Here is a 144179-nt window from a genome sequence, read left to right as displayed (position 1 = left end):
CTGAGGAAATCTCCCTGTAAAAGGAGGATCACGAAGTAGAGAGTAGTACACTCCAGTGCAGGAGTGTATCAATGATGGTCAAAGGTTGTGGGATCATGGTGAACACCAGCATGATCCAAGTAGTCATTGCTTATACTGCTGCTTGCGTCAGTCTTTTGGAAGTAATCACACTGTTAGCATTGTTACCCCTTGTCCATGTTTTTACATATTGAATTTTGGCCAGCTGTAATGTAGAATAACTGAACTCTTGATTGTGCTAAATATCAGGGGATGGATTTAAATCAATGAACCAAGCTGCAGTCTTCCTCTGTTTTGATGGTGTAATGGTCCCAGCTGATGTTACAACTGAACAAGCCTGATCCCAGGGTGGAACCCAGCTTGATGGATCCTAACTTTTATTTTTTCTTTAGATACGTGGAGAGTAGCTATTGAACAGAGTCACAGAAGTCAGCTAATGAATTTTTAACAAAAGAATAAAACATTTATTAAACAAGAAAAGATGAACTGTATCACAATACTCCCTCACCCACAACTATATCTTTACAGATATATGCAGATTTGTAAGGATAACATAAGTTATAAAAACTATTTTATACTCTAATGTTTACAGTAAGTACACAGTCCATTAAACCAATGGGCGACCTGTGGTCAGACACATCACACTCTAAAACCAAGTGACAGATGTCACTTCAAACAGATGCTATGAATCTCTCATCAGCTCTCCCCAGAGGCTTGTCGTATCATGAGCCAACCAGTCTCACTGAACTCTGTCTTTCACTTTAGGGTTTCCATCCTCCACTCCCCAAGAACTTGCTTTGGAATTTTCTCCCAAACCGATGCCTTCTTTCAGTTGCCTTCTGCAATGGTCCACCTCCAGGGATCCGAACTCTCCTTCCAAAGTTCTTCTCCCCTGGGTTACCACATGCACTCAAGCTGTCTTCCATGCACTCTTTCTCACCGACTCAGCCATCTACAGTACACCACTGCCTCACTTGCCCATAGCAAAGAGTTAGCTGTCTCTTTGGACCTTCTGGTCTCTCGCTTTAAATCTACTTCCTTTAAGCTTGAAGATTGTAGCCTTCCTTTGCTCCTCACTCTTAACTTCACTTAACAGGACCTATTTTCAGGTTCCTGTCCTTCCTTTGACCAGAAGTTTTTTTTTAATTCTTTCATGGGATGTGGGCTTCACTGGCTGGGCCAGCATTTATTGCCCATCCCTAGTTGCCTTTGAGAAGATGGTGGTGAGCTTCCTTCTTGAACTGTTGCAGTCCACATGGTGTAGGTACACCCACAGTGTTGATAGGAAGGGAGTTCCAGGATTTTGACCCAGCAACAGTGAAGGAATGGCGATATATTTCCAAGTCAGGATGGTGAGTGGCTTGGAGTGGAACTTCCAGGTGGTGGTGTTCCCATCTATCTGCTGCCCTTATCCTTCTAGATAGCAGCGGTTGTGGGTTTGGAAGGTCTTCTTGGGACTTTCTCCTGTTTCACTCCCTTGGATTTGGGGACTTTCTTCTTTAGCTTAGGACTTGCTATCTGTCCCTTTGCTCCAATCTCTCTCGAGCAGCTACTTTCAACTGAACTCAAACTGCTTTCTCTTTAGATTTTGGAACCCTGTTGCTAGGCAACAGCACAGTTTTTTCTACTCTTGTGTTTGCTTTAATTTCTCCCCAAGAGTCGTAAAATTTATTAGAAATGCAGGTATACCAACAGCTTTAGACCTGCTGTCTTCCTAAAAAATGAAACTAGGGGCTGAATTTTTCCATCGGCGAGCAGGGGGCGGGGCCCACTCGCTGACGCATAAAATGACGCGGGAACCCCCGACATCATCCCGCCCCATTTAAACATTCAGGAAGGTGGGGGCGCAGCAAAACCAGCTGCAGGCCCGCTGACCTGTCAATGGCCAATTGAGGCCATTTAATTAAAACAATTAAAGGACCTGCCCGTCCAACCTTAAGGTGGCGGGCAGGCCAGGAGCCCCGGCAGGCAATAGAAAAAACATAAAACCTCATCCATCGGCAGGATGAGGTTTCATGTAGGGATTTAAAAAGTTTAATAAAGTTTTAGTGAAATTTATGAACATGTCCCATCTCATTTGACATTGTCACATGAGGGGGACATGTTAAGGATTTTTTTTTCTATTTTTAATGTTTTCACAACTGTCAGCGATCTCCCTGAGGCTGCACTTAGCCTCAGGGAGATGGGCGCTCTTTTGTGTGCATGCGTGAAAGAGTGCACTCTCGCTTTTGGGGAATCCCCCCCCATCTGCACAGGAAGCGCATAGCACTTCCCAGCGGATGTCACACTGGGCGGGCCTTAATTGGCCCACCCACTTAAAATGGCGGCGGGGCCCGCTTCTCCGGCAGGGATCAGCTCCCCGGCTGCCGGAGATTGGGTCGGGCCCGCCCGCCCGACAGGCAGAAAATTCTGCCCTAGATGCCACGTTTCGCCTTTTAAAGAGAAACTAAAACTCAATTTGACCTTTTCTTAATGTACAAATACAGGGATACAAATCAAACTTAAACTTTAAAGTTAAACCTCATTCCTAATATTCACAAACTCACTGAAACTATCTCTATTTCCCAACAACGGGCATTGAACTTTTGTATTATAAATGATATTTGAAGCATTGTTTATTATGTCCTACACCATTAGAGTAACAGTAATAGTCATTCCTCTATGAATATGTCTCTAGCTAAACAGAAATCAATTATCTGTGCAGCTTCAGTTATGCCAGCAAATTGCCATGTAATCCCACACATATTGCACGCAGGTATCTCTACATTTTCCAGTTTCATTCAGCCAGCCGTGTTCTATACATTAAGTCATAGATTATTAGTGTCTGGAGGGAATTCTCGGCCCTCTGAATTGGCCGCCTTTACAAAATGTTTTACTCCACACACGGGGAGGCTCTGCAGTTGCACAACATCTTTGTAATAATGCTATTAAGATATTAGGAATAGTTTTATTAGAATGTAACAATAAACTGCTTTATTGATTAAAATTTAATTACTTTATTAAAAAAAGCTCCACACCATCAATGGGGCCTCATTTGCAGCCTGTGCAGCTCCGACACAGGTTGCCCAATTCACCCGGTACCTGATTTTCCAATGGGTAATTTGGCCTGAAATAATGAAGCCATGCCTCATTTTAATACTTCAATCCCATTTTAAATGTGCTGGCCCCATATTTTTACTGCTTCAGTCACAATTTCACACACAGCATAGGCTTTGCCCACCAGACGTCAGTCAGTGGGACTTCACTCAAATAGGCCTCTTAAAGAGAGTAGGTGAGTTGTTAAGAAGACATCTTTTCAGGGTTTTTTAATATTTTCCTGTATCTATGCTATATTTTACTGCATAAAAACATGAGAGTAGGAGTAGGCCTTTCGGCCCCTCGAGCCTGCTCTGCCATTTAACTGGATCATGGCTGATCTTCTACCTCGACACCATCTCCCCGCACTGCCCCCATATCCCTTAATGTTATTGGTATCTAGAAATCTATCAACATCTGCTTTGAACATACTCAATGACTGACCCTCCACAACCCTCTGGGGTAGGGAATTCCAAAGATTCACCACCCTCTGACTGAAAAAACTCCTCCTCATCTTGGTCCTAAATGGCCTACCACTTATTCTGAGACTGTGTCCCCTGGTTCTAGATACCCCAACCAGGGGAAACATCCTTCCTGCATCTATGATGACGAGTCCTCTAAGAATTTTGTACACTTCAATGAGATCACCTCTCATTCTTCTAAACTCTAGAGAATACAGGCCTGGTCTCCTCAATCTGTCCTCATAGGTCGACAATCCTGCCATCCCTTGAATCAGTCTGGTGAACCTTCGCTGCACTCCTTCTATGGCCGTAATATCCTTCCTTCGGTAAGGAGACCAAAACTGCACGCAATACTCCAGATGTGGTCTCACCGAGGCTCTATACAACTGCAGCAGGACTTCCTTAATTCTGTACTCATATCCTCTTGCAATAAAGTCTAACATACCATTTGCCTTCCTGGTTGCTTGTTGCACCTGCATGTCACCTTTCTGTGACTTATGAACAAGAACACCTAGGTCTGTTTGGACATTAACATTTTCCAATCTCTCCCCATTTATAAAATACCCTGCATTTCTGTTTTTCCTACCAAAGTGGATAACTTCACATTTTCCACATTATATTCCATCTGCCATGTTCTTGCCCACTCATTTAGTCTGTTTAAATCTCCTTGAAGCCCCTTTGCACCCTCCTCACAACTCACATTCCCACCGCGTTTTGTGTCATCAACAAACTTGTGTTAATTCGTTTTGATTCTTTCCCAGCCAATAATTTTCTCATTATTCTTGGCTACCTTTAACTTTCGAGACAGGTCACACAACAGGTTACATTTTACAATTGTAGTATTGTAATGCTAGTGTTAAACCATTTGGGTTATGGTTTATATTAAAGTAACATTAATAAAAAAATCTAGGCTAGAATCTCTGCTCCGATTTTGTACAGATATCTTTCTTTTTAATAAAATTTAAGATCAGAAAATCAATATAATATACCTCTCCTCATAGAAAATGGCATTGTTTGACTAAAGTATGAAATAATGTTGAATAAAGTAATTAATTTTAGTCCAATCTATCTAACAATTTTGACCATGTGCATGAATGATTTAGCTGCAACACTTTGTATTTATAAAATAGAAGAAAGATGTTCGTCTAGGGGAGAGTGGTTTTCTTACTGTGGAACCTTGACTTCAAAGACAAACACTAAGGGGTGAATTCCCTCAGAGCTTCTCCTGCTTCGCTATGGTAATTTTGATGCAAGTGTGGCAAGACTGCTACAACCAAGGCCTAAGCTGAACCTTCTAATTAGGTTTAATGAAGCAGGACCATTTCAAAGAGGTGCTATAGCACCGTGGGCCTCCATGGATTCATAATGCAGCATTGGTTTCCGAGATTAAGGGAGGAAATTCTAAGTAGAAAGTACTTTCATGAAAATGATCTTAGTGAATGGGCTACGTAATTAAGGAATGTCGTTCCAATGGAAATGTTCTGGTTTAACAGCCTCATCTGATTTTCAGATGCCTGCGCTTGTTTCCCTCCTTTTAAAGGGGCCATAAGGGATTTTGGGGGGCATATCTTGGCATGGGGAGCATGAGGTGGCATGGATGGAGCATGGAGAGTGTTTGGGGGTGAGGGGGTGTGATGTGTGAAGGCTGAAGAGCCTTTGCATTTTTTATTTTCACTGGGACAAAGTCCCACAGCGCCGAGACGAGACATTTAAAGAGCCTGTCTAGGCACCTTCAGCCCCTGTGGCTGGTCTGCAAACTCTTTCCCGGGTTGGCTGGCCTGATTGCAGCTCACATTCGCCACCTCCCCACAATGAAGGTCCTGTCCTTGTGGGCACTTTCACCCAAGGCGGGCGGACCAAGCCGGGAATTTTGCTGACTCCCACCTCAAGAATGAAAATCCAGCCCTTAATCCTGTCTTCCGCCCTACCATGGGGCTTCCTTTTGTCCTTGTACCACCCACCCTTTGCTCAAAACTTAGTTCACCTCTAACTTTTCCCAGTTCTGATGGAATATCACAGACCTGAAATGTTCATTCTTTCTCTCTCCACAGATGCTGCCTGACCTGCTGAGTATTTCTTGCGTTTTCTGTTCTTAGTGACCAGGGTCTGATCTGAGACCGTCATGGCCCATACAGCTCAATTCGAACTGAGCCACTAGGTAACCTAATCTTTATATTTTATTTATATTCCATTTTAGCATTTTTTTCATTTTTTTTCTTACCATCCTCTGTGGTGGAGGCTGCATTACATAGGATTTGAGCAGATAGTTGTAAGAGAATAGGGCCACTAAATTCAGTTGTGGAACACCCATATTTTCAAATCACTTGGTTCCAATATTTTTTTTCTATTCTTTCATGGGATGCGAGCATCGCTGGCAAAGCCAGCATTTGGTGCCCATCCCTAATTGCCCTTGAAATGACTGGCTTCCTTGGCCATTTCAGAGGGCAGTTAAGAGTCATCCATGTTGCTTTGGGTCATGTAGGCCAGACAAGGTAAGGATGGCAGATTTCCTTCTCTAAAGGGCACTAGTGAACCAGTTGGGATAGTTTCACGATCAACATTACTCAAACTAGCTTTCAATTCCGTATTTTATTAATTGAATTTAACTTCCACCAGCTGCTGTGGTGGGATTTGAACCTGTGCCCCCAGAGGTTTAGCCTGGGCCTCTGGACTATTAGTCCAGTGACACCGTCTTCCACTGTCTTCCATTGTCTTCCAACTCCCAAATGGGACTATTAGGGACAGAGGGGGTGATATATGCTGCGAGGCACAGGCAAGGCTAGAATACTTAATGAGTACTTTCATTCAGTGTTTACTGAGGAAGAGAATGCTGACGAAGTATTAGTAGAAGTGAAAATGGTAGAGGCAATGAAAGGGGTGAAAATTGATTGGCAGGATGTTCAATGCTGGGTTCAGACTTCGTAAGTGTTTGTGGGTATTTCAAGGGCCTCGCTGTCAGGCCCCGGCAAGGGATGGTGGGGGGGGTGTTTGAGAGGCCATGGGGGTAGGGACCCTAATTGGGCTGGCCTTCCAATGGGCTTCAGGGAGGGCCCCTGCCCCCGCCTGTCCGCCACCAGCCTGCCCGCCACCAGCCCAGTTCAGGGAAAGCTGCCGGGCCAGACACTTGGCGTGGGCCTCTCCCACCGCCATTTAAGCCAGGCTAGTGTGAACTCGTGCTGGAGTCTCACAATTGTGTACCCCTTCTTTCTTCTTCCTTTTATGGTTTCTGGCAAATTCACCCCTCGTTGGTGTATTACTGCCATCTACTGTATCGGAGGAAGAAGTGAAATGCAAATAGAAAAAAAATAAATTCTATGCGCTAATCCTGTGAAATATAGAAAATACAACACGACTTTATAAATACCCCAATACCCAAATCCACGCTAAAATACTAGCCTCCGTATCACACTGTATACCCTTCTGTTGTAAACTAGACTGCATAGTTCGCCTTTCTCTCAGCTACAAACTTAGTACTGTGTAATAAAACATGCTCCACTGCTTGCAGGAATCCTTCCCCACACTTATGCACCCCTTGCTCAGGTCTATAGCCACTCAACAGCCTATTCAACGCTCATATAACTGGGCAGGCAGCACGAATTTTGGTTCTGCTCGCATCAGAAGCAAGGGGCATGAGTTAATGGTGCATTACAATTCCTGTGCTTGTGTTGCCTTATTTCACAGCCCATCACTCTAATGTTACATTCAAACACATTGCCTATTGCTACAGGTAAAGGATAATGATTAAATGTTACAAGGAAATATACCCTCATTGCAAACAAAATCCACCATTGCAAACTGGGATGGAGTTTGCTGCTTTGAACATCAAAAAGCTTCTTTCTTATCTGTCCTTACATGGGGCAAAGATAAAGATCATCATTAATATAAAGCTACATTTACTTGCAACATTACCGCTGATACAGTCTTGACTTTGGTTCAAACATCGTAAGATAAACATGGTATTGAAAGCTCCAGAGGGCCCAAGACTCGCCCGACAAGCTGGGTTTTGGTGATGCCCTGGAGATGGTGGTAACAGAAACATAACTATTGCCACCAGAGACAAACCCTGCCATTTGTGCTGAGGGTGAGGGTGAGATGTTCGGTCTGTCTGGACCAATGAGATGGTTTTATGCTTTCTGACCTAGAGGCCAGAGGTGAAGATGTTACCCATAACTTTAAAACAAAATTGTGAATATTGCACTTGGTTGTTTTTCTGTTGTTCCAGTACCATGGAATCTACCTGCAATATCAACAGTATTGCAGTGTAAATGGAGGTCTTGTGGTGCAGTGGGTAGTGTCCCTATGTCAGAGCCAGAAGCTCTGGGAAGTGTGTTCATAAAGCAGCCAAACAGGTCAATCAACCTGTTTTTAAAAAAAAAATATCCTTCCAATGTGCATGTGGTAGGCACTAAGCACAGGAGAGCTTCCTGGTCAGCCAGAACCATGTGGTAGCTGCAACACAACAGCCTCCCCACGTTAAAAGACTGCCCATGCAAGCTCTTGCCAGGGGCTGCACTCCATGGCAGGCATCCTCCTCACTTTGAGGGACTGCTAGGGAGAGAGAGACAATGTAAATACATGATACCATTAATGGAGCTTTACCTTTGCACAGGCCCAAGAAGCTGCCCATCAACCTGATGACATGTGACACTAACTGCATTTACACTGTAATGAGATATGCTGAAATTTGAAGAAATTATCAGAGTGTCCATTTTGTGAGATAGTGAGACACAGTTGTGGAAGCAAAACCATTTGCCAAAGCTAAATGTGCACTGACTTGAGTTCATGCAAGATGCAGCCAAGTCCAGTTGGAGACTATAATCACCAAGAGTTTTAGACAGTCTAGATCATGTATCCTATTTACAGTGGCATCATCCATAACCACTGCAGTACAATGTTAATGGAGTGCTACATTGTTAGAGGTGCCATTCTTCAGGTAAGGCATTAAACCAAGGTCTTGTCAACCTGAGCAGGAGGGTCTTAACATACCTATTGCATTCCTTATTGGAAGAGGAACAGGAACATCTCACTGTTTCATGGACAACAATGCCTCATAAAATGCCTTTAATGTAGTAAAATGTCCGGAGGCGCAACTCTTTCACAGTCAACACCACCACCCGAGAAATAGATTGAAGCTAAATTTCCACAGGTGACAATCCCACTAGCTGTGCTGGATCCCTGATCAAGGAGGCTTGGAGGTGACAGGCACCAATGCCACATGGGCACATCCCAAGTGTTACTTGCCTGAGCAGGCCAGAAATGCCTTGCTGGCTGGATGGTGGAAAATGTCAGGATCCTCCCCAGAAATGCAAGATTGTGCCCTCATGCCAAGTGAGCCGCTCTTAAGACTTAAAATAATTGACCTCCTTGTCAGAGGTCATGGTAATGACCAAACTCAGGCTCTCCAATGTGGGCCCCACTTCCACCATCCATGAGGCTGAATACAGCAGCATTCCATACGGATGTAGCAGCTGACGAAGTGTCATAACCCAGTCTGGGCTTTAACTCCTAACCTCGGGAGAACTTGTCACCCAGCTCCACCTGCTGGGTGTCACTTGCCTTGTAAGGGATCATTGGAGATTCCACCATTGTAGCCAATCTGCAAACTCCCACTGGAGTTACAGCCAGAGTCCACTGGAATGACTGAGGATCCCATTAACTGGTTATTCATTTCTTTGCTGCTCATGGAGCTGTCTATGTAACAACAGCCATTGCCCTCCAAAAGATTAATTCATTGTCTAAATTACTTTGAAGCATTTTAACAACAGTAAGGTGCTACAAAAATGCAAATGTTTCTTTTTATTATCAATATTTTGTACTGAACTTTCATTTGGTTTATGCTGTAGCATTGTACCCATTAGGGACTGGGTTGAGACTGCCTAAGCATCTCTTGTACAGCACCTCAGCCAACAGAAAGGGAGGGACCACTGTTTCATTGGTTTGGGTTAGATTGGAACCCAGTTTCCTAGGGGAGAATATTCTGATGACACGTTATGTCGTTTGTTCTCCATAGTGTTAGCTCAATGATTAATTTATTCGAGGGAAGAAAGACTTGCAGTTATATAGAACCTTTTACTACCTCAGGATATCCCAAAACAATTTACAGTGCTTTTGAAATGTAGTCATTTGAATTGTGGGAATCACACAGCAAGCTCCCACAGACAACAATGTGATTGTGCCCAGATAATCTGTTTTTGTGGTGTTGATTGAGGGATAAATTTTGGCCAGGGCACTGAGCAATAACTCCCCTGCTCCTATTTAAAAAATGACATGGGATCTTTTACATCTACCTTTCAGTACTGCATTGGAGTACATTGCCAGCCTATTTGTATTCAAGATCTGGATTTTCTTCTTTGAGGCAGGTAGCGGGAGTCAGGAAATTTCCCAGCTTGGCCCATCCGCCTCAGGAGAAAGTACCCACAAAGGCGGGAACTTCATTGCTGGAATCAGGCTAGCCGGGAAGAAATGAGGAGGCAGTCACAGGGCTGCTGGTTGCAGAGGCATGCTGTTTAAAAGGCCTGCCTCAGTGCTGTGGGGATTAGTTCCAGTGAAAAAATCCACAAAGGCCCTCCAGCCCTCACCCCTCACACCCCCTTCACCCTCTAAACACTCCCCATTCCCCATCCATGCCACCTCATGCCCCCCACCCATGCCTTATGTCACCTCGTGTCCCCAATGCCAAGCCCTGCCTTTCCACCCACCCCCTCAGGCCCCTCATGTCCCCATGCCAAGCTCCTCCCTTTCAACCACACCCTCAGGCCCCTCATGCCCCCATGCCAAGCTCCTCCCCTTCAAATACACCCTCAGGCCCCTCATGCCCCCTATGTTCCTCTACCTACCCCCTATGGAACCTCATGCCCTCTATGCCACGCTACAGCACTTCCATGTCCGTTGACCCACTGCACGTATTCTAGAACCAATGAACCCCATAGTGTGTAGTGGTATATGTGAAAAAAATTCTTTTACACATCCCGCTATACACTATGGGGTTCATTGATTCTAAAAAGTGTGCAGGGACCCAGTGGGCATAGAAATGCCATAGCTTGGCAAAGGGGATATGAGGGGAATGAGAGTGTGGGTGGGAGGGTAGAGCTTGGCATAGGGGGCATGAGCTGGACCTTTTGAACGTATCTTCTACAAGGTCCCCTCATACAAACTAGAGTTCATGACTCCTCTAAGGAGCTGTGGACCATGACTCTTTAAAAACCTGGCTCAACTCCATGAAGAGTAAGAGATGCCTATCTCCACAATGGAGCTGGCCAGGTAGGGAGTGCTGGATGCAGGCTTTTAACAGAAACCAGCCCGCACCCTAAAAGGCACCCCTGAAAATCAGACAGCCCGGAAATGGGGTCAGGAATCCCGGAATCTGGACCCACCCACCTTTTTTAAAGGGCTCCCGAATCAGCCTGACTCAGTGAAAATCCAGGCCCAAGTATCTTGAATGGGACTTGAATCCAGAAACCTAACATAGAGACAAGAGTGCTACCAACTGAGCCATGGCTGACACTAAAAGCATTGTAGTTGGGCTGTAGTTTTCGACAAGAGTGTAGCTAGCAGAAAGCATTCTGGCTGGTCTAACATGCACAGCTCTAAGAATTCTGCTAGTTGTTTTGTGTTTGCTGAAGTGCAGCATGAGGATCAGTTAGCTAGATGGTGTTGAATAATGCCAACAGCGTAGGTTTTTAATCCTTAACCCTACTGAGGTAGTTCTTGGGGCTTACAACCTTGCTCCATAGGATATCCTGGTGTCATCTATAATTAGCAACCCTTGGATAATGAGTGGAGGGAAGTACAGCAGAGCATTGTGACCTGTGAGCAGCCTTTCCCAACTGAAAAAATATCAAGGACACTAAAATATATTTCAGTGTTGCATATTTCAATCATTTTAATATTTCCTGAGTTGCACCATTAAGCTTCATGCTTCAATCAGAAACATGGACTATCTTCATGATTGCCAACCTTGACTCCTTGGCCAAGCAGTGGGTGAGAGCATAGCTCTACAGTGCCTGAACATTTGAACTTAAATGGAATACTACAATACTGCCCAAATGTCCAAAAACTGAAAAGATCATCCCTTTTAACTGGTATTAATCCCAGTGAAGCCAGGTGAACTTGAACATCAACTGTGGCCTAGTTTGACATCATTTAGTGCAGACTGAAATCAGTGAAGTTCACAAAGTAAACTGCTGTTGCAATATTAGAAGTCAGGCTTAGATGCTGAACAAGGCTTTACTACTTACCCTTTAAACTGACTGTGGTATCTATCCTATTATTTATGAGAAAAGATCAATGGTGGAGAGTCTGACTCCTGTTTGCAGTCGGGAATGAAGTCATTATCTATCTTCTGAAATAAAGTTGTGCCTACTGCCTGCATCTTCCACATTACAGCATCTGGCTAATAGGAATTGTAACTGATAATGGGTTGCAGTGCTTATTGATTTTATCCCTCAGATGTGCGCTATCAGGCAGCAAAATGTGCATGTTTATCACCTTAACCTGAACGTGTTAGCCCTTAATTAGTCTGTTCAAACAACAATAATCAGCTTAAAATTGCAATGGTGGTAAGGGAAGTTTAACAAAATGAAAGAAAAACGATTCGGATTTGGCTGACATTAACTGCTTAAGGCCCAAATTTTTTCACAGCAGGAAATAGTGGGCCTTATCAGACTTTGCTTGATGAATTGCACCCTATTTGCAGGATGATTGACATCTGTCTGACATACATGTATAACTAACTGCTTCATCTCCTTAAGATGCTGCGCCAATGCCACCACCATCACCCCTCACACCCCTCCCCCTCCGTCCACCTAATAAATGCATTTCAAAACCTGAAAAAGGAAAAAGTCATGTTATGACGTGGCAGATGATGTGTGCCAAGTGGACCAAATCCACAAGGGAAACTTGGGGCAGAAATTTCCCCCCATTGGGGGAGCTGTGCAGGGGCAGGCGGGGGCAGGCGGGGGCAGGGGTGAACCTGATTGTCGCCCCTGATTGGGGCTGCGCCACCATTTTACATGGGCAGGCCAATTAAGGCCCATCCAGCGTGACGTGTGCCTGGAAACGCTAAGCGCTCCCTCTGCGGGAGGGGGGGGATTCCCTGAGTTGGGGCCTGTGCTCATTCGTGCATGTGCGTGAAAGAGCGCAGAAATCTCCGGAGCTGCCTCAGGGTGATTAAGTTCGGAATGCAAGTTTTTATTAAAGACAGAGAAAAATTATTTAGACATGTCCCCTCACATGAGCTGGGACATGTTTATCAAATGTTTGAAAATTTTTAATTTAATTAATAAAGCCTTGATGAAACCTTATCCTGCCCGTGGATGAGGTTTCATGAAAAATGTGAAGGTCACCTGGGCTCTTCGCCTGCCCGCCAACCTTAAGGTTGGACAGGCGGGGTTCTTAACTGCTTTAATTACTTTCTTAATGGTCTTAATAGGCCTTTGACAGTTTGGTGGGCACGCAGTTGAGTCGGCTGCGCGCCCGCCGAATTTAAAATCTAAATGACGTGGGGTGACGTCGGGACGCCCACCCAACGTCACTGCGCGTCATTTTACACATCAGCGAGCAGGCCCTGCCCCTGCTCGCCAACCCAAAAATTCTTCCCTTGGTTGCGCTATCACAACAGTTTTGTAATTTGTATTTATTATGAGATGTGTGCACTAAATTCAGAAGCAATGAGTCCACCAAGACCTTTAGAGATTTTAAAAATTAAATTAGAATATTTATTAACAAAATAAAAGATTCAAACACATACATAAGGCTACAAATTACTTACTACTATAACTCCTAAAATTTCTAATTAACTGACTCCCAGTTACACACCCCCTTTAAGGCAACAGTCCAAAATAGATTTTAGATTTAAAACAAACCCAGCAAGTTAACACAGTACCCACTTGACAGTGGAATTCCAAATGGCTTCCCCAACTTCATTTACTTTACAAAGCAGATATATGCATAAATGGCTGGAAGCTTCTTGAAGGCTGTTTCACACACTTCTGTTAGATCTTACATGGCCATCTCCTCACATAGTCTTTCATTTTCCTTTATATACGTTTCTCTCTATTTAATATGTAAATTATATTCTTCCATATATCTTTGAAACTGTATCTTCCTCATTATATAAAAACTTTCATGTTGCCAATATTGTCAGTAACCTTTGGGAAAAATAAACACACTCCTTAGGCTTGCTTATCTGGCTAGTTGTAAACATAGTAACATCCCTTTGAAATCGGAACAATCCTTTCATTTATCTAAAAATGCAAATTCCCGTCACACCTTACATGCTAAGCCAGCATCTATGTTTACTCATTAACAGTTCAAGTGCATTTCTACACCTAGCTTCTTTTGATAATTTCAAGCTTGCAGTCTACTTTATTCCAAATGTAATTAAATCACACAGACAGACCCAACTATACTCATATCCATAAACCTACTTTACAATAAACCAGAAAAATATTCTGAAAATTATTTTACTTTCATCACAGTAATTTCAGTGAGATTTTAACTCATTCAAAACTAACTCAGTTGCACAGAGTTAAAATTGGGCCCATTAGGTCCAGGAGACCCAGCCATTTTTATGAAACTCAAGCCCATCTACCCATCTTCTGACTGACTCCCTCAATCCTTTCTCTCTCCAAAAATGCTCTTGCTACTTCGCCCAGATATTCTTTCTGTTTCAATGACCTTCCTAGGTAACCTATTAGACTAAGGCTTGTCTAAATTTTAACGCCTTTGACTTCTTTCAACAGTCTCACAGAAGAGACTGTGTAAACCAATGCATCATTTAAATTGTATTGTATTAATCGCTTTTAATCATGTAACTGTGCTTTTATTTCTTTCATATTAATGAATGTAAGCTGGTTGTGGTGGAGTCCTGTGGGCAGAGTTTGTCTCACGGTGGTAAGAAGATGAAGCTACGGAGAAGAGTTTTGACTGAAGGCATTGCTGAGGCTCATAGTGAACTTTTGACAGTTGGCAGTTTCAACTATACAGACACAAACACACACACAGACATGTGAGGCAGGTCTCTGAGGTGGTAGTTTACCACAGACACTTTGTCTATAGAAACTGAACCAGACAATGGCCACTCAGGAATGTGTGAATGACCTTCTTCATGCCTCAAGATACAGTAATCACACCTATTGTTGACATGCTCCTGGAGACACCTCCCCACCCTGATGAAGGCAGGATATGACCATGTAGGAATGGTCCTGGGTGGCCAGGGTAGGATTAATAATCCAATCGGACAGTCTGATTTAAAGTATTGCAAGCTATGTCAAGGGCCAGCATCAGGAAGGTGTATAAAGACACAGCCCTGAAGGATATTGCTACTGCAGTGGGTAGAATGGCCTGGTCAGCCATTCCGAAGTTGTGTTGGGAAATTTGTTGAAGGATTGACCACCTGAGATGGATCCCTAAGCAAGCAGTGTCATTGTGAGGATGTACTATTGCATTGACATTTAATAAAGGTGTTTTACTTTTAGCCATGATCTTATTAAATGGCAGAGCAGGCTCGAGGGGCTGAACGGCCTACTCCTGCTCTTTGTTTGTATGCACGTGTGTAGTATCCAAGTTTTTGTGTGCCATTGATATCAAAAGGAAAGAAAAAGGCCTTTAGATCAGAGAGGGGGGGCCTTACAAACCAGAAGAAACATTCCAATGTTGGTCACCTGACTGACTGTTTCTATTAAAGTGCAAATGCATTCTCATCACATTTCATACTTTATCCTACTGTTCTCTTCTCCTTTCTGTGAAAGAAATGTCTTCTCTGTTTTCCCTTCTTGCCCTTTGGTGTTTCAATCCTTTATTGTGATGAACAATTTGCCACAAGGATCACAACAGGGACCACTGCTGTTCACAATTTATGTTAACAATTTGGAAATTAGAATCAAAAATACAAATTTGTTGATGACATCAGTTTCGGGGATAGTCAATACTGAGGAGGACTGCAACAAATTACAAGACGACATGAATAACCTGGCAGAATGGGCAAACAATTGGCAAATGAAGCTCAACACGGATAAATATGAGGTGGTATATTTAGTAATAAGAAGGTCAATTAATTATTATTTGGGAGGTGCAAGGCTTGGTTGAATAGAGGAACAAAGGGATCTTGGAGTACAAATGCACCAATCACTGAAAGTTGTTCCACAGGTTAGCAAAGCTATAAAAGTAGGAAACCAAGTGCTAGGCTTTATTTCCAGATGGATAGAATTGAAAAGTAGGGAAGTTGTGCTAAGCTGCATCGAACCTTGATTAGACCCCACTTAAGAGTACTGTGTGCAGCTCTGGTTGCCACCTTATATAAAAAATTGAGGCACTGGAGAAGGTGCAAAGAAGATTTACAAGGATGATATCAGAAATATGTGGGCGTACATATCAGGAAGCGTTTGATAGTTTGTGCCTCTTTTCTCTTGAAAAAAGAAGGCTGTGCAATCCAATAGAAGCCTTCAAACTTTTGAAAAGTTTTGATAGGGTGGATACAGAGACAATGTTTCCCCTTGTGGGGAAGAGCAAAACAACAGAGACCATCAATATAAGATAGTTACCAAGAAATCCAATTTGAGAATTCAGAAGAAATTTTTTTACCCAAAGGGTGGTAGGAATATGGAACATGCTACTACCAGGAGTGATTGAAGTGAATGTAGGTGCATTTAATAGGAAGTTAGACAAGCATTGAGGGAGAAGGGAATAGACCGTCATGATGGGATTCAGATGAGAAAAGATGCGAGAGGTTCAAGTGGAGCATAAACACTGGTATGGACTGGTTGGGCCCAATGGCCTAATTCTGTGCTGTATATTCTATGCAGTCCTATGTAAAAACAACTTCATTAATTTCTTTCAAATTCTGAAAAAAATTAATTATTAGGTCGCCTCATAGACTTCCCATTTCAAAAGAAAATAAGTCCAGTTTCCTTAACTTTTCCTTATAACTTAAATTCCTGATAGCCAAGCCTGGAAATTATGGAGTTGTGGGGGTGTGGGGTCAGGGGCAAGGTAAAATTGAGGGAAGACGGGCAGGAAATTGGGGCAGAACTCATTTCCACCAGGTTTCCACTCATTTATGGTGCTGGAGACAAATTTCAACTGGGGTGATGAGGGGGAGTGGATGTGTGTGGTGAGATGCTGGGTTCCCTCAGCATCTACCAGTTTTGCCTTCTGTACGATGTTTGTGCCCTGTATGCGGCCGCAGATGGGGCCCACAATGCCCTTTCCAAATGGCAATCAATCCAAAAGAGATGAATAACTGTTTGGAAGCAGGAAACTCAGTGAGGATAAATGCCTTTGGAGCAATCACTTTGGAATCACAAACTCCAGGTCAGAACTGATGCAGCTGTAATACCCCTCCAGGCTCTGTGGAGCAGGCATCTCTACAGTAATGCCATAAATGGCGTGGGTACCCATCCTAATATATTAAAATGACCTTGACTTTGCGGTTTGGGACAGTTTCCAGTTGAGGGCAAATGGAAGTTTTACTCTGTCTCAATTTCAACTGTGCAGTACCGAGACCATGAGGTCATCTTTGTTGTCCATCTTCGTCTCCTTCACTTGTAATAATATCCATCCTATGTTGATTAGGAGGTATTAATTCAATTTGTTTAGCTTTTAAGCACAGTTTGTGACAACTTGTGTGTTTCAAAATTAACTTTGTAATGCAATATGACTTTCCTCTTCCAAAAATATTACATTAGTGCCAAAAGCAGCACAGAAATAGTAACCACCTCTGATGCTAAAGCTTCTTCCAAGAAACTGTTGCCTGTTTTGTGCCAAGCATCTCTGCTCCTTTCAAAAAGCCTGGAATCTAAAAACCTCAAGATCTTCTTCATTTGGTGAGGATATTTTAATGTCTTTTTGCACTTGAGGACAGGATATAAGAAAAGGCTCATTGGCGTTCGCACCTCTCTAGGCTTCAACCACTGTCTATCCATCAGAACATTTCTTACCTCACTCTGTTTTTTGACAATGCTGAGGTCAATTAATCTTTTGTACTTTCACTTTCTTAACCCTCCAAACTTTAAGTACATACAGTATTCTTCGTCCTCCCTGCACCTTCAGTCAATCTGCACATAGTAACTTCCCACAAACAACAATTTTCTTTATGTGGGCGACACTGGCTGGCCAGTATTTATTATCCATCCCCAGTTGCCCTTAAGAATGTGATGATGAGTTGCCTTCTTGAACCGCTGCAGTCCATCTGACATAGGTATACCCAGAGCGCTGTTAAAATGTGGGGAGTTCCAGGATTTTGACCTAGTGACAGTGAAGGAACAGTGAGGAGATATAGTTCTAACTGAGGATGCTATGTGGCTTAGAGGGGAACTTGCAGGTGGTAGTGTTGCATCTGCACCACTACCCATGTCCTAGGTGGTAGAGTCATGAGTTTGGTAGGTGATGCCGAAGAAGCCTTTGTCAGTTGCTGCCATTGTATCTTGTAGATTGTACACAGTGGGCTGATAATGGAAGGAGTAATGTTTAACTTAGTGGATGGGGTGCCAATCAAGTGGGCTGCTTTGTCCTGGATGGTGTTGAGCTTCTTGAGTGTTGTTGTTGGAGCTGCACTCATCCAGGCAAGTGGGGGATATTTTATCACACTCCTGCCTTGTGCCTTGTAGATGGTGAACAGACTTTGGGGAGTCAGGAGATAGGTTACCCACCACAAAATTCCCAGTTTCTGACCTGCTCTTGTAGCCACAGTATTTATATGATTGATCCAGTTCAGTTTCAGTTCAACGGTAACCCCCAGGATATTGATGGTGCGGGATTCAGTGATGGTAATGCCACTCAATGTTAAAGTGAGGTGGTTACATTCTCCCTTGTTGAAGGTGGTCATTGCCTGGCACTTGTGTGGAGTGAATATTACTTTCCACTTATTGCCCCAAGCCTGAATGTTATCCAGATCTTGCTGCGAATGGACATGGACTACTTCAGTATCTGAGGAGTTGCGGATGGAACTAAAAACTGTGAAATCGTCAGCCAAAATTCTCACTTCTGACCTTATGATGGAAGGAAGGTCGTTTATGAAGAACCTGAAGGTGGTTGGGCCTAGGACACTACCCTGAGGAACCCCTGCAGTGATATCCTGGGGCTGAGATGATTGACCTCCAAAACCACAACCATCTTCCATGGTATTCGGTATGACTCCAACCAGTGGAGAGTTTTACCTCTGATTTCCATTGACTTCAATTTTCCTAGGGCTCTTTAACATTGTACGCTTGGTCAAATGCTGCCTTGATGTTAAGAGCCGGGGTGGGTTTACAATGAAACACACCGTGCCAAGGCACGGGGACCCCAAACGACAGTGGGGGGCCCAAAATAATGAGTGAGTGCTCAAGCGGAGAGTTGCTGCAACAATGCAATGAAGGCTGGTACTCGGTCTACCGTGATTCTCCTGAAAATATCAGCACCCTATGCACGGGTGCTGGCTATGGGGTGTTCAAAGCCCTGGGTGTCACACAGCCCCCATTGTGTAAAACAGACCTGAGTGTGTTACGCTGCCCTGCATTAGAATGATCAGCTCCTGCAATACTCTCACACTGACCCCATTTCAATGCAAAAGCTCCTTTCAATGCCCAGAACTATAAACTGCAGTGGGATTGCATCCCAGTGAATAAAACTGCGAAAACAAAGCAACTCAACTCCCCAGCCCTAACTTCAATAAATAATACACAGCAATTTCTTTTAAAAAACTTAACTTTGCTGAGTAACAGTCTACAAATAATGATATCCCCAAAATTCTCGGCAGGATTTTGTTTTAAACCAGGTTTGAATCCCAGAATAGAGCCGGTACTGTACTGAGCACACGATGGTGAGGATGAATTGCTGCATTTTGCCTTTTGCATTAGTGAGCTGGGCTGACCCGTTCCTTCACCGACTTTGCACTTATTCGCTCCTCGATGCCGCTTTGGATAGAGGGGGATGAACTTGGCTGCCAGCGCGTCCCCAGCACAGAGCTGCCGCTCGGGCGGAACACGCACAATGTCCCCAGCGAGGAGCAAGAGAGCCCGAGTGTCCCTAGTGCAACAGGCAGCTTGTTCAACAAGCACAGCATCAGCAGCAGCAACCTCAGGCGGAGCAGAGTGATCCCTCCGGCGGAGCTGCCCCTGCTCGGAGTAGTCCCAGCTCCGAGTGGTCCCAGCTCGGAGTGCTCCCAACTTGGAGTAGCCCCAGCTTGGAGTGGTCCCAACTCGGAGTGGTCCCAGCTCAGAGTGGTCCCAGCTCGGCGTAGCCCCAGCTCAGAGTGGTCCCAGCTTAGGATGGTCTCAGCTCCGAGTGGTCCCAGCTCAGGGTGGTCCCAACTTGGAGTAGCCCCAGCTTGGAGTGGTCCCAACTTGGGGTGGCCCCAGCTTAGGGTGGCCCCAGCTTAGGGTGGTCCCAGCTCGGGGTGGTCCCAGCTCGGGGTGGTCCCAGCTCAGAGTGGTCCCAGCTCAGAGTGGTCCCAGCTCGGGGTGGTCCCAGCTCAGTGTGGTCCCAGCTCGGGGCGGTCCCAGCTCAGAGTGGTCCCAGCTCGGGGTGGTCCCAGCTCAGAGTGGTCCCAGCTCAGAGTGGTCCCAGCTCGGGGCGGTCCCAGCTCGGGGCAGTCCCAGCTCAGAGTGGTCCCAGCTCGGAATGGTCCCAGTTCAGAGTAGCCCCAGCTTGAAGTTGTCCCAACTTGGGGTGGCCCCAGCTTAGGGTGGTCCCAGTTCAGGATGGTCCCAGCTCGGAATGGTCCCAGCTCGGGGTGGTCCCAGCTCGGAATGGTCCCAGCTCGGGGTGGTCCCAGCTCAGAGTGGTCCCAGCTCAGAGTGGTCCCAGCTCGGGGCAGTCCCAGCTCAGAGTGGTCCCAGCTCGGAATGGTCCCAGTTCAGAGTAGCCCCAGCTTGAAGTTGTCCCAACTTGGGGTGGCCCCAGCTTAGGGTGGTCCCAGTTCAGGATGGTCCCAGCTCGGAATGGTCCCAGCTCGGGGTGGTCCCAGCTCGGAATGGTCCCAGCTCAGGGTGGTCCCAGCTCAGGGTGGTCCCAGCTCAGAGTGGTCCCAGCTCTGGGTGGTCCCAACTCTGGGTGGTCCCAGCTCAGGGTGGTCCCAGCTCAGGGTGGTCCCAGCTCAGAGTGGTCCCAGCTCGGAATGGTCCCAGCTCAGGGTGGTCCCAGCTCAGGGTGGTCCCAGCTCTGAAGAAGAGTCATGCAGACTCGAAACGTTAACTCTGTTTCTCTCTCCACAGATGCTGTCAGACCTGCTGTGTTTTTCCAGCATTTTCTGTTTTTATTCCAACTTGGAGGGGCCCTGTTTTCTGTTGCTGCTTTTAACAGGCAAATCGCAATCAGGCGCTCCCGACTGTGAGATATGGGCAACATGACTCGATTATCAATTTACTCAGAGAAGAACCATTCCCTCAACAATTAGAAAAGGGGGGGGTTCCAGGGAATAAAGACAGTTGTTTTATTATATATTAAAAAAATAATTGCAGGTATTTGCCATGAGAGAGTGTTTGGTGAGTTCAGGATTGTAAAATCAGTGAAGACTCGAATACTGTGCTTGTGAAACTGAGGTTAGATGATAGTGTGCAGAAGTAGTTATGTGACTGTGAAAAAGCCAGTGAAATAACCAATGCCCCATAGTTTTGGGTTGTGTCAAAAATGAAGCTGGGCACAGGGCCCCACTGACTGTAAATCTGCCACTACCAAGAGCAGTAACTCTTATCTCACTCCTGAAATTCAGTTCTTTTGTCCATGTTTGGATCAAGGCTGTAATATGGTCTGTGGCCAAATGGTCCTGGTGGAATCCAAATCGGGCATCGGTGATCAGGTAATTGGTAAGTGCCATTTAGGAGCACTGTTGGAGAATCCTTCCATCTCTTTGCTGATGATTGAGAGTAGACCGAAGAGGCTGTAGTTGCTTTTGCTCTGCTTTGTGTGGACAGGATATAATTGGGAAATTTTACATTTTGTTGGGTAGATGCCAGTATTGTGGCCACACTGGAGTAGCTCGAATAGGGGTGCAGCTAATTCTGGAGCACAAATCTTCACCACTGTTGCCGAGCCCAGAGCCCTTGCTGCATCCAGTGTGCTCAAATGTTTCCTGATCTCCCTGGAGTGAATGGAATTGGCTGAAACCTGGCATCTGTGACGCTGTAAACCTCAGGAGGAGGCCGAAACGGACCATCCATTCGGCACTTCGGCACTGGCCGAAGATGGTTGCAAATGCTTCAGCCTTGTATTTTTACTCAGGTGCTGTGCTCTGCTATATTTAAGGATGGGAATGTTTGTAGAGCCTCCTCATCCCAGTTGTTTTTCAATCGTTCACCATCATTCACACCTGAATGTAGCAAGACTGCTGGGCTTTGATCTGATTCCTTTCTTGTGAGTTGGTTGGCTCTGCCTATGTCTTGCTGCTTCTGCTGGTTAATATGCATGCAGGCCTGCGTTGCAGCTTCTCAAGGTTGGCGCCTCATGGGGGACACAACCTGATTATCTGGTTTAATGATGATGGTTGAAAGGTAACTATTAGCCAGGTCATCAGGAGAACTCACCCACTCTTCTTTGAATTGAATCATGGCATTTTTTACGTTCACCCAAAAGAGCTGATGAGACCTCAGTTTAACATTGCATCGAAAAGATAGCACCTCTGGTAGTACAGCACTCCCTCAGTACTGTGATTTAAGTATCAGGCTGGATTACATCAGCATGCCTTTCATTTGGGCTTGAACCCATGACCTGCTATCTCAGAGATGAGAATATTACAACTGAGCCAAGATTGACACCATGGCCAGGACTTTACGGCCCCTCTGCGGTGTGTCTCCCCCCTGGCAGATGCAGTGAGCCACTTAAATCTCCATTCAGTTCGGTGGGACCATAATATCCCACTGGGGGGGAGGGGCTGTAAAAACCTGGCCCAGGTTTGTTATGTTCTGGTCATTAAGTCTTTTCCTTCCTCAATAATGTATGTAACTAACCCCTAATTCACCCAGTGTGGCAATTATGGTTTTATTTAGTGTGTAATATACCTTTAAGAATAATGCTTGTTAAGGAAGATCACATGATCTTTAGTACCCAATAGGAGAGTAGCGTGGGCTACCTCAGTAGTCAGTACTTAGTAGCGCAGAGATAGAGTTTGAGTAGAAAGCACATATGTAGTTATTGCTGAGTACCTTGTAAATAAACATAAAGGGTAGGATTTCCTGGTCGGCGTGCGGGGGCAGGACCCACACGCCGACGCGTAAAAGGACGTGGGATGACGTCGGGTGGAACTCCCGACATCACCCCCGTGTCATTTTAATATTCAGGTCGGCGGGGGTGCAGCTGAATCAGCTGTGCGCCCGCTGACCTGTCAACGGCCTATTGAGGCCATTCAAAAAGTAATTGCACTAGTTAAAGGACCTGCTCGTCCAACCTTAAGGTTAGCGGGCAGGCCGGGAGCCCTGGTGGGCTTCAGAAAAAGCCTGAAACCTCATCCACGGGTGGGGTGAGATTTCATGTAGGTTTTTAAAAATTTAATTAAAGTTTAATTAAAGGTGATGGACATGTCCCAACTCATGTGACAGTGTCACATGAGGGGACATGTCAGGGAAATTTTATTTTTCTATTTTTAACATTTTTGAATTTGGCGCCGATCTCCCTGAGGCAGCACTTAGCCTCAGGGAGGTGAGTGCGCTCTTTTGTGCACATGCACGAAAGAGCACACTCTCGGCTGAGGGTATCCCCCCGCCTGCACAGGTAAAACATAGTGCTTCCTGGCGGATGTCATGCTGAGGGCGCTGATCAGAGGCGCACCTGCACGTGCCCGCTCCTGAACTTCCCCCGCCAATAGGGGAAAAATTCTGCCCAAAGTTTCCGCCTAAGAAGTGTCTGCGGATCAACCCTATCAATAGTACCAACTCGGCCACCTATCACAACACCCAGCTTTGTTTTTTTATGTGCTTGGTTTCTAGTTAGAATTGCACTTATTAAGAAGAAGGTAATAATTTATATAGCCATTGTGGTCAGCCATTTTTTAATCGTTCTTTGGATGTGAGCATCGCTGGCAAGACCAGCATTTATTACCCACCCCTAATTGCCCTTGAGAAGGCGGTGGTAAATCACCTTCATGTACCAAAGCAGTCTATATCTTAAGGGTACAGCCATAGTGTGTTTGGGAAGGAGTTCCAGGATTTTGACCCAGTGAAGTTGCAGTCGATATAGTTACACATCAGGATAGTGGGTGGCTTAGAGGGCAAATTGCAGGTGATGGTGTTTCTGTCTGTTGTCGCTGTCCTTGTCTTTCTAGGTGGTAGAGGTCTTGGGTTTGGAAGATGCTGTTGAAGAAATCTTGACGAATTGCTGCAGTGCATCATGTAGATGGTACACAATGCTGCCACTGCATGCCAGTGGTGGTTGGAGTGGATGTTTAAAGTGCTGGATGAAGTGGATCAAGTTGGCTGCTTTATCCTGGATGTTATTGAGCTTCTTTGGTGGTGTTAGAGCTGCACTAAAGCAGGCAAGTTTTTAAAGGATTGTAACAGAATCCGATAATGCCTATTATTTATAGTCCACTGTATAATTCTTCACTGTTTGACATCTCTATTTCTGATTGTTTCTTGCAAGTACATACAAGATCAACACTGCATTTCCCAGATCTGATCTCATATTTAATCAAGCATGTAATATGCTTTATTACATTACTTGGCATAATGATTGGAAAGTACTTGGCTTTCACTCTCGCTTGTTTTTAAATTATGTTATGAAAGAATGAAAAAATATTTGTGTATAGTTTATTTTAAATTGAGAATTCTAACTGAGGGACCAAAGGCCAAAGTGCAGGATAACACCAAGGTAAAAGAACCAAGGTAAAAAGTTGCAGTAAGTAAATGAGAAAAGACAACGAAATTTATAAATAAAAAAGATTTGTAAGATGAAAGAATAAGGAAAAGGACAATACTAAAAAGGGAAAAGAAAAAGTAAAAATGAAAAAAAGTCATAAATCATAATGCTTGCAGTCCACAAGGTTTATTCTTCCATGGAGTGAGTCAGATTCTTTTAGTAACACACAAAGTGTGATGATTTGTGAGCTTTATTTATCTTTTATTCACTTTCAAGCAATGGAATCACAAGCAAAACGACTGTCCGATTTATAGGAACCAACATAAAAGTTTGTTTCCTCTCAGTCAGTGTGGAAACACTGTCCACCACTGTCCACTGTCCCCAGGCCAAAGACTTGTTACAAACACATAGAAACATAGAGGATAGGAGCAGGAGTAAGTCATTTGGCCCTTTGAGCCTGCTCCGCCATTCAATATGATTATGGCCGAACCTCTATCTCAACACCATTGTCCTGTGCTCTCCCCACACCCCTTGATGGCTTTGGAGTCCAGAAATCTATCTATTTCCTTCCTAAATATATTCAGTGACTTGGCCTCCACAGCCTTCTGTGGTAGAGAATTCCATAGGTTCACCACCCTCTGAGTGAAGACGTTTCTCCTCATCTCAGTCCTAAATGGTCTACCCCGTAGCCTGAGATTGTGACCCCTTGTTCTAGACCCCCCAGCCAGAGGAAATATCATCCCTGCAAGGAGGGAGGGCAGGGATTTTGAGTATGGAGGTCTGTAAGTGGCTGACTGCTTGGCAGACTCTGCCCTGTGCGAGGCAGCTTTTTATCCGTTAATCGGTCACCGAAGGGATGGTGTGGAATGACCCGGGTTCATTTGAATGTGGCTATGGCGGTTTTGGCGATACTGGTGCAGGAGGTGGGGGTCACTTGCAATCACCTGGAGGATTTGGCTCACCAGCTGGAGGCAGCCAGAATGACAGGAAAACTAGATCACAGGCCCGGCAAATAGTCCCTTCTACAGTGTCACAGCCAATGTCTGTTACTCAAACAGAGGAGATTTTCAGAGTTGTCACAGGTAATTGGCAAGATCAAAGATGCGGAGAAAGGCCAACAAATATCCTATACAAGTTGGATGCTATGAAAGCACCTCCAATGGATGTAAGGCAGTGGGTGGGTACCCATGAAAATGGAAGTGAGAATATTGTGGTTCCCTCCGGCAGCTATGGAAAGGTAGCTGGCCACCTCCGATCATTCCAGAACAAGAAGAGATTGGGAGCTTTTAAAATCATGGTTTTGGAAGACATGAGTGAGTTGGCATCACACATGTTGGAGGTAGTGCAGGCTCACTTGTTGCTGAACAAGCTACAGCCTGCACCTGGTGGGGGGGCGGGTGGGGGGGGTGGTTGGGGGTGGGGGGGTGCTCTAGCTTTGCATACCCCAGTATGGAATGAGAAAGTAAAAAATAAGGGTGGGGTTGTCTGCATTGTTGGGCGGATGCATTGCACCTGCAATGGGGCATGAGTGTCACCTGCCTTAAACTGCTAGCAAAATGGTGTAGCAGTACTGTGCGGCTTCAACATTCTCTCTCGTTCTTCTGCATTTAACGCCAGGATGGAAAACTCAGAACAGGTTCCCAGAAGAATTGGGTTCCGTTCCACTTCCAGACATCCATCAGGATCCCACATTGGTCCCATCGTGGGGAAGGTATTAGAATCGATCATTAAGGAGGTTATAGCTGGGCACTTAGAAGAGATCAATGCAATTGGGAAGGGTCAGCATGGTTTTGTGAAAGGAAAATCATGTTTAACAAATTTATTGGAGTTTTTTGAAGGAGTAACATGCGCAGTGGATAAAGGGGAGCCTGTAGACATACTGTACTTCGATTTCCAGAAGGCATTTGATAAGGTGCCACATCAAAGATTATTACGGAAAATTAAAGCACATGGTGTAGTGGGTAACTTATTAACATGGACAGAATATTGGCTGACTGGCAGAAAACAGAGAGTATGCATAAATGGGTCTTTTTCTGATTAACTAATGGCATTCCACAGGGGTCTATACTGGGGCCTCAGCTTTACGATTTACATCAATGACTTGGATGAGGGGAGTGAAGACATGGTAGCTAAGTTTTCATATGACACAAAGATAGGTAGGAATGGATGTTGGGAAGAGGAGATGAGGAGGTTGCAGATGGCTATAGATAGGTTGAGTGAGTGGGCAAAGATCTGGCAGATGCAGTTTAATGTGGGAAAATGCGAAGTTGTTCACTTTGACAGGAAGAACAAAAAAGCAGAAAACTACTTACATGGAGAACGGCTGCATAATTCTGAGGTGCAGAGGGATCTAGGTGTTCTAGTACATGAGTCACAAAATGTTAGTATACAGGTACAGCAAGTAATTAAGAAGGCTAATGGAATGCTATCCTTTATTATGAGAGGGATTGAACATAAAAGTAAGGATGTTATGCTTCAGTTACACAGGGCATTGGTGAGACCACACCTCGAATACTGTGTGCAGTTTAGGTCCCCTTATTTAAGGAAGGATGTAAATGCATTGGAGGTGGTTCAAAGAAGGTTTACTAGATTGATACCTGGAATGAGTGGGTTGTCTTATGAGGAAAGATTGGACAGACTGGGCTTGTTTCCACTGGAATTTAGAAGAGTGAGGGGTGGTTTGATTGACGTATACAAGATCCTGAACGGCCTTAACAAGGTGGATGTTGAAAGGATGTTTCCTCTTGTGGGTGACTCCAGAACTAGGGGGCACTGTTTTAAAATTAGGGGTCACCCTTTTATAACAGAGATGAGGAGAACATTTTTCTCTCAGAGGGTTGTGCGACTTTGGAATTCTCTGCCTCAGAAGGTGGTGGAAGTGGGGTCATTGAATATTTTTAAGGCAGAGGTAGATGGATTCTTGTTAGGCAAAGGAATCAAAAGTTATCGGGGTTAGATGGGAATGTGGAAATCGAAACACAAGAAGATCAGCCGTGATCTTATTGAATGGCAGAGCAGACTCGAGGGGCCAAACGGCTACCCTTGTTCCTATTTCTTATGTTCTTATGTTCTTCTTATGTCCCAGTAGGGAATTATACACCATGGAGCCACTAAATTATGATGATAGGCTGTTATTGATGAAGTATGTAAAACAGCAAGCAGGGAAAAGAAAAATGGCGGGACCAACAAAAATGAAATGCACATACTGAAACCCATGGGCCCTGCAGATTTGATAGAGCCCCTTCCTTATTTCATGCAATTCCGAGTATATTTAACTTTACAGTCTTTAAAAAAAAATCTGATTAATTAGTAAATTAATTATTTGATGAAGTTAATCAACCACAAGTTTGCATTAATGCTCAAAAAACAGCCTAATCGATAAGAGGTATGGAAGACGAAGTGAGCACATGCACCTTCCCTACCAAACTCAATGAGATGGCTCGGATTTGCATTGATCCCCATGGAATAAAGCATCGCTAAGCAACACCCGAACAACTGTCTTCATCCTGTAAACATGAATTTTGCAGTCTTTGTCAAGGTGGATCCATAAATTATTTTGCACTTTTTCAGATGTTGTTGCATCAGCATTTTAGTTATCACTGGAAGCAAAGCAATGATCAAAGATAAAGAGTACAATGTTTAAGACATCTTGTATTAATGTTCTGCGGGGCTGCTAAATCCCATGCTTATCGTACTGTGCAGCTGGGCGGATGACTGAAGTTTTAATGCTGAAAGCACTAAAATCAGTACATTAGATTCAAATGCTTTAAATATTTCACTTCAAAGGCTCATTGTATTTCTTTGTCTTCTTGGTCAGATTATTAACCAATTACACATGCTTAAGTTTAACAGGCGTTTGGTCTAATTATGTAATTGCTGTCTATGGTTTAATAATTCTTTAAATTATGTGTGATTCGCTTGTTGCTTGGAACATAATTATTAATGTGGAAGACTTTGTTTTCCACAGGAGAGAAACGCTTTATTGGAAGATAGATGGATGCATTTAAATCATAAATAATCTTAATCATAATAAATCACAAATAAATTAAATCAAAATTGAATATATTCTTTTGAAGTCTCAACTTTGAGAAGCACTGAATTATGAAGCCCATTATGTGATGTTTTTGCTTGGGTTAAAAGGTTCAGAACCCTGATAGCGTGACGAATTGTGCAGATGTGAGATTTTATTTGAGAGCAAAGTTCTCGTATGGCAGAAAAAGTGATCTGAATCGGAAACTAAAGCTAGAATATTTTTTAATGAATTCTCAAAGATGTCCATTTATAATTTATATAAGAGTATATTTGTGTATTCATTATGGAAAAAGTACATCTATATTTAATGAAGCCATTGTACATTATGATTATACTGTTTTCGAGCATCAATTAAAGGTGATTCAAACTGATTTTCATACACAACTGGCAACTGAATAACAAAGTGACATTTGCTTCTTGTTCTTGGCAAATTTGTACTCATCAAGATGAGGGATGTTAGCACTGAAGAACAGAACACTTTCTACTCCTGGTACCCAGAGTCAGCATTAAACACTTGGACCTAGTGTCACAGAACTTGATGTAGAATAAGCACTCATCACTTTATCGCAACAAAGTGTTTCAGCTCTAACCTCAGAATAAACTATCTGCTACTGCAGAGCAGTCCGAGCCTTTGCCTTCATGGGCTGTAAAGGTGAATATAATTGGGCTTTGGGGGGGCCACATAAAAAGTTTAATTCAATGTTCCTGTTAGGGCCAGGTGAGAAGTGGCAGAACTGCTCCCCTCTCCTTTTGCCTCTTGGTTGACCACAACAGGTGTTTTCAAAAGAATTTGCTCGCCAATTTAGTGAATATTTAACTGTTAAAGTGCTGTGACTGTTAAAGACACACACAGACAGGATTTCTTGTAAGCTTTAAAAGTGTGTTTATTGTCCTTGGTAAAAATATTAAAAACGCTCAAACTCACATGTGCATCTCACACACACACACACACGTTATAAAGAGGGAGAGTAGGTTAAATTGTTTGAGTGTCCAGAAGGAAGTCAGTCATATACAGATCCTGTAGGTTGATGCGTTGGATGGTTTCAGGCTGTGTTCACTGATTTTTCTGGATTCTATGCTGAGATCATTTAAAGTCTTGACGAAAGTTCTCTGTCTTTGCCTGAAGTCAGCAGATGTTTGGTTTACATTGAAGATGCCGCCTGCGGTGTTTGACTGGTCAGATGCAGGCAGGGCACACGCTTGCAGAATGGCTGGAGAGAGAGAGAGGGATAACGATTGATCTTCTTGCTGTTACCCACTCATAGGGCAAAATTTTGCCCTTGTCGGGCAGGCCCATCAGGCAGGCCCAGGAGCAGCCGGGAAACCGACCGCTGCCCGCGATTGGGCCCCGACCGTGGTTTCATGCTGGCCATTAATGGCCAGCCAGCGTGAAATGTGGGTGGGGTGGGGGCTGGGGGAGTGCGAGTGCTAAAGTTCACGTATGCGCACAGTAGAAGCTCCCTGAGGCATAGAGCTGCTTCAGGGAGCTGAAGATTTTTATCAATAAAAATAAAGATTTTTAAAATAATGAAAACATATTGTTTTAAGTTCATATTTATGTGACTGTCACATGAGCAGGGACATGTTAAATATGAGTGCAAAAAGTTTTTATTTTTTAAAATCACTGGTCGAAACCTCATCCTGCCCGTGGATGAGATTTTGCCAAAAATGCAAAGGCCGCTTGGCCTTTTTGCCCACCCGCCCATCAAACGGTTGGATGGGCGGCGAAAAATTCCAATCAATTAGTTGATTAAGGGCCTTAATAGGCTACTTAATTGTCAGCGGGTGTGCTGCTGACTCCTGTGCATGCCCGCTGCCCAAAATATCTTGCGAGTGCGCAATGACGCTCGCCCGACGTTATCGCACGTCATCTTAAGCTCGAGTGTGTTGGGTGCACGTTGGCATGCCGAGCGAAAAATTCTGGCCATGGTCTGTCTGTCTCTGACTCTGGAAAAACAGTTTTCTTTTTAACACAAAGGGTTAGCTTGCTATCGCATGACCTCTATTCACAAAATAGCCAGTTATTAAATATGGTCATAGCAAGCCAGGGAACCCTCAATCCAGGTCCATTGTTTAAAGTGATTAGATTAAATGGTCAGTGGAGCCCCCCTTTCTCAGCTGGGGTCCATGGTCCAAAGTGATTGAGTTTAATGGATTGGTCCACACCCACCTAAATAAACAGATTATGTCTGCATGACAGAGTGAGTGGTTCAGGATAAAAACAAAAAGCTAAAAGCTACTGCGGATGCTGGAAATCCAAAACAAAAACAGAATTACCTGGAAAAACTCAGCAGGTCTGGCAGCATCGGCGGAGAAGAAATCAGTTAACGTTTCGAGCCTTCATGGCCCTTCGGCAGAACTGAAGCATAGTTAGAAGAAGGGAGAAATATAAATTGGTTTAAGGTGGGTGGGGGGGGGGTGGAGAGAGAGAGACATCGAGGGTGTGGTGATTGTGGAGATGAGCAGATAATCAAAAGATGTCACAGACAAAAGGGTCAAAGAGGTGTTTTGTCTGAGAAAAGTGCTAATTAAGAATGGAAGACAGGATATTCAAAGTACAGCTCTAGTGGGGGTGGGGTGGAAAGGCTAACAAGGTTTTAGTTTTAGATTTAAAAATAATGGAAATAGGTGGGGAAAGAAGAATCTATATAAATTATTGAAAAAAAAAGCGGAGGGGGGGGAAAGAAACGGGGTGGGGATGGGGGGAGGGGGAGTTTAAGATCTAAAGTTGTTGAATTCAATATTCAGCCCGGAAGGCTGTAAAGTGCCTAGTCGGAAGATGAGGTGCTGTTCCTCCAGTTTGCGTTGGGCTTCACTGGAACAATGCAGCAAGCCAAGGACAGACATGTGGGCAAGAGAACAGGGTGGAGTGTTAAAATGGCAAGCGACAGGGAGGTTTGGGTCTTTCTTGCGGACAGACCGCAGGTGTTCCGCAAAACGGTGGCCCAGTTTGCGTTTGGTCTCTCCAATGTAGAGGAGACCGCATTGGGAGCAACGAATGCAGTAGACTAAGTTAGGGGAAATGCAAGTGAAATGCTGCTTCACTTGAAAGGAGTGTTTGGGCCCTTGGACGGTGAGGAGAGAGGAAGTGAAGGGGCAGGTGTTGCATCTTCTGCGTGGGCATGGGGAGGTGCCATAAGTGGGGGTTGAGGAGTAGGGGGTGATGGAGGAGTGGACCAGGGTGTCCCGGAGGGAACGATCCCTACGGAATGCCGTCAGGGGGGGTGAAGGGAAGATGTGTTTGGTGGTGGCATCATGCTGGAGTTGGCGGAAATGGCGGAGGATGATCCTTTGAATGCGGAGGCTGGTGGGGTGATAAGTGAGGACAAGGGGGACCCTATCATGTTTCTGGGAAGGAGGAGAATGCGTGAGGGAGAATGCGCGGGATATGGGCCGGACACGGTTGAGGGCCCTGTCAACGACCGTGGATGGAAAACCTCGGTTAAGGAAGAAGGAGGACATGTCAGAGGAGCTGTTTTTGAAGGTAGCGTCATCAGAACAGATGCAACGGAGGCGAAGGAACTGAGAGAATGGGATGGAGTCTTTACAAGAAGCGGGGTGTGAGGAGCTGTAGTCGAGGTAGCTGTGGGAGTCGGTAGGCTTGTAATGGATATTGGTGGACAGTCTATCATCAGAAATTGAGACAGAGAGGTCAAGGAAGGGAAGAGAAGTGTCAGAGATGGACCATGTGAAGATGATGGAGGGGTGGAGATTGGAAGCAAAATTAATAAATTTTTCCAGGTCCCGACGAGAGCATGAAGCAGCACCGAAGTAATCATCGATGTACCGGAGAAAGAGTTGTGGGAGGGGGCCGGAGTAGGACTGGAACAAGGAATGTTCCACATACCCCATAAAGAGACAGGCATAGCTGGGGCCCATGCGGGTACCCATAGCCACACCTTTTATTTGGAGGAAGTGAGAGGAGTTAAAGGAGAAATTGTTCAGTGTGAGAACAAGTTCAGCCAGACGGAGGAGAGTAGTGGTGGATGGGGATTGTTGGGGCCTCTGTTCAAGGAAGAAGCTAAGGGCCCTCAGACCATCCTGGTGGGGGATGGAGGTGTAGAGGGATTGGACATCCATGGTGAAGAGGAAGCGGTTGGGGCCAGGGAACTGGAAATTGTTGATGTGACGTAAGGTGTCAGAGGAATCACGGATGTAGGTGGGAAGGGACTGGACAAGGGGAGAGAGAAGGGAGTCAAGATAACGAGAAATGAGTTCCGTGGGGCAGGAACAGGCTGACACGATCGGTCTGCCAGGACAGTTCTGTTTGTGGATTTTGGGTAGGAGGTAGAAGCGGGCCGTCCGAGGTTGGGCGACTATCAAGTTGGAAGCTGTGGGAGGAAGATCTCCAGAGGAGATGAGGTCAGTGACAGTCCTGGAAACAATGGCTTGATGTTCTGTGGTGGGGTCATGGTCCAGGGAGAGGTAGGAGGAAATGTCTGCGAGTTGACGCTCAGCCTCCGCGAGGTAGAGGTCAATGCGCCAGACAACAACAGTACCACCCTTGTCAGCGGGTTTGATGACAATGTTGGGGTTGGACCTGAGAGAACGGAGTGCAGTGAGTTCAGAGAGAGACAGATTAGAATGGGTGAGAGGAGCAGAGAAATTGAGACGGCTAATGTCACGCCGACATTTCTCAATGAAAAGATCAAGAGAAGGTAAGAATCCAGAGGGAGGGGTCCAAGTGGAGGGAGAATATTGGAGGTGGGTAAAAGGATCCGTTGAACGGGGAGAGGACTCCTGCCCAAAGAAGTGAGCACGGAGACGAAGACGGCGGAAGAAGAGTTCAGCATCATGCCGAGCCCGAAATTCATTGAGATGAGGGCGTAAGGGTATGAAACTAAGTCCTTTGCTGAGCACTGAACGTTCAGCATCGGAGAGGGGAAGGTCAGGGGGTATAGTGAATACGCGGCTGGGGCTGGGATTGGAATATGGGGTGAGGACGGAGGGACAAGCAGGGGTGGAGGGTCCCAGATGGATGTTGGAGTCGATGAGTTGTTGGAGCTTGCGTTCCTTAGCACTTGAGAGAAAGAGAAAAAGTTTCTTGTTGAGGCGACGGATGAGGCGAAGAATAAAATGAAACTGGGGGCACGCGCAGCTTTGAAAAAGGGTGCGGCGGTGCTGCTGGAGGGAGAGGTCGAGTGTGTTCATATGGCGGCGCATGGCACTGAGTGTGGATCTCAGAATGCGACGGGAACAGCAGTCCGAGAAACGTTTTATGTCCCGGAGATACCTGTAATCCCGGGTGGGTTCGAAACAAGAGGGATGGAATTTCAGTTGAAATCCACGTGGGGTGAGTCGGAGACGGAGACAGTCACTGAGAAAGGAGATATGGCTGTGAAAGCAGGTTTTAGTAAACACCTTGTCAAACACCAGGAGAGAAATGGAAAGCAATGAAGGTGAGCAGGGCAGAAGAGACAGTCGGAAATCCTGTCGGAGGACAGAACCGTACTTCTTCAAAGAGGGCATTTCTTGAAGAGGGGTGGCAGTCAATTAAACACAAAGATAAAAACAAAAAGCTAAAAGCTACTGCGGATGCTGGAAATCCAAAACAAAAACAGAATTACCTGGAAAAACTCAGCAGGTCTGGCAGCATCGGCGGAGAAGAAATCAAAACTGCGTGCCCCCAGTTTCATTTTATTCTTCACCTCATCCGTCGCCTCAACAAGAAACTTTTTCTCTTTCTCTCAAGTGCTAAGGAACGCAAGCTCCAACAACTCATCGACTCCAACACCCATCTGGGACCCTCCACCCCTGCTTGTCCCTCCGTCCTCACCCCATATTCCAATCCCAGCCCCAGCCGCGTATTCACTATACCCCCTGACCTTCCCCTCTCCGATGCTGAACGTTCAGTGCTCAGCAAAGGACTTAGTTTCATACCCTTACGCCCTCATCTCAATGAATTTCGGGCTCGGCATGATGCTGAACTCTTCTTCCGCCGTCTTCGTCTCCGTGCTCACTTCTTTGGGCAGGAGTCCTCTCCCCGTTCAACGGATCCTTTTACCCACCTCCAATATTCTCCCTCCACTTGGACCCCTCCCTCTGGATTCTTACCTTCTCTTGATCTTTTCATTGAGAAATGTCGGCGTGACATTAGCCGTCTCAATTTCTCTGCTCCTCTCACCCATTCTAATCTGTCTCTCTCTGAACTCACTGCACTCCGTTCTCTCAGGTCCAACCCCAACATTGTCATCAAACCCGCTGACAAGGGTGGTACTGTTGTTGTCTGGCGCATTGACCTCTACCTCGCGGAGGCTGAGCGTCAACTCGCAGACATTTCCTCCTACCTCTCCCTGGACCATGACCCCACCACAGAACATCAAGCCATTGTTTCCAGGACTGTCACTGACCTCATCTCCTCTGGAGATCTTCCTCCCACAGCTTCCAACTTGATAGTCGCCCAACCTCGGACGGCCCGCTTCTACCTCCTACCCAAAATCCACAAACAGAACTGTCCTGGCAGACCGATCGTGTCAGCCTGTTCCTGCCCCACGGAACTCATTTCTCGTTATCTTGACTCCCTTCTCTCTCCCCTTGTCCAGTCCCTTCCCACCTACATCCGTGATTCCTCTGACACCTTACGTCACATCAACAATTTCCAGTTCCCTGGCCCCAACCGCTTCCTCTTCACCATGGATGTCCAATCCCTCTACACCTCCATCCCCCACCAGGATGGTCTGAGGGCCCTTAGCTTCTTCCTTGAACAGAGGCCCCAACAATCCCCATCCACCACTACTCTCCTCCGTCTGGCTGAACTTGTTCTCACACTGAACAATTTCTCCTTTAACTCCTCTCACTTCCTCCAAATAAAAGGTGTGGCTATGGGTACCCGCATGGGCCCCAGCTATGCCTGTCTCTTTATGGGGTATGTGGAACATTCCTTGTTCCAGTCCTACTCCGGCCCCCTCCCACAACTCTTTCTCCGGTACATCGATGATTACTTCGGTGCTGCTTCATGCTCTCGTCGGGACCTGGAAAAATTTATTAATTTTGCTTCCAATCTCCACCCCTCCATCATCTTCACATGGTCCATCTCTGACACTTCTCTTCCCTTCCTTGACCTCTCTGTCTCAATTTCTGATGATAGACTGTCCACCAATATCCATTACAAGCCTACCGACTCCCACAGCTACCTCGACTACAGCTCCTCACACCCCGCTTCTTGTAAAGACTCCATCCCATTCTCTCAGTTCCTTCGCCTCCGTTGCATCTGTTCTGATGACGCTACCTTCAAAAACAGCTCCTCTGACATGTCCTCCTTCTTCCTTAACCGAGGTTTTCCATCCACGGTCGTTGACAGGGCCCTCAACCGTGTCCGGCCCATATCCCGCGCATCCTCCCTCACGCATTCTCCTCCTTCCCAGAAACATGATAGGGTCCCCCTTGTCCTCACTTATCACCCCACCAGCCTCCGCATTCAAAGGATCATCCTCCGCCATTTCCGCCAACTCCAGCATGATGCCACCACCAAACACATCTTCCCTTCACCCCCCCTGACGGCATTCCGTAGGGATCGTTCCCTCCGGGACACCCTGGTCCACTCCTCCATCACCCCCTACTCCTCAACCCCCACTTATGGCACCTCCCCATGCCCACGCAGAAGATGCAACACCTGCCCCTTCACTTCCTCTCTCCTCACCGTCCAAGGGCCCAAACACTCCTTTCAAGTGAAGCAGCATTTCACTTGCATTTCCCCTAACTTAGTCTACTGCATTCGTTGCTCCCAATGCGGTCTCCTCTACATTGGAGAGACCAAACGCAAACTGGGCCACCGTTTTGCGGAACACCTGCGGTCTGTCCGCAAGAAAGACCCAAACCTCCCTGTCGCTTGCCATTTTAACACTCCACCCTGTTCTCTTGCCCACATGTCTGTCCTTGGCTTGCTGCATTGTTCCAGTGAAGCCCAACGCAAACTGGAGGAACAGCACCTCATCTTCCGATTAGGCACTTTACAGCCTTCCGGGCTGAATATTGAATTCAACAACTTTAGATCTTAAACTCCCCCTCCCCCCATCCCCACCCCGTTTCTTTCCCCCCCCCTCCGCTTTTTTTTTCAATAATTTATATAGATTCTTCTTTCCCCACCTATTTCCATTATTTTTAAATCTAAAACTAAAACCTTGTTAGCCTTTCCACCCCACCCCCACTAGAGCTGTACTTTGAATATCCTGTCTTCCATTCTTAATTAGCACTTTTCTCAGACAAAACACCTCTTTGACCCTTTTGTCTGTGACATCTTTTGATTATCTGCTCATCTCCACAATCACCACACCCTCGATGTCTCTCTCTCTCTCTCCCCCCTCCCCCCCCCCACCCACCTTAAACCAATTTATATTTCTCCCTCCTTCTAACTATGCTTCAGTTCTGCCGAAGGGCCATGAAGGCTCGAAACGTTAACTGATTTCTTCTCCGCCGATGCTGCCAGACCTGCTGAGTTTTTCCAGGTAATTCTGTTTTTGTGAGTGGTTCAGGAGATGGGCCATTCACACTCATTTAAGCTGATTGTCCTGGTTTGCTACTTCCAGACAGCACAACTCCTTCCTGATAGCTTGCAATTTGCGAGATGAAGTTGTGTAAATGTTCAGCCATTTTAAGCACTGCTGTTTAGGTGACACTGTTATCAGTATTTTTAAAACTTATCCTGTGGGTTCAGCCCACACAGAAAATGCAGCCCTTTTTGACATAAAACATGGTTTTATAACAGTTCCCATTGATTATCATCTATCTCAAGTTGCAGATAATAGGATTTATTCACCAATCGGCAAGAATTAAAACAGGCTTTTCCAAACCTGCAGACTCTCAAAATTGAAACAAAATTCTCCTGGTACTGGACACAGTTGCACCGGGCATGACAAATATCAGAAATTTGGGTGGAGGTCATTCCTGTAAAGGGACCTGCCAGCTTTTCCTTCCATTTAAATCAGTAGAACAGTGAACTTCCAAAAATGTGAGGTCCCACCAGTGGTGTCCATGTAGTGATGCAGGCTGCTTGCACTGATATAATGGCATTTAGGATCAACAGCAAGCAAGGGTTTTCATTCCATCAAAGTGCAGGTCTTATGTAACCATCGCAATTCCATCATGCAGGCATTTGCCCAGGTATCCAGGAAGCTAGCACACCGCATTTATTTGATACCAGCCCACAGTTTCGCCATTATTTAAAGGCAGTGCTGCCCTCAATGGGTGTAGCTTGGATGACCGGGGAATCCTCCTGGACCCATGACATCCTTGCTGAATCCTAGAACCATGGATGAACAAATATGTAGCAACATATTTGCCTCTACAAGCATACAAATTGAGGATACAATGGGAATCCTGAAACAAAGGTGCCAATAGTAACACCCCCATGATGGGTGGGAGAGGGTCGCAGCTAAAAAAATTTTAAGTGGTGAATATACCCTAACCCACTGTGCCTACTGCCATTTTTACGATGCCAGATTGATGGCATGCTAGTGTTATGTCTTAGGGAGGCAAGCCACTTCATTGAAATATTTTAAATTAGCTTTCCACAGCGCAGTTGGTAGCACGATTGAATTTTAACAACTGTGAACTGGGTTTCCCAGGGCTCAGTAGGAAAACAGATGTTAGAGCTGCTGGCTCCTGCAGGTTAGTGCTTTTTTTTAAACAGCGCTCCTTGTGGGCCAGGCTCACTCCTGGCTCATCAATCACACCTTCAGCCTCATTTGTGCTGCAATCGGCCATGGCCTTGCTGGGTTGCTCCCACTCCCCGGCTATCACATTTGCCTGCTCCTTCCCCGCCTCCCTGAAAACATCGCGCCAAGGATTCCAATGTCCGCAACAGTCCATGAGGAGGCTGCTGTCTGGTCCTGAACATATAGTTCAAAATAATACAACAATTTTTTCCCCCCCAGTTGTCTTGTACAATTTTATTGAGTGTTCTTCCAAGCTACACTGCTGTTGTTTATCAAGGTCAATTTGATGTTTCAAAGAATTGCCTCTTGAGTGCATAGTCTCCACTAACACATGTGCCATCATCTGAAAAAAGGTGTCAAGTAGGGTCCTTTTTAAGGAAGACATAGTTCTGAAACCAACAAAATGTGATTCTGATTAACCCCGAGATTCACAAGTAGACAAGGAAGCTTACACTGGATATTTAACCAAGCAATCATTAACTAAACAGTCTTTCAAACTCTCAGGTTGCTATTTTGTTATTTGACTGTGAGAACATTTTTTGAGGAAGGAAACCCTCATTTATTAAAGAATTTACCTTTTAAAATCAAAGTAAATTTAATGTTGTTCGCAAAAAGGATAATGCACAGTTCACATTGGTGGATATATTTCTGCACTATATTCTGCCAATTTCTCACTTTTTCATTGTCTAACAATGAATTATTGAACAACAGATTGAATGACTTCATAGCCTTTGAAATATGCAGTGCATAATCCTATTGAAATGAGGGAAAGAGAATCAATAAATTGTGCTTTGATCTCATTGAGGGTGACAGATTGCATTGGAAGAAAATGTTATTCAAAAAGTTTTCTCAAACTGATAACTATTATCTCTCATGGCAGTGAAGGCGAAGGTTTAAAGAAAGATTGAAACTGGATGGAACAGTTAACAATTTCAGTGAATGCCCTGACTTCAGACCTGATAGGAAATGTCCAAGCAAGGAACATTGGGAAATGCCACCGGGGTTGTTGTTCAGTATCAGACTTCAATGTAGGCTAGTAGTTATCCATCCATATAATGTTATAAGTCTGGAGGAATGTACTTACTTAACATAGTGCATAAATCCTCTACTGGAAAGCAAGTCATTTGCAGCCTTAGGTAATTTGTGAGGGATAGTCAGCAGACTGGACTTCTGAATTGGATCTGATGGCTCCCATCTGTGCTAAATCTTCACTATCACTGATTTATACATCAAACATTGACATCTTATCCCTATCATGAAACAATGGACACAAGATTCTAAATTTTATGATTGGGTGTGTTACGGACAGGAATGGGAAAGAACTGAAACCCTTGTACCCTTCCCTTACCGTCCATTATCGGTGTTTTGTTTTAAAGGAAGAGGTGCGTGTTTCTTAACCCTGAGTGTGTGGACAATTTGAATAATCAGCAGCAAGCTTGTCATGGATTTAAATAAAGAGGGTTATTTATTCACATATTCACCCTGAAAATCTAATGCTATGTCACTCACCCAACTATACAACACACACTTGAGGAAAATACAGTTAAAGAGAATAGTGCACTTTTACAAGTTATAAACAAAAGAATAGTTCACATGATTGGCTCATTTTGGAAAACACACAGTCTAAGGCCTGTTGAAGAAGTGGCTTTTCACTCCTGAGGTGTAGTTAGGTGAAGTTTTATACCAGAGTCTTTGCAGGATTCTCTCAAAGAGATGGACTCTTCAGGTCATGAAGTTAGTTATTTGTAGCCTTGCTACCAGCAGGTCAGTTTGCTGTATTGGTGCAGTTGAAAAGGAGCATGCTTAGAGACCGTATGCTGTTACCATCTCCAGCTTTTAAGACATAGATGCTGCTGCACTTTCTGCTGCTGCTGTTGTGTCTCTTGCAGGTAGCACTTAAAAGATTAAAAAAGGAAAACCTCACAGTCCCCTTTTCCAAATAAGGCATTAAGCTTCAGTTGATTAGCCGCAACCTGGGCTCTTGTTTGCAGACATACATCCTAGGAGTTTGAGACAATAACCATCTAGTTTCAAACGGCCCAATCGGGTCAGGAATGCAGTTTGGGTGGTCTCAGGATATGGGCATTGACACTTCTCAGTCTGGAACATGCCCTTTTGAGACAGTGTGACAGTTTTTGAATCCACAAGCCAAGGCAGGTGACCATTGGCGGTCATATCTTGCAGCTTTTTATTTAACAATTTTCAAAGAAAGGTCAGTTCCAGAAGATTCCACACTGAGTATAGCTCATGTTTTTAAAGATTATGAATAGGACATGCCTTTACCAGACGACTGGTGCAAGCTCAACCTGAAGTGGGATGGTCCTACATTGAATGTGTACATTGAATAGCTCAATGCTATCTTCATAATCTTCTGGGACTCCTGCCAAGGAAAATGCACATTTGGGAGATTTCTTGTTGTCGGGTGAAAAAGAAATCGTGTGCTGCTGTCGGATTTAAAAGTAGCAAGGTATTTAAGGTTTGCAAGGCAGCACCCGTAATTTTGTAAAGATGATTGCAACCAATCCATCAGGGAACAAAATGCGTCCTTTCTCCAGCAGGTGCAAATAAATGCTGGCTTGGAAAGTGATGTGTAGGAAGGTGGCGGGGTGGGTGGGGGAGGGGTGGAGAGGGTTCTTTAGGGCAAGAGGAGCAAAGCAAAACCTCCAGGTAAGTTGTCCAACAAGAATGCAGGAGGTGATGACCAATGTGAATGCCATCATGTACCGAGAAACAATATAGAAAGAAGTTTAATGATCTTACCAGGTCATCCAAGGTAACAGAACAAACAGTTACCTACCATTAATTCAGTGTACTGAACACCCATGACTTAAAATATATCTCCCCTCACAATGTCTGAAATTACTTTCAATATTTGATATGAATGCCTACATTCTAGAGTGCGGTTTACAGGATGATATTTACAGGGGTTTTTTAGCAGCCACTTGAGTAGCCTGATGGGGTCTCAGTTTAAGAACGCATCTTAAAAATGGCACCTCTAACAATGCCACACTCCCTTAGTACTGCACTAAAATGCATTGTGCAAAAGACTTCCATCTAAGAAGTGACTTGGGGACCAGTTGGTGCCTCCTCCTCCATGGAAGCACAGACTACAGCTCTGGCTGCGGTAGGGGAGCGATTGCACAGCAATCTGCACGCCAGCTTTAAGACCCTCGGGTCCAGGTTACAGGCCTCAAGGCTGTCAGAATTTGTTAGCTGCCATTAGACAAGCCATGCCACTAATTAGTATGGATATGGATCCAGGGCCCAGTGGAATGAAATGACTGGAATGGATCTGTCTGAGGATGCCACTTCCCATGACAGCAGTGCATCCTGTTTTCCTCCTCAGAACATCAGCCATACACAATCCTGTGAAGCAGCCACTGTGCAGGGAGGCAGGGTTGCAATATATTCTGGCAGTCTCATTCCCAATTGCAATAGGGTAGCCATAGAGAAGATATTTCTACTTGTGGGGGACTCCAAAACTAGTGGACATAAAAATAAGATGGTCACTAACAAATCCAATTAGGAAAACAGGGGAAAAAAAGCTTCTTTACCCAGGGGTTAGCTAGTATGTAGAATTTGCTACCACATAGTTGAGGTGAATAGCATGGATGCATTTAAGGGGAAGCTAGACAAGTACATGAGGAAGAAACAAATAGAAGGATATGCAGATAGGGTTAAATGAAGTACAGCAGGAAGAGGCTCATGTGAAGCATAACCACCGGCATAGGCCAATTGGGCTGCTGTAAATTCTATGTAGTGCTCAAACTTTTGGCCAGTCTCAGCTGATCCTGCCAAAAGCCACCTCTTATACATGCTGTTTTTACTTACCCTGAGTGCATCCTGAATATAAAAAGCAGAAAAATTTCAGCACCAGTGTCAGCCACTTAAATATATTTAAAAACCAGGTGCACGAGGATTCAGTGGGCAGATTATCGGAAGAGCTGAAGTGCCGATTGTGAATTCAGGTGATTGGCTTTTGGGCTGGAAATCAGGGGATTTGCTGGTATAGAGGAAAATAAATTTGCAGAGATTGTAGGATCCAGAAATACCAAAAATGGATGGAATGTAAAGGCCCTTTTTCCTGATGTTGCTGCACTAACACTAGTGGCATTGATAAACGTCTGACTGACTTGCAACTGGACTCCACATGCAGCAGCATCCTTCAGCCTACAAACCCACACAACCAGGGACGGGGGAAAAGACAAAAGGATGTCGCTCCTTCACTACTGCCAGGTGCTGATCCTTTGTGAAGCCTTGAATCATTTTATCTAGCACATTAATCGAAACGGTTATGAGGCAGTTTTTTTGTGCAGCAACTCGACACAGATCAATAATCAATAGAGTCTAAATTACATCGCTAACAAACCTGTGTGATCGGAGTCTCACTGTGCCAGTGATGTTTTCTACATTTGAATTCATATTATTGAATACAATGAACACCAATGCAGCAACACCTTTAACATAGAAAGACATTGTTTCACAGCGATGTCATCAAACAAGACTGACGCCAAGCCAAAAGAGCAAAATTGGCTGGAGTGAACTGGGAAAGGAGTTTAGCAAAAAAAAAAAGCAGTTGATGAGCAATGGGAGATATTTAAGAAACTAGTTCATGACTCACAACAAAGATATACCCCAGTGAGGAAGAAGGATTCTAGGAAAGGGATAAACCTACCACGGTTAACCAAGGAAGTTAAGGATAGTATCAGCTTGAAAGGAAAAACATAAAATGTGGCAAAGGTTAGTGGTAAGCCAGAGGATTGGGAAAGTTTTAAAACCCAACAAAAGATGACCAAGAAATAAATAAAGAGGGAGAAAATAAACTTTAAGGGTACACTAGCAAATAATATAAAAACAGACGGTAAGAGTTTCTTCAAATATATAAAAAGGAAGAGAGAGGACAAAATGAACATAGGCACCTTAGATAATGACACTGGGGAAATAATAATGGGGAACCAGGGAATGGCAGAGGATTGAATAAATCCTTTGCATCAGTCTTAACGGTAGAAAACACTAATAGCATTCCAAAAATACTAATCAAGGAGCAAAAGGGGGGCAGAAAATAAATACAATAGCTATTGCTAGATAAAAAATGCTAGGGAAAATAATGGGGCTAAAGGCCGATAAGCCCCCTGGACCTGATGGGTTGCATCCTAAGATATTAAAGGAAGCAGCTACAGAGATAGTGGATGCACTGGTAGTAATCTTCCAAGAATCCTTAGATTCTGGAAAAGTCCCAGAGGATTGGAAAACTGCCAATGTAACATCCTTATTCAGAAAGGGAGGGAGACAAAAAACAGATAACAGGCCAGTTAGCTTAACATCTGTCATTGGGAAAATGTTAGAGCCTATTATAAAAGATGTAATAGCAGAGCATTCAGAAATGCATAATATAATCAAGTAGAGTCAGCATGTCTTCATGAAGGGGAAATCATGCCTGACAAATTTATTAGAATTCTTTGAGGTGGTAACAAGCAGGATAGATAAAAGGGAACCAGTAGATGTAATATATTTGGATTTCCAAAAGGGGTTTGATAAGGTACCACACACAAGGCTACTTAATAAGATAAGAACCCATGATGTTGGGAGTAGTTTATTAGCATAGATTGAGGATTGGCTAACTAATTGAAGGCAGAGAATTGGGATAAGGGGGGCATTTTCAGTATGGCAACCTGTAACTAGTGAAGTGCCACAGGGATCAGTGCTGGGGCCACAATTATTTACAATATATATTAATGACTTAGATGAGGGAAGTGAATGTACTATTGACAATTTTGTGGATGACAGAAAAATAGGTGGAGAGGCGAGTGGTGAGGATGACACAAAGAGTCTTCATAGGGATATGGACAGGTTAAGGGAGTGGGCAAAAACTTGGCAGATGGAATATAATGTGGGAAAATGTGCGGTTATGCACTTCAACAGGAAGAATAGAGGAGCTGAATATTATTTAAATGGAGATAGATTGCAGAAACCTGCAGCACAGAGGGATTTGGGAGTCCTCGTGCATGAATCACAAAAAGCTAACACACAAGTTCAGCAGGTAATAGGGAAGGCAAATGGAATGTTGGCCTTTATTTCAAAGAGAATGGAGTATAAAAATAGGGAAGTCTTGCTAAAACAATACCAGGCTCTAGTTAGACCACACCTAGAATACTGTGAACAGTTTTGGTCCCCTTATCTAAGGAAAGATATACTGGCATTGGAGGCAGTCCAGAGAAGGTTCACTAGGTTGATCTGGGTATGGAGGGATTTTCTTATGAGGAGAGGTTGAGTAGGTTGGGCCTGTGCTCATTGGAGTTTAGAAAAATGAGAGGCGATGTTATTGAAATATATAAGATTCTTAAGGTGTTTGACAGGGTAGATGCTGAGAGGCTGTTTCCCCTTGTGGGAGAGTCTAGGACCAGAGGGCATAATCTCAGAGTAAGGGAGCGCCCATTTAAAACAGAGATGAGGAGGAATTTCTTCTGTCAGCGGATGGTTAATCTGTGGAATTCTTTACTGCAGAGATCTGTAGAGGCTGGGTCGTTAAGTATATTCAAGGCGGAGATAGACAGATTTTTAATCAGTAAGGGAATCAAGGGTTGTGGGGAAAAGGCAAGAAAGTGGAGTTGAGGATTATCAGATCAGCCATGATCTCATTGAATGGCAGAGCAGACTCGATGGGCCAAATGGCCTACTTCTGCTCCTACATCTTATGGTCTTATGGTCAAGCCAAAGAAGGAGACAAAAAGTGACAAAAGTTTGGCTGTTCTTAACAGAGGGGAAAGATGCAGAGAACTGGCCCCCAAGGAATTTTAGCACCAAATTGTAAAGTGCTTTCCGATGCTCTTTTATGTGAGATGTGTTGTGTAAATTGAAGTTGTTACTGAAGCCTATGGCACCATAAACTGATGCGTTACAACATTCCGCAGAGAAGAAACTTTTAAATAAAATAATAAACCATCATTCTTATAAAGATACGCCTGAACTTGTTCTGTGACATTTCCATCCATCAAGGAGAGACTTGCCCCTTTAATTACTGATAATTGTTTCAGAAGTTTAATTAAACCTCCTTTTGGGCTGCATCTGCAATTGAAGTATTTGAATCACCATGTGGTGCCAGATGTGAAGAGTTACTGACGGAACAAAACTCAGGTGCCAGCGATTTAAACAGAAACCAGCAGTTCCGGGCCTTGCAAGACCCCCTGCTCCAAAATGACACGTTCAATACAAGTACAAGTATTATATTTCACTGTCCATTTATCAAGAGCTATTTCTGAGATAAAAGCAAAATACTGCGGATGCTGGAAATCTGAAACAAAAACAGAAAATGCTGGAAGAACTCAGCAGGTCTGGCAGCATCTGTGGAGAGAGAGACAGAGTTAACGTTTCGAGTCCGTATGACCCTTCTTCAGAGCTGAAGAGAAGTGGAAATGTGATTAAATTTATACTGTTTGGGAAGGGTGGGGGGGGCGCGCGGGTGGAGCAGGTGAAGCGTGCAGTGTGTAACACTGAGCACACAGGATTAAGTATGCTTGCACAGAGGGTCATACATACAGTTCAAAAAAGGGGCGAGAACAAGGTAAATCAGGAAACAGTGCTGTCGAGCTTGGTATTTGGAGCCTGTGAACTGTGGAGGATGCGACAAGTCTCCTGATACACTGCAGTCTGTGTGCTCTCCAATACAGGACTGAGAGCCAAGAAATGGGAGTGCAGAGCTGAACTGATCGAAGTCACAATAAACATACACACCGCACCTTCAGTCAGCACATTAGCAATTCCACAAGAACATGTGCCTTGGTGACATCAGTTCACAAAATCAAACACCCCCAACTTTAACGCGGTCATGTGTTTTATTTTCTTTCAACTTTAACTTGCTGGGGGTAGGGGTGGGGGTGGGGGGGATGGTTTTGCTTGTCCCATCTGTCAGTGCGATGTCCGCTCCTGTTGCGGTGGGTACATGTAGCAGGCGCAGCGAGATTGCCCACCCTCAGGCATGGAAATCTCTGTATTAAAGTCAAGCGGAGCGCCACCTCTCAGGCTACCGAAACAGCTTGTTGTGACAGGTAAACTGTCAAATCGGCTGTGTAGTAATGAGATTCTTATCACTTAGTGAGCAGGATTCAAATTGTTTAATATAGTCTCAGCATCAGCGCAATTTACTTGACTGAAGTGCATAACCAGACAACAAATATTTGTACTTTGAGACAACCTTTAGGGAGCAGCACTTTTTAAGGTTTATAGATCCATTATTTTCTCATTAAGCAGGAAGTTACTCTATATTTTCTGTCACCGGATTATTGCTGCAGCATTGTTCTTCATATATTTTATTTCTGATATTATCTGACCTTCCTGCTCTGTGATATGAATGTTATTGTAGCCCCCTCCCCTCCTGAGGTTATGGTCCACAGGGGATGTATGCTTCCAGAGGAACTACCAATCCCTCGGTACCTCATCCAGGTTCTGTATAGCTCTAGGGGCACAGGATTTAGGAGCAGGTGAAGGCCATTTGGCCCATCGCGCCTGCTCCACCATTCAATAATATCATGGCTGATCTGATTGTGGTCTCAATTCCATTTTCCTGTCTGCCTCTGCAGCCCCCCCAGCACCCCCACCTCAACCCCACACACACTACACCCAATTCCCTCGTCTATCAAAAATCTATCTAACCTAGCCTTAAATAAGTTCAATGACCCAACCTCCACTACTTTCTGGGGAAGAGAACTCCACAGACTAATGGCCCTCTGAGAGAAAAGGAAAGTCTTCATCTCCATCTTAAGAGGGAGATCTCTTATTTTTAAACTGTGTTCCCTCGTTCTAGTCTCCCCCACAAGACGAAGTTAGTGTCAGGAGGCAATTTGACAGTAGAGGGCGCCATGCCTGAACTTGATTCTCAAAAGACGTTCCAACACACTTTCCAGCAGGGGTCGCTGGGTGTTTACTTCATATTTCTAATTCAGGGACAATGGAGAATGGCAGTTCCCCAACCACTGCCCTGCCTGAGATCAGCTAATTCAGCACAGACTGTATATCAGGATTAGGGTTAGGGCCTAGTACTTTCCTTTCACAAACAACCCCAATTGTACAGCCTGTTTCAATGCTTTCTGAGTAACTTACACCATGACTCTATTTTTAATCTCGAAACTTTCGGACTCGAAACGTTAACTGTGCTCCTCTCCACAGATGCTGCCAGACCTGCTGAGTTTTTCCAGGTATTTTTGTTTCTATTTTTAATCTGTGCCCTGGCATATAAACCCTTCACCATAATGAAGAACTCGCCTGGATCAATTTATGCAAATGACCTTCACAATCTTGAAATCTTCACCAAGGTCGCTTCTATTTGAAAGCAAGACTTGCATTTATAAAGCGCCTTTCACGACCACAGGATGTCTCCAAGGCCTTTGTAGCCAATCAAGCGCTTTTTGAAGTGTAGTTACTGCCGTAATGTAGGAAACACAGCACCCAATTTGTGCATGGTAAGCTCCCACAAACAGCAATGTGATAATGACCAAATGATCTGCTTTTGTGATGTTGATTGAGGGATAAATATTGACCAGGATACCAGGGATAACGCCACTGTCTTTCTTTGAACACTGCATTGGGAATTTTTATATCTACCTGAGAGTGCAGGTGGAGCTTCAACTGAATGCCTCATCCAAAAGGCAGGAGCCTCAACAATGCAGCACTGGATTATTAGCCTAGATTATTTGGGCTCCAGTCTGGGAGCGGGATTTAAATCCACAAGCTTCCAGGTCAGAGTTGAGAGTGTTACCAACTGAGCCACAGTGGACACTGCAAAGAGCAAGAAGATCCAATATCTCAAACTTGCTTCAAAATTTAAGTTGCTGAAACTTGAGATTTTTTTGGTTCACCTCTGTATCCTACCTAAAATGAACAATATCCTAAATTAACGTTTGCAAGTGTTTTATTTTCAGTTAAAATTGTGCTTTCCGAAGGTTATTTTAGTTCAAAGCACCAAGATTGCAGTGATTAAGCTACCCTGGGTTTTAGAATAACTTAATACTGGAATCAGTGCTTATTTCGTGTCACGGCAGGAAACAAACAAAACTGTTGGGCTGGGAGAAACAGTGAAAACGTGCTATGGGAACGCAGCTGACTGCATTCCACAGTGTAAACAAACTTAGAATCAGGCACTGACTGCATTGTACTCACAAAAAACATAGGTGGATGATTCTGCTGTGGGGAGCTGATTATTATTGTGTAAATATGGAAAGGTAGTATTGAGCATTTGCTTTCTAGTGCCTCTATTGCTTCCCTGTCCCTATAATGGTGCAGGGGAATGGCTAGTAGATTCTCCTCAAACTGGATAAAGTATAGTTTTCTTTTATTCATTCTTGGGATGTGGGTGTCACTGGCTAGATTTGCATTTACTGCCGATCCCTAATTGCCCTTGTTCAGGGGGCATTTAAGAGTCAACCACATTGCTGTGGGTCTGGAGTCACATGTCAGCCAGCAGATTTCCTCCCCTAAAGGACATTAGTGAACAGATGGGTTTTTACAACAATTGACCTTTAATTCCAGATTTTTATTGAATTCAAATTTCACCATGGATGGGATTTGAACCCAGGTCCCCAAAATGTTGCCTTGGGTCTCTGGAATATCAGTCAAGTGACAATACCATTATGCCACAACCTCCTCCTTAGTTGTAACTAAAGAGGTAGTGGCTTTGTCCTGGGACAGGAAGAACTGGGTAGCAGCTGCAAGTTATTTTCAACATAGTGTCACATGCAATTTTGTTCATGGCACAATGGTACTCCAACTCTTTAACAATGACTTGCATCAACATGATGTAGCGTTCGACAAAAACAGGAAGGAAAGTTTATCGAACACTTTTTAATGAAAAAGACAGTGCCCTTTTAACAGTAAATTATTGAACATGAAAGCTGTGAAGGAAATAAAACTAGCAATCATCAGTTTTGGGGAAACAAGATGTTCTGCGAAAACTACGGTTCAAAGAGATCTACAGAAATGCAGCATCTGGGTGTGAGATGAAAGTCAGATGGCATTTAATACTGAGAAATGTATGCAATGTATTCTATTGCTAAAAATAGCTTGCATATAATTTTGAGAAACCTATGAAAAGGGCCAATGCCCACAATGTAAGACACTATCGAGGTTTAAAAGGGCAGGAGAAAGGACAATATGATTCGAAAAGCAGGATTGGCCTTTCATCCTGCCAGCGGGAATAGAAAAGTTGGCCAGATGTGGAACTCAACTCATCGTCATACCATGATGTTATTGGGATCGCCCCCTCGATTTTAACTGGGAAGGATGGAAATCCCAGCAAGCGGCCAAGCTGGTGAGTAAATGCCAGTGTAAATGGCCTCAGAAACTGACTGACCAGAGCTGCTGGAGGAATTTAAAGGAAACCTGCCAGAAGGCAGAAGATTGCTGAAGATTAATAGCAACGATTAATATTAATGGCGGGTGACTGTACCACTCGGGGCACATGTTGGGCACCCATTAAAGAGAGGAATCTGGAAATACCAACTTGTGGGTAATAGGGTGTACCAGGGTCTCCCAGATTGAGATTGCCAGTGTACTCACCAGCCCATTTCATAAAAAGATAAGTAAGTCCTGCCTATAGGTTTCCATATCTTTGGGGGTGGGGGCGGGGCAGGCCATAACCCAGGCCTCAAATCCTAGGTGGGCCCCACTTGTGCAAGCTGATTGGCTTCACTCACTGGAGCGGGTTCCCTGGTCAAAAACAAGGCAGCTCCCACCCCATGAGGCCCACCACCCTATCCCCCACCCTCCAGGGGCATGGAAGAACATTTATGGAGTAGGCCAGCAGGAGTGCATTAGAAGAGCAGCAGAGTTTTGGCCCCTATATCGAGTTAAATGACCTGATTTCCAATTGACAGTGGGGTGAAAAAGCCAGCGAAAGGCTGCTTTATTGTATTTACATTCAGGATAAAATGTACACTGCCATGGCGCAAATCAACCTCTTCTTTCCTGTGCTGTCTGCGTCCTGTATTTCACTTTTAAAGCTTTTCACAAAGGAAGGACTGAGGCAATCAAGAATCTGCAACAGAATTTTCCTAATTCTAAGGTTGATGCATCCAGAGCAAGCAAATGACCCGTGGAGGTGGGAGTTAGAGACAATTGTATGTTTTCTTTTCCATCAAAGCATAAAAAATATATGAGAAACAAAATTACAGTATTGATATGTTTTGTCAGAAAACAAAGTTTCATTTCACTGCAGTGATTTACACTTCATCTTTTTACAATGTATAAAGGTTGGAAAGGTGATAGATATTAATTTCCTTCAATTTTAGTATGACTGGAAACAGCTCAAAGGCTTGTTGAAGGTACTACTCATGCTGAGATTTACATGAGAAGGAAGTTTTGAGAGTTAACTGTTCACTAGCAACCTCACCAAAGTGAGTCCCTGGAAATGGAGCACAACATATGTCTGACATCAATGTTAGGGTCAAGCAAGGTACAGCATGGTTAGATGGTTTATGCCTTTGATTCATGCTGGCCTTGTCCTCCGACAATGTCATCATTGCGCCCTCGGTATTTTTCCACTTTGCTTTCTCAGTTTGCGATGTTGTGCTGTTGGGGTAGATTTTCAACTTTCCATCTGGGTGGACAGCTGGAGATGCAGATTGGCTGTCCGCTACACAAACTGCCTGATTTTCATTTTGAGGGAAATCCCACGGTGCCATCTTAGTGATAAGTTAAAAATTTACCCCGTTGCCTCACCCTATGGTACAGTTCTGCAAACAACGGCTTCCTCCAGTATCTTTCATCAGTGGCTGTTCTTCATATGTGGCCCTGGATGGTGAGTGTTAACAGGCCATTCCATTCCAAGGGGCATCACAATTGATCCCAATTCTCTCTTCGTCTAATGTCCACACAAGCACACCTTCCTGTTGGGATCTCAGTACAGCATTCACAAGCTGAATCGTTGGATGTTGCTTCCCCTCTCTAGCTATGTGACATTCTTTAATTACTTCCCTGACAGATTTTCATTAACTCAACTGTAAACAGATTTTAAAGCTAGGAAGTTCTGGCTTAACACCACACCATACATTGAACTGGGCTGCTGGTGTCATTGAATCCTTCATCAGATTTCTGTTTACCAATCTGGTAAAATATTTCAGAAGACACTTTCTTTTCTACACAGTAAAAAATGCAGACAGCAAGATATATTAAATGTGAATTGATTTTTTTCAGTGTTTCAGTCCTCATGTGTTTTACTCCTTGTGAGCCATGATCTTACTCATATGCTTGGTTTATGTGCCTGGTTCTGAAATGCTTCACTTGTCAAAGGTGACTGCTAGGATAATGCATGATATATAGAATATCTCATCCTGTGGCTAACTCTGATGTGCTAACATCAATACCAAGAATCTATTTGTGCTTATTGCTTCCTGAGACTGAATTGGGCTCAATTGTGATGCCTCTTTCATAGGCAGCTAATCTGCTATGCCAGTTATATGCTCAGCCCAGAGTTGTTGCCAGATAATATGTTGACACAGAATTGCCACTGACACATGCTCCAACAGCATGCTCCTACACCTTTCCTTGCAAGTTCCTGCTGGAGGCCAACTCATTATGATGCCCATTTGTCTCTTGAAGCATCTCTGACTTCTCTGAATCCCTTTCTTCTGGTTGTCTTTAGCCATCCTCAAAGTGACTGCTTTCTGGAGTACATACTACTCTAAAAAATCCATGGCACTACTGGGAGCATTCATACCGGATGGTCCTACTAAACTATAGTGTTATTGACTGTCATTGCATCCCTGCTGATGGACTCTAGGATCTTGCTTTTTGAGTCAATTGGCCAATGATTCAGAGATTACCACTGCAGTTTGAGTTGATATTTCTCTTTTTAATCACATCCTTGCCATAATGACTTTCCCAGCTGATTGCACGGAGCTAAGTGACTGTGTAATACATTATATTGAAGAACTAGACCTATATTCCCAGGTAATTCAAAAAGGATGATAAACACACTGACCATCCACTCTCTATCTACTGTATTGACTGGGTATCAAAACCTGCCACTTTCATCCCTTCATCAGTAGTGCCCCATGCATCCTCAGTCTCTATATTCTACATTGTATATATCCTATATTATTGTCACGTATCTGTACCGGTGCTTAATGTAACTGTGGATGTAATAGTTGGTAGAGTTGTGAGTCTTTCTCTTTGTATGTGCGTTTACAATCACTTGTTTTTACTTCCTGTTCAGAAATAGCAGATGAGATATAGTGAGTACATAAAACCCCAATCCATTGGGGCACTACATTGTCATTACATGCACCATCATGCATTTGTATACAAGATGGAAAACGTCGTTCAAGTCATTGAATATACAATTAATATAGTACATATTATTTGATACATGTACCAATTTTCTTAGGTCCAGAACATTTGAAGGCCTCTTCTTGCATATTAAACAGTAAATATTAACATTCGTGGTGAGAGTTTCTGCTGGTTGGGTACACCATCATTATTATGTGCAAGTTTTGTCTTTAAATGTAAGCACAATATAGATTATAGCAGATTTGGCCCATGGAAGTTCCTTCTATGCTATCATAGCATCATGTAATTTTCATAAGCCTACAATTTTCTTTTCTGCTATCTTTCCTGCTTTATCACGGTAAAGGTTTCTCTAAGTACTGTAACATCTATTTTGTATAAATCTACGAATTATGGATTCCTTCACTTTCTCTCCTGTGCTGTTCCTTTGTAGTGCTATTCTTGCCTTAAACTTGTCCTCCTCTTAAAAATTGTACAACTTCTACTGAACCTCCCCTGGATATCAGGTTCACATGCTCTGATACCTAGGGCCAGGATTTTACGGCCCCGCTGCGGCGTGTCTCCCCCTGGTGGATGCAGAGAGCCATTTAAACCTCCATTCAGTTCGGCGGGACTATAATATCCCGCCGGGTGGGAGGGGTGGTTAAATCCTGGCCCTAGTTACATGCATCTTGTCTCCAGTGTTGTAGTGTGTTACGTCCAGGGAGAGATGGTAGGGAGTTCCCCCTTTTTTCATCTCTCAGTTGACCAGAGATAGATGTGTTTGTGAAGGAAAAGTGTTTTTTAACTGCTTGAGTGCTGGAACTCTTAAGAACAGACAAAAGACAGGTTTCCTCATAAGTTTTTTAAAAAGGAGGATAAACGTTTATTTCTCAATATCCAAATGTACTTGCAACAGCAGCCACACACACGCACAAACACACACACACAAGCAAAGGTGAGTACAAAAGAGGTAGCATGTCCTTAGGTCTTAAAAATCCAAAATTTCAATGTTATACTTGATACTGTCGAGATGGGAGATTGAAATGTTGCAGGCCTGATGATTCCCTTTTGGTTCACTGAAGAAGTGCAGGTTGGAGGTTTCTAGCTATGTATTCACAGTGGCTTACTACTTGCAGTAGCAGGTTTCTGGCTTCTCTCCAGTTAAGGTGCGGTTGAATCCCTTGTAAGGCATTTTGATATTTTGTGTATATCTGTGATGCTGTAAGGCCTCCCTTTGTTTCTTTTTAATGTGTATTATCTTTATACTTGTGTCAAAATGTAACCAGTTGTGAAGTGGACCAACGTCCTAAGGTCAGGTCAGGTGGTAGGAACATGGACTGCGGAGGACATCAGATGAAGGGAGAAGATTTTTGACTGAAGACATCAATTCTGAGGTTTTTACAAAATAAAGACTGGACAAGGATACGCAGACACAGATGTGTCAGGACATACCACTGGGGTGGTGGCTAACCACCAGACATCCTGATTATAGAGACTGACCCAGACAATGGCCTCTCGGGTATGTGTGAATGGCTTTCTTCCTCCAAAGTACAGAAATCACAACCATTGCTGGCAGGTACCTGGACACCTCCTGCTAAGAGCAGGAAATGACCATGTACAGGTTGTCTTTGCTTGGCCAGGGTGGGATTGATAATATAATCAGATGACTCGATTTAAGACATTGCCTTGTATGCTGAGATACTAGGGTCAGAAAGGAATAAAGCCACAACTCCCAAGGACATTACTGCTGCAACCAGCAAGTGTGATTTGGTCAGTCATGGAAAGTTATGTGAAGGAACTCGTTCAGTGTGCCGAACACCCAGGAATGAGCTCCTGCATACAGGTCTTACTAAACAACGGGTGTTGTAAGTGTGTACTATTGCTTAGTTAATGAAGGTTTTCCACATAAAGTTGAAATTGTATCCATAGTTTGTTTCATGTCATTGATAACAGGTATGGGATGAGGACCTTAAAAAGTAGTGAGACCCCCTGGTTACACCCTGTAGCTAAAATCTTGTTTTGTTCTTCAAATTGGTAGGTATAGGCTAGCCCCAGTTCTCTGCCTGCTGATAGGCCCAAGGCAGGATCCTTCCTTTGGTCTGGATCTGTTTCTTTCTCTCCCTCTTTGTCTGAGTGCGGCTGCTCTCTAAATGTGTCTTGTTAATTGTTCCTTATCAAAACCTGGTATCTGTCAAGTGACTATAGTATCTGTTTTCCATTGTCCAGATAAATGGTCTCTGATGACTTGGGCATTGACACACAGTAGTGTTTGAGTTTCATCCATTTGCATCTCCTTGCAATAGAATGGGTTTCTTCTCACACCCATTATGTGGAATTCTATTTTGTAGCCAAGATTTCTGCAAGCCTATTGTGAACTAGCTTCTGCAAATCTTTGGACAATGGCAGCCATTTATCCAACAGGAAAGATCTGTTGTATTTTAATGGTCCTAGTCCAGACAATTAGGCTAGTGTTCAACCTTGTGTAGTTCTGTGTATATTGGCAGAAAAGAAGAGGTCACCTGATCTCTCAACTCTGGTTTGTTTCAAAGGCAAAGTGTCCATTTTCCATAAATCCATGACAATAACTGTCTGAGTGTAACAAGTGCTTTGCATTTTTCTATTATGCAGTCCTGTCCACTAGAATAGCCAGGGTTCATGAAGTGAACTTTACATCAAATGTGCTTGTTGCAAAGAATAATACATTCCACAGCTTGCTTCACAAGCTGTTTTACGTTTTTACCCATTTGGTTTTCTAGTTGTTCCAAAGGTCTTAATGGGGTCAATTATCCAGGCACATAATGATTAGCAAGGTCACTGATTTCTGATTTTAATGGAAAAATGGATGCAATCTCCGAAACACTGGTAAAAATCCAATTGTCCCATGTACAATAAACTTTGACTTATTTGGTCACCATAAATAATTGGGCAGAATGGTGGAATATGACATCCAGACCACCAATAAATGTTCTGCAATCTATATATTAGGAAACAAATTTGACTTATTAAGATACAAAAAAGTAGGATCCTGCCTATTCCATCCAATTAGAATTAGGTGTCAGATGTGGCTGCATGATAACACTCTCACATCTGAGAAGGCTGATGATCTTAGTACAAGTCCAGAGAAATGAGCATAAAACCTAGGTTGACATTCCAGTGCAATACAAAGGGAGTGCTGCACTGTAGGATGTTTAGATGTTAAACTGAGGCCTCTCAGGTTACAGTAAAATATCCCATGCCAATATTTTGAAGAAGAGCAAAGGCAAACAGATTGTTTGTTGCTGTGCACAAATCGGTTCCTGTATTTCCTATATGACAGCAGCTTTTTTTAATTCATTCACGGGATGTGGGCTTCGCTGGCTGGGCCAGTTTTTATTGTCCATCCCTAATTGCCCTTGAGAAGGTGGTGGTGAGCTGTCTTCTTGAACCACTGCAGTCCATGTGGTGTAGGTACACCCACAGTGCTGTTAGGGAGGGAGTTCCAGGATTTTGACCCAGTGACAGAGAAGGAACGGTGATATATTTCCAAGTCAGGATGGTGAGTTACTTGGAGGGGGAACCTCCAGGTGGTGGTGTTCCCATCTATCTGCTGCTCTTGTCCTTCTAGATGGTAGTGGTTGTGGGTTTGGAAGGTGCTGTCTAAGGAGCCGTGATGAATTCCTGCAGTGCATCTTGTAGATGGTACACACTGCTGCTACTCTGCGTCAGTGGTGGAGGGAGTGAACGTTTGTGGATGTGGTGCCAATCACGCGGGCTGCTTTGTCCTGGATGGTGTCCAGCTTCTTCAGTGTTGTAGGAGCTGCACTCATCCAGGCAAGTGCAGAGTATTTATTCCATCACATTCCTGACTTGTGCCTTGTAGATGGTGGATAGGCTTTGGGGAGTCAGGAGGTGAGTTATTCGTTGCACAACTCCTAACCTCTAACCTGCTCTTGTAGCCACAGTATTTATATGGCTAGTCCATTTTTAAAAGTGGACTTTAAAAGTGCTGTGATGACTGCACTACCAGCAAGCTAATATAAAATATATAGCTTACAGGAGCACTTGTTAACAAATGTCATCACCTTTACAAAATGCTCTGGATGGACTGCTTCGCGTCTTGATTACCAGTACTGATTGAACAACAGAAGGTAATTGTGCACTTACTGAGCCCAATTTTAACTGTGCCAGTGGATGGATTTGGAATGGGTTAAAATCTCATCCAGTGGATTTAACTAATCTTAGTGGGTTTGGGATACTTTAATTCTCACTACTTAAGTGAATTGGAAATGGTGATCAGAATATTTGTGAATGAGAGATGTTACTGAATAACTGTGAGTGGGGTATGCTGGTGAATGACAATGCAGAATTCCTCTGTAAGTGGGGTTTGGGGTGAGCAATCACATGGTTTCCTCCATGATTAGGGATGGTGGTGAATAGCTATGCAGTTTCATAGGGACATAGTACTTAGGAGCAGGAGTAGACCATTCAGCCCTCCAAGCCTGCTCCACTGTTCCAAGATCGTAGTTGATCTGGTTGTGTCTCAACTCCACTTTGCTGTCCCCATAACTCTTGTCTTCCTTGTCTAACTCTGCCTTGAATAAGTTCAAGATCCAGCCTCCACTGCTTTCTAGGGAAGAGAATTCTACATACTAATGAGCCTTTGAGAGAAAGAATTTTTCCTCATCTCCATCTTAAATGGTAAACCTCTTATTATTAAACTGTGTCCCATGGCTCTAGTCTCTCCCACAAGTGAAAACATCCTCCTGGTATCTACCCTATCAAATCCCCTCAGGATCTTATATGTTTCAGTAAGGTCACCTCTCATTCTTCTGAATTCCAATGGGTATAGGCCTAACCTGTCCAATTCTCCTTCATAAGATAAGCGCCTCTTCCCAGGGATGAGTTGAGTGAACCTCCTCTGAACTGCTTTAACACAATTATGGGCAGGATTTTCAGCTTGGCATGTGGGCACGCACCTGACACACACGAGTGTGAAATAGTGCGCGATGACGTCGGGCAAGCATCCCGACTTCATCGCACGATCGTGTGATATTTCAGTCAGTGGGCACGTGCAAGAGTCAGCAGTGCACTCGCCGACAATTAAGAGAGTTATTAAGGCCCTTAAGCAATTAATTAAATTGAATTTTTCGCTGCCCATCCAACCTTATGCTTGGCAGGTGGGTGAATGGGTCAGGTGGTCTTTGTATTTTTTGTGAAACCTCATCCATGGCAGGATGAGGTTTTGAAAGTGACTAAAAAAAAATAAAAATTTTTAAAATATATACTTCACATGTCCCTGTTCATGGGACAGAGTCACATGTGATGACGTTTTCCTTATTTTTAAAATCTTTATTTCTCATGTTAAAAATCTTCAGCTCCCTGAGGCAGCTCTGTGCCTTCAGGGAGCTTTCACTGCGCACACTTCAGCGCTGGCGCTGCTCCCTCCCCCACCCAGGCAGCACTGAGGTTATCAGCGTGCGTTTCACACTGGCTGGCTGCTCCTGGGGCTGCCCGCCACACCCACCCGCCGAGGGGAAAATCCTCCCCTATATCTTCGTTCAAATAAGGAGACCAAAAGTTTACACAGTATTCCAGATGTGGTCTCACCAAGGCCCTGTACAGTTGCAATAAAAACCTCCCCGCTTTTATATTCCCTTCCCTTTGCAATAAATGCCAACATTCCATTTGCCTTCCTAATTACTTTCTGTACCTGCTTACTAACTTTTTGTGATTCAGGTACCAGGACACCCAAATCAACCTGTACCACCGAGTTCTGCAATCTCTGTCCATTTAAATAGTTTACTGCTTTTCTACTCTCCCCACCAAAGTGGACAAGTTCACAGTTTCCCACATTAAACTCCATCTGCCATTTTTTTTCCTACTTACTTAACCTGTCTATATCCCCTGATATAGATTCTCTTGATGAATGAGGTGGTGGCTAGTTACCATGCAGGTCCCCAATTATTGTTCTATTACAAACATGCTGAAGAGGCTATAGTGAGAATATAATGGCGTCATTGATGAACAGTGAGTCTTAGGATTTCTTCTGCTCCAGCAAGGTTCTTCTTGAGTAAGCTGTTCTCAGCCCACCATTCTACCTACTTTATCCAACTTAGGATCATAGAATCATAAAATGATTACGGCACAGAAGGAGGCCATTCAGCCCTTCCTGTTTGTGCCAGCTCTCTGCAAGATCAACTCAGTTATCTCTAGGCCCCCACCCTTTCCCCCATAGCCCTGTGTTTTTTTTCTTTTCAGATAATGATCCAATTCCCTTTCGAAAGCCTTGATTGAATCTGGCTTCACTACAATCTCAGGCAATGCATTCCACATCTTAATCACTCTCTGCATAAAAAAGTTTGCCCTTATGTTGCCTTTGACTTGTTTTGCCAATCACCTTAAATCAGTGTCCTCTGGTTCCTTGACCCTTCTGCAAATGAGAACAGCATCTCTCTTCCTACTCTGTCCTCTTGGTTTTAATTCCTACTTCCAGCATCCCCACCAAAGCCAATTCCCCCAAAATTGCAGCCACATTCATGTGAAATCAGCCCCGCTGGTTTGGATACTGCATCTGGATGCCGAAGCAGATCCTCATTTCACAATTTAAAGATGGCACCCAACCTTAAAAGGAAAAAGAAAATGTTTTAAGGATACACTGAAGGCCTCGTTGAAAAGGGGACAAATTGACATGGGTGTACGGGAGGAATTTGCCACAAAATGTGCCATGTGGTGCCGTCTCATCCATCAACACAGTCAGAAACTGACTGCATAAACTCTGCCATGGAGAATTGATGTAAGTGGAAGGAAAGAGAGAGAGAGAGAGAGCAGAACCCCAGCTTGAGAACCGTCCCCTTCCTCAGGGCAATTCTTGTCCTCTCTTCCCAAAAACCTGTGGCTCCACGATTGACCTGTTGACACACAAATCATGAAGCCTGGCAGATGTCATCCTTGTTTTGAGGGACTGACGATGATGACAACATGATTTGGAACACCTCTCAAATCTCCTCTCAACTTTCCCTTTAAGGAGAATCAGCTACTTAGTGACTTCTCCAATCTAACCATGCAACTGAACCATTCTTGTACATTGTTTCTGCACCCTCCCTAATGCCTTCAAAAAACTTTCTGAAGTGTGGTGTCCAGAAGTGAACATGTTACCCCCAGTTGAAGCTGAACCAATGTTTTATAAAGGCCCCCAAAACTTTCTCGCTTTGTACCCTAAGCCTCTATTTATAAAGCTCAGGATGCCATAGGCTGTATTAACCGCTTTCTCACCCCATCCTACCACCTTCAATGATTTGTGCACATGCAACCCCAGGTCCCTCTGCCCCTGCACCCTCTTTAGAATTGTGTCCTTTGTTTTATATTGCCTTTCCTTGTTCTTCCTACCAAAATGCAACAATTCACACTTCTTTGCATTAAATTTCATCTGCCAGGTATCCACCCATTCCACCAGCCTGGATTTATAAATATAATTTGATGTTGTTGATTGTTCAGTGTATTACCCAGAACACTGAATAAAAACCTAGTGATAATTTATGTAGGGAGAATAAATTCCTTTGGGAGATTATCCACCCATTCACAGGGTGAAATTTTCCCTACCCCACCCACGGGGGGTTTTGTGGCAGGCAGGAGCGGAGAATCCAGCGGCAGGCAAAAAGTCGGAAATCCGCTGGCATAAAAACAGTTTGTAATTCTTCCGATTAATGTTTATGGCAGGTCGGTTATCCCGCCGGCCAATGGCGTGAACACCATTTGCATTCATTAACATGTCATGAGTGCTCAATAAAACAGCTGCTCACAGGAATCTTGTCAGGCCTTCCAATCTTGTGGGAAATCACATCGGCCTCAAACCCATTTGAAAAGGGGTGGTGTGCACAAGTCGGACCTCAGTTCACTGGTAACTTCAAGGTGAGCAGAACATACATAGCCTACCTTCCATAGTGCTGCGCCAGTCTTGTTGCGATGAATGCCATTCTGCTGGGGCTGTAGAGTTGGTCTGCTCCTGCTCCTGCCTACATTGTCCTGAAGAACACCACTGTGTTGTGATACTCATACAGGCCTCCATTTTCAGTAACTAGCACTTCAACTGGAGGTGGGCTGTGAGGCAAGGGTGGGGTTGATGGACACGATGGGGGCAACGGGGAGGGAAGGCTGCGGAATGGCAGTGAGGGGGAAGGGTGAACTCAAGTGTGCCTTTCTGTGATCGCCTTCTAACCTCTTGTTACCAGAGGAGTCTGCTAGAAAGAAAGGAGGAAGATCTCCTTACGATGAAAGCCACTGAAAACCAATGGCTTCATTAGCATTGTTAAAGAACTGCTCAGAACTCAGTGGCTTCACATCACAGTCGCTGCATCTCAAGAGTAACACATAGGAATGTAGAATTTGGGAATGTAGGCAATAGTGAGGGAAGCACAGCTGCATCATATATGACATTCCATCAATGAAGGCCTGTCACGTGTTCACTAGAATTGACACTCCTAACGGGCCAAAGGCCATCCACTCATTGACCACGAGCAACAGATTGGTCATTAATATGCCACATCAGAGATTGGAGCACTGAGCTAGGTTGGGTCACTCATCTCAATTAAACTTTAACATTCCACACAGGGCTCAAGATGTTACATATCTGTGATGCCATCTTGGTCACCTCGATGTGCTACTGTCTCAGGGACAAGGCTTCATCAGCCACCGTGCAAGTAGGGCAGGAAAAACTATGGACCTTTACAGTCTCTACATGTGTCATCCTCTGAGCTTCGCTTTCTTGCCCCTTGAATCATTAATGTCTTCAATGTTTCCTTTCAGAGAGAAGACAAAAGCAGATATGGATCCAGGGCTCAATGCTGCCTTTGTCAAGGTCCTAATGGAATGGAGGAGGTGAAGGAGGGAGAGGCAGCTCTGCCTGCAGCTCCAGCAGGAGGGACATGGTCAAGCAGAGCCAGAGCATGAACAGGTGGGTCAGGAGGAGAGACCCAGACAATGGCGACAACTTGCCAGACTTAGGGTTTATCGTAGGAGAGTCTCCTATTTACAGATGAGTGGCAGGCAATGCCGTGCACATCTGTGCTTGTCCCGGGCTCTGGTACATCACATATGACACGTTCTTCATGAAGACCTGATGTCATGTGGAGTTGGAGGGTATCCCGTCAGTGGTTCTGAAGGTGACCGCAGCGCTAAATTTTTAGCTTCTCGTTTTTTTCAAGGGTCAACAGGGGACCTGTGCAGCATCTCTCAGTCCGCAACACATCGATGCATAAAGAAGGCCCATCATTATGTCAGGTTAGCTCTGGACGAAGATAGCCAGGCTGCGAGATTCACCGGCTTCGCCGCTATCTAATGATGCAAGCACTGCTGTGACTGAGATGGGGACATGCCTAGGGATCTGCTCCTCCTGTGCATGTCTTTTCTTCTGCCATTACCACTGAGGAGACACAAATGCTGCTAGAATATCAAAGCTGATGAGCTGCCTTCACTCAATGGTGTTCCTTGAGGAAGAAGAGTTAGGAACGCTTACATCACACACTTCAAATAAAGATTTAAGCACATCTCCCTGACATCACACAAGGGTGTGGAGACTAGTTCAACTGAGGTTGGCATCACAGGGATGTGAATCTCACAGTGGGACACTAGCATTGAGTGGGAGGATTGCTAAACCTTGAAATAAGAGGATTCCAAAGAACTAAATCACAACGCCTTCAGTTGCCAAAAACATTCACATAACCATCAAATGTATCTGCAAAAGTACAATGTATTTATACATGAATAACACACCTGTGCCCCAAAAGTGACATCAATTTTTCAAACATTTCCTAGCTCTACTGCTACGCCAGGGAGCAGCCTCGACATGCACAGCAGAGGTGGAGGCAGCCTGCTGACCGTTACGTCCTGATGCCTGTGATGACCTTGGCAGAAGCCCTCTGGAGACCCGAGGCCTGGAGGGCCCTGGCCTGATAAGGGTCACCTGCTCAGGGGCAGAAGTGCCCTCGGTGGCCTGAGAAGCTGGAGTGGATGGGGTCACAGGCAGAGGGGGCTGTGAGTGGCTTCACACCCTTGGAGTGTCCTGAGGGGAGGCCTCTGGGGTGTCCGGCTGACACTCATCCTCCTTGTGGGTGCCGGAGGACCCAGCCCTGACTCCTGCAGGAGATGGTGCACCTGGAGGGAGATCAAGGTGCCTTGGCCCCATGTTGCCTACATCTTGATGGTGCCAACCAGGGTGTGTGGCCATGGAGAAACCTGCTGGTCCAAGGTCTCCATGGTGGTCGCCAGCCTTCCTATTGTGACCTTGAGGTGCTGGCATGTCTTGGACAGAACACAGATGGGCTCCTCCATCGTTTGCTCTAGTCTGCTGAGTGACTGTCCAATCTCTGCCTAATGTTCCACTGTCTGTTGCTGCATCTCCAGCATTGATTTTCCGGCCGCTTCCAGAGGCTCAGCATCTGAGCAGGTGGCTGGTCTCCAGCAGCCCGCTGAGCGCCGGAAACCTGGGCTGTCCCTGGCTCTGACTGCCGTAGGGATGTCTCAGTGAGGTGTTCTCCAGAAAGTGAGCTCGAGCCTAATCTACAGCTGTGCCCCACTGACGTGTGTGTCTCTGGGCTGATGGAGGGTGTGTGTGTGAGCGCAGTGATGGTTCTTCCAAAGCTTCCTCTTCGGATGTTGTCTAGGGGCTCAAACTGGTGCTGGACTGACTTGGAGACCTCATTCTGCTGGTGCCTAGAAAATAGAGTTTCAGTAAATGAGCATGAGCTAGATAAGACTGCATGTGACTCACTGTGAATGTCAGGATTTGAGGAAGTGATGGAGCTGTGATCTGTACTAGGTTGCTGGGAGAGGCTGATCTCCCCTTCCCCACAGGAGCGATCCCTGTCCTTCCCAGCTAGCTCAGCTGCAGCCTCCTCAAACTCACCAGGGGAATGATTTTGGTCGTCCCTCCTCCAGGCTGCGATCTCTCGCATCTGTTGTGTGCCAGCTTGGCCTGTATGAAGAAGAAAGAAAGGCGTGTGATGAGAAGGGATGGAGCAGAGGTTGGGTGAGATGTGTGTCTCCTGTGTGTGGTGACCCTCCCCAGAAGGGCCAGAGGATGGAGTGTGAGCAACATGATAGATGGGATGGTGATGGTGTGAAAGTCTCGGAGAGAGAATGAGTGTTGATATGTGTGCCCCATTAATGGTTGTGTGAGATCCCTGAAGAGAGTAGCCATTTGAGTGCATGATGCCATGATGAGAGTTTGATATTGGAGGAAGTTGCAGGATGACTTACCTTGGTAGAGCGGATACGATCATTCTTCCTTTCCCTGCACTGGATGGCATTTCGGGCATGGGTGCCAGCCACGCTGACCTACTCTGCGACGGCCTCCCATGCCGGAGAGTTGAGGCTGCTGTGTTTCCTGTAGCCATCCATGGGATAGAGCGTGTGCCTGTGCACCTGCATCCCCCTGATTAAGTCCAGGAGGGCCTGGTGGGTGAAGCGGGGTGCTGGCTTCTTCTTGAAGCTCTCAACCTTCTTCTTCCGGCTGCAAGACATCTCTGGTGGGCTGGAGAGAGTGAGATTATATGTGTTGGACTGGCCTTTAAATACGGCGCCTGGACCATCGAACTCACCAGCTGATGGCGGATGGAAGAATCAGCTCCTGACCCGCCAGGTGATTTGGATCGATAGGCACCTTTGAATAATTAATGACCCTCCAAGCGCGGAATCGGGCGCAAGTTCTCACCGTTCCGGCCAGCTCAGTGGGTGTTGCCAAAACCACCCACCGCCACACTAGGTCTCGTTAATGGAAAATTCCACCCATAATTATTTTATTACTCTTAAATTTCCATTATCTCTGTTCCTTTCTTGGTACTTTTCCTTATCTTTTAAAGTATAAGAAATTTTAGGAGAAGAATTAGGCAGACCAAGCCCATCCCTTGCTCAAAGATCAATGCTTCCTACCCACCCTATCCGTTCACCTCTCCTGAGTCCAATGATGCTGCACGCTTTTATTGCTATTCCTGGTGACTTACTCCACAAGCCCAATAACCTTTGGGTGAAGATACTTTATAACGGTGTTTAATTTCATTACAAAAAAGATAATCCAGATGGAGATTTCCTTACAGGAGCTGATTTATTTTTTTCTACTGGCCTTTGGTTACAGCAGGCACAATTATTTTCATTTTCCAAATGTACATGATTTTTGTAGGGATTAATTTCAAAACATTTTGCATGGTAAAATATACCATTAAGAACAGTCGTGAGGAGCTTTATTTTGTTACATTAAAGACACTGACCCCAGGGTTTTGACTTTAGGCCCAATTGGTGATTCTGGTGCAAAATTACACCCAAAAATTGCATTACTTTCAACTGTGATTTTTCTTCCCTCAAGTTTCTGCTTAACCTCATTTGAAAATACTGACACATTAAAATACATTAGAAATCTTTTTGAAAAGATTTGGGGGAAACCACATAAAAATGAGTAGATTCGTGCATCAGCATGATCTTACAAACTAACTTGCATGCAGAGCTTTTTCAGCACTTAGCAGTATTTTTAGTTACAGTAATTGGCTGATCAGAGGGGGTCTAATAAGTAATCAAGTGAAAAAGGAGGTTAACTTGTTCACAAAGACAATGCAATGGGGGCAGAAAGTAATTTTCAAAACACAAATATTTGGGAATTAAACGAATTAAACTAATCAGCTTCAATTTTTCAAAACTCCGATATTCCATTTCTTAAAAAAAGTAACAAAGAAGTGAGCATGATTTATTTTTTGTAGTTAATTTAGAAAGCTCCAATTTCACAAAAAAGTGGCATTTTTTCATTTGTTTCATGAAATCATATTGAAAGGGGTGTTTAAAGTGGCTGAAATGGAGGAAAATCTGTGATATCACCTTGACAGCTGTCCTGGCTTCTAAATGGCATTTGCATCAATTAAGGAAAATGTTCTCAAGAAGAAGGATATGTGGGAGAATATGGATGTTGAGAGATTCCTTTAGAGTGGGTCCAAAAAGAAATTGTATTTTTTTAAGTGGTGCTAGAAGTCTGCCCTATGGGTTTGAGGTGAAAAGAGACAAAAAATAGCGAAAGAAACTTTCGTTCACATGACAGGGATAGTATTACATAGAATTACACAGAAACAAGCTATTCACCCTAACAGGCCTATGCTGGTGTTTGTATGCTCCAACTGAGCATCCTCTCCAACTGACTTCATCTCAATCTATCAATATATCCTCTATTCATTTCTCCATTGTGTGTTTATTTAATTTCCCCCTAAATTCATTTGTGCTACTTGTCTCAACCACCCAATTCTCATGACTCCTGAATTTCTTATTGTATTTATTGGCGACTATCTTATATTTATGGCCCCTAATTTTGGACACCCCCACGAGCGGAAACATCTTTGCTACATATGTCCAATCGAATCCTTTCAAAATTTTACAAGACCCCTCTCATTAGACGTGTTAGCCTTCCCTTTTCTAGAGAAAAGAGCCCCAACTGTTATTACTTACAAAATCTTAGACTGAGCACGAGCACAGTCTAAAATATGGGAGCACAGTCTCAAGATAAGGGGCCGATCATCTAGGGCTGAGACAGGAGAAATTACTTCACTCACAATGTTGTGAATCTTTGAAATTCTCTACCCCATAGAGGTGCGGATGGTCCATTGTTGAATACATTTAAGGCTGGGATAGACAGAGTTTTGGCTTCTCAGGGAGTTATAGGATATGGGGAGCGGGCAGAAAAATGAAGTTGAAGGCCAAGATCAGCCATGATCATATTGAATGGTGGAGCAGGCTCAACGAGCCATATGGTCTACATCTGCACCTATTTCTTGTGTTCTTGCATTCTCATTTGCATATCACTGAATGTAAAGCCTGCCACAAACCAGAACAAACGGTTAGCATTTTAGAAAGTAATTAAAAAGTATGTTCTTTGATGCTTCTGGGTGTGGTAACTTGGTTTATCACAAGGACGAGGCATTTTTAATCAGAGTGTCTAGTCCGCCTCCTATGAGCAACACAATGGCTGGAATTTTCCAGCCCCTCCCGTCGGCAGGATTTTCCGGTCCCGTAGTTAACGGACTTTTGGCTGCCTTGCCACTTCCGCGGCAGCGGGTCCCGCCGCAGTGGGGCTGGAAAATCCCAGCTAATGTTAGTTAATTAATTGCAAATGACCTTAAAAAAAGGTGTTCTGAGCCATTTGCTCTTTATATGAAGGTACAGAGGTCAGTTTTATAGCTTATTAATTAAAAAAAATTCTATTTAAAAGCTTATTGTATGCAGATGATACTTGTGTGCGTGCTCACTCAGAAACTGAGCTCCAGGTTATTGTCAACTCCTTTTCTGAAGCATAAGAGGGAATGGACCTTTCACCAAACACCCGGAAAACTAAGGTGCTCCTCCAACCAGCTCCCACAGCAAAACGCATCGCCCTGTCAGTTAAAATCATTGGTGAGATCCTGGAAAATGTGAACCATTTTCCATATCTTGGGAGCCTCCTCTCAACGAGGGCAGACATAGACTATAAAATTCATCATTAGCTCCAATGTGCCAGCTCTGCCTTTGGTTGACTGATGAAAAGAGTATTTGAGGACCAGGATCTCAAACCCAAGTCTAAGGTCATGGTCTACCAGGCAGCAATGATCCCTGTGCTCCGAAATGCTTTGGAGACTTGGACAATTATAGCAGGCACCTCAAAACACTGCAGAAGTGCCACCAGTGGTGCCTTCACAAGATCCTCCAAATCTGGTGGGAGGAAAGATGGTCCAAAAGCAACGTCCTCTCCCAAGCCAAGGTGCCCAGAATGGAGGTCTTAATCACTCAAAACCAGCTCCACTGGATGGGAATGTCGTTCTTATGCCTGAGACCAGACTTCTGAAGCAACTGTTCTACTCAGAACTCGGTTGTGGCAGGAGGACAGCAGAAACGCTTTAGAAATGTCCTCAGAGCAGCCCTGAAGAGATCAAACATCCTCACCACCTCATCTGAGTCCCTGACCTTTGACTGACCAAAACAGAGAAGGTTCATTCAGGAAGGCACCGGACATATTGAGAGAGTTAGGGTAAAATTTTTAGCTCAGCGGTGGGGTGCGTGCCCTACCCTATCAGGCATAAAATGACATCGATGACATCGGGCATGCTTCCCGACGGCATCGAGCACTTGCGCAATATTTCGGTGAGCGGGCGTGTGCTGGAGTCCACAGTGTGCCCATCAACAATTAAAAGGCCTATTAAGGCCATTAAAAAGTTAATTAAAAGAAATTTTCACTGCCCGTCCAACCTTATGGTTGCCGGGTAGGCGAAAAGGTCAAGCGGCCTTTGTACTTTTTTGGAAACCTCATCCACGGGCAGGATGAGGTTTCCAAAAGCAAATAAAAATCAAATAAAAACTTTATTTTTTCATTAATAACGTGTCCCTGCTCATGTGACAGAGTCACTTGAGGGGACATGTTTCATAACATTTATAAAATCTTTAATTTAAAAAAAAAATCAGTTCATCTCCCTGATGCAGCTCACACAGGCAGTGCTCAGCGCCGCCGCTCGCGTTTCATGCTGGGTGGGCCTTAACTGGCCCGCCAGCGTGAAATTGCCTTCCTGGCCCAATCGCGGGTGGCGGTCAGCTCCCTGACCCCCACACCGGCCTCCGCCGAGCCCACGTGCCAAGGGCAAAATTCTTCCCTTAGTCGGGAACCCACAAAGGCGAAACCAAAGCACCGGAAAGATCACACAAAACTTGAAACAACTCATCCACCCGACCCTTCAAACACTATCTGCCCCATGTGTGGCAGAGTCTGCAGATCGTGCTTTGGATTTACCAGCCATCTCAGAACCCATCAGTTTAGAGTGGAAGCAAGTCATCTTCAATCTCGAAAGGCTGCCTAAGAAGAAGATTAAAGTCCTCGCTTAATTTTAGAGCCTCCTCAAAGGGCCACAAACCGGGAATTAACGGGAACCCAATGATTATTTCAACCTGGGAGCACGGCCAGTATTGGAGCAGCAACAATTTCTTGCAAGATTTTTTTAATGACAGCAAAAGATCACAGAAACTAAATTTGCTGACATAATTAGTGGTTAAAATTCTGTTGCGCTGGTTTTACCAATTTTTGGAAAATTGTTCTGGAAAAACCAGTGCAAATACTCTCTGACCCAGAACTTCCGATCTCCAGATGGTCATACCGCAGAGCCACCCCTGCAAGCGGCACTGGGAAGGCCCCATGAGCTTACAGTGAAGGAAATGCCAGGGAAGTTTGGACTTCTGACAGACAATTCCCCTGTGTCTGGAACCCTCCAAAACCCTGAGTTAGAGTCGGAGACTTCAGATGGTTCCGATTCACTTACCAGAATAGTTACCCAGGAAAAGTCAGAAGGATTAAAACCAGTTCCAACTCCTGGGTAACTACACTGCTGACTCCCGGACTCCTCACTGGAAACCCCTGACTAACCCCCTCAACCACTCGACTACCCCCCTACTCCCCCGAATACCCCCCTGAACCGACTACCCCGACTAGCTCCCCAACCTCCTGACTAGCCCTCAACCTGACTACTCCCCTGACCACATGCCAACCCCCGAGCCCCCCAACTACACTCCCAACTACACGACCCACCCTAGTTCCTCACCCACTTACCTGCCACCCTACCCCCTCACCCACCTACCTGCCACCCTACCCCCCTCACCTACCCACCTGCCAGCCTACCCCCTCACCCACCTAACTACACACTTACTTTCTCTCCTTATTTTCTCAAACTTACCCGAATACAGCAACTAGTGCTGCATGGCTTGGCTTCCCCCAGTGACGCTGCCCCAGGAAGGAAGGACCCCCAGAGCAGGCATGCTCCGCATTTCTCAGGAGGCCCAGTTTGGAAGTCCGAGCGAGAAATGTGGAGCTCCAGTGCAAAGTAAATAGGAACGGAGTGTCAATCCAACAGCGATTGCCACTCCTTGGAAGATTTGGCACATTCTATTAATGCGAGTTGTTGAATATTATAATATATAAATTGAAGGCTATATTCCCTTGAGTATAGAAGATTGAGGTGTGATATAATTGAAGTATTTAAGGTGATTAAAGGATTCGATAGGGTAGATAGAGAAAAACTATTTCCTCTGGTGGGGGAGACCAGAACAAGGGGACATAACCTTAAAGTTAGGGCTGCACCATTCAGCTGTGAAGCTATATTGAAGTTCCTACTTATTTTACACTCATCCACATAGAACATTGGAGCTATAGTTTATTCATGGTTACATCTACCATCCCCACAAGTCCTACCCCTTATCCCAGAGGCAAGTTCCCAGTGGCTAATACTGCTGAGAACCTGTCCTCATTCATGTGAGTCTAACCCTTTAAATTAGGCAGGGCCAGCACAGAGTCATGCTGACTAGCTGAAGTTCTGTCTCAAGGCAGCTTTGACAGAAGCTTCGCTGAATGGGAAAATCCAGGCTTGCTGATTCTGGCTTGTAGTCCAATTCTTTCATTCCCCTGTAGTCAATTTTAATGACTTGTATTCGATCCTGATGATTTACTTAGTTTTAAAGCCTGCACAATCTGTTCTGTTCAGCAGGTTAAATTTGACCTCATATTCACCATCACCAGCTGACCTGTCATCTAGGTAATGTGTGTGTTCCATCTGGACTGGTCACTCAGAACAATTTAGTGACTGATTTATGAAACAGACGCATTCCCAGAAAGGAAACAGGAGGACTTTCCACTTCTGGAGTATTTGGGTGATCAGAGTTGAAAGGGTGAATGTGTGAGACTGTGCAAACAGTACCACCCACATGATGATAAAAGAGACACATGGACCAAGGATCGAGAGAGAAAGACAGACAGTGAGAGAATGCTTAGCCTGAGTAACACCTAGTCATCTATATCTGTATTTAATTATGTTTATCCAACAAAACCAGTTATTGTTCAGACAGACTTATGTCTCAGTAATTATTCCTTAGCCAGGCACAACCAACATACAACAACTTTTGTGCTCCCACATGGTGAATAGAAAGTAGAAAATCCTGGCCTTAGGGTCTTTTATGATTCAAAACCACACACGGCTAGTGTCCCGGGGCACGGTGGTGAGGGCACTTCACACTTACTTGAGGTGCGGGCAGAGACAGAGTGTGCTCAGGGAGCCGCCAGTCGGAGGACTGCTGGGGACCAGGTACATGCTCAGTCGGTGGCTGATGATGTGCCTCTGGAGTCGTCTGTGAGGCAGCGAACGCTGGAAGTGCAGCAGGGTATGCGGTACGATCTAGCGGAGAAACACGAAGCTATGCATGGCATGGTGCCCGTACTGGAGGAGTCCACGTGGAGCATCACTGATGCAATGAGCCTCAAGGCTGAGCACCACGCTTCCTCCATGGAGAGAGTGGCGACTCTCATGGAGAGGCTCCTCCAGGAGACAAATCAGGGCCTCCTGGGGTTGCGTTTGGACCTGCAAGCCCTCACAGTGGCATTGGCCTCAGCTGGTCAGTGCCAGAGTGGGAGATGGTTTGGGCACCAAGTATCCCAGCTTGGTGCCCATCCATCTACGGTGAGCAAGGAGGTCCGAAGTGACCTCACGTCGGCGCGGCAGCTGCCTGTCCTCTTTGCGGGCTCCTCTCAGGGCACTCCGGATGAGGGCAGCAACTCCTCCACCCCTCTGCCAGTGATCGTGGCATCCGATGAGGCTGCGGCAACTGGGGAGAAGCCAGCTGTGGAACTGGCTGCTCCCTCCCAGGCGGGGCCAGAGGACACCCGGCAAGGTCATTGAAGCAAACAGGACAGCAGAGTGAGCTGGCTGTCTCAGATGCCACTCCCAGTGAGGGGACAGCACCTAGACGTAGTGCCCATAAGCATAGATTTAAGGCACCTTAGGCGCACCACGGGTTTCTCACTGGTGCTTTTATGTTGGCCCACAGTAGTTTCTGGAAGACTTGGTGTGATGTCCAACACCTTTTTTTTTGCTTTATGGAGTTACATTTGTTCCCTCAATAAATGTTGACATGTTGCCATGCCTCAGGGTGATTTCTTACTTCTGCAAGTGGACGGGAAGCCATGATATTATGAGTGAGTTGTTTGACATTGAGCTTTATTGACAAGGGCCTTAGTTAATGCTACTATCCAGGCAGATTTAGCACACAGGTATCGAGTGTGGAGCCTGCAGCCCTGACGTGTGTTGAAGGTCCATCTGTGGTGGGCTATCTGAAGGTTCTTTGGATTAAAGACTCCCGGGTGTCCCTGCCTCCCTGGCGTATGCCCAGGTCAGCGTCTACCCACTTAGCGTTCTCCTGTGCATGCTCATCCTCGGACTCACTGCTGGACTCATTGTGTGCAACCGGTGCAACATTGTCTGCGTCTTCTCGTCCACTGCGTCACCCCTTTTCAGCGCAAGTTTGTGGAGAGCTCAGTATGCAACCACTATCACCGACACACGATCTGGGGGTACTGGAGTGCGCCCCCTGAGCGGTCCAGGCATCGGAAGCGCATCTTGAGAAGACCGATGGTTCTCTCCACCACAGCCCTTGTGGAGGTGTGGCTCCTATTGTACTGCTGCTCAGCTTCTGTTCTTGGATGGCGGAGAGGTGTCATGAGCCACCTTCTGAGGGGATAGCCCTTGTCACCCAGCAGCCATCCATCCAGCCGGGCCGGAGTACTGAAGAGCCCCGGCACCTGGGAGTGTCTGAGGATGTAGGCATCGTGGGAGCTGCCTGGGTACCTTGCACAGACTTGTAGAATCAGCATCCTGTGATCACACACTATCTGCACGTTCATGGAGTGGAAGCCCTTCCTGTTGACGAAGGCACCAAGCTCACCTGCTGGTGCCTTGATGGCCACATGTGTGCAGCCTATTGCATCCTGGACACGGGGGAAGCCAGCAATGGCCACGAAGCCGCTGGCTCGCTGTGTCTGGTTAGCCTCGCCCCAGCGGTAGTGGATAAAAGTCAATGCACGCCTGAATAGAGTAGGTCTGTCACCTACTTGACACAAGTATGGACAGCTGATTGGGAGACTCCGCAGAGATCATCCACCGAGCCCTGGAAAGAGCTGGAGGCATAGACGTTGAGGGCAGCTGTGACCTTTAGAGCCACTGGCATGGGGTGTTCACCCACACAGTTAGCAGAGATCTCAGGGCCTGTCATCTGATAGATGGAGGTGACTGTGTCCCTTGAGAGATGGAGCCTCCTTCAGCACTGCACCTCAGACATATTGAGGTAGCTGCTTCGCCGCCTGTAAACTCTAGTGGCAGGATATTGGCATCTACTGTGGCCTCTTCCGCCTTGGACTTCCTGTAGGCCCTGCGCCCCTTGTACTTGCGCCTCTCCTCCCAAAGTGGCTCCACTGAAGGCTGAACTCCTGGCCTCCTCCCACTTCTGGGCCTCCCTTCCTCCTCAGAGGAGGTGCCTACAGTGAAGAGCACAACTCCCATTCCCAGGTTAAGGGAAGCCTTCCTGAAAGCTGCAGGCCCCAAAAATGTTCTCTACTGTAGAGTCCTAACCAAGGCTTTTACTCCTGTCCAAGCAGCTGGTATGAGTTTTGAAGTGTCCCTGCTCACACAGGCAAGTATAAGTAACTTTCGCACTTAAATACCTGAAAGGTCACATTCGTGACCCCATTCATCCCTCTTATCCCACCCGTGGATGAGGTTTATACAAATGTCTCCTACCTGCCTGCCCGATGCGCCCGTGCGACGTCTTGAAGATCGCACGGGCTGCGAAAAATCGATTTCAATTGCTGCCTCAAGGGCCTTAACTGGCCTGTTAATTGATGGCGGGCGCGCATCCGAACTTATAGCGCGCCCGCCTTCCCAAATGTGATCGCGCATGGTGACGCCGGGATGCACGCCCGATGTCACCGCACGTCATTTAATGCTTTGGAGTGCGGGGCCCGCCAACGCACGCCAACAGGAAAATTTTGCCCTAAGTTACAGATTTGCTTTATTTATAGTTCATCTCTGCCTCCCACTCCCCGCTAAAGGGCCCAACTTGGTCTAAAGGCATCTCAAGGGAATTATTCAAATGAGGCTTGAGGTGCAATTACAGATGAGCTTCTGACTTATAGCTTGTGCCACCAACCATTTTTGGGCCTGAATACAGACCTAAGCAAAGGTCTCCCGCACATCGTCCACCTTCATCAATGGCTCTTTGGTGTCCTACACCGGGCACACAACGTATACTAAACCTAACTCACAATAACAAGGAAGCTGTTTTTTAGCTCAAAATTAAATATGGTAAGAAACAGCAGAGATTTTGTTTCACTTTAATCAAATATTTTGAACTCATGATTTTAAGAACCATCCCCTGCACCATTATTTTTCATTCTAAGTGGCTGTGGAGAGAAAACCAGCCTAAATCCAGGAAATTCATTGACTTGATGGGAGAGAACTAGTGGTGGAGCTATGACTATCATTTTTTCACTGGCAGAGCAGTGCAAGAATCCCAGGAAATTGTGATGCCATGTGAATCATGGCATAAATCACATATGCCCTAATTTCACAGGATGTTTACACTGGAAATCTAACCCAATGTTGTAAATGTGTCATTCCAATGGCACAGTTCTCCAGGAAATTCTAGGAAAAATATTTCCAATGATCCATGAAAAAATTATTTTCCTCACGAATATTTCCATCTTGAAGGCTTAATTATAAGTGGAAATACTTACCTGCTCCTCGAACACCTGCCCCACCCACTCCACACACAACATTACCTTAACATATTTCTTCAAGCTAAAGCAGCTTGCTTAGTTAATCCATCACTGGACATAGGGCATAAGTTACATCAACTCTATTTTAAATTACTGTCAGCTGGGAGTATCAAAATTTGTTTCCCTTTGGTCTTAACTAAACCAAACTTGGAACCAGACGTGAGTTGATAATTCACAGTTTACTATATAACAAGGAGGATATGAAGGAACACCTCCATCCCATCCCCCTTTCCAGGGAACTGCTGAGAGGCCAAGTTTACCTGGCAGTCTTGTCATGTGACACAGACAAAATGGCAGCAGGGTTGGGAAGTGACCCTTAATTGGCCACCCAGTGAGCAGCTGCGCTGTTGAGGTTCCCACCACTGACAATATGCCATGGTGGTGGGAAGTGGCATGCCTCTCTTCCTGACGTCTTTCCCTGCTAATATTACCAGCCCCCATCCCCCGTGTCTTCCAGTCTGTTGCCAAAGGGCCAGGAAAATTCAGCCCTGTGACTCTGACTTGGTTTCATTAATATTCCTTCACTCTAACTACACTGTAAAGATTAACTTGACAGAACCCCAAACTGTGATGCCGTTACTTCCTTTAGTGTCATCAACCAGAGAAGATTTTGCTGTGTGTTTGGTCTTGTCATCTTTATATTTGCTTAGAGTCCTCATTAGTGATCTCAATCAATCTCAACCAATACTATAGACTTCAGTCACTGTATTTTGTAGGACTGGATCTTCAGGAAGTTTGAGCATGTTCTTGATGTAAAATAAAACTGATGTGAAGTGAGTGCCTTTATTTTATTTCAGTAGTCCATTAGTTTAAAAATAAATAAGAAAAAAAACACTGCATTTTCATCATGTTGTCCAAATAAGTTTTGATCAAAACTGTTTGTTCCAACAAGGGTGAATGATTATTAATTGTAAAAAGTGAGAACTCACTTCTGTACAATATCTCTTAGACAAGGTCCAGCTCCTTCTTCATCTCAGGATTCTTCTCCATAGCTGGAAAATCCAATGACTGCCAGATCACTTCATTTTGTGAGTGATTAGAAAAATAAATCAGGATCAGTTTTCTTGGAAAAAAAAATTCTTTTGCTGTACCACTGACGTCTAGAAAAGGGGGCGCTGACAATCCTTCTACAATTCCATTGTGACCTTTATTGAGGAAATAAGCCACTCTTGTCACAACCCCAAACAGGCTGGAATAGGTTTTACTAACAGTCTCTGTGTAAGTCACTGACCGCTCCTCTCTCTGCCCTTCTGTGTATTTCTAACGTTTTCTATTTTTATTCCATTGTTTCGCTTATATCAAAATGCCATGAATGGCTGATCTTTCCATTGGAAACAATGTAAAGCACAAGAAGAGTCCAAATTGGCAGCTTGCCAATACAACAAATGAGGCATAATTGATGTCCTGCTGGTAGATATATGTGGTTCAATGTTAGCACTCATGTCTCTGAGTCAGGTGAGGGGTTCATAGTTCCAATTCAAAAATCTAAACACAAGATATATCCCTTTAGCTCTGAAGAAGTCATACGGACTCGAAACATTAACTCTGTCTTTCTCTCCACAGATTCTGTTAAGCCTGCTGAGTTTTTCCAGCGTTTTCTGTCTTTGTGACAAGATATATGTTGTTCTTCCCACATGCAGCTCTGAGGGAGTGCTGTGCTGTCTTTTGGATGAGGTGTTAAACAGAAGCCCCCTCTGCCCTTTCAGGTGGATGTAAAAGATCCAAGGGCATTCTTTCAGAGATGTTTTCTCTGGTCTCTTGGGCAATATTTATCCCTCGACCAACCTCAGTAAAAAAAAGATCACTTGGTCGTTATCACATTGCTGTTTGTGGAACCTTGCTCTGCACAAATTAGCTGCAGTGTTACAACAATGATTACACTTCAAAGCAGGGGCCTAGTGCCAAAATTTGAGGTGCAGGGCCTCTAAGAAAATGTGTTGGCCATATCATTTCTAAATCTACTATTATGTTATTTTCCTATGTATTTATCATTTGAGTCACCAAAAATCAGTAAACTATGCTTTTTAAGTGAAAAATATTAGTCCCGGTAGGTGGTAGGCATTTTATTTTGAACCATGTGGTATTTTGAATCATTCGTCTTTAGCATAACTAGAATTTCATTCTGCAACATTTTACAGGTCGAGTATTTGTTTCCCGAAATCCTCGGGGCCGATCGCATTTCAGATTTCAGATAATTTATGTTTCGGATGCTGCACATTGGACTAGGATTAACTACATTACAATAGCCCAATAGCCCAAGGCTGGCTATAGTCTGAAGTGAATAAAATGGCTAGAAAAGTGAGATGTGTCACTGAATAATAAATACAGGATACCTGTAATAAGTTGCCACCCGTGGCACCATCTTCATTCTGCTTGTAGGAGAGTGCTCTTCTGGGAGGCATTCTTGAATAGTTCTTCCAGCTTCATCTGCCTCATCAACATTGGTTTTTGTTTTGTAAGTTTGTCTTTTATTTTATAGATGGACATTATTTCTTGCTCACTTATAAATGCATATTCGAGTGCATCTATCAACCCGTCACACATCTTAATAATGTCGTCTATGGGCACTTTCTCTACTGGATTCACTATGTCATCCTCATCATCACTGTTTTTATCACGTTGATCTTGACGTAACACCAGAAATGAATGAATCTCCCTGTCAGTCAAAGAATGCACGACAGGAGCATTATTATCAATGTTAAACACTTCGTCGACATCCTTGGCCTCCAGCGTATGCACACATTCCATAGGTGTACCTTTTGCATACTCAAAGAGCTGGTCTACCAGAATTTTTTCCCTTGTTCACACGAAAACCTTCAAAATCTTCGTCAATATTATCGTCTTCAATGACCATTGTTGTGGGCCAAAGGTTGTGCCAGTCATTGGTCAAGGTGTCTTTATCAACAAGGCACCAGGCATTAGCAGATGCATTGATGGCGTCCTTAACTGTGAACTCCTTTTGGAAGCCTTCCACCCCAGGCCTCTGTTCACAGCACCAAGCCTACTATTCAAGAAGGAGTCTTTATATTTACATTTCATGGACCGAAAATTGCCTTGGTCCATCAGCCAAATTAATGGCATTACATTGCGGGGAAAATAAACAGTGAAAACATTGTGCTTCATCAAGAGTTCAGCAGGGGGAGGTGCTGAACAATTGTCCAAGGGCAACATGATCTTACAGTTTTCGTCAAGTCCAGCCACCCAATAATGCACACTTCCCCCGGGGTACAAAGTGGTTGTGGAACCAATCAGAAAACATGTCCCTCGATACCCAGGCTCTGTTATTGGCATAATAGTGAATACGTAATGCCCGAATACCATTGAGCCCACTGGGACTGTTGCTCTTCCCAATTACAGCCAATTTACATTTGTGTGTGCCAGCCACATTAGCACAACTGAGGACAGTCAACTTATCCTTAGCATTCTTAATACCCGTTGCTGCACTCTCTGAATTCATGTAATGTGTCCTACATTAGGGCGAAGTGTAAGAGAAACTGTTTCAAGGAAATTCTCTTTAACATACCCTCATAGGTTTTCCTGTCAGATGCAGAACTTGTTTCATCTTTCATTGCCAGTTCAAAACGAGCACATAATGCTTCATAGTTGCACCACACAGCCGACACTGTTCGAAATGAACTTGCTACCTATCTGGTGCTTAAAATGTGGCCTATTTTGTAAATTTGTTGCTCTAATTCAGCAGTGCATTCTGCCAGTCACCTCTAATGGGAGGTGATCTGTTATATACAGAGTATAATTTGTCCATAAATGAATGGAAATGGTTAATTCCACTAACTTCTGTCACTGAATCGCCCGCTGCAAGTTTTAATCTATGGTTCAGGCAATGCCAAATAATAATATCTGGGTATTTCTCCACAGGTCTGTTAGCTACACCTGATTCAGTGCCCAGCATAACACTCGCTCCATCACTAGCAAACGCTACAACAGGTAGGAGTCATCAAGACCACGTTTCTCGAGACATTCAAGAAGATACTTAACTACCGTATCAGCTTTTTGATCTGGAAGTTCAACCAGATCTAAAAACATGAAGTGTGGATCATCCTTCTTATCACTTTCACATTTCAGGTAAACGACTAGAGCAGTTTTGCCACTTAGGCTTGTATATTCATCAATAAGAATCGAAATTTTACCCCCGGTTACTTTGATATGCTGGCAAATTTTCTCCCTCACCTGAGTAGCTATATGGTCAATAATTTCTGCAGCACCGCAGCAGGAATGCAACACAATTCCCATGTCAACACCATTTGCACTTTGAAGCTCCAGCAAGCCAAAGTGGTCAGACTAAGGTCTGTTGTTTTGAGCCGGGCAGTATGCAGAATGGAAAACTGCACAAGTCGCCTTTCTATGCGATGCCTTCAGGTTGTCACAATTTTTGCCAAGTGTGTTTGCCTCTTATTTCAGCGACACGTAGCACAGTGATATGAGCTTTCGATAGTTTGTGTTCTACAGTTCTTTTCTGAGAGATTTTAAACATGCTACTGCGGTTGGGTCCACTGTGTGACACTTGGTACAAACGCCATTCATTCGAAAGTCTCGATCCCTTGAAAGTAAAAAGTGATAAGTTACCAATATTTGCACACACTTGACACCCAAGTTTTTCATCCTTACAATCTAACCAAGGATTTGTCTCTTTTTCCCTCTTCCACATTTCCTCTGTCCACGCATCTGCTCTGGGGTACAGACCTGACACTGTATTAAGCTCAGTTTCAGATTTACACTGTGTGGTCAATTTTGACTCTGAAAGCACTGGAGCTTTTCCCTCCATTGTCTCTCAGTGTGACAGCACTTGCTACCCTTAATGTCCCCATTAGCATATTCCTTAGATAATATCACCACCATCAACACCCCTTTGTCCTTTTGTCTATGACATCTTTGGCAATCTCTTCTTTGCCTTCACCTATCACTGGCTCCCTATCGAGCTTTACCTGTTCCACCCCCCTCTACCAGCTTATATTTCACCCCATTTCTCTATTTCCTTAGTTCTGGTGAAGAGTCATACGGACTCGAAACATCAACTGTATTCCTCTCTGCAGATGCTGTCAGGCCTGCTGAGTTTTTCCAGGTATTTTTGTTTTTGTTCTAGATTTCCAGCATCCACAGTATTTTGCTTTTATCTTAGCACTTGAATGTTCTTTATTTTCTTCACTTTCCCTACAAAAGGAGGAGGTTATGCTTTTTTGTTTTGCGGCCATTGTGTTGTTATCAGGTGGTTTTGAAGGTTTGATTGTTTCTCCCCTCCCAGTTATGCATATAGCAGGCTCTTGGGCTTGGAGATTTTAGAAATTGTCCTGTTTCCTGTGGGCAGCTGTGAACAATTCTGACTGAGGCCTTTCGCCCTTCAGGCTGGCAGTGAGTACTGAGTTGGCCAGTGGACTTTAGGCCATAACATAGCGGTATTTTCACTAGCATTCCAGAGACATGAGGGTAGTGCTCTGGGGATCCAGGTTCGAATCCCACCACAGCAGATGGTAAAATTTGAATTGAATAAAAATCTGGAATTAAAAGTCGGCTGATGACCATGAAACCATTGCCAATTGTCGTAAAAACCCATCTGGTTCACTACTGTCCTTTAAAGAAGGAAATCTGCTGTCCTTGTCTGGTTTGATCTATATGTGACTTCAGACCCTCAGCAATGTGGCTGACTCTGAACAAGGGCAATTAGGGATGGACAAAATGTACTGGCCTAACCAGTGACACATCCCCTAAATGAATAAATTTTAAAAATGTTACTGCCACTTCGAGGTGTCAAGAGCCGGGCATCGGGGAAGAAAGACAATATACGTAGACACTAAACAGGCGACGACTGGCAAGCAATGAGGCGGCACCGGAAACGGAAAGTAGTTTTGGAGTGTTGTTCGCCTCCAGGGTTTCAATCTCACCTTCTGCAATTCCTCTCAATCTCCACACACACTCAAGCTTCACCTCCCAAGCACACTTTCAGATCTTCAGCTGTCTCAAGCAGGAATCACTGATCCAAAGGTCATTAGTAAGGAGCCACTAACCTTCCGCTGCCTCCTCGAATCGTCATGGCTTCTTTCAAGCCCACTTTGCTTCAGCTCTGCTCCCTGCCACTCTTTCTTTAACTAGGAGCATTTTTCTCTTACTCCTGTTGTTTAACTCGACTCAACAGGATCTACCTCTGATTCCTATCTTTGTCCCTTACCTGGGACTTTACTTCTGGGACCTTCCTTGTTCCATTACCTGTGTCTGTGGGACACCCTCTCTCTCTAACGGTGCGCCTGTTCAAGTCACCTGATCTGTAGTTTTGCGCTGTTTCAGTTCTAAATTTCCTTTCCTTCTGCGCAGGCGCGCAGGGCCGTCCCCTGGCCCGAGGGAGGGAAAAGTCACTAACTGCGCATGTGCGGCCAGCACCCCAGCTGGCGCACGTGTGAAAGTCCCGAGAACTGGCCGGAAATGTAGCTCGTGACCCGGGCCTCCAAACTCCCAACCTGATTCCTGACTGAGAGTGAAGTTGGTGAGTTCCTCGGGGTTCGGGAACCATCGCAGAAGTAAACAGGAGGTGTCGGAGCGGCGCTCTGGTGCGCTCCGGCAGCACTTACACCCCCGCTTCAAAGGTACCTCATCGATTGTAAATTGGTGAGGGACGCACTGAGGTGATAAAAAAGTGCTATAGCAACGCCAGTCTTTTTTTATTTTATGAGATGACGTAAGAATCATTAGCCAACATTTCGGGCCGGGGATATTCATATTTGGTGGTCGCACAAATGGGCAATAGTGAATTGGCAGGCTGCTTTACAGCCAACCTGCTTTTCTTTACCTTTTGAAGGTATGTCCAAAAGTAGAAATCAAATGAAGCCCCCCCTTTTATGTTTGAAGATGCTGAGTTTAGCAGTTAAGTTTAGCTGCTTTTTAAAAAATAAATGGTTGGGTCTGTCGAAAAAACAAATGCCACGGTTATTCATTAATGTGCCAATTGTGAAATATTAAATGAGCTAGAGTACGTAATTAGTAACGTAAAATTCTAATTTTTTCTGTTGTAGCCCACCTCAAACAGCCCCCAGAAACACGTCACTAATTTTGTGCACCCAACATTTGCACTCCCCCCAGCGCCCCCCCCCCCCCCCCCCCTTTCAGGTCTTCATTGGCAGAATTTTGCCCTTGTCGGGCGGGCTCGGAAGGGGTGAGTGGGAGCGGTCGGGAAGCCGACCGCTGCCCGTGATTGGGCCGTGACTGTGATTTCTTGCTGGCGGACCAATCAAGGCCTGCCCAGAGTGAAATGCGCGCTGAAGCGCTCGGAGCTGCCTCAGGGAGCTGAAGATTTAAAAAATGATGAATAAAGCATTTTAAGATATTAAAAAACATGTCCCCTCATGTGACTCTGGGACATGTCATGAATTAAATGTTAAAATTTTAATGTAATTTTTATTTGCTGTCGGAAACCTCTTCTCGCCCGTGGATGAGGCTTCCTAAAAAAATCCAAAGGCCACTTGGCCTTTCCGCCTGCCCGCCAACCGTAAGGTTAGACAGGCAGCAAAAAATTTAATTCACTTGGTACTTTAATGGCCTTAATAGGCCTGTTCATTGTTGGCGGGCGTGCTGCCGACTCCCGCGTGTGCCCGCCGACCGAAATATCGCGCGATGACATCGGGACGCTCGCCTGACGTCATCGCGCGTCATTTCGCGCTCTTTTGGGTCAGGCGCGCGCCCGCCCGCCCGACGACCAGAAAATTCTACCCCGTGTATTTGTTTATTTTCCCCGTCTAATTCCAGCAAATGCCTAGAGCTTACTTAACAAACCATGTGTAACTATTTCTTTCCACATGGCATAGGCTTATAATCAGGGCTGTGTTGCCAGCCCTTTGGGGACGGTATCAGTTGTTTTGAAGTTGTTGTCAGCTTTTGCTAGTTTTCTAAGTTGGCAGGTATAGAGAGTTAGGGTTTGTTGCGGTGTTCCCAATGAGCTCCAAACTGTCAAGCCAAATTGTGCCAATAGGCACATGGCCAAAAAACATTTATAACTTGCAGATTGGCAGAGATTACACAGTTATCCCACATATTTATGCTGCAAAATCCTTACCAGGCAACAGGTTTCACACGCTGCTAACTACTGAGTCAATCAGAGTTATACGGTGCCAAGTTAGAAAACAAAATGCTGTTTAGTTTATATTTTGATAGCATTTTGTCTCCACCTTTCTCCTTGGTGAACTGGTCCCCCATATACTCAGTATTTTTTTTTGCCATCTCTTGTCAAAAGAGCATTTGATTACTACTTTTGCTGTGCAGCTTATTTTAGTTTGTGTTAGCTTGGCTCAGGTGGAGACACTTCTTGCCTCTGATTCTGAAGCCACTGGCGCTAAGGTGCAGCATTTTTTAGTACGTGGACAGTTTGTTGCAGTTTTGAAGGATGTAACATTGTCAAAGATGTTATCTTTCAGATTTGGTGTTGAACCCAGGCCCTGCCTGGATGTTCAGGTAAAAGACCCCATTGGCACTAAGTGAAAACCACCAAAGTAGAAGATCGGCCATTTCATTTGCTGTTTGTGCAATCTCGCTATGTGCGAGTTGACAGCTGTGTTTGCCTATGTGCCAGACAGTGACTACACTTCCAAAGTTATTTATTGGCTGCGAAGTGCTTTGGAACATCTGAGATGTGATCAGTTGCTATATAAATCCAAATTTTTTCTTACTTTCCACAGTTTTCTTTGTGGCTTATCTTCTGACATTATAAGATCCTACAATATGTACTTCTCCCAAATACTAATCCTCTGGTAAGTTGTTATATTTCTGCCAGCTTCACTTTTAAATATTGACAGCAGGCGCATGCAGTCCTCTGGATAAACCCTTCCACAAGATTTATTTTGTTAAGCATGGTTTTATTCTCCCAGAGTATTTCAGACCTCACCATTCATTTTCTGATACTTTGGCCTCGTCTGCTTAATTCCTGCAGCTTTGCCAGTTTTCTATTTCTGTAAGAAAAGCATCTTTGCGGGCTTTCTGCAAGATAACACTTTCATATTAGCAGCAGTAGGGCTGGTCTGGGAGCTCGGGGGAGGGGGGGGGGGTGCCAGTGGTGCTCGGGGGGGTTGCCGGTGGTGGTCGGGGGGTATGCCAGTGGTGGTCGGGGGGGACGCCGGAGGTGGTCGGGGGGGGGGGGGGGACGCCGGAGGTGGTCGGCGGGGGAGGGGGGGCGCCGATGGTGGTCAGGGGAGACGCCGATGGTGGACGGGGGGGGGGCGGATGCCGATGGTGTTCAGGGGAGATGCCGATGGTGGACGGGGGGGCGGATGCCGATGGTGGTCGGGAGGGGACGCCGATGGTGGTCGGGGTGGGGGGGGACGCCGATGGTGGTCGGGGGGGGCGGGGGGGGAACGCCGATGGTGGTCGGGGGGGACGGACGCCGATGGTGGTCGGGGGGGACGGACGCCGATGGTGGTCGGTGGGGGGGACGCCGATGGTGGTCGGGGGGGATGCTGATGGTCTGATGTTGCTCACTGGGGAGGGAAGCAAACAGTGACGATAGTGTAATGGTCAGTGGACTAGTAATCCAGAGGCCCAGGGTAATGCTTTGGGGACCTGGGTTTGAATCCCACCACAACAGATGGTGGAATTTAAATTCAATAAAAACCTGGAATTGAAAGTCTGATAATGACCATGAAACCATTGTCGATTGTCGTAAAAACCCATCTGGTTCACTAATGTCCTTTAGGGAAGGAAATCTGCTGTCCTTACCTGGTCTGGCCTACATGTGACTCCAGACCAAAGCAATGTGGTTGACTCTTAAATGCCCTCTGAAATGGCCTAACAAGCACCTCCGTTGTAATGAACCACTACAAAGACACAAAAAAGGAATGAAAACAGATGGACCACCCGGCATCGATGTAAGCACCAGAAACGACAACAGCAATCTCAGTCCTGTTGACCCTGCAAATTCTTCCTTACTAACATTTGGGGCCTAGTGCCGAAATTGGGAGAGCTGTCTCATAGACTAGCTAAGCAACAGCCTGACATAGTCATCCTCGTGGAATCATACCTTGTAGATAATGTCCCAGAGACCACCATCACCTTCCCGGCATATGACCTGTCCCACCGGCAGGACAGGATCAGCAGAGGTATGCAGTCGGGAGGAAGTCCTCAACATCGACTCAGGATCCCATGAAGCCTCATGGCATCAGGTCAAACATGGGCATGGAAACCTCCTGCTGATTACCACACCGCCCTCCCTCAGCTGATGAATCTGTGCTCCTCCATGTTGAACACCACTCGGAGGAAGCACTGAGCGTGGCAAGGGTACAGAGTGTACTCTGGGTGGGAGTCTTCAATGTCCGTCATCAAGAGTGGCCCGGTAGCACCACTACTGACTGAGCTGGCCGAGTCCTAAGTGACATAGCTGCTAGACTGGATCTGCTGCAGGTGGTGAGGGAACCAACAAGAGGGATAAACAGACTTGATCTCATCCTCACCAACCTACCTGCCTCAGATACATTTGTCTATGACAGTATTGGTAGGAGTGACCACTGCACAGTTGTTGTGGAGGTGAAGTCCCGCTATCACATTGAGGAAATCCTCCATCATGTTGTGTGGCACTACCACCATGCTAAATGGGATAGATTTCGAACAGATCTAGCAACTCAAGACTGGGCATCGATGAGGCGCTGTGGGCCAACAGCAGCAGTAGAATTGTACTCGAACACGATTTGTAACCTCGTGGCCCGGCATATCCCCCACTCTACCATTACCATCAAGCCAGGGGATCAACCCTGGTTCAATGAAGAGTGTAGGAGGGCATGCCAGGAGCAGCACCAGGCATACCTAAAAAGGTGTCAACCTGGCAAAGCTATAACACAGGGCTACTTGCGTGCCAAATAGCATAAGCAGCAGGTGATAGACAGGGCTAAGCAATCCCACAACCAATGGATCAGATCTAAGCTCTGCAGTCCTGCCACATCCATCGTGAATGGTGGTTGACAATTAAACAAGTCACTAGAGGAGGGGGCTCCACAAATATCCCCATCCTCAATGATGGAGGAGCCCAGCACATCAGTGTAAAATTTGCTGCAATCTTCAGCCAGAAGTGCTTAGTGGATGATCCATCTTGGCCTCCTCCAGAGGTCCCCAATATCACAGATTCCAGACTTCAGCCAATTTGATTCACTCCATGTGATATGAAGAAATGGCTGAAGGCACTGGATACTGCAAAGGCTATGGACCCTGACAATATTCCGGCAATAGTACTGAAGACTTGTACTCCAGAACTTGCCGTGCCCCTAGCCAAGCTGTTCAAGTACAGCTACAACACTGGCATCCACCCAGCTATGTGGAAAATTGCCCAGGTATGTTCTGTACACAAAAAAGACAAATCCATACCGGCCAATTACCGCCCCATCAGTCTACTTTCCATTATCAGTAAAGTAATGGAAGGGGTCATCAACAGTGCTATCAAGCGGCACTTGCTTAGCAATAACCTGCTCACTGATGCCCAGCATGGGTTGCGCCAGGGACACTCAGCTCCTGACCTCATTACAGCCTTGGTTCAAAAATGGAAAAAGAGCTAAACTCCCATGGTGAGAGGAGAGTGACTGCCCTTGACATCAAGGCAGCATTTGACCGAGTGTGGCTCTTGGTCAAAACTGGAGTCAATGGAAATCAGGGGGAAACTCTCTGCAGGTCGGAGTCATACCTAGCACAAAGGAAGATAGTTGTGGTTGTTAGAGGTCAGTCATCTCAGCTTGAGGAGATCACTGCAGGAGTTCCTCAGGGTAGTGTCTTCGGCCCAACCATCTTCAGCTGCTTCATTGATGACCTTCCTTCCATCATAAGGTCAGAAGTGGGGATGTTCGCTGATAATTGCACAATGTTCAGCACCATTCGTGACTCCTCAGATACTGAAGCAGTCCATGTCCAAATGCAGCAAGACCTGGACAATATCCAGGTTTGGGCTGACAAGTGGCAAGTAACATTCGCGCCACACAAGTGTCAGGCAATGACCATCTCCAACAAGAGAGAATCCAACCATCGCCCCTTGATGTTCAATGGCATTACCATCACTGAATCCCCCACTACCAACATCCTGTGGGTTACCATTGACCAGGAACTGAACTGGACTAGACATATAAATACTGTGGCTATAAGAGCAGGTCAGAGGCTAGGAATCCTGCAATGAGTAACTCACCTCCTGACTTCCCAAAGCCTGTCCACCAACTGCAAGGCACAAGTCAGGAGCGTGATGGAATACTCCCCATTTGCCTGGATGCGTGCAGCTCCCACAACACTCAAGACACTTGACACCATCCAGGACAAAGCAGCCTATTTGATTCGCACCACATCCACAAACATTCACTCCCTCCACCACTGACGCACAGTAGTAGCAGTGTGTACCATCTACAAGATGCACTGCAGGAATTCAGCAAGGGTCCTTTGACAGCACCTTCCAAACCCACGACCACTACCAGCCAGAAGGACAAGGGCAGCAGATAGATGGGAACACCACCATCTGGAAGTTCCCCTCAAAATCACTCACCATCCTGACTTGGAAATATATCGCCGTTCTTTCACTGTCGCTGAGTCACAATTCTGGAACTCCCTTTCTAACAGCACTGTGGGTGTACCTACACCACATGGACTGCAGTGGTTCAAGAAGGCAGCTCACCACCACCTTCTCAAGGACAACTAGGGATGGGCAATAAATGCTGGCCCAGCCAGTGAAGCGAACATTCCTGGAATGAATAAAAAAAAATTGCAGGGTTGAGTGGAGGGCTTTACTGGATGCCTTCTTTGGCCTGAGGAAATATTCCCGCTCCTCCTGACCCACAAGCAGTGTTGTAAAGGGATTTACCTCATGGATCCAGATTTTCTCACCTGTTGGGTTTCATGTGGCCTGGCAAACATGGCCAATGTGAATCAATAACAGAATCATTGTTAAAATGAAGGCCGACACCCTCCTCATAATATTTAAATGACTAATCCGCTTCCTGTGAGCAGATAGATTGCCCGCTCCTCTTCTCTCCTCTGTTAAAATTAGAAGCGGGCGGGTTCTGTTCTAGAGACTGTGACACAACCCGAACCCGCTCATTTTTGGGCGTTAAGGTTCAGCCTCCATCTCCATTATTACCTCGTGTTGATAGGATGCTGGTATGGGAAACATTACTGTCAGATATTGTCTGTTACTGCCCAGTGGAATACGCAGAGGCCAATAGATGGATACTTGGCTTGGGAGATAGTGAACTTGATGGATGGCGCTCAAAGTCTGTCAAGATTAATGGGTTCCAACAGGTTTATAAGTCAAGATGTAAATCATTAGCGTAATCTCAGAGCTAAACTGGACTGCTCAAGTGTTATCACAAGGCCCTTTTGAGGATGATCACCTCAGAAACATGTTGGTGTTAAGCTTTGCCATGTTGTATCTCAACATAAAACAAAAATACCTGGAAAAACTCAGCAGGTCTGACAGCATCTGCAGAGAGGAACACAGTTAACATTTCGAGTCCGTATGACTCTACAGACTTGAAACATTAACTGTGTTCATCTCTGCAGGTGCTGTCAGACCTGCTGAGTTTTTCCAGGTATTTTTGTTTTTGTTTTGGATTTCCAGCATCTGCAGTTTTTTGCTTTTATCTTTGTATCTCAACATCTTAGTTAGTATGTTATGTATTGTATCCTTGTAATTTTACCATCTTTACTACTTATATTGTAACTGCTTAATAAAGCCTTTATGGATCAAATCACCCTCTAGCCTCTTTGTGGAAGAAACTAATTATGTAAAGCTCAATCACAACTTGAAATTAAAACAAAAAATGCTGGAAACGCTCAGCAGGTCAGGCAGCTTCTGTGGATAGAAACAGAGTTAATGCTTCAGGTCAATGACCCTTCATTAGAACTGAGGAAAGGTGGGAACCTAATCGGTTTTTGAGCAAGTGAAAGTTGGAGGGGGGTGCAGGGCAGGGAAGAACAAAAGGGAAGGTCTGTGATAAGATGGGGGGCAGGGGAGATTAAAATACAAAAGGTTTTCATGGTACAAAAGACAAAGGGAGTGATAATGGGTTAAGTAAAGAAACGAAAGATATGTCCAGATGAGGTGTGAATATGCTGGATAGCAGCAGTAGCTGCTGCTGGTAATGCAGCCATCAGAGGCCAAGGTTAGGCAAGGGTGAGTGATGGTGGGATGGGGGAGGGTCATTGGCTTCGTGGGGAGCGTTGGAAGAAAGGGCTCTAAGCAAGTCCCATTCCCTGATATAAAAACAAAAAACTACTGCGGATGATGGAAATCCAAAACAAAAACAAAATTACCTGGAAAAACTCAGCAGGTCTGGTAGCATCGGCGGAGAAGAAAAGTGTTGACGTTTCGAGTCCTCATGAGTCCGAGGTTCCTGCTCCTGATCATTATCCTGCGATCTTATGGAAAAGTAAAATGAATGAGCAGAAAATTGACCAGGTTTTCTTTACATCCTCACAATCATCCTGAGCCCAGTTTTCTATCGTGGGGGCAATTGAATAAATTCGGGAAAGGGACAGGAAAATCTACTTCATCGTCCATGTTTTTTGTTTGAGTAGCTTTCAGAGTTAAGATAGATAATCCATGAAAGTGTGTCAGTATTTTGCACAGGACCCCCAGCTGTGAGCTAATATTTTCAGGGAGTTTCTGAAAATGTATCAACACTGAAAGGAGGGCCAAAGACGTTTCTCGATATTTGTAGAGGTTTCTGGGAAGTATATCAATATATACATGGTATCACAACACAGAAAACTTCAAGGACCATGACCTGGGTATTGACCACCCCACTTTGAGGCCCAGTCGAACATTGTGATGGGCAGGCCTCAGCCAGTGAGTGCTTTTTTTTAAAATTGCCTGCTTGCCACCCCATTTTGTGGCAAGAATGGGGCAGTAGGCAGTCAACAAATCATGTTTGGAGGCATTTCGCACCCATCACTGATCAAGCTAGCAACACATTTGGTTTAATCTCTCAGGTAATACCCATAATGCAGATCTTTGGAATATTATGACGAGAGGACCGTAGACAATGACCTTTCCCCAGCAAGCTTTAGTGCTGTGGTAAATTGCAAGATCTGAGCATTTTGTTATATTGCCCTCTCTGCTGCCCTCTCTGTTGGGGAGGTGTAAATAAAGTTGTTCAATAATGGCTGCCAGCTGTGAGTCCACATGTTAAACTTTTCTTGGTGCAATACACAACAGAAAGAGGAGGAGGCTGGGGTGAAACACCTTTTTACGCTTTGTTTGAGGAATTAAGAACTGAAGAACACTGTGACACACTTTTTGTAACTTCTGGAGTTGATTTTGAGGAAATTTGAGTGATCTGAAAGATGTGTGCTCATCGTATTCAGGTACGCAGTGTGTCAGTATGGTATATAATTGAAAAAATAACACTGAAGACATATTTGGGACAATGGGAGAATTCAACCCTAACAAGGAGAACTCAAAAGTCCCCCATGGTATTAAGTTCCACTGCAGTCAATGCGATAAAATATCAGGTGTATAACAGGAAGTCAGTGTGTTACCCTCCCAATGACCTTTGAATGTTCAGATGTTTTATGTGAGAACAATGGCCGACGTGCACATACAGTATTTGGCAGTGAAATTAACATGCAGAAAACACTAGCCATGGGGGAGTTTAGAGATCGAAGGCTGAAAGCGAATAAAATAGGAGGTGAGGGTAAAGTAAATGTTTTCCTCACCGTGAGGGGGCCAGATGCTTTTGAGGTAGTATCAACCCAATGTTGTCCATGAGACTCCAATACAATGGAATATGCTGAAATTAATGAGATTTTGGACTCATTTTATGGCATGACTAAGAATGAGATTGACCTGAGAGTTGCATTCTGTCAAAGGAAGCAGTTGCCAAGTGAGCATGTTGCAGATTACATGCTTGAATTAAAGAAACTCTCTCGTCATTGTCGGTATGATGTGACCTTAGAAACCAACCTTACAGGCATGTTTGTAGGAGGCCTGAAGAACAATGAAGTCCAGGCCAAGCTTTTGGGCAAAGTCAATAAGCTCATTTGGAAGAATTAGGACACAGCTATGGAAATGGTGGAAAGAGGTAGTTGTAAATTGTAAGGGAGTTCTTCTCTTGAGCCGGCAGGGGAGATCCACCGGGATCCAGGCCATGGCAACCGAGTTCACAGCATCAGAGTCAGAAACTTAGTTGCTACTGTTGCCATGGTAGCCACCAAGTATTTAAATGCTACCATTTCCAGTCAAAGTGCTATGTCTGTGGGGAAAGTCAATCATATCCAAGCAGCATGCAGGAGTAGAGGAAACTGTAATGCTCCAGGTCATGGTAAAGCTCCAACTTGCAGCCATGCATCAAGCCAAGGTCCTGCTAGATCTAAAGCTAGTTCAGGAGTTTGGAGATCCTCAAATGCTAGATATGGAAACAGAAGTTGATGTTACCGAGCAGGAAGATCAAGAGTTGTACACAGCCAGGGAGCACACTATCCCCATATCACTTGAGGTCATTAGTATACAGACTTCTATCGATTTCTGACTTGAACACGGTCAATGAATGAGCGTCCACAGACCTCTGGGGTAGAGAATTCTAAAGATTGATCAAAGTGCTATCCCTGTGTAGTGAAGAAATTCCTTCTCATTTCAGTCTTAAATGGCCTACTGCTTATTCTGAGACTGTGTCCTCTGGTTCTAGACTCACCAGCCAGGGAAAGCATCCTATCTACGCTTACACTGTCACGCCCTGTAAGAATTTTGTAAGTTTCAATGGTATCACCTCTTATTCTTTGAAACTCAAGAGAATAAAGGCTGCTTCCTCAATCTCTCCTCTTAAGACAATCCTGCCATCCCAGTGATTGGTCTGGTGAACCTCCATTGCATTCCCTCTGTGGCAAGTATATCCTTCCTTTGATGGGGAGACCAAAACTGTACCCAATACTCCAGGTGTGGTCTCACCAATGCTCTATACAATTGCAAGACATCTTTACTCCAGCAATCAAATCCCCTTTTGATGAAGGTTAAATTAGTGTTAGGGTGGAATATGATGACACATCTATTATTTGCCATTGGTAGTAGTAGGAGGAAATGAAGTCTCACTGATGGGAAAGAATTGGCTTAAGAGGATATGGTTAAACTGGGCTGAGTTATTTATGGCCGGGATCAATAAGATTTTGTCTGTCATTGAGGAAGTGCTAAGAGAGCACAAAGTGGTCTTTGAGCAAAGATGCCAAATGATAAAATTGGGCATCAGTTACGATAATAAATATTGTAAGTCAGCAAATCATGCAAGTGATCATACATGAAAAATGATCATACATGAAAAATGATCATACATGAAAAATGATCATACATGAAAATACAATTGAGAACCAAGCAGCATACAGAAGGCTCACACGGGAGGTGAAAAAGCAAATAAGAGAAGCAAAGAGGAATTATGAGAAGAGGTTGGCAGCCAACAGAGAGGGGAATTTCAAAGTCTTCTATTGGCACATAAATGGTAAAAGGAGGAGTAGGGCCGATTAGGAGCCAAAAACGGGATTTACACAAGGAGACTAGGGGCATGGATGAATACTTTGCATCTGTCTTTACCAAGGAAGCAGATTCTACCGAGGAGGAATCTCTGCCACTAGGTTTAAAATTGATAAGGAAAAAGTGTGGGATAAATTGTCGATACTTAAAGTTGACAAGGCACCGGGACCAGATGAGATGCATCCAAGGATATTGAAGGAAATGAGAGTGGAAAATGCTGGGGCAATGGCCATAATCTTTCAGTCTTCCCTAGGCTCAGGGAAGGTGCCAGAGGACTGAGAATTGCAAACGTTACACCCTTGTTCAAAAAAGGTTGTAAGGATAAGCCCAGAAATTACAGACCAGTCAGTTTAACTTCAGTGGTGGGGAAGCTTCTAGAAACAATTATTCGGAATAGAATTAATAATCAACTGGAAAAATGTGGGTTGATTAGGAAGAGCCAGAAGGATTTCTAAAGGAGAAATCATGTTTAACTAACTTGCTGGAGTTTTTTGAAGAGGTTACGTTGTTGATGAGGGTTATTCTGGTGTACATGGACTTTCAAAAGGCATTTGAAGCATTGTAAACTGTGAGGAGGGCAGTGTAGAACTTCAAAAGGACCTAGACAAGTTGGTGGAGTGGGCAGATAGGTGGCAGATAAAGTTCAATGCAGAGAAGTGTGAGGTGATACACTTTGGTGGGAAGAACATAGAGAGACAATATAAAATAAGGGGTACAATTCTTAAGGGGGTGCAGGAGTAGAGGGACCTGGGTGTATATGTGCATAAATCATTGAAGGTGGCAGGACAGGTGGAGAGAGCAGTTAATAATGTATACAGTATCCTAGGCTTTATTAATAGGAGCATAGAGTACAAGAGCAAGGAGGTTATTCTCAGCTTATATAAAACACTAGTTAGACCTCAGCTGGAGTATTGTGTACAGTTCTGGGTGCCACACTATAGGAAGGATGTGAACTCATTGAAGAGAGCGCAGAAGAGGTTTACAAGAATGGTTCCAGGGATGAGTAAGTTCAGTTATGAAGATAGATTGGAGGGATTGGGACTGTTCTCCTTGGAGAGGAGAAGGTTAAGAGGAGATTTGAAAAAGGTGTTCAAAGTCATGAGGGAGCTGGACAAGAATAGATTGGGAGAAAGTGTTCCCACTTGTAAAAGGATCGAGAATAAGCGGGCACAAATTTAAAGTGATTTGCAAAAGAAGCAAGTGGTTCGAGTCTGGAATGCACTGCCAGGAAGTGTGGTGGAGGCAGGTTCAATCGAGGCCTTTAAAAGGGCATGAGATGATTATTTTAATAGAAACAAAGTGCAGGATTACGGAGAAAAGGCAGGAGAATGGCACTAAGTCATAGCGCTCATTTAGAGAGCCGGTGCAGACATGATGGGCTGAGTGGCCTCCTTCTGCGCCATAAAAATTCTGTGATTCTGATCATGAAAACTGATTCATTTGTATCCACTGAGTTACCTGTGAATTATTTTACATACACAAATGACATGTCAGTGTCCACCAGAGAAATTAGAGAGGAAGCTGACAAGGTTGTGGTGCTTAGCAAAGTGCTCAATTACATCATGAATAGCTGGCCTAAAGAGTGTGATGATGAGAGATTGCAGGAGTATTTCACACGTGGAAATGAACTGAGTGTAGATGAAGGCTGTCTTCTATGGGGTTTAATGGACATTACTCTGCCAAGGTTTGGAGTGGGATTGTGTTAGGGGAACTTTATCAAAAGCACACAGGGATGATCCATATGAAAGCAGCAGCAGGAAGCTCTTCTGGGTATCCAGAGGTAGTTAGAAATATTGATGAGTTGGTGAAAAGTTATGAAGTTTGTCTCAAAATGAGAAAGGATCCAACCAAGGTTCCTTTCATTCCATGGCCAAACACAAGAAAACCGTGGGAATGAGTCCACATCGAGTTCTTTGAAGTGGAAGGGAAAGAGTCCTTTGTTTTGCTATGGCAAGTGGATAAGTATTGAGTCTATCGCCATTGCCACAAGTGCCAAAATTATTGAGGTTTTGAGAAGCTGTTTTGCAATTTATGAATTGCCAGAGGTGTCGGTGTCAGATAATTATCCACAGTTTTTGTCAGAAGTGTTTGAAATATTTCTGAGTAAGAATGGAATCAAAACACTCTAATACCACCATGTCACCCTGCATCAAATAGTGCAGCAGAAAGAAAATGTATAGATTGTGAGAGGTCTTTGCAGAAGTATTTACTAGGTGACAAGCTAGGTAGTAATTCCCATGTTTCTCTTCAATGCAGGCTATACAATTTTCTGTCCTCTTTGAGAATAACCCCACAGTCTACAACAGGTTGCTCACTTTGAGTTCATGTTTGAAGGCACTTCGAGGAAAAGGTTTAATTTGCTTAAGCTTGATGTCAATAACGGTGAAAGAAAAGCAAGACGAATTGAAAATGAGTCATGATATATGAGGCATGAAACTTAGAGTTCAGTGCTGGTCAGAAGGTAATGGTGAAAAACCAACAAAGTAATAAGGAGAAGTATGCGATTGGAGTTGTTGTAAAGAAATTAGGTGCATTCACATGTCTGGTGAAGATTGGAGAGAGACTCCGTTGGTGTCATGTATTTTTGAAAGAGGAGACCCGACAAAGAGGAGACCTGCCAAAGGCAGGAGAAGCCTCCCATAGATCAAATTCCTCCCATTGCCCAAAGTGAAGGTCAGAAAGAAAGTGATAGTCAAAAAGAAACTGAAAGCCTACCGCTATTACAGAATCCATTGGTTGAGCAAATTGTACCAGGGGTCTTTGATTAAGACAAATCAATCCATTTCACAGTTCCAACCATTAAGTGGAATCGGTAATCAAAGTCGAAGTTCAGGTTTGACACAGTCAGAGATATTGAAAGAGCAGAGTCAAGCTAATGGAAATGAAAGGAGGTACCCAGACATGAAGAGAAAGAAGCCAGATAGGTTAATTGAAAGTATATAGGAAGGGAGAAGAAATAATTTGTTCTTCTCGTTATTTCTTGTAAAATGACAATGGGCTGAATTTTACACTGATCGAGCGGGCACACGCCTGATCCAATCAGGCCTGAATTCGCGTCCCGATGTCATCCCGCACTTGCGCGATATTTCGGTAGGTGGGTGCGCGCGGGTGTCGGAGCCACACCCGTCAACAATTAAAAGGCCACGTAAAGCCATTAAAAAGGCAATTGACCAAGATTTCACGTTGCCCAAGCGATTCCGCGCTCATCGCACGGGAAAAATGGGCTGGCGGGCAGCTGACATTTTGCATAACCTCATCCAATGGTGCGAAAAAAGGGTGTGCAGCTTTGCCATTGTGAGTAGTGAAGAGTTTTGGAGATAGTTTGCTGCTGGTTGCTTATTGGTATTTGGCAGCTTCATCTCTGTTTGGGGCTTCATTGTTAGCATTTCCAGGCTGCATGTGAGGACTTATTGGTGTCTCCAAGGCCCCTGGAGGATTTTCACCGTGTGGACGCTTCCAGGTATCACACAGCCTTCTGTTACCCTGATAATGTGGATTTTGGTCTCTGCTGGCGCCTCCTCTGAGGAGGAAGAGAGGGGCAGAAGGGAGAGGGGGCCAGGTGTCCCAATGCAGTTCCAGGGGAGCGACCTGTGGGAGGAGAGGCGCAGGCACAAGGGGCTCAGGCCAGCAGGTAGCCCAAGGCGGAAGGGGCTGCAGAAGATGCCACTATCCTGTTGCCAGGGTTTACAGGTGGTGATGCAGGTACCTCAACATATCCAAGGTGCAATGCCGAAGGAGGCTCCAGCTCTCCCGGGAGACTGTGACCTCCATTTTTCAGATAATTGGGCCTGAGATCACCTCCAATTTTGTGGCTCTGAAGGTCACAGTGGCCCTCAACTTCTATGCCTCCAGCTCTTTCCAGGGGTCAGTGGGGGATCTGTGTGGAGTCTCCCAATCAGCTGTCCACAGTTGTGTCAAGCTGTCCAGGTGGGTCATGACATTTATTCATTTCCCTACGGAGGAAGCCAGCCAGGCTGAATGAGCCAGAGGATTTGCAGCGATTGCTGGCTCCCCCCACGTCCAGGGTGCAATAGACTGTACACATGTGGCCATTAAGGCGCCAGTGGGTGAGCCCGGTGCCTTCGTCAACAGGAAGGGATTCCACTCCATGAACGTGCAGATAGTGTGTGACCACAGGATGTTGATTCTATAAGTCTGTGCAAGGTACCCAGGCAGCTCCCATGACACTTACATCCTGAGACACTCCCAGGTGCCGAGGCTCTTCAGTGTTCCAGTCTGACTGGATGGATGGCTGCTGGGTGACAAGGGCTATCCGTTGAAAAGGTGATTTATGACGCCTCTCCACCACCCATGAACAGAGGCAGAGCAGCGTTATAATAGGAGTCATGCCTCCACAATGCGGTGATAGAGAGGACCATAGGTCTTTTGAAGATGCGATTCTGAAGCCTGGACTGATCAGGGGGAGCACTACAATATTCCCAGAGCAGGTGTCACTGATAGTGGTTGCATGCTGTGCTCTCCAGAATCTGGCACTGGCAAGGGGGGAACCACTGGAGGAAGAGGATCTTGATGTAGCTCCACAGGCCACAGAGGATGAATCCTGTAGTGAATCAGAAGAGGAGCACCATGAGGAGAACGCTGAGGGCGTGGAGGCAGACCTCTGTAACCTTCAGGGAACCAGGGACACCAGGGACGCCTTGATCCAACACTCCTTCAGCTCTGCTGCCAAAGATCCGCTCCCACCTCATGCCAGGGCTGCTGCCTCCATCCAGGATGTCCAAAATGCCCCTGTCATGTGAACCCAAAGTCCACTCAGTGCCAGTGCAATAAAGTTTAGAGCCACTCACATCCAGCATTACATACTGGCATACCCTGCACCAAAGATAAAAGGTTTAGCACATCACAGGCCATCACAACAAAAGCAAATTTAATGTTATTGTCACATTCAAATCACATTGACATGACATTACTGTTATTGATGTCCACATCAGTAGACATACAAACCAAACATAACTGAACAGAAGATCACCCGTGACCCGTCCTCTTGTGCTTATGGTGCCTTAAACTTACATTTGTGAGTGCTGTGTCTTGGTGCCCCCCCTCCACCCTCCCCCTTGCTGGCACCGGCATTGGAGGCAGCCTGCTGACTCTGCTACCTTGTTGGCCTTCATGACCTTGGCGGTTGTCCTCTGGCCACTGGACCTGTGCTGGCCACGCCTGGGAGGGAGCGGCCAGTGCCACGGCTGGCATCTCCCCAGTCATCGAAAGCCTCATCAGATGCGACAGTCACTGGCAGAGGGGCGGAGGAGCAGCTGCTCTCATCTGGAGCACCCTAAGAGGAGGCCGCAAAGACAACAAGAAGGTCGTGTGCCACCGTGAGGTCACTCTGGACCTCCCTGCTCGACATTGATGGACAGGCACCTAGCTGGGATACTGGGTTCCTCTCCCACACTGGCACTGACTACCTGAGGTCATTGCCTGCGTGAGAGTTTACAGATCCGAGCGCAACCCCAGGAGCCCCTGATTCTGTCCCTGGAGCTACCTCTCCATGAGTCACCACTGTCTCAATGGAGGAAGCAGTGCACTCGACCTTGAGGATCAATGCAATGCTCATGCTCTGCTTGGGCTCTTCCACATACACTCATGGATCTCCGCCAGATCCTCCCGCACATCCCGCTGGATGTGCAGCATCTGCTACCTAATGGATGACTCCAGAGGCTCATCATCAGCCTTTGACCCAGCACTGTCCTGATCCCCAGCAGTCCTCCGACTGCTGGCGCCCTAGGCACTCTCTGCCTTTGCCTACACCTCATTTGAATGTGAAGTGCCCTCACCAATGTGCACAGAAAATGTAGCCGACAATCTAATGCCCGCTGAGGTGCTGGTATCTGTGCTGGTGCCTGGTTCAGAGTGCGGGTATGATGTGGGGCAGGTGAAGCCCGGCGGTCCTCTGGCGCCAGGGGTGGCCCTTCTGGATCCTGAGAATGAGTCCGTGCTGGTGAATCTAAGGGAGAACAAGGACATGTCATTAGTTGAAGTCATCACACTGTCACTGTGCATGCCAGGCGCCCTTGTGAGACAATGCAGATTTGCATCATGGTGCCATCGTCTTTCAATGATCAATGGGGACTCCAGGTTTGAGGCAATGAAGAGACTACACTAGAACAGCTGCACAAGCTGACACTCTCACCTTTGTGCACTGTGCTCTTACTTTCATCTGACACCCCTGCCTCTCCACGACCGGTTGCACGGGGAGTGTGCCGGTTCTCCAGCTCCAGGGCATCCTGCTCGAACCTGGTCAGCAGCAGCAGGTTGGGCAGGCCGCCACCTCTCCGTGACCTCTCCAATTGGTTATGGCTTGTCTTCTCCTGAAAGGTCAGAGGAGCATTGATTAGTCCACTCTCTACGTGAAGCACCATTGCAGCCAGACCAACCCCACCTGAGGAACACCTTGCAGGGCACATCTGAGTCGTGGCCCTCGAGCCATATGGCAATCAGCCCAAGCTGCCAGGGCTCACCCTCTTGGCGTGCTCTGGCGTCACTGACAGTTGGCACTCAGGCTCTAACACTCCTGAGTTCCGTGGGGGGGGGGGGGGGGGGGGGGCAGCCACCCCTTAATACTTCACCACACTGATCCATACCAACATGGTACTCACCCTTCCTAAGTGTAGCAGGTCATTGAACCTCTTGTGGCACTGCATCCATGTGCACTGCACAATGTTATGGCTGCTGACCTGGGCTGCCACCTCCTCCCAGGCTTTCTTCATCAGGTGTGGTGGCCTCCTCCTGTCCCTTGGTACAAGGGTGTCCCTCCTGGCAGCCAGCTCCTCCAGGAGGACCGTGAGGGACTTGTCTGAAAAGTGCCCACCTGGCCTGCCCTCCCGCCTGGCATCTCCAGCCGTAAGCATTATCTCCGCAACGCAGACTATGCGCTTCTTCACCAGCAGCCTCAAAGGGGCTGTCTGTGCCGTTTTTAAACTGGCCACTGGGTCCAGTCAAATGGTGACAGGCCTCCGTCCCCGCCTGGCTCTTTCCAACCATTGGGAAGCCGTGTTTCACGCTGGGTGGGCCTTAGTTGGCCAACCAGCGTGAAATCGCGGTCGTGGGCCGATCACGGTCGGTGGCCTGTTTCTTGGCTGCTTCTGGGCCCGCCGATCGAGCCCTCCTACCGAGCTGAAAATTCAGCCCAATATTTTTGTTAAAGACATACTGGTATTAAGGAAAAACATTTTTTTTTACACGGAAATCTGTCATATATGCTTTGGTTGTGATTACAGTAAAATCAAATAAGCAACCCAACTGTTAAATTTCAGGTACTGTTAATGTTGGTTTAGTCATATTGTGTCTGGGAACTTATATAAATGCGCTATTTTACATTCTAATGTATAGGTTGTTTTTGAAAGTAGGCAGGGAGTGTAGTACATAAGATCTGAGCATTTTGTTATAGTTCCCTCCCTGCTGCCCTCTCTGTTGAGGAGGCGTAAATAAAGTTGCTCAATAATGGCTGCCAGCTGTGAGTCCACATGTTAATTTTTTCTCAGTGTAACATACAACAAGTGCTATTAAGCGGCATTTATTTGTTCCCATTTATTTACTTTGTGATCTTCTCAGGTTATGCCCTGTGCTGCTACTCTTATTTTACCCAGGGCCAGGGAGAGAAATTATGGGCCCTGGTGCTTCTCCTGTTTCTGGGTCCCTTATTCCTCCCCTCCTCACTCATGTATGATATTTTTTCCCCTTTCAAGATTTATTAATCAATTCACCAAACAGTCACAGAAAGGTCCTAGTAAAATGATAATATCCATTGTTGGCATCTGGTTACAAATATCGTCCAGTATATATACAGCATGGGTCATTAATATTAAGAGCAGCAACAACATAATACAGTGTTAATTTGTGTGCACCCTATGGTTGATCCCACCGTGACTATTAAACTAAGCCAGAAAGTACAAATTATCCTCTAACAGCATCGTGCAATATTGTTAATTTGACAGGAAAATATCCCGTAGGTTATTTATAACACTGTGCAGGTGATAACACTGATTTTGATGACTGCCTCAGCCCTCATTAAAGTGTTCTACACATTGCACCATATGGACATCGTGACAGTAAATTCGTATTTGGGGGAAAGATTCAATAATTGCAACTTAAGAAACTGCACAGATGAAAAGAATCACCAGCCCCTGAGTGAGTTGAGGAACAATTTCTTCACTCAGAGGGTGATGAATCTTTGGAATTCTCTGTCCCAGAAGGCTGTGGAAGCTCAGTTATTGAAAATGTTCAAGACAGAAATAATAGATTTCTGGAAACCAATGACACCAAGGGATATGGAGATAATGCAGGAAAGTGGCATTGGGGTGTTTGATCAGCCATGATCAAATTGAATGGCAGAGCAGACTTGACGGGCTGAATGGCCTACTCCTGTTCCTATGTTCCTTCCCATGTTCCTATCTTTTCCATGCTGTGGGAGTGGAATATGATTTTCTTCTGCCTAGGTGCAGGATATTATTCAACATAATTATTTCATACAAGGGGTGTAATTGAATTCTATTTTATCAGTAATCTCACAGGGTAGAAAGATCAAATGACTCCTCAGCAATGAAGTGGAATGACTGAACAATATGGGTCTTCACTGTCAGTGAGGAGTGTTGGAGCCCTCAGGTGTCTCTGTGCAATACAACTTTTAAGAGGCCAGAGGGCAGACTAAATGGTTCACAATTGTATCTGTATTTTCTTGATCAGCAAATCTGAAGACTCTACTGATTACTGCTTCTCACTACAATATATTTTCAATATCTACTATGCAACATAACTTATCACAATATTTCAATACCTCAAAAAAACTCATAAAAACCACTCAGGTAGAGTGAGATAATAGGTAAGTAGACAAAAGGACAAGATTGAAGCCAATGGAAAAGATTCTTGAGAATCATGTGCAGTGTAAAACAGGTTGCTGATTCTCTATGAGTCCATTACAAATTCCTGCCCTGGCACTTCCACCCCACAAAGCCTGCTCACAGTAAACTTACATTAGCAACAAAATAGAGATCTCTAGCCATGGTTCTGCCCTCTACTCCCAAGATATTATGAATGACAAAGGCCATCTAGCTCAGTTCATCTCATCTATCTCAGAATCACATATGAACATACATATTAGGAGCAGGAGTAGGCCATTCTGCCCCTCAAGCCTGCTCTACCACTTGATAACATTGTACTGGTGGCTACAACTCAGAAGTACTTAATTGGCTGTAAAGTGATTTGGGACGTTGTGAAAAGTGCTGTATAAATGTAGGCTTTGTCTTTCTTTCACTACACCTGCATGCAGTGGGCAGAGTGACTGTAGCAATGGTGAAATTGGAGGCCCAATGCTAATTCTCTAAGGATAATTAATCACAGAGCAACCAACTGTTAGGAAAGTGGCTACAAAGGAATCACTATATTTACAAAAACAAATCAACTCTGTAGCTAACCTCCCCCCCAACCACACCCCCACAATCTCCCCTAATGCCCCCTGCAACCCCCCTCTAACATCCCCTCAAACCTCACTCCAACCTCCCCCAAACACGCCTCTAACATCTCCCAATACCCCCTCCAACCTCCCCTCAAACACCCCGCCAATCCCGCTTTCAACCTTCCCACCCACTCTAACCTCCCTGCAATGCCCCCCTCTAACCTTCCTCCAACCCCCTCTCTAGCCTCCCCCCTAACATCCCCCCAACTCCCATCCAACCCCCCTCCAACCTTCCCTCCAACCCCCCTGCCAACCCCTGCTTCCAACCTCCCCACTGCCCTCTAACCTTCCTCCCAACCCCCTCTCTAGTCTCCCCCTCTAACATAGCCCCAACACCCCCTCCAACCTTCCCTCCAACTCATCGCCAACCCCCACGTCCAACCCCCCCTTCTCCTCTAACCTCCCTCCAAGACCCCCTCCAATCTCCCCCCAACCTCCTGCCCCACACACACATTCATACACAGCATCCTATTGTTCTAAAGTTACAGGAACTTGACTTACCACTTTTTGAAGCACTCTCCTGACAGTTGCTGCGCCGCTGCTGACCTTTGACTTGCTTTGTGGATTTCTGGCGGGCTTTTCAAAAACAAATTGGACCCGTGAAGCTGCCCGAATATTGAAAGCAGCAGCACAGCAACTGGTGAAATTGACCTGACGCTGACAGACCAGATTTGAAAATATCGAAACCGTCAGCCTGACAGACGCATTGTTTTTAAAGCCAGTCTGTCAGGTCTGCAGCTCTGGCTGCAGTCTGGACCGGCTGCAGTCTGGACCGGCTGCAGTCTGGATGACGTGAAACTCCGCTTACAACATGGAGACCGCCCCCCCTGCTCCCATCCCCCCCGCCCCCAGCTCCCGGGCCCCGGTGTTTGGCACCAACTGCACCTCCCCCTCTCTCAGGCCCTGTTTTTACCATTCATGGAGATTGTCACATCACCTCAGACTGGGCTGGTATTTCCTTGAATAGAGAAGATTAAAGGATAATTGAATTGACCTATAATATTATTAAAGGATTTGATAAAGTAGATAGAAAGAAACTATTTCCTCTGGTGAGAGAGCCAAGAACAGGGGACATAACCTTAAAATTAGAGTCGCACCACTCAGGGATGATGCCAGAAAACACTTCTTCGCACAAATGGTTATGGCAATTTGGAACTTGTCCAAAACGCTGTTAAAGATGGGTCAATGAAAATTTCCAAAATTGAGATGGATGTATTTTTGATAGACAAGAGTATTAAGGATGAGAAAATAAAGGTGGATAGATGGAGTTAAGATACAGGTCAGCTATGACCTAATTGAATGGAACAGGCTAGAAGGGCCGATTGGCCTACTCCTGTTACTATATTCTCCTGTGAGGGTTCTATAACTGAGACTGCTCGAATAGAGGCCAAGGGTCATCTATAGGAGGCTACTTGACTGCTAACCAGCATTCTCAGAAATAAGCAAAATGTTGTAAATGCTGGAAATCTAAACATAAAAATAGAACAAAATGCTGGAAAGACTTGGTAGGTCAGGCAGCATCAGTGGAGAGAGAGATTAGAGAGTTAACGATTTAGGTCAGAACTGGAAGCTTTGAAGCAGAGACAGGGAGAGGGGGAGATAATAAGAAAAGAAGGAGAGATCTGTGATTGGGTGGACATAGAGGGTGTTGCAAGGCAATGGAGGTGATAATGAGAAAAATTAGATAGAACATAATGTGTCCAGAAGATGGTTGAATCATTGGAAGTACTTGAGGCCAACCCCAAGGTCCTTCTCCCACAGGGTTTGTAAATTATACTGTTTCCCACTATGTTGAACGTCTTTTTAACTTGGACCATGAAGTGAAGCTCATTCCTTTCTTGTTGAATATAACTCTCAAACTCCATGAGACCCAAAGGTATCCAGCCTCAGAGGAAGAACTGTTCTTATTGCTACATGCAGTAGAATCAGAGTAAGTACTTCTGAAATACATATATAATGGGTAGAAATTCCACTTTCAATCACAAAATTACACTCTTCTGGCCCGTAATCTTCCATTCTTTGATTTTAATGCCACTACACAGAGTGACTGGAACAATTTGCCCAAATGGGAGGTGGCCCCTAATTGCTTCTGATGTGCAGGATCCCATGAAATTGTTGGCATGGTTTGAATTGATGGCTTATCTGTTGGAGTGATTTGATGGAATATTATTACCTTACAGTTTACAATAAAATGAAAATTCCCTCTTGAGGAAGCTGCTAGTATTAAAATCTGTATTAAGCCCATGTTCATATACTTAAAAACATAGTTCCTGCGCAAAATTACATCCATCTCTGTATTTTCAATTTGTGCACATTAAATTGCGCTTTCCTCTTAACTGCATAAGTTGTAATAAAACCCCAATTTGTTTTTTATTAAAGCCATCAATATGTCCACTGTGCCTTGTTTTTTTTTTCAAAAAAAAGAGAGGGATGAGAGCCAACAACAATAATTCATAGTTTTCATGAGATCAGGAAAGAGGGAGGGAGTGTACCAGCAAAGTCCACAGATGAATTAAACCCCGGAACGATGCTGAGGCAAGTATATTTAGAGGCCTGAAGTTAAAGATAGTGTGAGGAGGAGATTTGAGCAGAGCTTTTAAACTGGGAGATCTGGCTTGGGAGGAGGACAAAGGAAGCAGCCTGATTAGGTTGGAGATATTGGCTGTAGCCGGGACCAAGCAATGAAAGGTGGGACTGTGCCTGTCAGAAGTGAAGGAGTGAGCAAGCAGGGAAGAATAGCTGCTGTAATGGCTTCTGAGAGTTTCGATCTGATTGCTCGGTTAAGTGTCATCAGCGCTCAATTTGCTCTTTTTGACCATCGCCTTGGACCGAACCGGATGGCGGCATAGTTTACGTGAAGGATCCCAGGATTTTGAGACCCAATGACGACAAAATGAAGAGGAAAAGCAGAAAGAGCGCATGACCTGAACTGATAACACATGACCAGAATTCCAACATGACAACAAACGCTCTACATGCCATAAAGTCTGCAGATCCCGAATCAGCGTCATCAGCCATTTTCGGACTCATGAAAGACAATAGTCCTCACTAGTGAGGAATAGCCAATATATGCATTGTAATGGAAAATTGGGAAACATAATGCAACACACAGGGATAGAAAGGGATTTTGTATAACACTTGCAATTTTCTTTTTCAAGAAGTTTTTTTACAATCAATTTAAATATAATTTTATTGCAGCTAGAGGAATGTTTCCAGAGTGGGGGAAAGAAGGAAGCATTTTTTAGGGAAGCATTACTCAGTTCTGGTGATTGTAAGTGAATTGATTCACCAAGGTTTCTTCAACAGCACCTTTCAAACCCATGACCTTTACCACATAGAAGGGCAAGAGCAGCAGATGCATCGGAACATCACCACCTGAAAGTTCCCCTCCAAGTCACACACCATCCTGACTTGGAACTGTATTGCCATTCCTTCACTATGGCTGGGTCAAAACATTGAAACGCTCTTCCTACTTACACTACATGGACTGCAGCGGTTCAAGAATGCGGCTCATCACCACCTTTCAAGGGCAGTTAGGGATGGGAATAAATTCTGGCCTAGCCAGTGGTGCTAACATCCAAAGAATGAATTGAAAAAATCAAAAAGGAACATGGTTACAATGTGACCAGAATAACTCCTTTCCCTCCTGTGTTTTCAAGCAGATGGTGAAAGGGTAATAGATGTCTATACGCTGAGGGAATTCTGTATTTTCCTTTTGTATAGCTGCTTATTATTTTTATTGAGTTCTAACAGATCCCAAGTGTATAGGGGAAGCTGTGTGTTGCTTCTCTTGTATAATAATAAAATGGGTGTTCATGGTGGAACAATCTAGAACACTGATTCACCATGAACAACGCCAAAGGAGAGCCACCATGCAGAATTAATTCTGCTACACAACTTCTCACTATGGAACACATCAATCTCCTGTGCTGAGAAGCAGAAAGGCATGAACTTTGCCTCGGGCTGTATTCTGAGAAGCTCTGTATCCTCCTCATAATCAATTCATACAGAATAAATCAATTTGGAAAATGGTAGCCCTGGCCTCCAGAATGGAAAGAAAAGAGATGGAAAGTGTCAGATATGACAGATCAATAAAGCTGCAGTTTTGTTCTTTGTCCTAGTAATCTCAGTTAATTGCCACTGCTAAACTATAGAAGGCAAACAAACAGCACAGAGCAGCTAGACACAATGAACTCATCTGCGAGGAGAGATTTTCTAATTCAACTTAAATTGAGATTGCTAAGGTTATTCAGGACCCAATTGTTTCTGCCTTGTCTCCTGCGAATAGTAATTTTCTGTCTCACTCTCCCTCTAGCTTAACTGATAATTATCTGCAATTATTTGGTGCTAAATCCTGGATTTTGTCCAGTTCAAGTTGTCAATCCGTATAAAAGATCTGAGCCCAGAGGAGTGGACAGAAAAGCTTAAGCATTCCTTTGGTGACTTTGTGGACAGATGCACCGCCTCCTTGGACTGAGCCATTGAACCATAGGATCATAGAGTGCTAATGCATGAAATCAGGCAATTTGGCACATCAATTCTTTGCCAGTAATAAAAACAGAAAATGCTGGAAAAATTCAACAGGTCTGGCAACATCTGTGGCGAGAGAGGCTGAGTTAACATTTCAGGTTGATGACCTTTCATCAGAACATTAAGGTCGCAGACTTGAAACTCTGGCTGAATTTAACACTCTCCCACCAATGGGCTTGAAGGCAGAGTATGTTGGGGTGGAGCGGGGGTGGGGTGTATGTTAAATTCAGCAAGCGACCTGCCTGCCCACCCCTGCCTTCACCACAATTATACCGTGATCATCAGCCTGAAAGAAGAAGATGGCTCAGTAACATCATACCAGTCTGATATATTGAGGATCAGCAAATCCTTTTATGCCAGACTGTGCAATGTGAAGCCCACAGACAGCACAGCCTCCCAGTCCTTCCTGTCCTCTATAGCAGCGGCCTTAAGATGACAGCAAGAGCGTGAGTCTGGACAAAGCTGTAGCTCTTGGGAGGCTGACAAAGGACATCAGGTCCTTTGAGACGAGTAAAACTCCCGGAAGCGACAATTTACCAGCCGAGTTTGTATTCAGCCCGGTGAGATTGGATGGGCCAGGCCTGCTGGAAGCGTACAAGAATGTTACTTCCTGCCGGCAGCATATCAGAATCCATGGGGAAAGGCATCGTCACGCTCAGCTACAAGCGGAAGGGGGAAAGGAGAAGGTTTGAAACTGGCAGCCCATTTCACTGCTGAATGTGGACTACAATATTCTGTCCAAGGTCACTGCCAATCGGGTCAAGTTTGCACCAGAGTTGGTGATCCACCCTCATCCAATTCCTCTACACAAACATCAGTGGCGCAGTTTCACTCAATGGGTGGGAATCGGAAAGCTTTCCAATCCCCAATCTGGAGTTAGGCAAGGTTGCCCTCTCTCCCATCTTATTCATGTGTTACATTGAACATTTTGCTGAGTCCATCAGAAATGATGTTGGCATAAGATGGATGATAATCCCAGAGAGTGGAGGTGTGCAGGTCAAAGCCTCCCTGTACATGGACGACCTGGCCGCCTTCTGCTTGAATTTGCTGTCGGTGCCCAGACTGAAGAGCATCTGTAATCATTCAAATGGGCCTCAGGAGCTAAGGTAAATTGCAGAAAGAGCGAGGCCATGTTCTTTGAGAACTGGGCTGAACAATCCTTTGCCTCCTTCCCCATCAGGTCAGAGTGCCTGAAGGTGCTGGGGATATGGTTCGGAGAGGCTGGGGCATGTACCAAAAACTGGGACGAATATATGACCAAGGTGAGACAGATACTGGACATGTGGGTGCGCCGCTCCCTCTCCATTGCAGGTGAAAACCTGATCATCAGGTACAAGGCACTCTCGGTGTTTGTATTGCAGGTCTGGTCCATACCCCGATCCTGCGCTGCAGCAGTCACCCAAGCCATCTTCCACTTTATTTGGAGGTCAAAGATGGATTGTGTCCACAAGGACACCATGTACAAAGCTCTGGATAGAGGGGGAAAATACCATATCCAATGTCATCGGATGGCCACCTTCATGTGCAGCTGTATTAAGCTGTATGTGAACCTTTGGTACACAAACGCCAAGTTTCACTATGTGCTGAGGCTCTAACTGTCCCTGGCGTTGCAAAGAATGGGTCTGACCATGTTGCTGCGAAATGCTCCAAGCAGTTGTACCTCGTGGAAAAGTTCCCGTTGAGAAACACCATTGACCACAAGTCCATCAGACAGTGGTCTACTCACAACATCCTCGAGCTCTTGTGGGAAAAGGAGATGGTGGATCCTGTCGAATGCAGACCGCTAAAGTCATTTGGCAGAATGCCTCATTGCCAGAACTTTCAAACAAGCACCAGGACATAATTTAGACGCTGGTGAGAAGGGCCTTCCCCGTGATCCTTCATGCTCACCCGGAGTCTCAGCGCCATTACATTCTGCCCTTGAAATGGCTGCGGTGGGGAGGATACTATCGCCCACCTCCTTCTGACACGTGCCTTTGGGAGGAGTGTCTGGAAAGAGATGCAGCGGGTTTTGTCAAGGTCTATCTTGAGCAACTCTGTGACACAGGTCTCTGTGCTCTATGGGCTGTTTCCAGGGATACACACCGAGACAAACATCAACTCCTGCTGGAGGACCATCAACTCAGTAAAAGATGCTCTTTGATCTGTCAGAAATTTGTTGGTCTTCCAGTGCAAAGAGCTGTCCATGATCGACTGTTGCAGACTGGCACATTCCAAAGGTCCATGTCTACGTGCTGAGGGAATCGCTAAAACTTAGGGCAGCTGCTGTAAAGGTGCATGGAGAAAGGTCACCACCTAAGGCCTTTCAGCCATAGTATACCAGGGAGCTGGAAACTTTGTAGTACCCCTCAGGCTGAATGCTTGACATGGAATGCAAGGAAACATCACATGTATTGCAATTGCACTGAGGCACCTCAGAGAGCAACATGCTCTTTGGAGAAAAGAATTTTATAGAACCTTCTGTAATGTCCAATTTAAAATGCTTTGGAATGTACATTTACAAATTTTATGAATAAAATATATTTTTTGAAATAAAATGGTGGAACAATTAAAATTGGGGTGCTCTGTTGCTGCATGTAGCTATTTGTAACTGCTCCTACCAAGAGATCTGCTGCCCACTTAGCTATGCCAAATTTCTCCGTGCCCGTCTTACCTGACCTTCTGACTCAGGTCGGGCAAGATCCAGGCAGCGCAGCAATCTCTGAAGTCCAACGTCGCACTGAATTGAAGGAGGACACGCCCCCTTTTTTACGGCACTAGCTGCCGCAAAGCAGGTAAGTTCAAAGGTCCAGTTGAAATTGACAGGCCAGGGAGAAGGTACGATGGTAGGATTTGGGGGGTGGGGGTGATCGGAGGTCAGGTAGGATGGAGGGGGGGTTTTGGACCTTTGGGAGTGGGTGGAGGGGTTCGTACATTTGGGAGGGAGTGGGGGATCGGACATTCGGGATGGTGGGGGGGGTCGGACAATCGGGGTGGTGGGGGATCGGACATTCGGGATGGTGGGGGGGGTTGGACATTCGGGATGGTGGGGGGCCGGACATTCGGGGAGGTCGGACATTCTGTGAGGGTGGAGGGGGTGGGGGGGTGGTTTGGACATTTGGGAGGGTGGAGAGGTCGGACATTCGGGAGAGGGTGGGGATGTCGGACATTCAAGAGGGGGTGGAGGGGTCGGACATTCGGGAGGGGGTGGAGGGGTCGGATATTCAGGGTGATGGGGGGAGTGTTGGACATTCGAGATGATGGGGGGTCGAAATTCAGGGTGGTGGGGTGGGTCGGACATTTGGGGGTGGGGGGGTATTGGACATTTGGCAAGGAGTGGGGGGGTCAGGTGTTTGGGGTGTTGGGGGGTTGGAATTTCAGGGTGGTGGGGGGATCGGACATGCAGGGGGGCATAAGAGGGGTCAGACATCAGGAGGGGGTGGGCTTGGAACTTCGGGGGGCTTGGAGGGGTCAGGCATCAGGGATGTGGAGGTCTGGTTGGACCTTGGGGGTGGGGTGCCTGGTTGAGTCGGGAGGGGGGGGAAGAGTTGGGCCCGCTGAGGTGGGGGTGGTTTGGACAAGGAGTCCTGTGTGAGTGGGGGGAATTCTGTGGGGGCTCGGGAGTTGGGGAATACCGTGGGGGTTAGTTAGGGCTTGGGGAGTCCCTTGCGGGGTCGGAGGTGTTGGGGGAGTCCTGTGGGGGATTGGTCTGTGTCTTTACAACTATTACCCAGAAGTTGGAAGAGGTTTTAATTCTTCTAACTTTTTCTGGGTAACTATTGGTGTAACTCTGTTGGAACCATCCCAAGTTAAACTGCATTTTCGGATGGTTCCCAGCGCAGGGCAATTGCCCAGAGGAAGTTTAAACTTCTGGGCAATTGCCGTGCAAATGTTTACTTGAAAACTTCCGAGAGGATTCCCCAGTTCCTCTTTGGGGTATCCCCCAATTCCATGCTGGGGAGCTTGGAAGTTATGGCCCATTATTATTTCTTTCTAGTGTGATTTTCAAGATCACTTGAATGAGACGGCTCATTAAGTTTGTAGTTCTAAAATGATTGCACTCCATTGCTTTAGGTTTCTTAATGAATATTGAATGTCTCTAATCACTTGGAATGTATCCTTTGGAATATATTTGAACACAAATTTCTATTACCACTTCTAATTCTGTTTCTCCAAGGGCTTTTAGACGTTTTATTGTTACTTCGTCAATGTCTGGAGATTTTCCTGTACTCACCAATTTCAAAGCATTCTTTACCTCTTGATGTCAAAATTTTACATTCCACAGGCAGGTGCGCGCCTAACGGACATGAAAGAGCATGAGATGACGCCAGGCCAGCGCCTCGATGATATTTCACTCGGCGGACGTGCGCAGCCATTGGAAGCACACCCGCCGACAATTAAGTGGGCAATCAAGCCCATTAACAATGCAATCAACAGCGATTTTATGTGGCCTGTCCACATTTATAGTGGGCCATTCTCCCAGGCGGCATTCACATTTTTACTCAAACCTCGATCCAGGGCGGGATGAAACCTCTGTGGGGAAATAAAGTAAGAAGAGATATCTGGGGGCTGGTTTTTTATGAGCTATGCTTTCAGGTGCTTGATTGTGCTGCATGGACATATTTTGCAGCATTTGTGTCATTTCCTTTATCCTGCGGAGGTCAGCAGCTCCCCTGAGGCAGCTGTCTGCATTCAGGGACCCCTCGGTTACATCGGCGCCCACCCTCTCCCCGGCCCCACCCCAGCAGCGCTGAGCATTTCAGCGCACGTTTTACTGGTCATTAATTGGCCAACCTGTGTGCAATCGCGGTCGGGGGCTGATTGTGGTTGATGGCCCATTTCCTGTCTGCTTCTGGGCCCACGAATCATGTGTGCCTGACCACTGAACAATTCAGGCCATAATGTTTGGTCCATCATTTGCCTGTATATCTTGAGGGATCCACATGATTTAGACCAGCTGTTCATCTTTTTGCTACTGCATCCCTTACAAACAATGTTTTGTACCTTGGGTGGAATTTTATGGCCCCATCGCGGCAGGGGTGGGGCTGGAGAATGTGGTGAGCCGTTCAAAGGTCCATTGACTTCAGAAGGACCGGAAAATCCCACTGGCGGAAGGAGTCGTAAAATTCCGCCCTGTGTCTTTAATTTTAAAAAATATTCAGTCATGGGATTTGGGCATCGCTGGCTGGGCCAGCATTTATTGCCCATCCGTAATCGCCCTTGAGAAGGTGGTGGTGAGCTGCCTTCTTGAACCGCTGCAGTCCATGTGGTGTAGGTACACCCAACGTGAGTGAGGGACCTAATGTGGGCCACTCCACCCCTGGTCTGGGAACGCTCCCTGCTGTTGTGAGCCAGTTTTTCCTGCATGAAAACAGATGGAGAGAGTGTGAGCAGGACACATGCCACGGCAGATGGTAAGGATGCGTGGAATGTTTGCGTGGTGAGCGGAGCCATGGACAGGATGAGGACACGAGCTCGAGAGGATATGAGCCTGATGGAGATGTGAGGGTGTGTGTGAGAGTTAGTGGTGTTGTGCCTTGAGGTGTGAGATCCCTGTGGATGTGTGATGGGTTTGGGAGTGTGAGTTGAGAGTGATGAGGTGGTTGACTCACCCTGATGGAATGGATGAGATCATTCATCCTCTTCCTGCACTGGATGGCTGACCTCCTCTGTGCTCCATTGGCACTGACTGCCGCTGCCACTGCCTCCCAGGCCAGATTGGTGACTCTGGACCTTCTGCGGTCAGAGCAGGGGTAGAGGAGTTCACAGTGACCTTCCAATGCACCCAGCAGGTGCCCCAGAGAGGCATCACTAAACTTGACGGCTTCTGTCAATCTTTGCTTTTGAGCCCATCTTTTGCCTGGAGCAATCCTGGTCTGTAAACGTGAAGCCGGCTACATTCTGGTGCACTTTAAATATGGCGCCTGGAATGAGGAAGCTCTGAGGTCACGGCATGGCAGGCAAACCCAAGCCCGCCCACCAGTGATCTGGCGTGTTTCCCGTGAATGCATTATTAATGAGGCGGGGTGTGCCGGGAAGTGAATGGTACGGCATGAAACTTGCCACTGTGGCTGGCAGGTAAAACATTGTTTTTCATGCCCGTTACCGCACTTAGTGCAAATCTGGGATGATTCCACCCGCCCGCTCCCCCTTTGCAGCTTCCTCAGCTCTGAGACATTCACATTTGTTTTTTACTTCAGTGTGTCAAGGTCTAAATGGTCGCATATCTTTTTTGGTGTTTTCAATTTCACCTTAATTTTTGCCACAAGGAAACAATGGCCTGAGTTTAGATCCACACTGGGATACATATGAATGGTTCTTTATACTGTTTCTAAAACGTTGTTTCACTATCACATAATCTATTTGGTTTCTATACACATTGTCTGGGCTTCTCCAGTGTATAGTCTTTTTGGTTACTTAAAGAAGGCGTTTGCCACCATCAAATCATTTCCTTGATAAAATTGTATCTCTCTTTCTCTCCTCTTTCATTACTCAATCTGAGGTCATATTGATTGACATGCGTTCCTACGTTCCTTCACCGACTTTAGCATTTAAGTCACCCATTACAATTATCACATTAACTGATTTGACTTGATCATAACACTTCAGGATGTCACCATAGAATCTCTCTATTTCCTGCTCTCTGTGATCTTGTGTTGGGGCATAAACGCCTATGGCAACCAGATCAAAGGCTTTCCTTTGATCAAAGGCTTTCCTTTGATCTTAATCTCGATCAATCTTTCTGAAATTAGCCACTAACCTTGAACTTGTATCTTTTATTTACTAGGATTCCTACTCCATTCCTAGGCTTTTCACTTTCCAGGAAGTAAAGCATACGATTCTTCTTGTCCACCTGATCAAATTCTAACCACCTTACTTCCGCAAGTCCTATTAAGTTAATATAGTGTCTGTCTGTTACTAGTATGCAATTTTCAAGCTTTCCTGTCTGATATAAAGTCCTTATATTCCATGTTCCAATTCTCAAGAAGCTACCTTTTCCGTTGAGTGTGATGGGCTGAGAAGCTAATCTTCCTTGTGAGCTTAAGTCAACTTTGTCAGAAATCTGTTGGTTACCTCATTTGGCAAGGGTTCCTCCTTCCCAATCACTGTTTGCAACAGAATTGGCTACTGAGGGCTCAACCTCTTCTTTATCTCCTATTCTTCAACTCTGACTTTCCATGATTAACTATGGGGCTTATACTGTGTGAGGTCCTAGACTCTCCACAGGTGACTGGCTACTTGCCTTACTAAGCATCATGTCTGTGCCCTGGGTGTGTCACACACCATGCTGGTCTTCGTCTTCTGACCCATGGTCCTACTAACTTTTTAGGATCATCTGCCGTTCCAAGTCTTTGTGTACTTATAAGGCTTGGCGTCCCCACACCACACCAGCTAAAGCTGATGGGCATCTCACTTAGTTTTATATGGCTGCTGAGTCGAGATTCTGGGTTATGGCCACTGGAGTGCACAATCAGCTATTTGGATTCATAAGTGAGAGTTAGAGAATTATGGAATGCCGGTTTCCTCTCACACCCCTTTTGGCTTCGGTGTGTAGCTTGGCAGGGTATCAAAAATATTAGCCTTCACAAATATCTCCCAAATAACACCATGGGGTGTTCAATGAACCAGAATTAGAGGAGTCCAAATTAGAGTTAGAATAGAAGCATGAAATGTTTACAGCGCAAAAGGAGGCCATTCAGCCCATCAAGTCCCTGCTGGCTCTCTACAAGAGCAATTTAGCTAGTCCCACTCACCCACCCTTTCCCCATAGCCCTGCAATTTTGTTTCCCTTTCAGGTGCTTATCCAATTCCATTTTGAAAACCACTACCCTTTTGGGGCTGGAGGAGCTTACAGAACTTACAGAGATAGCAAGGGGTGAGGCCAAGGAGGAATTTGAAAACAAATTTTAAAACTGAGACATTGCTTAACCAGGATAGCACAACTCACTCAGAGACTGGTGAGCCAACGTCATCAATATCTGGCATGTCACATTGCAGGTAAGGCCTGGTCATTATTTGAAGTTGTGATTACCAATGCATTATGGCATTCTAGAGAAGTATTTTACTACGATTCTGGCCTGTACTATACCGAACGTTTGGTCAGGGTTACAGTAAGAATGCTTTATACACTGTACAAAAAGGAGAGGAAATAATCCATCTGCTTGTGATCCCCCTGATTTTTATAAGCACAAAAATTCACAAACGACAAAAGCTTTGCATCTGGGACTGAACTAAATGGGAAATGGAAATAACTGACTGAAGTAATATAAAGTTTCACACAATGTTAACAAACAAATAAAGCGATAAATCATTCATACAAGACACAATTGAAATTCAAACTCAGACTTACAGAAAACTAAAAAATAGCGCTGCACTGAACACTGGGACAAAATAAATTAGCAATAGGAATTTAAAATGTAGAATCATAGAAAATTAATTTTTGGAAATCTTTACAACAGTGAGTTTTAATGAACAATTAGAGCTTAATCCTCTCTAAATGATGATAAATTAACACTTTAATGCTACTGTGTAATAGTGGCAGTAAATAAAATAAGCTTCAACTACAACTTTGAGAGATGCTAACTATATACTGTAGGTGATCTCTTCACTTTTAGTATAAGAAATTTATAATACTATTCACATTACAACATTATTCCATTGTTGCCATAACTTTGAATAGCTACCTGAAGAAAGGGAGTTTGCTGTTTTTAAATTGAATCGAAAGCAAAGTCTCTTTTGTTACACCCACTGAGATTCAGAACATGACCTTTACAATGAGACTAACTGACATTCAGGAATTCAGGCCCTGAAAGTGCGCACTGCATCAGGCATTGATTTTGGCCCCACGTTATTCAATAATATGCTTACCTTTTTTCAATTGGTGCCTAATAATACTCATTCAGGGCCCCACTGATGGCTCAGTGAAGTCGTATTGAGATATACAGGAAAATCCTAGTTTTGATCTATGAGCTGCAGCATCTCCGGGACAAGGAGAGGAAGAATCATCCTGGTTTCCCTGTTCCAAAGATTCTTCCTGGAAAGCGCAATTCCACAGATATAGGATGGATATTAGATCAGCCTCAGTTTTCATGCATTTGTCCAAAGAACTATAAACCATTGATATTTGCAAATGGTATGTTGGCCTTCATTGCGAGAGAACTTAAGTACAGGAGCAAGGATGTCTTACTGCAGCTGTACAGGGCCTTTTTGAGATCACACCTGGAGCATTGTGTGCAGTTTTGGTCTCCTTATCTAAGAAAGGACATTTTTGCCATAGAGGAAGTACAGCCAAGGTTCACCAGACTGATTCCTGAGATGGCAGGATTGTCGTATGAGGAGAGATTCGGTCGACTAGGCCTGTATTCACTGGAGTTTAGAAGAATGAGAGGGGATCTCATTGAAATGGATACAATTCTGACAGGGCTGGACAGACTGGATGCAGGGATGACATTTCCTCTGGCTGGGGGGGTTCTAGAACAAGGGGTCACAGTCTCAGGATGGGGTTTAGGCCATTTAGGACTGAGATGAGGAGAAACTTCTTCACTCAGACAGTGGTGAACCTGTGAAACTCTCTGCCACAGAGGGCTGTGGTGGCCAAGTCACTGAATATATTTAAGGAGGAAATGGATAGATTTCTAGACTCTAAAGGTGTCAAGGGGTATGAGGAGAGAGTGGGAGTACGATGTTGAGATAGAGGATCAGCCATGATCACATTGAATGGTGGAGCAGGCTTGAGGGGCCGAATAACCTACTCCTCCTTCTATTTTCTACGTTTCTACGTATTTGGTGCTGGATTTTCATGGTTGCAATCGGGCCCAGTAGGTGCAACAAAAAAAAATGGCCACCGAGCAGGGTGGCCAGAGGTCCCACTTCAGTTCCCATTGTCAAATGAAAGATCAAGATTGTAAATGTAGAAATGTTGATTGTAAATGTAGAAATGTTTTCAGATGACTTAAAAAAGTTAATCTAATGAATAAAAAAATAGAGTACATTTCACACTATTGAAAGTGTAAACACTTCCTATTGCCTTTATGTATTCAGTCTAGACATCTGTTGAGATAGCAGCTCTTAAGCCTGTTTGGTTACTCAGGGTCAGGCACCATTAAATTAGGACACAGCACACAATACATTAGCTCTCTTTGCCCCAACAGACCTGTGCTGGTTGCCATCACCAGGTTGAATAAGTCAGCACTAAAAGAAAGCTTCCTTTTCTGTCAGACTGTAACCTCCATGAATAACAAATTGCCATGTCAATGAACAGTCTATTTTATTACAACGATTACAAAGTGCAAACAAACGATCGTCCTGCTCTTTAATGTGTTTACTACATTTAAAATATGAAGAAGAATTTGTCTGGCATCAGGGATTTTGATAGCTCTACTGGAAATTGTGTTATTTTATCATAAAAGGGTCTATGTTTAGTCCATATACTATTACATATTAAATGGCAGCATATCTTTATGAAAGTCTGCAATTGTCATGTATTAAAAGGTTTGATTAAGATGCATGAAAACTGTAGGTGACAGATATGACTAAGCCAAAGGCATCAACCCACTGTGAACTAAGATGTTAGACTTTGAAGATTTTGCTTTCTTTATAATCTTCAGAAAAATTGCTTTGAACTTCCAGGAACAAATTATCCTTAAATTACGAAAGATTTCAGTGACAAATAGTTCAGCTCAACACCAATACATGTTGGATATTGAACGCAACAAATTCCATATGCAGTTGACTAATGTATTCCAACAAAAGACTTTGGAATGGGTGCAAAATTCAACCTTGGCAGGAATGCAAATCAGTCAATATCGAATTTGCAGCTTGTTTTACACCACATCCGAGTTTCTGTGAAACACAATTGGGTGGAATAAAAAGAAATAATGACTCACCAGCACCCATTTTCTGCTTTTTTAATTCTTTCACAGGATGTCAGCATCACTGGCTAGGCCAATATTTATTGCCCACACTTAATTGCCCTTGTCAAGGTGGTAGTGAGCCACCTTCTTGAGCCATTGCAGCCCACGTGGTGTAGGAACACTCACAGTGCTGTTAGAGAGAGAGTTCCAGGATTTTGATCCAGTGACAGTGGCGGGAATGGTGATGTAATTCCAAGTTAGAGCGGTGAGTGGCTTGGAAGGGAACTTGCAGGTGGTGGTGTTCCCATGTGTCTGCTGCACTCGTCCTTCTAGTTTTGAGGTCGCAGTTTTGGGAGATGCTGTTGAAGGAGTCTTGGTGAGTTGCTGCAGTGCACCTTTTAGATGGTACACACTGCTGCCACTGTGAGTCGAGGGTGGAGGGAGTGAATGTTGAATGTGGTGGATGTGGTGCCAATCAAGTGGGCTGCTTTGTCCTGGATGGTGTGAAGCTTCTTAAGTGTTGTTGGAGCTGCACTCATCCAGGCAAATGGAATGTAATTCATCACACTCCTGACTTGTGCCTTGTAGATGGTGGACAGGCTTTGAGGAGTCAGGAATTGAGTTACTCGCTGCAGAATTCCCAGCCTCTGACCTGCTCCTGTAGCCACAGTATTTATATAGCTGGCCTAGTTATGCTTCTGGTCAATAGTGACCCGCCAGGCTTTGATGGTGAGGAACTGCTGATGTTAATGTGATTGAATATCAAAAAGAGGTGTTCAAACTTTCTCTTACCAGAGATGGTCATTGCCTGGCACTTTTGTGGCAGTTATGTCAGTCACTTATCAGCCCAAGTCTGAATGTTGTCCAGGTCTGTCTGCTTGTGGGCACAAACTGCTTCATTATCTGAGGATGTATGAATGGTACTGAACACTGAACACTCATCCACGAATATCCGCACTTCTGACCTTTTAATGGAGAGAAGGTCATTGATGAAGCAGCTGACAATGGTTGGGTTTAGGACACTACCCTGAGGAACTTCTGGAGCAAAGCCCTGGAGGTAAAATGATTGGGCTCGGTGCCACACTCAATTAAATGTTGTCAAGGGCAGTCACTCTCACCTCTTCTCATGAATTCAGCTCACTTGTTCATGTTTGGACCAAGGCTGGAGCTAAGTGGTCCTAACAGAATGTAAACTGAGTAAAAGTGGCTCAGTAAGTGCCACTTGATAGCACTGCTGGGGAAACCTTCCATGACTTTGCTGATGATCATGAGGAGACTGTTGGATTTGTTGGATTGGGTCATTCACTTGGTACTTCTGACTGAAGATGGATGAAAATACTTCAGCCTTGCTTTTTGCACTCACAGGTTGAGCTCTGTCATCAGTGAGGATGGGGATGTCCATGGAGCCTCCTCCTCCTCCCATTAGTTGTTTAAATGTCAACCACCATTCATGACTGGATGTGGCAGGAATGCAGAGCTTAGATTTGATACATTAGCTGTGGGATCACTTAGCTCTGCCTATCACATGCTGTTTAGTATGCATGTACTTCTATGTTTATAGTTTCACCAGGTTGGCACCTCACTTCTAGGTGTTGCTCCTGGCATGTTTTTCTAACTTCCCATTGAACCACGGTTAGTCCTCTAGCTTGATGGTAATGGTAGAGTGAGGAATATGCTGGAGTATATGCTGCTGATCAGGGCCCACAGCACTATATGGATGCCCAGTTTTGAGTTTCTAGATCTGTTCTGAATCCATCCCATTTAGCACAGTGGTAGCACCACACAACATGTTGGAGAATGTTCTCAGTGCAAACATGGGACTTTGGGTGGGATTTTCTGCACCCGCCCGCCGCCGGGATCTTCTGGTCCTGCTGCAAGTCAATGGACTCCTGGCTGGGGCGCCGCCTCGCCTGCGATGGGTCCCACCCATGACAGGGCCAGAAAATCCCAGCCTTCGTCTCCACAAGGACTATGCGATAGTGACCCCTACTGTCATGGACAGATACATCTGTGACATGTAGATTGGTGAAGATAAGGTTAAGTAAGTTTCTCCATTGTACTGGTTCTCTCACCCCCTTCCACAGGTCTGCTCTGGAAGCCATATCCTTCAGGACTCAGCCAGCTCAGTCTGTAGTGGTGCTACCGAGCCACTCCTGGTGATGGACATTGATATACCCCACCCAGGGCACTTATTCTGCACTTGCTATCCTGAGTGTTTCTTCCAAGTGGACGTGTACTGATTCATTAGTTGAGGGAGGGCGCTAGGTGGTGATCAGTAGGTGGTTTCTGTGCTCATATTTGACCTGCCGTCATGAGACATCAGGAGCTCCTGAGTCAATGTTGAGTATGCCCTCCCTCTAGACTGTATACCACTGTGCCACCACCTCTGGTGGACAGGACATGCCCAGGGATGGTAATGGAGGATGAAAGCAAAATATCTCAGATGCTGTAAATCTGAAATCAAACCAGAAAATGCAGCAAGTACTCAGCAGATTTGGCAGCATCTGTGGAGAAAGAAACAGAGTTAATGTGGTGGAGGAGCCCGAGACATTGGTTGAAAAATATGATTCAGTGAATATGACAACATCAGAATGTTGCTTGAGAAGTTTATGGTACAGCCCTTGTAATTTTAACACAAGTTTAAGATATTGAGGAGCTGAATGTGCCTTTGTTGCATCCGAGTTCATTGCCAGGTGGTCTGTCCAGTTTTATACTTATTGCAGATTTTTTGCAGTAGTTTTGATACGTTGATACAATTTTAGGCCATTTCAGAGGGCAGTTAATAACCATAGAATGGTTACAGCACAATAGAAGGACATTCAGCCTGTCATGTCTGTGCTGGCACTCTGCAAGGGCAATTAGGGATGGGCAATAAAAATGCTGGCCTGGCCAGCGATGCCCATGTACAGTGAAAGAATTAAAACAAATTCACCTAGGTGCCACTCCCCCGCCTTTTCATCATAGCCCTGCACCTTTTTACTTCTCAGGAAATGATCCAATTTCCTTTTGAAAGAAACAATTGAACCTGCCTCCACCACACTCTCAGGCAGTATATTCCAGATCCTAAACACTCACTGCATAAAAAAGTTTTACCTAATATTGCCATTGCTTTATTTGCCATTTACCTTAAACCTGCATTCTCTGGTTCTCAACACTTCCACCAATGCGAACATTTTCTCTCTAACTACACTGTCCAGACCCCTCACGATTTTGAACCCCTCGATCTATTCTCCTCTCAACGTCCTCTTTCCCAAGATCAAAAGTCCAGGCTTCTCCAATCTATCTACGTAGCTGAAGTTCCTCATCCCTGGAATCTTTTGAATCTTTTCTGCACTTTCTCTAATACCTTCACATCCTTCCTAAAGTGTGCAGCCCAGAACTGGACGCAATACTGCATCTGAGGACGAACCAGTATTTTACACAGATTTATCATAACTCCTTGATTTTGTACTCTATGCCACTATTGATAAAGTCCAGGATGCCTTATGCTTTATTAATGGTTCTCTCAACCAGTCCTGCCACCTTCAATGATTTGTACGTACACACACCCCCATGTGCCTCTGTTCCTGCGCCAATTTACAAAGATGCAGAGGCACCTTTCTAAATCTCCTTGTCCTGATCCTATAAGATTTATTTGTCTAACATGTGAGAGAGCAGTTTGTGGTGAACGTTGTATTGAGGTGCCTGGTTGCCACAATTGAATTTTTGGGGGATTCTTTGCATAGCCTATCCTATGAATGTACTTCACCTTCCATTATGTGAAAGGTATGTGTTTACATGATTTAGTCTTGCAGATGGTGTGCGATTACAATTACCACAGTTGCAATCATTGTGTAGTGTACATTAGATAAACTCTTGCTATGTTTTAATTAGCTTGGTATGATGGAATACCAAACAGAATTTATAATTTTCACAGGCTTAATAAATTAACAGGTTTACTTACAATTTGCAGGACATAAAGACACATCAGAAATATAATTCAGAAATACAAGAACAGCACCAATCCTAAATTTATTTAGAAATGACCACAAAATCTTTTAAATTCATTTTGATCCTTTTTAATCTGCTGATGAAGAAATAAAGATAAACAATCAAAAGCAAAAAGTCTAAAATATTAACAGAAAAAGCTGGAAATACTCAGCAAGCCAGGCAGCATCCGTGGAGACAGAAATAGAGTTAATGTTTCAGGTCAGTGCTTTATCATCTGACCAGACTGAATGTTAAATCTATGGGCAGAATCGTCCCAGATTTGCATTAAGTGCTGTAGCGGGCAGGAGAAATGACACTTTACCCGCCGGCCGCAACGGCAGCTTTTCACACCGTATCATCCCAAACCTGCCACATTAATTACGCAATCCCAGGATACACGCCTTTTCCATAGTGGGCGAGCTCCGATTCATTTGCCACGCTATCACCTTAGCGCTTCATCATGCCAGGCACCACATTTAAAGTACAGCCGCGCTCAGTGCTTCCAGCCCAGAACTGCAGCAAAGAAGACATGGCCCTGAAAGGCAAGAAGACTGCAGCCCTCGAGCACCCTTTGGACGCCATGGAAACCTGCTGTGATGTCCTCTACCCTCGCTCTGGCCGCAGAAGAGGCAGCTGCATTACCACTCCAGTTTGGTAGGCGATGGGCAGTGGTGATCAGTGCCAATGCTGCACAGAAGAGATTGGCCATCCAATGCAAATAGAGGGTATCTCTATCCCACCAGGGTAGGGCAACCATCTCATCACTCTAAACTCACACACTCAAGCCCATCACACATTCACTGGCATCTCACTCACTGCCAGCTCAAGGGACATCACCACTCATTCTCACACACATACCTTCACATGTCCATCTGGCCTCATCTCTGGAGACTATCTCCTCAGCCCTCACCATCTTGAAGCCACTTGCACAGATCAGCATGTGCCCCCCACACACCCCTGGGATACCTTCTTTCCACAGTACAGCCCTCGTCCCGCAGCCTCTTCCCTTGCCTGAGGCCACTTTTCCCCTTCCCCAAGCCAGACCTAGCCCTGCAGCCATTGAAAAGCCACCAACACATGGTTGATCTGATAGGTAGAGACCTGCCCGTGAGCCCCCCTAAAAGTGACGTAGTGCTGTCTGTGAAACCTGGCGCTGATGACTACAAGTGCTGACCGAAGCAAGGTAGATAAACAAGCCTTGCAGCTTGCCAAGAGCACACCTTATATATTCTGTTGTGAAACACGGCCTTGTGTTTTCCTGCCAACATGGGCGGATGATCCAGCGGGTAGGGGTGGGGGGGTGGGCTTGAGTCCAGCTGGCTGGCCTTATAATGATATGCTGATTTATTACAGTGAGGGTCCTGACGTCCGATGGTGGGGAATGCGGCCCACCATTGATGGGCTGAGCAGACGATCACAAACAAGTTTCAAGACGTTACGAAACCGATTTTTGGCCTTTTCGCCATTTTGGCTGCTTACGCCACCAAACATGCCCGACGCCAGCAGGCAAGGAAAATCCCGGCCTATTTCTCTCTCGACAGAGGCTGCCTGAATTTCTCAGTATTTCCAGCATTTTGGTAATAATATAAACAAGCGGTTTTGCTGTGTAAAGTTTCTGGATGAACTGCTATAGACAAAGTCTTTTTTTTTCCCTCTCATTACTCACTGCTTTGTTGATAGTCACCTTCACCTCACAGTCCAGGGCCTGGTAGGCTTGGGCCTGATGTGGTGCAGCCTAAATTATACAATGACTTCCATTGAAGTCAATAGGAATTAAAATGGGGAGAGATGTAAAGCAGGCTGCCAACTCACTATCACCTGCTTTAGACTATTGCACAAGTAAGTGACAATCTACCCCAGCATTCGTCATATTTTCCATGATTGACTTTCTTCAAAGTTCCTCCTTTGAACCCCTTGCTCAGTCATGTTGTGTGAAACTCCACATATGTCCATCCCTACACGCTACACTATTCTGCTTTTACTATGAAAAGATGTCAGGCATCAATTTGTGCAGTGTGATTGTTCTCTTTTACAGGCTTACTTAGCACCCATGACAATAGAACTAGAGCTTTCCTAGTGATGTAAAGAGAGCAGATAGGGCCTAAATAAAAGTCCCAAATTGTTATCTTTGCACTGTTACTGTACTCATATTCTTTGATAAATATTTAACGAAAGGGTCATTTTTATTTTTTGCAAACATGCTGAAAATATCATGACATTTCCCAGCATCATTCTGTCACTGCTTCTTCCCACAGGAGTGTTGATGAAGAAGAGATTTATGTTATTTGGGATCTTGAGGAACAGCTTGATGTGAATAATATCTAGGTTTTGTTCTTTTTGTGTTTATATATCAGGTGGCAAAACAGCATGTAGCCAAAAACAGACCTTTCAAAGCTTAGTTACTGGGAGTGAAACATTGCTTTAAAAATGTCATGTATTTTGAGTTGCCTAACTCTGAAAAATAAACACAGCTCCATATGTTTAATGGGTGTACAATCTGGCATGCTCTGAGTATAACCCTCGCTCTGAATATGACCCTGATGTTGACAACTCTATGAGAAGGACAGATAAACAGGATGAACTTGATGCTTATGCTTGGTGGAAACACAGGAAGTGTCAGGGACAACGCACTGATGTGCCACTGAGCAGGTTACATGATGGTAGTAAAGTAAAGTAGGCTCCAACAACCATTTCAACATCTGCCACAAATAACAGAGATTCAGGTATTACCACTTCTGGGAGCTAATAGCGATAGACAGAAGTGGTGTGAGAAATTTCACTGCTGACATTCTGTGTAAACGTTCTCAATGACTTAAGAAAACATGAAGTTCTGGAACAAGAAAGGTCCATCCAGTCCATTTTGAATGTAAAAGAGGGAAAAATGAGTCAGCAGCCCATTTTACATCTCTCCTGAAATGTGGAAATAAAATTCAAGAGAGATGTTTAACAGGCTGCTGTCAACCATTTTACAAAGTCAGAATCTACCCAATTAGGTCTGCTCTTCTAGAGATCATGTGTAATGTTCGCCATTGTGAACGCCACCTCACTCTGGGAATTACTGTGCCTAAATACTCCCTGCTCCCAAACGTACTAAAACAAAATGACTTCATCCATCCTCACATCTCTACTACTCAAATTCAGCCGGTAGCCCTGCAGATAACATTACTCTGCGACTTCCCCAGCAGCACTGAAACTATGGCCGGAGTTTTCCGGCCTCATTGGCGTCAGGCGTCATGGCTATGAGCGGACAACATGGCGAGAAGGCCAAAAATCGATTGCACACTGTTGTGATACCAGTTTGTGATCGTCCACTCCACCCGTCAATGGTGGGCCGCGTTCCCTGCCACTGCACGACGGGAACGCCATTTTAACATATTTGCATCTAATTATAAGCCCTGCTTGCCGGAACCATCCCCCCATGTCAAATTTACTGCCCATGTCCAGGAAAACCCACTGGCCCAGAACAGGTGTGATGTACAGAAGTCGGGGCCTTTTACCGTTGGGGCCTTGCTCAGATCACGGGCATCTGAGGAGCAGAAGATGCTGGAGCCCGACAGTAACCGGACCCTGGGGGAATACGTGCATCACATGCTGGGTGGATTCTCATGGACATGGCTCTGCTGCAAAGCAGTTCACGGAAGGTGGAAGGTCACGGTTGATGTCTGGGGTCTGCTTCAGGACATCATGGTCTTGGCCATGGTCTGCTACGGATGATAGTCAAGTGGGTGGGGGAGGAAGGTCCAGCTGTGAGTGGTAGAGCAAGGTGTACCGGGCAGAAGGTTGGGGGAGGGAGTGGGTGAGGAACATCCAGGTTTGACTGGGAGAGAAACGCCTACAAGTGGGGGGTGAGGTTGGGAGGGGCAGATTGAACGTGTTGGGGGGGTAAGGATGAGAGGGGGGAATGAAGGTGTCGGGGATGAGTTTGGGAGGTGGGGATAGGAATACAGGGGAGGAGGGTGTAACAGGGGAGGATGCAGCAACTGGATAGCTAGGTGTAAGGGGGGAGGAAAGTGTAAGGGAAGGAGTTTGGAGGAGGGATGAAGTTTGGAGGGAGGCAGGAGTCTGGGGTGGGGAGGACGGAGTAAGGGTGGAGGAGGAAGTAAGGTGGATGAAATATCCAGGTGAAGGTACAAGGCAGCGGTCTGTGGAGTCAATGACTGTCTCCTGGGGACTGAATTGAGGGTGGGCATGGTAGGGGTGAATGGTGAGTATGGGGGGGCAGAGGGAGCTGGAAGGGTGGGAGGGTGAGGGTGCATTGGTAGCAGTAGAAGGGATAGTGAGGGTGTTTGGTGGGGCCTCGGAGGCAGACAGGATAGTAGGGGTGGGAAGGAGGAGGTCAGGGATGCCAATGTGGATTGTGGGGGGGGATTCTCGGGAAGGTAGGGAACGTGCATGTTCACCTGGACATCCTGGAAGGACAAAGGTTCTGGTTTGTAGGAGATGGTGGGGAGGCGGAAGATGATGCTGGGGGGGTTGACAGTGATGGGGGAAAGGATATGGGTGACTGGGGGAGGGGAAAAGACAGGGTTGCTGAGAAGAAGCCTCATGACAACTATGGTTTTCAAATTGTAAGTGAGCGGAGCCTCGTGTTGGACGGGCACAGGTGCTGCATGGGAGTGTGATCATTGGGTGGATGGAGATGCAGGTCAGCTCAGATGGACAACTGATAGAGAGCCCCAGCAGGCAGCATTGAAAATGCTCAGGACATTGAGATGAGTGTGATGGATGAAGGCTTCACGTGTATGGGAGAATGCTTGCATGAGGCTCCAACAGGTCTGCATAATGTTCCCCTGCCTTTTGCTGACTCTCTACGATGAGTTGGAAGGCCGAATCCAGAGGCTTGTCATCTGACTTGGACCTCACAAATGCCTCTTCCCCAGCAGTCCTCTGAGTACCAGCGTACTCAGCTGAACCTGCTTCCTCCTACTGCAGACACGTGTCTGTGTGGTGACCTCCAGATTGTGAACCCGAGCCTGCTCTAGATTTAGGTCCCACCAAGGTGTGTGTCTCTGCGCTGGTGGAGGGTGTGGGTAAGCGCTGTGATGGGTCTTCCAGACCGCTTATTTCCAGCTCTTCAATGGAGGAAGTGTCCTGTTGGCTGGGGCTGAGGACGTAGATGGAGCTGAGGGGTTGGCTGGCTGAGAGTGTTGGTTGCTTGGCAAAGCTCCCTGTGAACCAAAGTAGAGATAATTAGTGCATGGCAGCAGAGTCAAAAGCAGGAGAGAGAGCGCTTGCAGTTGCGTTGAGAGAGGGATGATGTGGTGAAGGATCCTCATGTGGGTGTTCGCTGCTGACCTCACTGTCACTGCAGGCATGGTCCACATCCTCACCAGTCAGCACAATGACACACTCCTCAAAGTGAGCGAGGGGCCTAATGTGGGCCACTCCATTTCCCCCCCTCCCCCCAATCTGGGACCTCTGCTGATGCGAGCAGGCTTCTCCTACATGAAAACAGATGGAGAGAGTGTGAGCAGGACACATGGCACTGGGTGGAATGTTTGTGTGAGGAGTGGAGCCATGGATGGGATGAGGACATAAGCTCCAGAGGATATGAGCCTGATGGAGATGTGAGGGTGTGTGTGAGATTAGTGGTATTGTCCCTTGAGGTGTGAGACCTCTGTGGATGTGTGATGGGTTTGTGAATGTGTGAGTTGAGAGTGATGAGAAGTGTGACTTACCCTGGGGGAACAGGTGACAGCATTCATCCTCTTCCTGCACTGGATGGCTGTCCTCTTTAGCAGGGAGTTTGCGCTGACCACCACTGCCACTGCCTCCCATGCTGGATTGGTGACCTTGCTTGTTGGTCTTTGCCCAGAACGGGGTAGAGAACATCGCAGTAGACCTCCACTGCACCCAGTAGGCACTCGAGGGAGGCATTGCTAAATTTGGGGGATGCATGTTCCCTCCCTTTGGCAGCCATCAGTTCCCAGCAGCTTCCTATCCCTTGATGAGAGCTAGCTCTGTGCAGGGGCGGCCTTTAAATATGGCGCCCGGTTTACTGAAGGCCTGAGGTGACGGCAAGACAAGCGAGTCAGAGGCCGCCCCACCAGCGACCCAGTGTGTTTCCCGGGAATGCATAATTAATGAGGCAGGATGGGCCGGGAATGGGATGATACGGCACAAAAAGCCTCCATTGCGGCTAATGGGTAAACCGTCTTTTTCCCCGCCCACTACCACACTTAGTGCAAATCTGAGACGATTCCGCCCTATGGATTGTCTGATCATCTCAGCCTATAATTATACCTAAAGCCACAAATCCTAATCCTGTTCATAACTGTTTCCAATTGAGAAAGCAGCAGCTCCAATTCATCATTGAGGTGGATGCAATTAGCAAGCCTGAATTGTCATGACAGTTCATTCAAAATCAGCCTTGATGAGACTGAGCATTTACCATTGAGGCATATTAGTGGGTGTACTATAAGCAGTACTTGCTCACATCAGGAGAGTGTATACATTGTCTGATCCAGTGCAAAGAGAACCAGAAGTGACATACTGCTTTCCCTGTGTTTTGCTTTTAAGTGACCATGTTAGTCATTTATTGATGACTCTTCAATAATGTGGTGTTCTACAGCAACAGTTGTATCTCTTGCAGGTTTTTCTCTTACTAGCAGATTATGTATAGCTCTAACAATATGGCTAGTCAAGAACCTTGGATTTTTATCTTCTCAGCTTGGGGGAAATGAGGCCAATTACAACATCCCTACTCTCACCAGAGCTAAGATCAGCTCACTAAGAATGAGCAGGATATTGAGCTTGGGACCATCCTGGTGTGAATAGCTCATTTTCACACTTGAGTATTGCACTTGGACACTGCAGATTGAAGGTTATATTTTTCTTTTCTTCTACTGGGGTATAAATAATCACCTGGGCATGGTGCCAGGGGGAAATTAGGCGGTGAGGATCACACAGACGTAACAGAGCATGCCCAGCTTTTCATCCATTTAAACTGATGGACAGAAAATCAGGTGGGTGCCTGTACAGGCATTGAGCTGATAGCTCAGCACTCTTGGTTGACCTGTTTCAGTGTGTTCATGCGAGTGGACCCATTGGAGGGTTGCAAGTGTGCAAATAGGCTGGTCTTGCATATGCAGATGCTCTTTGTTTTTTCGAAATAGCCTCCTCCATCTGGTACTGACTAGTCAAAAATTCGACAGCTGGAGCAGTAGTCGTTCTGCATTCACCTTATAGCGTTACTGCTATCAAATTTGGCTTGCTGCTGGTCACATGACTACACTGAAATGCTATATCTCAAGACTTTCACACACAATGTTGCACAGCCCTGATGAGGAATGAAGCTCAACCTCACCGATGACTAATCTATGACAAAATAAACGAGAGCAGCATGTACTTGGGAAGCGAGTAATTCTCCTCAGTCTGTGATCAATCAGGTTAGTTGACTTTCATAAGGCTTTTGTGTTAGTGCTTCATACAAATAGCATAAAAAAAAGAAACTCGCATTTATAGAGTACCTTTCACAGCCAATAAATTACTTCTGCTATGTAGTCACTGTTCCTCTATAGACAAACGTGTCAGCCAATTTGTGCACAGCATGAAGAAGCTGATAACTATGGCAGTACATAATCAAAAGTTGAATCCCATCCAGGATTGTACACCAGCTTTCAGCATAAGGGTGGATGACAGATTCACTGAACTTATTCCTCTCAAAAGAGCAGTGAGGTATTCTGATAGATATCTTCATCAGTATGTCTTGGATATGGCATTGCAAGAAATAGGAAGAATTAAATTGCATTTATATAGCACCTTTCCTGCCTCCAGGAAGTCCCAAAATGCCTCACAGCCAATTAATTACTTTTGAAGAGTAGTCACTGTTGTCTTATAGAAAATTGCTGCAGCCAGTTTGCAAACAGCAAGGTACCATAACTATGTTATCGTGTTATTGGCCTTTCAATAAATTCTCAACGACTGCTGGCTGCAAAACACTCTAACTTTCTTGTAGCATATATATAGTTATACCAAGTTATACCATAGTTATAGTATACCAAGCCTCCCTAAATAGCACCTTCCAAACCCACAACCACTACCATCTAGAAGGGATGGGCAATAAATGCTGGCCGAGCCATCAATGCTCACAAATAAAAAGAGAATATCCTACACTAGCTTCTGACCATATTTACTCTCCTCAAGTCCCAGATCATGAGTGTATGTCACTTCCTTCCATGACATCACAGACTGTTACAGTTAGCCCTGAATGGACTTAGGCTGGAATTTTCCGTCCCCGTTGGCGTCGGGCGTCATGGAGGTCATGAGCGGACAATATGGCGAGAAGGCCAACAATCGGTTTTATGCTGTCATTAAACCAATTTGTGATTGTCCGCTCCACCTGTCAATGGCCTTTCCTGCTGCCGGACATCGGGAACAGCATTTTAATATATTTGCATCTAATTATAAAATTCCTGCTCACTGGAATCATCCCCCTCTACGCTGGATCATCTGAGCACATCAAACCTGTACATAAGTGACGTGCACCTGGTGAGCTGCACTTCACTTGGGACTTTGGGGTTTATTTGCCTACCTGACTTCGGGCAGCACTCATGGTCATCAGCGCCAGGCTTCGCTGGCAGCACCACATCACTTTTAGGTGGGCTCACGGGCAGGTCTCTACTTACCAGACCATTGTCGTAAGGCAGGGGTGGGTTTTCAATGGCTACAGAGCTAAGCTTGCTTGGGGAAGGGGGAGAAGTGGCCTTAGGCAAGGGAAGAGGCTACAAAGTGAGGGCTGTGCTGGGGAAGGAGGGTATCCCAGGGTGTGTGTGGGGACAATGTTGATCTGTGCAAGTGGCCTCAAGTTGGTGAGGGCTGGCGAGGCAGTGCCCAGAGGAGATGAGGCCAGATGGAGATGTGAGGGTGTGTGTGAGAGAGTGAGTGGTGATGTCCCTTGAGCTGGCAGTGAGTGAGATTCCAGTGAATGTGTGATGGGCTTGTGAGTGGGTGATTTGAGATTGATAAGATGGTTGCCATACCCTGGTGACACAGATCAGATCATTCATCCATTTTCTGCACTGGAGGCCGACCTCTTGTGTGCAGCCTTGGCACTGACCACCTCTGCCACCACCTCCCAAGCTGGAGTGGTGAGACTGATGGACCTCCCGCAGCCAGAGTGGGGGTAGAGGGCATCGCAGCGAGTCTCCACGGTGTCCAGAAGGCGTCCCAGGGACGTGTCATTGAATCAGGAGCTGCACTCTTCTTGGCTTTTGGCGCCATATCTTCACAGGGGCAGTCCTGGGCTGCAAACATTGAAACGTGTGTGCGCAGCTGTGGTTTATATATGGTGCCCTGCATGAGGAAGCGGTGAGGTAACAGCCTGGCGGACAAATCGGAGGCCGCCTGCCAGCGAGACGGTGTGCTTCCCGTGGCTGTATAATTAATGAGGCGGGTATGGCGTGAATACGGCACGAAAACCCACCATTGCAGACGGTGGGTAAAACGACTTTTTCCCCCGCCCGCCACCGCGGAAATCTGGGACAATTCCGTCCTAGGTCTTTTTGTCAGTGCCAACTTTAGCTTGCACACAATTCTTCAGGAGCACTGAAAGGGGCAAAGAATCGTCTTTTCCTTCTTTCTTCAATGACAACTTAGTCCCAGTGCAGGCTGTATCCGAGAGTGAGAGTATATGCATTCCATATTGGATAGAAGCACTGCCTCTGTGAATTTTCAGTCATTTGGTTTAGAGACACTTCACATGTGTGTCGGACATAGGCTGACAAAAAAAATAAGTACAAAGAAAAATACATGTAGATGCTAAAACCAGTATATAACAATATATTGTGCAAATGGCACAAATACCATGTGGAATATACAGACATAGTATATACAACATTCATGGATGCTGAGTCCAAAATGCAAATATAACATGTGCATGATGTACTATGTGCAGATGTAAACTGTAATAAACAGGTATAATATACACAGGATTCACTGTAAAATATACGCAGGTGCTGAGTTCAATGTACTAACTTATTGCCTGGACACTGTATAATTCACTGGTACAACCCACTCTGTGAATCAGAAAGTAATAGATTCAAGCTCAAGTCCAGGGGTGGAATTTTCCATTTTTGATGCTCAGTGTTGTGGCGGATGAATCCCCCGGCATGCTTCCCGCTGGTTGGAATGGCAGGAATTCTCGCCCGATTCTGCATGTGGAACCTGATTAATTATGCACAGGCAAGTATGTCTCCAAATCACATGGTGGGTCTGGAACTGATCCATCTGCCCCACTGTTACCTCACGGGGTTGAAGGTCCGGGCGCCATATTTAAAAGCACACACTTCTCACTCTCTCCAGCCCAGCTGTCTCCAGGAGACCCACAGAGATGGCTGCCATGCAGAAGAAGGCTGCACCCCACCCCTGCCACAATGCCCTCCAGGCCTTGATAAGAGGGTGCAGCAGCCTAGGGATATTCTCTACCCCAGGGATGGCTCAAAGAAACACATCAGCCTCACCTCTCCAGCCTCGGAGGCCGTAGCAGAGCAGGTCAGTGCGGCTGGCACCCCCACCCGGAACGCGATCCAGTGTAGGAAGAGGATGAATGATCTCATCTGCTCCACTAGGGTAAGTCAACCTTCAACCCCTCTAATATCAAAACTCTCATCATGGCATCGTGCACTCAAAGGGATACTCACTTCAGGGATCCCACAACATTCACGGCAGGCACATATCACCACAGTCTCACGCTACTTTCACATCACCAACACCTCATCTATCATGTTGCTCACACTTCATCCTCAGGCCCTTCTGGGGAGGGCTTACCACACATTGGGGGAATGTATCTTTCCCAACCTCTGCTCCACCCCATTCATCACATTCCTTTCATTTGTCTTCATGCAATCCAAGGTGGCCCACGACAGGAGGGAAACATCCCAGACCGGAGGAGGGATGGCCAGCATCACACCCCTCACCAAATTCGAGGAGGGTGCCACCGAGCAGGCTGGGAAGGATAGGGGTTGCTCCTGCAGGGAAGGGGAAATTGGCTTATCCCAGCAGCCTAGTATGGATGACACCTCCATGAGTTCATCACACACTGACATTCACAGTGAGTGACATGCAATCTTGCCTTATGCCTGCTCATGAACTAAAACTATCTTTCTGTCTTATAGGCACCAGTAGCTTTAGGCACAGGTGGAGGGACTACATAAGCCCCAGCCCCCAGACTGCCTCGGAGGACTAAGCGGAGGAAGCCACTGAAGAAGAGCCATCACTGCGTTCACGTGCACCCTCCACCAGCATAAAGACACACACCTTGGTGGGTCATAGCTCTAGATTAGGCTCAGGGTCAATCTGTGGAGAACACCTCACTGACACCTCTCCACAGTGGACAGGCGAGGTCTCTGGAACTCGGAGGAGTGCTGGAGGTCAGGCACCCGCTAAGCCCGAGTCAGATGATGAGCCTCTACGAGCAGCTCAATGCTGCAGATGCAACGAAAAGCAGCAAAACATCAAGCGGAGATGTATGAGTCGCTATGGACACCAAGTATGAAAACGCCCTGCACACCAAGCTGTGCATTATCCCATATGAGCACACAGCCCTTGCCCTTCCCTGGAACACTGTACAATCTGCACTCCCTGCATGCCCCTGTAGCATGGTCCACTGCACGCCAGAACTGTCTCTACTCTCTCATTCCTGACTGTGACTTGGACTTTCAATGAGTTCCCCTTGCCCTCCTGACTGATCACTACACTTTCTCCCTTCCCAGCAGCTCCCCATCTCCACCCCACCCCGCCCCGCCCTCATGAGTCTCTGTGTAGCCCATCCCTCTTGTGCCACATTAAAACACACCCTCCCCACCCCAATTCCTGTTCTGGAGTCTGCGTGCATTCCCTCCCATTCATACATGTAATATCACATACACCCCCTTGTGTGTCACTTGGACATTTTTTTCCCACCCCTTGGCCTCCACTATACTTGCCATCGTTGCCCCCAACCTTTGCCCCCCCGCCCTGTGTGTCCATCAACCCCTCTACCCTCTTACAATGCTATCCTGCCCCTTGGCCCCCCCATGTGTCTGTCAATCACCTACCCCCTTGCTGCCAATTATCCCGTGCATCCGCCGACTGAAATATCGCGTGACTGTGCATTGACGCTCGCCTGACATCAACGGGCACCCGCCTGCCAAGGTAAAGATTTTTCCCATAGTTTCCAGAAGTTTCCCTACCACTCAAGTCAAACTGATTGGTCTGTAGTTGCTGGCTTTATTCTTGCACCTCTTTTTGAACAAGGGTGTAACATTCACAATTCTCCAGTTCTCTGGCACCTACCCTGTGTCTAAGGAAAACTGGAAGATTATCAATAGTGTCTCTGCAATTTCCACTCTCACTTCCCTCAGTACCCTTGGATGCATCTCCTCCGGTCCTGGTACCTTATCAATTTTAATTAAAGGTAGCCTTTCTAAAACCTCATCCTTCTCTTGTAAATTCTTCAAGTGTACCAGTTACCTCCTCTCTCACCTCTCCCTGGGTAGCATTTTCTTCCTTTGTAAAGACAGATGCAAAGTTCTCATTTAATACCTCTGTTAGTTCTCCTGCCTTCATGCTCAAGTCCCCTTTTTTGTCCTAATTGGCCCTACTCTTTCTTTTACCACTCTTTTATTGTGTATATGCTTATAGAAGACCTTGGGATTCCCTTTTATATTAGCTGCCAGTCTCTATTCATGTTCTCTCCTGGCTTTGCTTATTAGTTTTCTCACTTCCCCTCTGGTTCTTCTATGTTCAGCCTGATTCTCCATTGTATTTTCTACCTGACATCTGTTGTACGTACACTTCTTCCTTTTCATCTTCACCTTCATCTCTCTCCCTTCAAGGAAATATACCTTGACATTGCCTGCAATACTTTTACTTTGAAGGTGGCCCCATTGTTCAGCCACTGTCTTTTCTGCCAACATTTGATTACAAATCACGTGACTCAGATGCATTCCTATCCCATCAAAGTTGGCTTTCCGCCAATTAATTGTCCCTGCTCTGGATTGTTCCTTGTCCTTTTTCATGGCCAACTTAAACCTTATGATACAATGGTTACTGTCCCCTTAATGCCCTCCCACTGATATTGATCCACTTGAGCCAACTCATTCCCCAGAACCAGGTCCAGCAGTGCCTCCTCTTTCTTTGGACCGGAAACATACTGCTGCAGAAAATTATCTTGAACACATTCCACACTCTTGCCCCTCTTGTCATTTTGCACTCTTCCGATCCCAGTCTATATTTGGATAATTGATCCATGTTAACAATGTGATTGATAATACATTAATTATCATATAGTTATGATGCACCAAATAAACGTGGAAGACCCAGCACATACAGTTTATTTTTATTCTTGTAGATTCTTGGTTTCAATTCTTGGTTAACTTCTGCAGAGAATCTTGTCAGAAATTAATTGCTACATGTAAATTTATCAGCTGTATCCCCTATCTTCTTTGGGTTTGTGTTTATATTTGCACTGTTGACATGTCTCCCTTTCTGAAATAATTAGTACAGCAATATATGATATAACTAATTCTCAGAAACAGATTTATACAACAACACATTCATTGTTTTCAATATAGAAGCTACATAGAGAATTCCCTTACCAACCATAACTGTAAGAAATGGCTTTCTGGTAATATAAAGAATGATGCTTTTTCAATTTCTTGCTTGGGGCCTGATTAGAAGAGCAGGATGCTTAATAACCCCCAAACTAATTTCATCATCAAAGCTCTCTTGGAAACTGAGGCTGGCAAGTTGAGATGATTCAGACCTCAGTCTGTGAGTCAGGGCAAAACGGTAGGGTGGAATTTAAATGTAATCGATCTGGTCACAGTGGGGGTTGCTCAGCGGTGTGTCAGGAACCCAATCATAGCAGCAGTGTGCTTCACTGTGGCTGTCTAACTCAGCCTCCAGGTTTTGACCAATTGCAGAGGGCAGGCCTGATTACAACCCACACTTGCAATGGAAAGATTTCTATTTAAAGAGACCCAGCAGGGGTCAGAGTGGCTGCACTTAGTATTGGATCTGGACAGTTCTGCAAGCAAAACAATGGAAGGAAGCCATGGGAAGGCTGCCCCCCACCCCCACCAACTCCCCACACACCAGCTTCCCTGACTCGGCCCTGGAGGTGATGCTGGAGGCAGTGAGGTTCCAAAGAGAAGTGCTGTTCCCTGCAAACAGGAGACAGAGGCCAGCCAAGCAAACCAAACAGAGGTGGCTGGAAGCCTTAGAAACAATCAGCAGCAGGAGCATGGCCTCCAGAACCTAGATTCGGTGCTGCCACAGGGGCAGGACCACTTTCAGGTGCCAACCCCCTGGCTTTTCCAGCCTCCTCCTGCACATCACTCCTCAGGACAACACAGCTTGCAGCTTCACTCGTTCCTCTCTCCACTGAGGCACAGCCTCACATCCTCATCTGGACACACCCAATATTCATCTCATCTTTGTACCATCTCGTACCCATTCCTCGCAGTTGCCCTCCACCACTGTTGTCCTCTCCATCCTCTCCACATATTCCATTTCTCAAACTCATAACTCTGCATTCTGACCTTGCAGAAGAGAGCACACAACTCCAGGGCGAGACAGAGAACTGGTGGGGGAAGGGTGTGGGGAAAGTGGGGAGGGGTGGGCCACCAGTCATAGCTGCCCAGGCTGCTGCAGAGGCTGAGGTCTCAGAGATTGGCAGGGTGTCAGAGTATATGGCAATTGGCGATGGAGAGATAGGGGCCTCCCAGAAACCTGATGACAGAATTAGATATCACACTGCGAGTTGGCACAAATAGTCACTCATGATGGTTTGTTGTCACCACTAACTAAAATGTCAGGATTTTGAATCCTTTCCACATATCAGTTCTAATTCATGTCTTTCATCTCCCACAGGTTCTTTGAAGGTGGCTGAGGAGCTGGAGAGGGAGGAGACTGAGGAGCCCTCAGAGGAGGGAACGCATTCTGAGGGTCACAGGACTCAGGCGCAGCACAGAAAAACATGCCTTAGTGAAAACCTCAGTAGAGATAATTAGGTTGTCACATGGTGAGGTACACGTCACAAGTGAGCAGGAGCAGGTGCTGGAGACAGGGACAGCAGTGGAGAGCCCCCATCAGAAGGTGCAGGACACTCCAAGCTATGCTCAGCTGGATGCTTTGGGGATCATCTACTAAGAGGACAACTCTGGAGCAGCCACGTGAAATTGTACATTTCTGTCAGCGTTTCCAGAAGCAGTACACACCCTTGCAGAGAGAATGGAAGGATCCATCTCAAGCATGAGTGCCATCATGTCTCAGGCATTTGCGCCGATGTCCATCTCCACGGAAAGAGTGGTCACCTTCATGGACATGACAGGCAAAAAACTGCATGCTGGCTCAAAACAGTGGTCTACACATTCAGCCTGCCATTTTGAATAGAACAGAGGAAAGCTTCAACTTGGCAGTTCAGACCTACCTGAAGTGCAGCAAAGTGCTCTCCAACTCTTGGCTAACAGGGAAGTGTAGGTGAGCCATGAGAGGTAAGATGGGGAATGGACAAATGGAAGTGGGGACTCTTCTCAAGTCACTCCCATTTTTCATTCCTGTGCCATTCCCCTCAGAAACAGCTGCCCATGGTGTCTCCTGTAGGAGAAACAGGTGAGATCAAGTGAGACCCTCAGAGCCCAGTTGAGGGGCAAGGTGGGAAAGGAGAAAGAGAGAGACCTTTCTGAGTCTGTATTGCACTTTGACACATCTTGATCAATCCTTGGTTCCTTTCTTTTTCTCAACTAAATGCAGCCCTCAATAAGATCATTCAAAAACATATCAGTTTCTACATATACACTGATGACACCCAGCTCCACCTCACCAGCACTTCTCTTGACACAGCTGTCTCTAAATTGCCACACTGTTGCCTGACATTCAGTATTGGATGAGTAGAAATTCCCTCCAATTAATTATTGAGAAAATTAAAGTCATTTGGATCAGTCTCCACCACAAACTCGTTGGCTCAGTTCATAGCACCCTCGCCTTTGAATCAGAGGGTTGTGGGTTCATGTCCCACTCCCGGAAAACCAAGAACTGTGATTGTACTCGAAAGAAGTTGCAATCTGTGACTGTTGGTAACTCGAAAAGAGTTTCCTTACCCATCAGCTTCATTCCTCTCTCTGGTAATTGTCTAAGGCTGAAATAGGCTGTTTGGAACTTTGCTGTCATATTTGACCCCGAGGTTAGCTTCCAACCACATATCTGCACTTTTACTGCATAATTCCACCTCCTAAAGCACCTAAATCTACCCCATTTCATCTCGTCTGCTGCTGAAATCTTTATCCATGCCTTTGCTACCTCTAGACTTCACTACTCCTACACACTTCTGGCTGGCTTCCCATGCCCACCATCCATAAACTTGAGGTCATCCAAAACATGCTGCCCATGTCCTAACTCACACCAAGGGCGGAATCTTGCACCCTCTCCCATGGCGAGTTTGGTGGTGGGTGGGACATTTAATCCGGCGGGATAGCGATGGGGGGTTGGGGGGGGACCCTGCTGCTTTCCTGCCTCTGCTCCAATTAAGTCCGAGGCCCACTGGTATTAACTCAGCTGCAGGCGGTGGGTGCTCACCATGTGGGAAGCACGACAAGAAAACCCTACCATGTTTTCATGCAGGCTTCTGGAGAGGGGGTGGGGGGGTGTCGACAATTAAGACGGCGATTAAGCCTATTAACGGCGCATTTGCCTGCAATTTTTTATGGCCCGTCCAACCTTACGGTTGGCGGACGGGCGAATTGGCCAGGTGGCCTTTGCATTTTTTGTCAAACCTCATCCAAGGGCGGGATGAAATCTCCGTTCGGAAATAAAATAAAAATAAATATCCCAGGACAGCATTTTTATGAGGTATGCTTTCAGGTGCTTGATTGTGCTGCATGGACATTTTTTTACAGCTTTACCTTATTATTTGCAGGTCTGCAGCTCCCTGGGGTAGCTGTCTGCCTTCAGGGAGCTCTCTCGAACCGCTCACCCGTGCCCGTGGTGACTTTGTCGCCCGCCTGCTACCTGCCCCCACCCTGGCAGTGCTGATCTTTTCAGTGCGCGTTTTACACTGGCTGCCCGTTAATTGGTCAGCCAGTGTGAAATCGCCACCGGGGGCCGATGCGGTCGGCGGTCAGTTTCCTGGTCATTCCTGGGCCCGCCAACCGCGCGCGCCTGACGACCAAAAAATTCAGGCCATAGGGTTTGATAATTGCAAACAATTGCTCCAAGATCAGCATCATGCTTGTGGTGGCATCTGATGAAAACTGTCACTTGAAGGATCTGCAAAACTATGCTCCCTTAATCTGCAAAAGCCTTCATTGCTTCTGAGGCAAAGGCAACTCTTGCTGTTACTTTCCCATCCATCATTCCCTGTTCAAGTTTTCTCAATGTGTATTTAGATGTATGTGTTTCATCTCACATAACCATTTTAGTAAGGGATAGACAAGGGCCATTAACACATCAGCAAAAACTATCTGCTCATGCATGGGAGAAGAGTAGATATCTCTCAGAGTCTCCCACACCAAATAGAAACAATGGACTTCAACGTAAACACATGAGTAAACATACACCAAGAGGTTAGTTTTTTTTGTACATTTCATTCTTTTAAATTTATCTAAATCAATTTTCGTCCATTATTAAAGGAACATGAATCCAGACAAACGCCAATTATTGTCAGACAAATGTTACATATTAAAGACAATTGATGCAAAGTCAGTTGTATTTGAAGGTGGTTAAAGCTTTTCCTCAAGATGTTTATCCTTCTGTACAAGACAAGAACTACTGCAACAGGAACAGAAACCATGGCCCAAATCATCCTGTAACCAGGCCATGTGACTGAGGTGCACGTTAGGACCCTGTGGAAGTCCTTACGTGCTGACCTACGTGAAAACTGCCCGGGAAGTCTCAACTCCCGATGGGCAATTCCCCTGCTGCCTGGGATCCTGCATGAATATCTCCGACTCTGAGCTGGAGCTGGAGACTTTGGACAGTTCCGCAGTACTTACCTGGATAGTTACCCAGGAAATGTTAGACAGATTCAAACCTAATATAAGATCTGGGTAACTACACAACTGACACAGCAATCACTTGCCCCGACCCCCTGGCTTACACCCCCTGAACCGGCCAGCTAACTACTTCACCGAGTGCCTGACTAACACCCTGACTGCCTTTCTGACGCCGCCTACTACCCCCTCTGAGCTCCCCGCCCCCCAACCAACTGACCTCCCCTGACCATCAAACTATCTCTCTGACCGGCCAACTACCCCTGAAACCCCCGACTACCCTCCTGACCCCTCAGATTAGGTCATTCAAATTTTGTCTGTGATCAGGGACAGGAGTGTGTGACTGCAGGTGAAGCAGGTATAGGGGCCAAGGGGGTAGCGTTCGAAGAGCCTCGGCCCCTACAGCTGTCCAACAGTTACGAGGTTCTTGCAAGCTGTGTGGGTGAGAGCAGGGACTGCAGGAAGGATGAGCGAACTGACCACAGCACTGTGGCACAGGGAGCTATTCAAGTGGGGAGACAAAATAGGAGTGTAGTAGTGGTAGGGACAGTATAATTAGGGGGTTAGATGCTGTTCTCTGCAGCCATGAGCGTGAGTCCCAAAGGCTATGTTGCCTGCCCAGTGCCAGTGTTAAGGACATCTCCTCAGGGTGGGAGAGGAACTTGGAGTGGGAGGGGAGGGATCCAGTTGTCGCCGTCCACGCTGGTACCAACAACATTGATAGGACTAGAAAGGAGAATTTGAACAGTTGGGACCTAAATTAAAAAGCAGAGCCTTCAAGTTAATAATCTTGGGATTGCTACCTGAGCCACGGGCAAACTGGCACAGTTAAATAAAGTCAGGGAGTTAAATGCCTGGCTCAGAGATTGGTGTGGGAGGAATAGGTTTCAGTTTATGGGGCACTGGCATCAGTACTGGGGTAGAAGGGAGCTGTTCCGGTGGGACGGGCTTCACTTGACCGTGCTGGGGCCAGTGTCCTGGCGAATCGAATAACTAGGGCTGTTGAGAGGGCTTTTTTTTAGCAAAAATATACTTTATTCACAAAATATGTTCAACAACATTTCAAACCATTTCAAAATCACCAACACAAAAATACAATCAGGTTCAACTTTTACAACGTGTATCACGAAATGCATCAATACAATAAATGAATATTACAATCATTTGCAAACATTCATTTTCAGCTGTACAGCCCGAGGGGATTTAAACAGTTCCCAGTCCCTCGGTGCACTGTGGCAGAAAGGTCTTAGGCAGATACCCTTCCCCATTGCGCCTTTGCGGCGGCTGCCCCAAGCTTTAGTGCGTCCCTCAGCACGTAGTCCTGGACCTTGGAATGTGCCAGTCTGCAACACTCGCTCGGGGACAACTCTTTGCGTTGGACGACCAACAAGTTTCGGGCAGACCAAAGAGCGTCTTTCACCGAGTTGATGATCCTCCAGCTGCAGTTGATGTTTGTCTCGGTGTGTGTCCCTGGGAACAGCCCGTAGAGCACAGAGTCCTGTGTTACAGAACTGCTCGGGATGAACCTCGACAGAAACCACTGCATCTCTCTCCAGACTTTCTTTGCAAAGGCACAATCCACCAGGAGGTGAACAACGGTCTCTTCCCCACCACAGCCTCCTCGAGGGCAACGTGCAGAGGGGGTGAGACTCCTGGCGTGTAGGAAGGATCTGATGGGGAGGGCCTTTCTCACCACCAGCCAAGCTACGTCTTGGTGCTTATTGGAAAGTTCTGGCGATGAGGCATTCTGCCAAATGACTTTGACAGTCTGCTCAGGGAACCATCCCACAGGATCCACCCTCTCCTTTTCCCTCAGGGCCTCTAAGACGTTACGTGCCGACCACTGCCTGATGGACTTGTGGTCAAAGGTGTTTCTCTGCATAAATTTTTCCACGAGGGACAGGTGGTACGGCACGGTCCAACTACTTGGAGCGTTCCGCGGCAGCGTGGCCAGACTCATCCTTCGCAACACTGGGGACAGGTAGAAATTCAGCATGTAGTGACGCTGTTGAGAGGGCTTTTTTTTTGCAAAAATATACTTTATTCACAAAATATGTTCAACAACATTTCAAACCATTTCAAAATCACCAACACAAAAATACAATCAGGTTCAACTTTTACAACGTGTATCACGAAATGCATCAATACAATAAATGAATATTACAATCATTTGCAGACATTCATTTTCAGCTGTACAGCCCGAGGGGATTTAAACAGTTACCAGTCCCTCGGTGCACTGTGGTAGAAAGGTCTTAGGCAGCGACCCTTCCCCATTGCGCCTTTGCGGCGGCTGCCCCAAGCTTTAGTGCGTCCCTCAGCACGTAGTCCTGGACTTTGAAATGTGCCAGTCTGCAACACTAGGTCGGGGACAACTCTTTGCGCTGGAAGACCAACAAGTTTCAGGCAGACCAAAGAGCGTCTTTCACCGAGTTGATGATCCTCCAGCTGCAGTTGATGTTTGTCTCGGTGTGTGTCCCTGGGAACAGCCCGTAGAGCACAGAGTCCTGTGTCACAGAACTGCTCGGGATGAACCTCGACAGAAACCACTGCATCTCTCTCCAGACCTTCTTTGCAAAGGCACAATCCACCAGGAGGTGAACAACGGTCTCTTCCCCACCACAGCCACTTCGAGGGCAACGTGCAGAGGGGGTGAGACTCCTGGCGTGTAGGAAGGATCTGACAGGGAGGGCCTTTCTCACCACCAGCCAAGCTACGTCTTGGTGCTTGTTAGAAAGTTCTGGCGATGAGGCATTCTGCCAAATGACTTTGACAGTCAGCTCGGGGAACTATCCCACAGGATCCACCCTCTCCTTTTCCCACAGGGCCTCTAAGACGTTACGTGCCGACCACTGCCTGATGGACCTGTGGTCAAAGGTGTTTCTCTGCACGCTGTTGAGAGGGCTTTAAACTAAATAGGGGGGTGGAGGGTTCTGGAAAGGGATACGTAGGTTTACGAAGCAAAAGGATATGGCAGCCTTGTAGGGCAGCTATTTAGGTAATGATACCCAGAGTGTGACAGGAAGGGACAGAGTGTACAAACATTAAAAAAAAGCAGCAAATAGGGTCAAAAGTGGAAAAGATGGTAAGAAGACAAAATTAATGCCTCTTTACTTAAATTCGGAGCAAAATAAATGAATATTTTTTGAGGCCAGTGCACAATCTGCAAGGCAGCAACAGGGGAACAAATTGTTTCAACTGGTTTCTTGGTAACCCAGCATGACAACCAAGCAGTGCAGTCAAGTCTCCTATACATTTCCCTATGTAATAAGCAGTAGCTCGTATGAGCACCTATATTAATAGTCCAACAAGGAATTCAGGAGATACTTCTTTATCCAGAGAAAGGTTAGAATATGGAACTTGCAAGCATAGAATAGTTGAGGTGAATAGCATAGATGCATTTAAGGTAAAACCAAATAAGCACAGGAGGAAGAAAGAAATAGAAGGATAGGTTAACACGTTGGCAGAAAAACTGGGAGGAGGCTCGTGTGGAGCAGGAAAACTGGCACAGACCCATTGTGCCGAATGGCTTGTTTCTGTGCTGTAAATTCTAGTTAATTCTATATAATAATAAGTAACAGTCCTCATGGAGCTAGGAAGGGAAGGTGCTGTCTGACAAACCTTGAGTTTGAGAATGCTGATGGTATGGACTCCCAGAAAGATTTAGACAGATTTCTATAAGGGAGACTGCTAATTAACCTTAAAGCCATGGGAATTCAGAATAGTTTGTGAGATTATATACATAAAAGAAAAAAATAAGAACAGAATAATCAAGATCCAATTGTTAGACGGGTAGGTTGATGTCAAAGTACTACAGGGGTCGCTAGGGTTGAAACCTTGTTACTGTTATCTAGGTAAGTCTCAAGAATGCAGAGACCAATTGTAAACTTGTTTATGACACTATTATAGGAAGCAGAGTAAGGAGAGAGAATACACTTCATGTTTGCAAAAGGAATTAGATCTGTTGTGCAATCTGGCAGATAAATGGCCAATAAATGTAATATTGACTAAGCTGGAAGGAAAATTGTAACACGGGCATGTAATGACATTAGAATTAGCTCAGGGGGGTCTTTGAATGAGATTTGGGAATGGCAGCAGACTCAGTGCTTACAATGTGCAGAATCAATAAAAAAGTTAATGTTGAAATATACATAGGAACATAGGACATGGAAGTTGTGCTGAGGCTTTTGAATGCCCTAGGCAGATCTAACGGGTTATACAGCATGCAGACTTGCTCAGCCGATTTTGAAGCACGTACACACTGTAGAGGGTGCAGAGCAAAAAGAATGCTCACATCTGTCAATGAGGAATGTTTAGAGAAGCTTAAGCTTTTCTGCCTGATGGGGAATCTTGCTGAGATATGCAAAGTACATTTTGTACATAGTTGGGATAAAGACTTGGAGATGTAGTGTAAAGTGTTAACATCAGGAGCACCTGATACTGATGTAACTATGGTGCAATGTCACTTGACTAAAAGACTGAGACCTGGTGGGAAGCTGAAGTACAACCGTGTGTAGAGTGCTGAGATGTATATAGATCTGTAAATAAACAAGAATGGTTTTTACGACTAATTGTCTATGGTAGCATTCTTAGGATAACAGGCAAACCCTAAAGACACCCCATCTGGACCCTGAACTCAAGATGAAAAGCATTTAAGGTGAAACCAGATTTAACTTAAAGAGTCAGGCTACAAGTTGTGCATTAATTTGTTGAAAAGGAACTTTACAACAAATTTTAGAAATGATCCTTTGCTGAAAGTTTGTCCAAATTTACCAGACATTTCTCTCCCTTGACTCTTTCTTGTGTTAGAAATGGGCATTGCAGGTTTAGCTGAACTGTCCAGAAATTTAGAAAATGCAAACTGAACAGCAAAGGAAAAACTCTGCTAACTTCAGTTTCCAGCACAAAATCTCTCTCAATGGGAATGCTTGTTGGAGTAATTGCCAAAAGATTGGGAATGAGGTAAGTAGGTGCACTGATCCCTATGTCTGACTGTCCAATCTGTGCTCTCGTTGGCAAGGCTCTGTGCTCAGACAGCACCTGACAGAATTTATGCTTCAAAGTCCATCTCCATCTAGTTTGCATTCTTACTGACATGACAGCAATACCTTTTCTTAAAAAAGATACTTGAAGTTGAAGACATCTAAGCTACTTGCTGCTACAACCTTCCTTTGTAAATTGTTCCAAAAACTGGCCTCTCTTTCAGGAATGTTTCCTTATGACCTTGCTGCCTGAACCTACCTCCATCTTAGTTTACATTCATGTTCCTTCATTTTGCTGTCTTCTGCCATTATGAAGAACCCAAAGCCTTATTAATTTGACATCTCAATCCTCTCCTCCGCCAATCTTCTCTCCAATAAGATTCATCATTCATCAAGCCTATCCACATCTTTCACTCACTAGACCCCTTAAAATTTTAATGGCTCTTCTCTGTCCTGTAATAAAGATTCCACAAGCCCCCAATCTGCTGTACAGGTACACTGAACCCACTTCAGGTTTGAACTTGGCAAAAAGTATGAAACTATCTTTAAAACGTGGTGAAAAAGATAACCCACTCATGAACAGCAAGGACGCCATACTTTAGCTCAGACTTAGGAGCATGTTTTGCCAGAGTTGGTTTTTGGTTTTGCTTTACTCTGCACCTGGGTTGTGCTCTACCTGACCTTGAGCTCTCATGTGGAGACTTGAGGTTAAATCTATTGATCTCAAGCTTCCAGTGAGGAACAACACATGAAAGGAATAAAAACAGAAAATGCTGGAAATACTCAGCTGATCTGGCAGCATCTGTAGAGAGACAAACAGTTAAAGTTTTAGGCCTATGACCCAAAGGTTTTTCTCTCCACGGATGCTGCCAGACCTGCTTACCATTTCCAGCATTTTCTGTTTGTATTTCAGAGAAGTCATTTTGTAGCCCTAGCACTAACCCATATTCCCTTCAAATACCACTGGGAGGGTGAGTTTGGTGAATTTACCAGTTTGTACTGAAGTGGTGAAAATGAATTCCAGTGGTAGTTCCTTGGTCAACTTTCTGGCTTTAAAAGTATAAAACTCTTGGGTGAGATATTA

General features: G+C 45.4%; 1 pseudogene; it reads left to right on the top strand.

Annotated features, from left to right (window-relative positions):
- The first annotated feature begins 25176 nt into the window (after nt 1-25176).
- Nucleotides 25177-135140, top strand: LOC144689332 (replication protein A 32 kDa subunit pseudogene; annotated as a pseudogene).
- Nucleotides 135141-144179: the final 9039 nt, after the last annotated feature.

Source organism: Cetorhinus maximus, chromosome 14 (genome assembly GCF_964194155.1).
Source record: "Cetorhinus maximus chromosome 14, sCetMax3.hap1.1, whole genome shotgun sequence".
Lineage (NCBI taxonomy): Eukaryota > Metazoa > Chordata > Chondrichthyes > Lamniformes > Cetorhinidae > Cetorhinus > Cetorhinus maximus.
The sequence above is the reverse complement of the archived record's forward strand: the minus strand, read 5'-3'. Positions and strand labels throughout refer to the sequence as shown.